Source organism: Schistocerca cancellata, chromosome 8, assembly GCF_023864275.1.
Source record: "Schistocerca cancellata isolate TAMUIC-IGC-003103 chromosome 8, iqSchCanc2.1, whole genome shotgun sequence".
NCBI classification, from domain to species: domain Eukaryota; kingdom Metazoa; phylum Arthropoda; class Insecta; order Orthoptera; family Acrididae; genus Schistocerca; species Schistocerca cancellata.
The window spans coordinates 603410877-603555055 of record NC_064633.1 but is presented as its reverse complement, the minus strand read 5'-3'; the positions used below and the strand labels follow the sequence as shown (position 1 = coordinate 603555055).

Here is a 144179-nt window from a genome sequence, read left to right as displayed (position 1 = left end):
TCATCCAGACTGTTGCCCTTACAACTACTGAAAAGGCTGCTGCCCCTCTTCAGGATCCACACGTCTGTCTGGCCTCTCAACAGATACCCCTCCGTTGTGGTTGTACCTACGGTACGGCCATCTGTATCGCTGAGGCACGCAAACCTTCCCACCAACGGCAAGGTCCATGGTTCATGGGGGGGTTGTAAAAGTAACTTCCAGCATATCCCAATGGAGTGTTATAGGACCATTTCTCGTCACTGTACATGAGACTCTCATTATCAAAGATGGACAACTCCTCTTTTCACTTTCTTATAGGAGAGATCAAAATCTAATACATAGTTATCTATATGGTGCAATGTATGGAATGTTAGTTTGGTGACTCTTATAACCCATTAAAGCAAAATTTCCTTTCATTTTTTGATACAGAGTGAACAAGAAGCTGATATGTGAGTATAAATTTAGGAACTGTCCGGTTTTGTTACACATCTGAGGATTTGTCCGAGTTTGAAAATGAAGGCGGATGCTTTTAACATATCTGTGCAATTTTGAAATCAGTGTGCTTGACAGTGTATTAAGAAAATTAGTTTTTGTGGCGTTTTTTTGATAGTAACAAAACTGAGTCAGTACAGATAAACTGTCCATAGCAGGAAACCCTTAATTATGTAAAGCAAAAAACAAAATGAGATATTATATTCTTAATTTTCTTTTACGATGTAAACTTTACCCAGATATCGTAAAAGTTTGTAAAGATCAGTGTTCTTGTGATGCTGGTATGCTACTTAATACTGTCAGTCGCAACAAAATTCCTTCTTGCTAAAGTTTTTCAAATGTTCACATTCACAGCTTTTACTACTTCATTCTGACATTGCGTTGAATTCTTCTCAAGTATGTTTTTATAACATTGTAACATCTGAATGTCCTGCCACTTTACTCTGTAACGTTTGGTCAACAGCTTTTCGACATGGCTGACTTTCTGAGGACTGGTTCTACAGCCAATTGGAATCGATATAGCAGCAATATGCAGATATGCTTTAGACTTCCTAGTTATAGAAAGGACAGTTCCTACATCGATGTTGTAATTCGACTCTCCTTTGATAAGAATCTATTTTCTAAGTTCTGACCATGTTAGAAGCAAACTTCTACACTTTGTCAGCTAAAAATGCGAGTTTTAGGTTGATTACATTACAGATTTTGCCTTTTCTCTCCAATTATATGCAATCACTCATTTCCCAACAATTTCAATGCCTGATGTTTGGCAAATATTTCATGATAATCCTCTGTGTTAACAACGATACCTTTTGTTCTGAGATCTTTTTCCAGTGGACTAAATACTCAGTCTGAGGGAAGGAAGGAGTGACAAATGATAGGAAAAATTAGTTCAAGAGCTTTCATGTTTTTGGGGCCATGTTTAAGCAGACAGAAAATGTGCATCATCAAAATAATTGCTTTTTGTTCTGTCCTGCGCAGCCATCTGCAGCAAGACGAATGGTACCGATGAAATCCAATTCCCCATTTTGGAGCTTTTCTCAAAGATTGTGATGTATATCAGAAACTATTTGATTCAAAGACTTCTAGATTTAACGTTCAAATACATGAGATATTGTTTTGTAATTCAGGAGTGAAAATAAGGTTTCTACCACGACCGATAAATGATAACAGCAGAGGTGACGGCTGTCATAGGCGAGTCGCGGGACAAGTTTCAGGGCTGTACTTGTTCTGCGACTGCCGCGATACAAAAGTCGCAAGTCTCAGGTTCCCCTTCGAAACGGAGAACACACAACGGTGTTGCGCAGTTTTTTGAAGTCAATTTGTACTTGCTTATCATGGAGACAACATCGAAAATAATTGGATCCTTACAGGCCCTCTCATTTCTTTGGTATGTAATATCCTAAGAGTACAAAAACAGGAACAAAAGGAGAGTATGCTATGGAGAATTCCAAAAGATACAAAATATCACAACTTGATGCGGAAAAAGTACATTATTTAAAATCACAATTCAGGGGGGAACAAAAGGTGCTGCGCAAGTCAAAAAAGTGGCTCTTCTCCGAAAATGTCAAACTTGTTTGATTACCACTCATTACACTTTTCACTACACGGCATGGAGTCAAGGGCAAGCATACAGACAGCGATGGAGGCGATGACAATAGAATGTAAACATAAATGTAGCTAATAAAGTGGTATTCTTTAAAAGATCAGTAGTAGAATAAAATTTACTGCCAATATAAATAGTATTATGTTTTATGACATGTATTCACAAATTGCGGAAGCGTTTATGCAACAGCTTTGCGATTTTCTAGAAACGTACGAAAATTTGTGACGGACCGAGACTCGAACCGGATTTCTCGCTTGACGCGAGCGGTCGCCTTGCACAATTGGTTCCGTGTGGTAAAAAAACAACAACGACACAGTCTACAATAATGAAAAACAGGAAAAGACCTCTCTCTTCCGGCGGGATAAACAAAAAGGCTGCACACTCGTGGCAATATGAGATTAGTTACAAGTTGATCCCCTTGTGTTGCAGCCGAGTTCAGGGCACGTCTCGAAGGAAAACTCATGTCCCCGTCTCGGGTTCTGTGACGAGAATTGGACACTCACAACGAAGTAAGCTTCTCATGCCTGGCTCACCCCAGTTGCGGGGAGGGTCCAACAAAACACTGCTCATGAAATTGGCACACTATTGTCGACGGCGCGGGTGGTGCTGAAAAGTTCAAAAATCAGGTATGCTCTTATCACAATCATGGGACAGATAAGATATCGACATTCATTTGATCCATGTCACAGCAGCAGTCCACCATCATGGAACAGATAAGATATCGACATTCCTTTGATCCATGTCACAGCAGCAGTCTTAGAGTCAGGGAAAACGTCACGTCTAGGGAAAAAGAACCCCTTCGGCAAATGGAGAACATGGTCAGTTGACGAGGTGTTGTGGTCATCCGCTTCATAGAACCGCCGATAGTGTTCAACTGGCGCACCTCTGCATAAGATCCGCATCCCAGGTCAGGCAAAGTACACTGCCGGCAGGGTAGACAGTCAGCCATATTTATGGCATGGAGCCGTTGCAACGTCACATGTTTTTTGTTTACCACCAGATATAACGTCTCCCGGGATTCCGAGTCGAGAAAGGGATGGTGTAGTGAACGCCAGACCACGGGCCAAGCTATTGCACATTGACGACGTTTCATCGCATTCCGGATACGTCCTTGCGTCGTCAGGCGGTAAACATCACGCGCTGAACGGGCCCTGCTGCCTGGGACATCGGTGTAGATGTAACTAAGTCAACGAAAAACCTCTTGAGGTGGGAAAGCGATGTGCGCCACTGCAATGGGCGGTAGTTGGGATGGAGGAGCCAGCTCTTCGACCGTCGTGTCGACGTCGGGTTCCACAGTTTTATCATCTTGTCGACATACAGGGCTACAACCATGACTTGGACATTGACGACACCTAGGTCGCCGTCGTCAGTGGGAAGGGTGAATGTATCGTATCATACATTTAGGATCTGACTCGCGCTCACAAAGTAACCAAAGGTCACCATCAACCTTTGTGCCAACATCTTTGGCATCGGTAAAGTAGTGGCCAGGTGAATGCTGACATAAGCAACCCTTTGAATCATTTTTAATAACCAGACTAGCTTGCCCCAGACAATTGTACGTATCCCTTGAAGAAGGCGGGTGTAGATAATCACCACCATCCATCTGAGGTCTCGTGTGAAGACAGTCCCCAAACGTTTAAGCGGATCTTGCAATCTGAATGGGGCCACATTCCCTTCCGGGAGACCCCTACCTATTACCATTGCTGCAGACTTCATTACACTCGTTCGGCTGCCTGCAGCAGTTCCATGTCCAGCAAACCATTCCAGCATCTCTTGCAGTTCGTCTTCCGTTGACGCCAAAAACACCACATCGTCAACGTACACATGGGAGATGAAGGTGTGGCCTCTCATCGTAATTCCCGCCAGTCGGCACTATAGTCCGTGTAACAGTGGCTCGAGGACGATGGCATACAGAGTCACTGATAGTGAACACCCCTGCCGTCCCGGTCGGGAGCGGTAATCGGGCCCGCTTCACGTCCATTGATCGTCATTCACGACACAGCACGTCAGAGCATGTTCATGGCAATGTAAATAAAGGCCGGGGGAAAGGCCCTTTGAGTAGAGCGTCAACAGTGCCATCCATCGTGATCGAGTCTGTCAGAGGCGTAACAGCCTGTCCATCGAGAACCCCTTCAGCGAATGGAGAACGTGGTCAGCTGGCGAGGCGTTGTGGTCATCTGCTTCATAGAACCGCCGATAGCGTTCTACAATGGCATCTGCTATATCCTTTTGGGCCGTCAGGTGTCGACGATCCGGGATGTCGACGGCATTTATCATTGTTCTCCAGCTCTCTGTTTTTTTGTAATTTTATGGTACAAGGACGGTGGTTCACATACGATCAAGTCCCGAGACAACGCATACACACAAGCGTGACGGCGATGAGTGGGCGAGATGATCTTCGCCTTTATCCGACGTAATTCCACCTGACATGCAGGAGACGATGCTTCGGCGGAGATCTCCCTTAGCAGCGTGACATAGTATTCCATTGAACGGCGACGACAACACGCTGTTTTGCTGTCGACTCGGGTCAGCGTGCGTCTCAAGGCGAACTTGACGCACTCGAGCCATCACCTAAGAGTGGACGGATATGAGGGGAGGCGCCTCTCACATTCCCTCAATTTCTCCTTTATCAGCTGCCGGCAGTTTGTTCCTTGAGGAGCGCAACATTCAGCTTCCATAACCCCCGTCTATTATACACCTTCTGCCATGGAAAGGATACCGTGCAGTCGGGCGGAGTGGCCGAGCGGTTCTAGGCGCTACAGTCTGGAACCGCGCGACCGCTACGGTCGCAGGTTCGAATCCTGCCTCGGGCATGGATGTGTGTGAGGTTTAAGTAGTTCTAAGTTCTAGGGGACTGATGAACTCAGCAGTTAAGTCCCATAGTGTTCAGAGCCATTTGAACCATTTTTTGATACCGTGCAGCGTCATGGTAGGAGAATGCCATCCGCCATAGTTCCACATTGAGCGCCGCCGCCAAAATTCCTGGGGAGACGCAGACATGGTCAAGGCCAGAAACTACAATGAAATCCAGACCATTAGGTGCTTACAGGCGTCGATAAATATCAAGGCCTGTAAGCAGATAATGTCCGAACGAACAGATACCATATTCATATGGTCAATGCGGTTAGCTGAGTGGCTGGTGACATAAGTGAATCCCTGCCGGTCGCCGTATACGCGTCGCCAGATATACGAGGTGCAGTTCGTTTACTAACTGATTCAATTTGAAAGTGTCTTTAAAAAAATAATAGTTTTACTGATAGTTTCTATTTAGTGATTTTGCATTGGCAGTTGCTTTGCTTGGATTGTCTGAAAGCTTGTTCGAGAAGTTGCTTCTGTAGCAAACAATGAACACTCACTCACTCACTGGTCATACCGGACTCGAGAGTCCATTACCGCAGCACCGTATTTTCGCCATATGTCCCTGTCTTGGGCTATTTCCTTTCCTTCCATTCACCTTCAATACCTAGGCTTCTCAAATCACCTTCACATTGTCCTCCCATCTACGCCTCGGTCTCCCCACAGGACGTTTTCCCTGCCCTACCAGTACTCTGCGCGCTGCCCTGCCCTCATCCATTCGAGCTACGTGACCCGCCCGTCGCAACCTACGTGATTTAATAATACTGATTATGTCAGGGCTTGAATAGAGTTCGTGAACCTCTTCGTTATGCAGTTTTCGCCACTCTCCGCTAATGTCATCCCTTTTTGTTCCAAAAATTTTCCTCACAATTTTGTTTTCCAATACTCGAAACGGCTTTTCATTTTGCACAGTGAGAGACCAAGTCTCACACCCACACAGCATAACTGATAGAATAATAGTTTTGTATATTCTAATCTTTAAATTCCTAGACAATATCCATGATGAAAGTAATCTATTCAGTGAGAAGTAGCACGCATTTCCCGCCCGTAATCTCTTCTTCAGTTCGGATTCAATCTCATTTCTCGAAGTGATGTCCACGCCTAGATACTTAAATGTGTTCAGTTTTTCAAACTGCATGTCTCCAACTCTTAACATTTCTTGATCTACTGCTGTTGGCACTCTAGTAGTAACCAGGTATTTAGTTTTGTCTTCACTTGTCCTTAGTCCTACATCTTCACTAGCCTTGATTAACGCATTCTCATTTGCTGTTACAGATTCTTTCTATCGCAAATGATGTTTAGATCATCTGCATACCCTAATATCTTAATATTTCCATTGAACTCCACACCCTCTGAATTATCTTCTGCCATTCGTACAATATATTCTAGGACTACATTAAAAAGTAGCAGGGACAGGGCATCTCCATGCTTAAGTCCGTTCTTTATTACAAATTCTTCTGACTCCAATTTCCCCACGCGTACTCTACCTTTTGTGTTTTTCAAACTCGCTTCTATAAGTCTAACATATTTCTTTGGTATTCCAAGTTCCAAAAGAATTCTGTACAATTTTGATTGCAATACTGAATCATTTGCTTTTGTGAAATCTCTGAAAAGATTATGGACTGGTTTATTGTATTCCCATTTCTTTTCCAGAATTTGACGCAGGGTGAATATTTGGTTTATAGTTGATCTGTTCCTCCGAAACCCAGCTTGGTAATCCCCATCAATTTCATCTGCATATGGTGTAAGCCTGCTTAGCAGAATATTCGAGAAAATTTTGGAACATACTGGTAATAGCGATATCCCCCTATAATTACTACAATCCATTTTGTCGCCCTTCTTAAAAATTGGAATCGGAATGGACTCCTGCCACGCTTCAGGTATCATCTCTGAGTTCCATACTTTAGCTATCACTTTGTAAACTACTTCCGCCAATTTTCGTCCCCCATTTTTAACTAATTCTGCAGTATTGCAATCTGATCCTGGTGTTTTATGGTTTTTCAATTTGTTGATTGAATCTCTTTCTTCCTTTAACGTTGGCTCAGGTATCTGGGGTTCTGCTGTATGTATTTCATACGCCTGCTCATTTCCTGCTTCCTGGTGTACTTTTAATAGTTGCTCAAAATACGCTCTCCATTTACTTAATATAGCACTGGGGTCTGTCAGTATTCCCCCGGCATCCCCTCGAAATGCATTCCCCTCAAGATCGTAACTCGATGTTTCATACTTCTTTACTTCTCACACACGAAGCATGACAAAACCTTTACAGATTTCTGCTCGTTTGAAAGGAAGTTCCTTGAAACCTGAAATGTAATTTTTTTATTTTTCTCTATTGGTTTACCTGTGCCAATGAATAACGCTCGGGCAATTGTTCTCTGAAACTGCTACTGATGCTGCTGTTGAAAACTATTGAAAAGGCGTGTCTCATTTACTGGGCAACAAACTAACTACAGGTGAACAGCTTGTGCAGTGATTCCACGTAATGCGTCTACATTTTAAATTGCACTTGTGACACCTTATCTAGTGAATGACAAAGATTGGAAAATGGATGATGACGTGGTAAATTACTTTATGGCTGATACGTTTAAAAGGGGCCCAGGTCCGATTCCCGGGGGGGGGGGGGGGGGGGGGGGGATCGGAGATTTCCTCCTATCAGGGACTGGGTGTTGTGTTGTGCTTGTCATCATCATTTCATCCCCATAGACACGCAAGTCGCCGACGTGGCGTCAAATCAAAAGGCTTGCACCAGGCGAACGGTTTACCCGACGGGAGGCCCTAGAAACACGTCGTTTCCATTTCCATCAAGAATTGCAAAGAAATGACAAACTCTGAAAATACTTTAAAATTTTTTGTTGAACAGTGTCATGTTCAAAGAATTATTTCGAAATACTTGTGTTCATCGCAGATTACAAATAAAATGGTTCAAATGGCTTTGAGCACTAAGGGACTTAACATCTGTGGTCATCAGTCCCCTAGAACTTAGAACTACTTAAACCTAACTAACCTAAGGACATCACACACATCCATGCCAGAGGCAGGATTCGAACCTACGACCGTTGCGGTCACGCGGTTCCAGACTGAAGAGCCTAGAACCACACGGCCACATCGGCCGGTGCAGATTACAGAACGTTGCATTAATTGAGTCAATCTTTCCTGAGCTGTCGCTAATGTTACCTAATTAAGAAGAGGGGGAACATTCTGTATTGGGTACTAAACTGTTGTAATGGTGTGCACGCAGCAGTTCGCGCTCAGTTAAAGCAAAGAAAATTAATTATTATCTTATCATGAAATCTTCATCAAATGAGTCAAAAAATCTTTCTCGCAGTAAGTCTATCAAAAACCATATTATAAAATCAGTTTCCTCAGTAAAGATAAATTTTCATCATTCTTGCCACGCCGTTTTCGCGGCCGTGGTTCACTACACGATTACACGATGCGACTCACTATCTCTGCGAACAGCGAGGAGCGGCCGACGCAGACGGGCGTGTCGCGGACGACATTGGCGCTCTCTGACAAAATAAGTGAGTAACGAAGTAACCGCGACTGCTGTCTGTGTATTCAAGGGAAGCTGATGGTGAACAAATATCAGCACCCCTTTTACAGCCGTCTGTTCTCTCTGACTAGAAATCTTCTGAGTAAGTTTTCTAGATGAGAAGGCTTAGTCTGTGAAATTCGCTAAAGAAGATTTGAAAAAGAAATCTTTATTGCGTGAAGAAGTGAGATGAAACAATTGTTTGAATGAAGTTACAGAGTGATACAAAAAATCTTCTCATATCACGAATAACTGTGAAAGATACACAATGAATAAAGATGTAGCAATGGTACCACATGTTTCAAATGTTGTAACATATTGAAGATATGTATGTTTGTACCACATTATATTGAAGTTTGTGATATTTTAATTTTATTTTCGCCTGAATTACAACAGCAATGATCATAAACGTTTACCAGTATATACAGGGTGGTCCATTGATAGTGACCGGGCCAAATATCTCACGAAATAAGCATCAAACGAAAAAACTACAAAGAACGAAACTCTTCTAGCTTGAAGGGGGAAACCAGATGGCGCTATGGTTGGCCCTCTAGATGGCGCTGCCATAGGTCAAACGGATATCAACTGCGTTTTTCTTTTTAAGTAGGAACCCCCAATTTTAATTACATATTCGTGCAGTACGTAAAGAAATACGAATGTTTTAGTTGGACCATTTTTTTCGCTTTGTGATAGATGGCGCTGTAATAGTCACAAACGTATGAGTACTTGGTATCACGCAACATTCCGCCAGTGCGGACGGTATTTGCTTCGTGATACATTACCCGTGTTAAAATGGACCGTTTACCAATTGCGGAAAAGGTCGATATCGTGTTGATATATGGCTATTGTGATCAAAATGCGTGTGCTATGTATGCTGCAAGGTATCCGGGACGACATCATCCAAGTGTCCGGACCGTTCGCCGGATAGTTACGTTATTTAAGGAAACAGGAAGTGGTCAGCCACATGTGAAACGTCAACCACGACCTGCAACAAATGATGATGCCCAAGTAGGTGTTTTAGCTGCTGTCGCGGTTAATCCGCACATCAGTAGCAGACAAATTGCGCGAGAATCGGGATCTCAAAAACGTCGGTGCTGAGAATGCTACATCAACATCGATTGCACCCGTACCATATTTCTATGCACCAGGAACTGCATGGCGACGACTTTGAACGTCGTGTGCAGTTCTGCCACAGGGCATAAGAGAAATTACGGGACGATGACAGAGTTTTTGCACGCGTTCTATTTAGCGACGAAGCGTCATTTACCAACAGTGGTAACGTAAATCGGCTTAATATGAACTATTGGGCAACGGAAAATCCACGATGGCTGCGACAAGTGGAACATCAGCGACCTTAGGGGGTTAATGTACGGTGCGCATTATGGGAGGAAGGATAGTTGGCCCCCATTTTATCGATGGCAGTCTAAATGGTGCAATGTATGCTGATTTCCTACGTAATGTTCTACCGATGTCATTAAGACGTTTCACTGCGTGACAGAATGGCGATGTACTTCCAATATGATGGATGTCCGGCACATATATCGCGTGCGGTGGAAGCGCTATTAAATAGCATATTTCATGACAGGTGGATTGGTCGTCGAAGCACCATACCATGGCCCGCACGTTCATCGGATCTGACGTCCCCGGATTTCTTTCTGTGGAGAAAGTTGAAGGATATTTGCTATCGTGATCCACCGACAACGCCTGACAACATCCGTTAGGGCATTGTCAATGCATGTGCGAACATTACGGAAGGCGAACTACTCGCTGTTGAGAGGAATGTCGTTACACGTATTGCCAAATGCATTGAGATTGACGGACATCATTTTGACCATTTATTGCATTAATGTGGTATTTACAGGTAATCACGCTGTAACAGCATGCGTTCTCAAAAAATGGTTCAGATGGCTCTGAGCACTATGAGACTTAACGTCTGAGGTCATCAGTCCCCTAGAACTTAGAACTACGTAGACCTATCTAACCTAAGGACATCATACACATCCATGCCCGAGGCAGGATTCGAACCTGCGACCGTAGCGGTCGCGCGGTTCCCGAGTGTAACGCCTAGAACCGCTCGGTCACTCAGGTCGGCATGCGTTCTCAGAAATGATACGTTCACAAAGGTACATGTGTCACATTGGAACAACCGAAATAAAATGTTCAAACGTACCTACGTCTGAATTTTAATTTAAAAAACCTACCTGTTAGCAACTCTTCGTCTAAAACTGTGAGCCATATGTTTGTGACTATTATAGCGCCATCTGTCACAAAGCGAAAAAAGTGGTCGAACTAAAACATTCATATTTCTTTACGTACTACACGAATATGTAATAAAAAATGGGGGTTCCTATTTTAAAAAACGCAGTTGATATCCGCTTGACCTATGGCAGCGCCATCTAGCTGGCCAACCATAGAGCCATCTGGCTTCCCCCATCAAGCTAGACAAGTTTTGTTCTTTGTAGTTTTTTCGTTTGACGTTTATTTCGTGAGATATTTGACCCGGTCACGATCAGTATACCACCCTGTATACCAATACAAATTGGGTGTTGTGTGCTGTCCTTAGGTTAGTTAGGTTTAAGTAGTTCTAAGTTCTAGGGGACTGATGACCATAGATGTTAAGTCCCATAGTACTCAGAGCCATTTTGAACCAATACAAATGATGCAGTGAAGTTGAATGGCATGACATTGCTTAAAGTTCATAGACCACACACACAGCACATCGATTATATTTTTATGGAATGTGCTGCTCAGAACATGGAAGTTCGTAGCACATCACGGAAGGATGTAGCACATTATCATCATAGTAACCTTCGTTGAAGATTCAGCGCGAGAATGAGTTCCAAACGTGCTCCACTGACATCGACAAAGAAGCGTTGCTCAAGACACAAACCAGACACGCAACAGGACGAAAGAAATGTAAGTACAGAAACGCACATAACCTCTAACCACGAAACAGTTCTCGATAAATGCGCATTAATTTTCTTCATGGCAGATGACATGTTGTAAAAAAAAAAACGACAAAAAAGAGCACCAAAACGGTGTACAATAATGCATTTCACTTAGCGATGTAATTTTAAGGTGAGCGTCTAAACAAAACAAAACGAATTGTACATATTGTAATTCTTAGGCCTACAGCAGTTAAATTATCATAAATTTTATATTTTACTTTAGAAAAATAAAAATTTGACACACATAGGATGACACATAGGTGTCGAAACATGTCTGGGTAAATACAAAAATAAACAAACTGTGTTTGCATAAGGCCGATTTTCAAAACAATCCAAGCGTGTACAAACTTGCCCCATGGATGCGCAAGATAAGAGAAAGTTCAGAGGATGTAAAAAAAAATCAGTCCAAGTGTGCATCCATCCGACAACTCAGAGCCCAAATGACAGTCATTTATGAAGCATGGATTGCTACCAAGTGGAGTAGAAAATCGTAGATCCAGTCCACCAAGCGTCTCGTAATAATTGCTAGACGTTACATAACCTTGCTAAGAGCAGACTCAGAGGATGAGGTACCAGTTTTTATATCTCCGCTGACAGCTCGAATATTTATCAGTTACGTAGCATGGCGTGGACAAACAGTGAAAAACTTGTCGTAGCACTTTGCTACAAACATGACAGTCTCTTCGGTAAAAGTGTGTTACTTGCTTACAGCGTGCCTCATAGCTAGGTCACAGTGTTGCTGTCCAAATGTCAAGTCCCAAATAGTTAAAAGGAGGCTACACAACGCTTTAAAATGTGTGGACAAGTTATTCACAACCAAGCCAAATCTCAAGAATAGAAAATGTACAATATATGGACAAATTATGACCAACAGTGCGATACAATATAGAAATTACGAAATTGTTGCCTACATATTCATGAACTTATATAAAACTTCTGCCTGACAATAAGTTATGACAAAATTATTCCCTATGTACAAATATGTAGAGAAAAGTATGTAGAAAATTCCATAAAATCTCGCGGCTTCAGTCAAGTACAAAATTTCCTTTGTTGGGTAAAATTATGTTGATTCATAAAAAGTGTTCAAGACGTATTTGCGTGTGTGCAAATGTGATGTGTGAAGCTACCTACTACAGTTCAAAGTACTACTTTCTAACTTTCTATCGAGAGTTGGAGTCAAGTTATTACTAAATCATACAGGATCAGTTCTAGGAAAGAAAGGCTTTGTGCACAAAAGGCGTATTGTTCCTGGTGTAAGAATGTATACTCATTAAGGTTAGTCAGTTGTGAGTCACATAATGTAATACAGCTGTAGCAAAATTTAATTCTTAACCTTGCACGTGCCTACTAACGATATTAGAGTAACATTAACGTCCTTCTTCTATCCCATATAAGAAAGAAATTTAGAAGTACAAATATGCCTTAAAGTTACATGTAGAGTGAAATATTGGTGCACCTGAATGACTAAAAACTTCATCTAACAGTAAGTACACAAGAAGAAAATTATATGTAAAAGGTATCATTACTTACGGGCTAACATGTCCAAAATTTTCTTGTTACAGGTTATCTGATGTTATATATTAAAATTTGTTTGGTATTTCCCTCCTGTAAGAAAAAGATTAAGTTACCTTATGTCATATTACCTCATTTTATTTATCTTATGTTATATTACTATTCCTTTGCTGTAATTACCACGAAGAAAAAGGTTGTAAGATCAGAGATAAAATCACAAGGAAAGTTATAGGCAAACCATACTACTTTCCCACACGTCAATCTGTATGTGTCTACTACAAAGCTTCCTTGCAAAGAGAAAACAAAATTAGGTATTGCTGAAGTACAACAACAAAGTATGTTATTCCTCATTCATTTACTGAATATTACACATCGACCATAGTAGAACAAATAGCGAGGCTGTGAAAAGAAACATCATTGCGCAACTAAAGGAAATTCCCCTATACACATAAAGAATAGTGCTTCACTGTATTTCAACGTATTTACTACAGATTGATCATCATAAGGGCCATCCCTAACTCAGCTTCATATCTCTTATCATCATCACCCTCAGCAAAATTTCGTAATATAAATACGTAACCGTATACACATTTTCTTGGCAAGATCTTTAATCATGGATTCCTCTTAATCATCATCATTGTCTCTATACATAATATACATATTTCAACATCATTATTTCTACTTTTAAAAAAATCCATATTTTCCTCAGTTCGTAGCGTTGACATTTTCCTACTCCGTTACGACATCCTTCATCGAATAGAAAATTATCTCCTTCAGTCATCTATCTGCAATTATAAACAAAGTGAACACTGTACCTTTTCACAGGCTCATGTGATAGAGAAAGCTGTGATTATTTCCGTCACTGCCAAATACTAGAAAGTATCTCGGAGGTCATCAGTCCCCTAGAACTTATAACTACTTAAACCTAACTAACCTAAGGACATCACACACATCCATGCCCGAGGCAGGACTCGAACCTGCGACCGTATCGGTCGCGCGGTTCCAGACTGCAGCGCCTAGAACCACTGGCCACACCGGACGGCTCTGGGGTTCTGGTGAAGTGTGGAATCTGATGCTTCGGGGATAACATGCAGCTGAAGTCGCCTCTCAGGACCACGTGGTCGTAGCGTTCCTCAAATAATTGCGCCACCTCTTCTATATAACGCCGTACCCGCTCTCTTTGTTCATCATTACCGGAACAATCCTAAACATAGATGCCTAATAGAAAGTACTGAAGCCACAAATCGTTATAGGAAATGAAAGCTGGCTAACTCGGAGATAAGTTCGGCCGAAATTTTTACGAAGCGTCTAACGGTGTTCAGAAAGCATAGGTTACATACGTTTGGTGGTGTCGTGTTTTTTGCTGTTAGAAGCAGTCTGTCATGTAGCGAAATTGAGGTAGATAGTTCCTGTGACTTATTATGGGTAGACGTTATACTTGACAGCTTGAATAAATTAATAATTGGTTCCTTTTACAGATATTCCGAGTCCTATGATACAATTGCTGAGCAGTTGAAAGAAGGCTTGAGCCTCAACTCGAATAGGTACCCTCTCATAAAATTATAGTTGGTTGTGACTTCAGTCCACCATCGAAATGTTGGCGAAAATACTTATTTCAAGTGGATGGTAGGCAAAAAACACTGTCTGAAACCGTACTATTTGTTGTCTCCGAAAATTATTGTGAGCAATTAGTTCAGGTGCCTACTCGAAGTGCAAACCTCGGGGAAGATCAGTTTGGATTCCGTAGAAATGTTGGAACACGTGAGGCAATACTAACCTTACGACTTATCTTAGAAGAAAGATTAAGAAAAGGTAAACCAACGTTTCTAGCATTTGTAGACTTAGAGAAAGCTTTTGACAATGTTAACTGGAATACTCTCTTTCAAATTTTGAAGGTAGCAGGAGTAAAATACAGGGAGCGAAAGGCTATTCACAATTTGTACAGAAACCAGATGGCAGTTATAAGAGTCGAGGGGTATGAAAGGGAAGCAGTGGTTGGGAAGGGAGTGAGACAGGGTTGTAGCCTCTCCCCGATGTTATTCAATCTGTATATTGAGCAAGCAGTAAAGGAAACAAAAGAAAAATTCGTAGTAGATATTAAAATTCATGGAGAAGAAATAAAAACTTTGAGGTTCGCCGATGACATTGTAATTCTGTCAGAGACAGCAAAGGACTTGGAAGAGCAGTTGAACGGAATGGACAGTGTCTTAAAAGGAGGATATAAGATGAACATCAACAAAAGCAAAACGAGGATAATGGAATGTAGTCGAATTAAGTCGGGTGATGCTGAGGGAATTAGATTAGGAAATGAGACACTTAAAGTAGTAAAGGAGTTTTGCTATTTGGGGAGCAAAATAACTGATGATGGTCGAAATAGGGAGGATATAAAATGTAGACTGGCAATGGCAAGGAAAGCATTTCTGAAGAAGAGAAATTTGCTAACATCGAGTATAGATTTAAGTATCAGGAAGTCGTTTCTGAAAGTATTTGTATTGAGTGTAGCCATGTATGGAAGTGAAACATGGACGATAAATAGTTTGGACAAAAAGAGAATAGAAGCTTTCGAAATGTGGTGCTGCAGAAGAATGCTAAAGATTAGATGGGTAGATCACATAACTAATGAAGAGGTATTGAATAGAATTGGGGAGAAAAGGAGTTTGTGGCATAACTTGACAAAAAGAAGGGACCGGTTGGTAGGACATGTTCTGAGGCATCAAGGGTTCACAAATTTAGCATTGCAGGGCAGCGTGGAGGGTAAAAATCGTAGAGGGAGACCAAGAGATGAATACACTAAGCAGATTCAGAAGGATGTAGGTTGGAGTAAGTACTGGGAGATGAAGAAGCTTGCACAGGATAGAGTAGCATGGAGAGCTGCATCAAACCTGTCTCAGGACTGAAGACCACAACAACAACACGCTTACACAGCGATTTCAAATGGAAAGACTGTATTAAATGCATCGCAGGAACAGCAGACAGAGATTCATTGCAAGAACCGTCAGAAAATGTAGTTCAGCCATGGAGGAGGTAGCCCGTAAACCCTTGTTCGACGCATATTTGGATATTGCTCGTCAGTGTTGGATCCTAACCAGGAGATATTGATAAAGAATATGGAGAAGGTGCAAATAATGGCAGCGTGATTCGTCACAGGTTCGTTTAGTAGGCGCAAAAAGGTGTCAGGGGTGCTCGTACATCTCCATCACGGACGCTACTAAAGGGGCCACGAGTATAAAATTAACGACATTCGAGCTCAGATGCGGATCTTTAGCAGCAGTCGTTCTTTCCGCCCATCGTTCACGACTGGAGCAGAAAAGGAGGTGGTACGGGGAAGGGGATGTGGGGGTGGGGGGGGGGACGGAGGAGAGGAGTGCCAACGGCACACGAAGTACTCTCCGCTACACACCAAACGTATGCATGTAGATGCAGATCCTCGCCATACCAACTCTAGTTCTGCTCACTCTGCACTTAATATTGTGCCAGTTACTTGTTCTGATAGGGATTCCCTCTCAAATACCACAGTCCATTGGCTGAGGAAAGTGCAACGGACGAACCAGTGAGAGTAAGTCATGGAAAAATGCGCAGGTGCTTCCTGTATATCAGAAGTGTAGAACAACAGACCCGCATAGTTACTGACCAACGTTATTAACGTCGGTTTGCTTGAAGACATTCTGAGTTCGAATACAATAAATTTTCGTGACACAGAAAAGCTTCTGCGCACAGATTAGAATGGAATTAGAAAGCACCGCTCGTGCGAAACTAGGACTTCTCTTTTCTCATATGATATCCTACAAACCTTGGGCAACAGGCAGATTCCACATTCTTAGATTTTCAGGAAGTGTTTGATACGGTGTCCTATTGCAGACTGTAGATGAAGGTCTGAACATAAGGATTAGGTTCCCTGATATGTGAGTGGCGCGACGACCTTTCAAGTAGTAGAACCCAGTACATTGTCCTCGACGGCGACTTTTCATCAGAGACAACGGTATCTCCAGGAGTGCCCAAGGGTAGTGCGATAGGACTGCTCTTATTCTCTGTATACACGAATGATCCGACAGACTGGTTGAGCAGCAATCTGCGGTTGTTTGCTGATGGTGCTCTGGTGTATGGTAAGATCTCGAAGTTGAGCGACTGTAGGAGAACCGAAGGTGACTTGGACAGCATTTCTATTTCGTGTGATGCACTTAACACGGATGAGTAGGAAAAATAGTCCTGTAACGTTCGAATACAGGATATTAGCAGTGTGCTGCCTAGCACAGTCACGTCGATTAAATATCTAGGTGTAACGTTGCAAAGCTATATGAAATGGGCCTCAGATGGGTAGCAGGGAAGGCAGATGCTCGGCCTACTTTTATTGGGGTAATTCTTGGAAAGTGTAGCTCATCTATAAAGGAGACGCCGTGGAGAAGTTGTATAGATAGTGTGACCCATTCTCGAGTACTGCTCGAGTGTTTAGGGTCCCCACTAGGTCGGATTAAAGGAAGACATGGAAGCAACTCAGAGGCGTGCTGCCAGATTTTTTACCGATAGATTCGGCCAGCAGGCATGTATTACAGAGATGCTTCGTGGACTCAAGTGGGAATCCCTGGAGGGAAGACGACGCTCTTTTCGTGAGGCACAACTGCGAAAATTTAGAGAATCAGATCTTAGGTCGACTGCAGATCGATTCTACTGCCACCAACATACATTTCGCGCGAGGATCACAACGATAGGATGAGAGAAATTAGGGCTCGTACGGAGGCTTATAGACAGGAAATTACTAACAGTGGTACAATGTACCCTCCGCCATGCATCGTGTGGTGGCTGACGGAGTATGTAGGTAGATGCAGGTGTAGGAAATGGGAGAATGGAGTTCAATCGGAGTCTTGGAGGAAAGGATGCAGCTCGGTTGGAGCCTAGGTAAAGAACACTTTGCGAGACGGAGTTCGCTGGCATTGGGGCCTTGGGTGAACCGCAATGCCTCTCTATCTGTCGCTGGTATCGCGACGGTCCTAGTTTTACCGCATCTGTCACGAGGAGGACACGCCAAGTGCCAGCACCCGATTTCGTTCTGTGGAAGGGGAGTCAAAATAAGCGGACATGTGTCTCGGCTTAGTCGCAGATACTCGACCGTTTCTGGAAAACGACAATGTTTTCGATGTGCTTGTGTGCGATATGCTCAGACGGAATGGTAACTCAGCTTCTTAATTTTGCATCCCTCATTCGAAACCCAGTCGTTAATTTATTTATTTTTATTCTTTCCATTTATCTATCCATGTCCGTAGAAGGTTACTGCACGAATGTTTCTTATCAAATTAGGGAATACAAGGGCGTAATATTAATTGTAAAATTGCAAATGGATTTCAAAAATGTGTGTGAAATCTTATGGGACTGAACTGCTAAGGTCATCAGTCCCTACGCTTACACGCTACTTAACCTAAATTAGCCTAAGGACAAAACCATACAAACCCATGCCCGAGGGAGGACTCGAACCTCCGCCGGGACCAGCCACACAGTCCATGACTGCAGCGCCTCAGACCGCTCGGCTAATACCGCGAGGCGCAATTGGATTTCATAATAAGTGTCACTCATTTATTATATACTATATATGAGTATGGCATGTTGAGGGGTTAATAACTTTCCAAATTCTGACGCTTTGATATTTCATTCTCATATCATATTACATCTTAATTTTATTCATATATGTATTCGCAAGGAAGATTTGGTGCATTTCCTTGGATGACACCAATCGTAGAAACAGTCAAATTACAAATGTTCCGAACACCACGAGCTTCGTGCGAAGGCAGGTTTGCCACAGTGACATTTCTTCGTGTGAACCTCAGTTGGGAAAGAAACGTCGATAATATTAGTGAAGATTTCGCGCGTTGGCAGTAATTTCGTGACAAACCATGCATAACGGAACACTTTGGCGAAAACTGGCGCTTGCATTGGATTATAAACCAAGATACACTGTTGGAATTTCACCAAAAACAATTTGAAATAATTTTCTCCTTTTTTAAGTTCATTCATCTGACATGCAATTAGTAGACGAATAAGGATAACTTTATATCAGTTGTTGTTGTTGTTGTGGTCTTCAGTCCTGAGACTGGTTTGATGCAGCTCTCCATGCTACTCTATCCTGTGCAAGCTTATTCATCTCCCAGCACCTACTGCAGCCTACATCCTTCTGAATCTGCTTAGTGTATTCATCTCTTGGTCTCCCTCTACGATTTTTACCCTCCACGGTGCCCTCCAGTACTAAATTGGTGATCCCTCGATGTCTCGGAACATGTCCTACTGTAACCTCCCCCTCACTTATCGACCTTAATGACCGTGAAAAATGGAACCGCGTGTACCTAATGGGAATTTTGGAAAAGCAATCGTCACCGAAGTTAATCTGTCGGTAAAGAGGGAGGAAAGAGTAACATCTAAATGAAAGGAAAAATGCTAATGAAACACGTGGAAATTAATTTTGAAAAGGGGTAAAGTTAATAAAGAAAGTAAATGTGCAGCCGTTACGTTAACAATTAACTAGCGGTAATTAGATATTTGAGATTTGGGGGAACCTACAGTCTCCAGTCCTAAGGACAATTACTATAGTAACTGAAAAAGAAAGGTTATTACACATATAATTAGCACTAGAAGCGTGGCAACTGAAGGTTGACACGTGTAGTGTGAAAACTGAAAGTTTGTCAGAAGTAATAAATTTCGCTACATTCTGACTTAATTTAGCAAAAGAATTAATAAAACAGGAAAATCGAAAGTTAATTTAGTGACTGAAGTTAATAGTGAGCTTTCTTTCTGAAGCACATCGAAATTCAGTAAAACACGGTTAGTCTTGGACTACCTCAACAATCATTTCAAAAGCTACTTGAATCTACGCAATTTAGAAATAAGAGATTTAACTTTGGACTTGAATTAAATGATTCTGAACAATTATCAATAGTAAAATTTAGTACGTACCATGCTGAGCTGCAGTCACAGGTAAGCTAAAATACGGTAACAAAACTCGCACTCTTAATTTGTGCTTGTGCAATCTAAATACTGCAGAATACCTTAACTAAACTTTGAAATTAAAGCAGTGAAATAAAATGATGCTGGCGTTTGAATTTCAACGACACTCGGGTTCATTCCGGAAAAGGAAGGGACCCTGCTTGGTAATGCAACTGGGACAATGAGCAACAAAGGTTCATGCTAAGTTGCTGTAATTTTGCGAGGCAAATGGAACAATTTTATAAGCTGAGGTCTGCCATACAGTTCTAAAACTTTACGTGCTTCCAGTCTTCCTTGTTGGTTGATTGAAGGTTTGAAGCCGTCGATCGAGGAGGTGGCGACAGTCACTCATTGTCGGCCGTCGCTGTTGCAGAAGCTGGATGTTGGCGCGCCTTCTTCTCGACACGGTCACCAGACGAAACGGGCTCTTGATGTGCGCCAGCTAATGCTTCCCGTCCGTGACACCATGTCAGAAACTATCATCGCAAGTCGAGCGCAATTACATGCTGCCAAACCCCGAAAGCGCGGAAATTCGCGGGAGCTTCACACAACACACCTGCTCCACTCGCTACTCCAGCCAGACTCCTTCTCTCAGCCTGCGCTCCACGCGGCAGAGTTAACACTACCAAAGATCCTACACACTTTGATTCTTCACACGACCTATCGACGTAATCGTTCGATAGCAGTTTTCCCTAGGCAAGACCCAGCGTAAAAATACAAATAATATTTACGAAACAAACCAATTATACATCGACATAAATGTATAAACCTATATATACAAACAGTAAAACAATTACAATATACAAAGAGACAGAAATGTCATATCTTGAGGTAACAAAGCAAGGGAAAAAAATAATAGCACAATAGATGGAAATAGGAGGATATGCATTTCCGGCGTTACACGTGCCCCACATTGTCTGAGGATGTTCGTGTAACGTAAACAGACTCAGAAAATGTCCCAAAAAAGAAACAGCGGAAATGCATATGCTCAAAACATCAACAAATTTTAGCATTCGCCTAATTAACCATAAACCAATTTTAGGCGATAATAATTGAGTGGAGACACTCCTAATCTTATTCCACTCTGTCATCTTGATCAAAATAAAACAGGTTGACAACATATTAAAATTCATATAAAACATAGAAAATGGTTTAGCTATTCTAAAAATCTAAACTCCTAGCAGTATCAAGAAATGGAATACTATTTACAAAATTAATCAGATTACATGGTCAAAAAAAATAGGTATATCAGAATACGCAAATTAATAATTAATTACATAGAATACACATTTTATATAACCTTTTCATAATTAATACTCTCGCCATGAAAGTCCACGCTAAACAAGAAATAATATACAGCAGATCGACAAAAGCATAAATATTGACAGCAGAATTCTTTCACATCAGCTGTCTGGGAAGAAAAACAACTCCGCCTTCCGTACTCGCAAGTACAAAGAATGCCGACAGCGGCACAAGAGTCGACAGTGGCACAAGAGCCGACAGCGGCCCCGTCTCGCCACTATTGTTGCGCCCGCCTGTGCGGCACGCTTAATCTCTCTCGCCCTTGTAACGGCATTTCCAGAACGTCCGTTTCACTGAATTCTTTCGGTAAAATTCACTCCCGAGTAATCTCAAGGAGTCCATAAACACTATCACAGTGGATAACTCAACACTGTCCATCATCACACGCATGTACTAGCCTGAAACTTAAAACAGCGTCTAAGTACATCGGCAATGACTAGTAAATCACATATTTATGGAATCTTACAGCTATTTACAAAATCATATTTACATTCCTTAATCTACTGTGACTCAGCTGAAAACTTAAACTAGCAGCTTGGTTTTAAAATTGATTAATATTCAGTAACACTTAAATCATTTAATCAACATTAATTACTTATTAATTACAACTTCTTTAATGACCTCTAGGTCAGGCAAAAGCATCGTAACATGGCACATCCTTAAATCTTACACTCTATATTTACATACTGTACAAATTACCCTTTCTGTGGTATTAATCAATCCTTGGTTGGTACAATTTCAGGTCTACAATGTTCCGTATACCTAATAGCTTTCCAGAGCTTGGATACTCTAAGCAATAAGCATTTGTGTGGTATACCAATGACTTTATATGGTCCATTATAAACAAACTTAAATTTAGAGATTTCATGGTCTATCTCACTCGATTTCTCGTGAACTTTTACAAGTACTAAGTCTCCGATTGCAAACTTAGCAAAACGCGCTTTAGCGTCATGACGACGTATGCGACCATCGGTTCTTAGCTTCATTATTTCTGGCAAACGATCTTTTTTCACACCAATACTCGGTTTGTCTGGAAACACTCTTATTCCTCATTATTACTTCATACAGGTCTCGTCTTTGCTCGTGTGCTACGTTTGACACACCGTCTACAATACTTTCCAAATCACTTTCTATAATATTGCCAATGCCGAGATTCCTCACATTACGGCAGTTCAAATTCATACCTACATCAATGCCATCCGGCCAGTTAACAATGTGTATAGGCTGGTATTGCCTATGCACACTGTCTCCTGCCTCGTCAAAGCTAACTACTATTGTTTTATCTTGTGACGTACATGTCAAAGTTTTGCTTTCGCAATTAATCACTGTACGGTACTTTAATAGCCAATCTAACCCGATAATTATTTCCGTAGTTAAATCTGGCACGACGACAAACTCTTGTTCAAATCGTGCCCCACATATCTCCAAGTTGACAAAAATCTGTTTTGTGACCGGTTTACTGGCCTTCCCAGTAGCACCGATAATTTTCACTCCTGTTACTGGCATAACTACGATGCCAGGTCTGTCTTTCAATAACTGAAATATTTTTCCAGATACAGCACTCAATTCTGCACCGGTGTCAATCAACACGTTTAGTTGTAGGTCGTGCATATTAACAGACACTACTATCTGTCTACACTTGTCCTCGACTGTTTCTTTATTTTCCGACAGTAAATCCTCGTCTATATCCAGGTCATTCCAGAAAAAACCATCCGGCTTTGATCCTAAATACTGCTTATCTGGCGGCTTTTTCAGCCTCTGTTCACATACAGTTTTAATTTCAACACGTTTGTCCTGAGGCTTAGTCTGTAGCTTCGCCTCCAATACCGAAACCTTTTCCTGTAACTCGTCAACTAGTGAGCGTTGCTTTGCTATCAATTCATTAATTGTCACCTTCGTTGATTCCTCTTTGGCCAGATTCATCTCATCCGCCAATCTACCTGGAGGAATGTGCCTAGTAGTTTCTGCAATTACTTCCGCTAGATCTGCGCAACCCACACTGCTATCGTCTGACCGTATAATGTCAGCTCTAACCTCATACACGCTGTAATCTATGTGTTTTTCTACCAATTGTGTCCGGCTATCACTAAAATTTTCGCAATCTTTCTCCTTAATACTCTCGCAATGTTTAAACTGGAGGTTTGCGTCGGATGGGTCGGTTACTTCTACCACTGAGACTTTCGGTAAGGTCTGCCGGTTAGGGCCAGAACTTTCCGTTACTACTTCAACATCTAACTCCCGCGGGACGAAACACGACGAATCTTGCTCGTGCTCCCCATTAACATCAACTATTTCTAGTAAAGTCTGCCGGTTAGGGCCAGAACTTTCTATCATTTCACAAACACTATCTTCCTGCGGGACGAGACGCGGCAAATCCTGCCCGCGCTCCCCATGAACGCTTCTCCCATACAGACCCCTATAATCTCTTAGTTCGTCGTATAAGCGACCAAACTGCCTTAACCAGACCTCATCCCTCTCTGCATCCCCTCGCTCGATGACGGACGTTTTATCCGACATCTGATATTCTCTCAACACTTGCGAATCATTCTTAAACTCAATCTCCAGTTCCGCTGTGGGTATTACAGCTGCCACTTTATAATCGATTTCCGGAACACTACTTAAATTGTTCTCACTGACAGTGAATGTATTTTCTACTGCCGTGTATACAGCTGACCTACTTCTTGTGGGCGCACTCCTTTCTCTTAACACTGGCACACTCTCCCGCCGTTGATTATTCCATACGGAATTTTCATAACGGCGACACCTGGGTTTTCTCTTGTTATTGGGCCTCCAAAATTTCTCCACGCCCGGTCGGCCCCTCACCGACGCGGCTAATGGTTTCCCTGTCTCGTCCCAGCAGATCTGCTCCCCGGATGCTGCTGAGGCGGCTCATCACACCCTCTGGCGTTATTACTATTCTGTGAGGCCCGTATCACGTTAGTACGATACTGGTTTCCGTCATTCCTGTTATTATTTGCATTGTACCGATTGTTATTACGGTCCGAACCATTATTGTTATTGCTGCCATGGTTGCGGTATGCATTATTTCCATGGTTATCGTTGTTGTGGTTGCTGTGGTACCCGTTGTTGTTACCACGGCCTCTACCACTGTCGCGATTATTGCGCCAATTGTCCTCGTCCTCCACTCTTTCCAGGAAATCATTTATTGTCCCGTAATTGCTTCCTACGTAGCGTTTTGTATCATCTGGAAGCTTTTTGTAGAGTTCCCAGACTATTTCGGATTCCGTGCGGCGATCACGCAAATATTCCAACTTGCGGATCCAGCCCTCACAAAACTCCTTCATCGAACCGCGAGAATTCGCATCGAAAGGCCTCGATACGACAAATTCGCGCCAGGCACTTTGCTGTTTTTGCTCTGACCAGTATTCAGCCAGAAACAAATTTTTAAACTCGTCAAAAGTTAGGTTCGTAATGTTGAGGTTTAAGCCCCAACGCTTGGCATCACCAGCCAGCACATCAATAACCGCATTAATTTTTCTCTCATAAGTCCATGATCTGGGTAAAACTCTTTCACAATTCCTAATGAAATCCGTCGCGTGTATACCGCCTTTTTTCAAGGGGTCGAACCGCTCCTCTTTCGTCAACAATTCCGAACTATGTGCATAGATTGGCACATAGCTCTGTTTTTCGTCAAGTTTCTTTTCTAATTCCGACACTCTCGTAATTACTTGGAAAGTGATTGTCGCAAGCGTTTCCACTTCCCTCCTTTTCTCTTCGCAGGTATTAGCCTGCTCCCTCACTTTAGTATCTACTTCGGACACTAAAGCCTTTAAAGTTTCCACTTTCTTTTGATCCTCTTTTTTCACTAATTGAATTTGTTCCGTCACCTTATTCTCGATGATCGGAGCAACTGACTCTCCTACACTTTTCTCGATTCTGCTAATTTCGGAATAAAAACGAGTATTTATGCTCGCAATTTCCGCCTGAACGCCTATCATTTCCTGTTTAAGATTACCGATTTCGGTATTAATTACAAAAATATTTTCTTTGATTTTATCAACTTTTGTGTTAACTACTCCAACATTGTTGTTAACAACGTCAATAGCTTTGTTCTGATTGTCTAGCATCCGTTCAATTTTTTCAAACTGAGCTTCTTGCTTGGCAGCCTCAGCTTCTTGCTTGGCAGCCTGAGCTTCTTGCTTGGCAGCCTGAGCTTCTAGCTTGGCCGATTGACTCTTGATTTCGTTAATCAAAACATTCAATAAATCAGTTAAATTCCCGGAAACTACCGGTTTCACTTCCGTAGAGGCTTCCTCTTTAATTGTCCCCCCGTATTCGTCATCAAGGGATTCAGATTTGATTTTCACTTCCGATTCCGAAATATTTTCTAAAGTTTGGATTTCCATTTCTGCTCTTTGTTGCGTTTCGGCGGCCGCGTCTTTCATGCTAGCCGCTTGCCCCTGAACAATGGCTACCGCGGTGCGCGTTTCCCACTGTTCGACCGATTGTTCCGTATCCAAGTCTACCAAATTTTGGCAATTGTTGCCTTCACTCATTTTAATAATTTTCAATATAAATGCCAAATCTCAAATATAATTAGGATTACTCCCACTACTTATTCTCGCTGACGTAACGGCCTGTACGTAACCAATACTTTGTTACGAGATTTGCACAATGCAAAATTCGTGTCCAGAACAACCTCAAATCTGAAGATTGTCCTGTCACCAGGTCGCCACGTGTAACCTCCCCCTCACTTATCGACCTTAATGACCGTGAAAAATGGAACCGCGTGTACCTAATGGGAATTTTGGAAAAGCAATCGTCACCGAAGTTAATCTGTCGGTAAAGAGGGAGGAAAGAGTTACATCTAAATGAAAGGAAAAGTGCTAATGAAACTGGTGGAAATTAATTTTGAAAAGGGGTAAAGTTAATAAAGAAAGTAAATGTGCAGCCGTTACGTTAACAATTAACTAGCAGTAATTAGGTATTTGAGATTTGGGGGAAATTACGGTCGCCAGTCCTAAGGACAATAACTATAGTAGCTGAAAAAGAAAGGTTATTACACATATAATTAGCACTAGAAGTGTGGCAACTGAAGGTTGACATGTGTAGTGTGAAAACTGAAAGTTTGTCAGAAGTAATAAATTTCGCTACACCCTGACTTAATTTAGCAAAAGAATTAATAAAACAGGAAAATCGAAAGTTAATTTAGTGACTGAAGTTAATAGTGGGCTTTCTTTCTGAAGCACATCGAAATTCAGTAAAACACGGTTAGTCTTGGGCTACCTCAACAATCATTTCAAAAGCTACTTGAATCTACGCAATTTAGAAACAAGAGATTTAACTTTGGACTTGAATTAAATGATTCTGAACAATTATCAGTAATAAAATTTAGTACGTACCAAGCTGAGCTGCAGTCACAGGTAAGCTAAAATACAGTAACAAAACTCGCACTCTTAATTTGTGCTTGTGCAATCTAAATACTGCAGAATACCTTAACTAAACTTTGAAATTAAAGCAGTGAAATAAAATGATGCTGGCGTTTGAATTTCAACGACACTCGGGTTCATTCCGGAAAAGGAAGGGACCCTGCTTGGTAATGCAACTGGGACAATGAGCAACAAAGGTTCATGCTAAGTTGCTGTAATTTTGCGAGGCAAATGGAACAATTTTATAAGCTGAGGTCTGCCATACAGTTCTAAAACTTTACGTGCTTCCAGTCTTCCTTGTTGGTTGATTGAAGGTTTGAAGCCGTCGATCGAGGAGGTGGCGACAGTCACTCATTGTCGGCCGTCGCTGTTGCAGAAGCTGGATGTTGGCGCGCCTTCTTCTCGACACGGTCACCAGACGAAACGGGCTCTTGATGTGCGCCAGCTAATGCTTCCCGTCCGCGACACCATGTCAGAAACTATCATCGCAAGTCGAGCGCAATTACATGCTGCCAAACCCCGAAAGCGCGGCAATTCGCGGGAGCTTCACACAACACACCTGCTCCACTCGCTACTCCAGCCAGACTCCTTCTGCTCAGCCCGCGCTCCACGCGGCAGAGTTAACACTACCAAAGATCCTACACACTTTGATTCTTCACACGACCTATCGACGTAATCGTTCGATAGCAGTCTTCCCTAGGCAAGACCCAGCGTAAAAATACAATTAATACTTACGAAACAAACCAATTATACATCGACATAAATGTATAAATCTATATATACAAACAGTAAAACAATTACAATATACAAAGAGACAGAAATGTCATATCTTGAGGTAACAAAGCAAGGGAAAAAAATAATAGCACAATAGATGGAAATAGGAGGATATGCATTTCCGGCGTTACACTACCAACCGATCCCTTCTTCTAGTCAAATTGTGCCACAAGCTCCTCTTCTCTCCAGTTCTGTTCAGTACCTCCTCATTAGTTATGTGATCTACCCATCTAATCTTCAGCATTCTTCTGTAGCACCACATTTCGAAAGCTTCTATTCTCTTCTTGTCGGAACTATTTACCGTCCACGTTTCACTTCCATACATGGCTACACTCCATACAAATACTTTCAGAAATGACTTCCTGACACTTAAATCAATACTCGATGTTAACAAATTTCTCTTCTTCAGAAACGCTTTCCTTGCCATTGCCAGCCTACATTTTATATCCTCTCTACTTCGACCATCATCAGTTATTTTGCTCCCCAAATAGCAAAACTCCTTTACTACTTTAAGTGTCTCATTTTCTAATCTAATACCCTCAACATCACCCGACTTAATTCGACTACATTCCATTATCCTCATTTTGCTTTTGTTGATGTTCATCTTATATCCTCCCTTCAAGACACTGTCCATTCCGTTCAACTGCTCTTCCAAGTCCTTTGATGTCTCTGACAGAATTACAACGTCATTGGCGAACCTCAAGGTTATTATTTCTTCTCCATGGATTTTAATACCGACTCCGAATTTTTCTTTTGTTTCCTTTACTGCTTGCTCAATATACAGATTGAATAACATCGGGGAGAGGCTGCAACCCTGTCTCACTCCCTTCCCAACCACTGCTTCCCTTTCATGTCCCTCGACTCTTATAACTGCCATCTGGTTTCTGTACAAATTGTTAATAGCCTTTCGCTCCCTGTATTTTACCACTGCCACCTTTAGAATTTGAAAGAGAGTATTCCAATCAACACTGTCAAAAGCTTTCTCTAAGTCTACAAATGCTAGAAACGAAGGTTTGCGTTTCCTTAATCTTTCTTCTAAGGTAAGTCGTAAGGTCAGTATTGCCTCACGTGTTCCAGTATTTCTACGGAATCCAAACTGATCTTCCCCGAGGTCGGCTTCTACTAGTTTTTCCATTCGTCTGTAAAGAATTCGTGTTAGTATTTTGCAGCTGTGACTTATTAAACTGATTGTTCGGTAATTTTCACATCTGTCAACACCTGCTTTCTTTGGGATTGGAATTATTATATTCTTCTTGAAGTCTGAGGGTATTTCGCCTGTTTCATACATCTTGCTCACCAGATGGTAGAGTTTTGTCAGGACTGGCTCTCCCAAGGCCGTCAGTAGTTCCAATGGAATGTTGTCTACTCCGGGGGCCTTGTTTCGACTCAGGTCTTTCAGTGCTCTGTCAAACTCTTCACGCAGTATCGTATCTCCCATTTCATCTTCATCTACATCCTCTTCCATTTCCATAATATTGTCCTCAAGTTCATCGCCCTTGTATAGACCCTCTATATACTCCATCCACCTTTCTGCTTTCCCTTCTTTGCTTAGAACTGGGTTTCCATCTGAGCTCTTGATATTCATGCAAGTGGTTCTCTTATCTCCAAAGGTCTCTTTAATTTGCCTGTAGGTAGTATCTATCTTACCCCTAGTGAGATAAGCCTCTACATCCTTACATTTGTCCTCTAGCCATCCCTGCTTAGCCATTTTGCACTTCCTGTCGATCTCATTTTTGAGACGTTTGTATTCCTTTTTGCCTGCTTCATTTACTGCATTTTTATATTTTCTCCTTTCATCAATTAAATTCAATATTTCTTCTGTTACCCAAGGATTTCTACTAGCCCTCGTCTTTTTACCTACTTGATCCTCTGCTGCCTTCACTACTTCATCCCTCAGAGCTACCCATTCTTCTTCTACTGTATTTCTTTCCCCCACTCCTGTCAATTGTTCCCTTATGCTCTCCCTGAAACTCTGTACAACCTCTGGTTCTTTCAGTTTATCCAGGTCCCATCTCCTCAAATTCCCACCTTTTTGCAGTTTCTTCAGTTTTAATCTACAGGTCATAACCAATAGATTGTGGTCAGAGTCCACATCTGCCCCTGGAAATGTCTTACAATTTAAAACCTGGTTCCCAAATCTCTGTCTTACCATTATATAGTCTATCTGATACCTTTTAGTATCTCCAGGGTTCTTCCATGTATACAACCTTCTATCATGATTCTTAAATCAAGTGTTAGCTATGATTAAGTTGTGCTCTGTGCAAAATTCTACCAGGCGGCTTCCTCTTTCATTTCTTAGCCCCAATCCATATTCACCTACTATGTTTCCTTCTCTCCCTTTTCCTACACTCGAATTCCAGTCACCCATGACTATTAAATTTTCGTCTCCCTTCACTATCTGAATAATTTCTTTTATTTCATCATACATTTCTTCAATTTCTTCGTCATCTGCAGAGCTAGTTGGCATATAAACTTGTACTACTGTAGTAGTATATCAGTATACACCGGGAAACAGTCGTGTAGTGATCTGCAGACATGGGTACATAAATGAAAAACAAAAATACCGGAAATGGAGGAAAAAAGGTCTGTGAATGGACTGTGTACGTGCAACGACAACAAATCGTCCTGGAACGCAGTACAGAGCTGCATCGCACCCTCGTCAAAACAGACGTTCAAAGTGCAACGTCGTGTTCACACGTCGAATCATGGATTGCCGCATTCTTTCTCACGATCCGGCCTCTCTCCGAATAGCGTGAAAGGCGTCGTGAACACGCTGTTGAATGGTTTGCATATCGTAATTTGGTTCAACATACACAACACTTTTCAGATGCTACCACAGGTAAAAATCCATAGTGTTTAAGTATGGCGATCTAGCAGGTCGTGCTTCAGGGCCTTCGCTTCCTATCGAATGTCCGGGGAAGACGATGTTGAGGTGTCGGCGGAATGTAATGCCGAAGTCGAGTTGTGTTCCGTCATGCAGACACCACATAACCTGTCTTTTCGCCAAAGGCAGCCCAGACTGCAAATATATCTGTCAGTGTGTGATTACTTTGTGTGGAGAGCCCTCAAGTCTAAGGTGCGTCGCAACAACCATCACAGTCTTCAATAACTGCAGCAGGACATTGCGATCGAGACTGCAGCAATTCCAGCAGTCCAGCTTCGATCTTTCTCCAGCAACTTGGTGACTAGACCCCAAAAGTACCTGCTATAGTCAGGTTAGTACTGTTGTCCTTTCCTCTGCTGTGTTTCTTTGTACCCTGAAACTGTGTTCTCCAGGCCACTTTTATTTGCCGGACCCTGTATTACATTTTAATGTTTCTGTTACATGAAAAGAGCGTTCTAAATATCTGTATACACAGTAATCACAGCTCGGTACATTTCATACACGCAACATCAAACGTTTTACAAGAAATTGTGGAAAAAGTTGCGTGAATAGGTTAACCACCCACAAGGGGAGAAAAGGTTGGCAACACGGCGCCGACGCGGACTCTTCGAGTATTTGCTGCAATAAATCATTATAAAAAGCGTTGTTATTAAGCTGTTTTTAAACGTTTACAGTTGTTATAAATATAACCTAAGTGTTGTTAAATTAGTGTAAGTGTTAGTGACGCCTAAAATAAGATTAAACGAGGTAAGAGGGTATTTTTCTTCTCGCGCCTGTAACACGAATCCTAAGCCTAATTTCACGCGCGCGAATCATAAGCAAGCAGTGAATTAAACTTATAGGTAAACGTTTCTAGTTGGTATAAATATAATATACGTGTTTTTACATTAGTGGAAGTGTTAGTGAAGTGTTAAAGAAGATTAAAAGGGGTAAGAAGTTTATTTTCCTTCTCGCGCCTATAGCACGGATTTTACGCTTAATTTCACGAGCGCGTATCGTAAGTAAACAGTGACTTCAACTTATATGTAATCACCAGTTTTTTTATTCAGTACTCTTTCAATTTATTTATATCTGCCTGAATAGTTTCTAGGGTCCTTTGTTTACGTTTTAGTCAGTACTTAAATCAGTTTATACGATTTCTGTTTTTACCATGAGTGAGAAGTGTGTGACATGCCGTAGGATCGTTAGTTCCGTGGTGTGTTGTGACGGGTGCTGTAGTTTCTTTCATTGGGGCGAATGTAGTGGCGTGGGAAATGGGGACATAAATGAGGCTCACCAGTGGTATTGTAGGATCTGCAGTAGAGACAGGAAAATACTGGAACAGGAAGGGAAAATTGCAGCTCTTCAAGCTGACTTAGACAAGGCAAGGGAGGATCTGGACAGGTTAAAGAGGGAGAAGGGTGAACAGAGGTGGGAAGTGGCAACAGGTAATAGGGGGAACAGGCAAAGGAGAGCATCAGACAGCTTTGTCATAAATCCTGAAAATAGATTTGACCTGTTGCCTCAGTCAGAATCGGATGGGCTTCATGTAGCTGAAGCTGTAGAAAGGGCACAACAGGCTTTCAAGGACTTGAAAAAGGTAGATAAATTAGTAAAGAGAAAGAAGTTCTGTTGTTAGGTAGTTCCCATGGTAGAGGTGTTGGCCAACTACTACAGGAAAATCTAGGTCCAGAGTACCAGGTCACAAACTTTTTCAAGCCTAGTGCAGATCTGGGTCAGGTAACAGAGGATGTAGGTTCTTTATGCAAGGATTTCACAAAGGAGGATGCCACGGTTATAGTGGGTAGTCCGGGAAATAGCACTGACAGAGACTCTGAATATTCCATAGAGAGTGACCTGGTGAAGGTAGCATCGGCAACAAAGCATACGAGTGTGGGATCTGTGTCTGTGTTGAGACGCCATGATCGACCTCATTTGAACTCTTCCGTCGGGAGGGTGAACTTGGAGTTGGAATGGCTGCTTAGGACTGATATGGGGTCCCATATTGGTATGATTCCTGTGGATGCTTTCGATAGGTGGGACTACACTAGGCATGGCCTTCACCTCAATAGGAAAGGGAAGGAAAATTTGTCACAAGTGGTAAAATAGCAGTGGTCACAGGTGTCAGAGCGACGTTTTTTTTAGGATAGGGAAGGGGGAAAGAAAACGAGTTTTAAGAGAGATTGGAACACACACTCAGTTTGAGAAAACAGATGAACAGGAGTCAGATTTTAGCATACAGCCTCCATTTAAACAATGTTTAACAGGAAAGTAATCACCAATTTAGTAATGGAGGGCAGCGTGGAGGGTAAAAATCGTAGAGGGAGACCAAGAGATCAATTCATTAAGCAGATTCAGAAGGATGTAGGCTGCAGTAGGTACTGGGAGATGAAGAAGCTTGCACAGGATAGAGTAGCATGGAGAGCTGCATCAAACCAGTCTCAGGACTGAAGACCACAACAACAACAGAATGTAATCAGAAACTGCCGGTTCATCTTCGCCAAAGCATTTATAATCCCATTAGTATGCATTATCAGTTATCTTTATTACACCAGAGCATTCCAGGACTCAGAAATAAAGTTGATGAGCTACTCATTTGTATTGATGAAATAAATTCATCTAACTAAATTGACATAATCTGCTCTCTGAACATCAAGTGACCACTGGTATAGATATGTTAGACATTTCAGGATTTAAGCTAGCTTCCTACTTCTGCAGAGTACATATGGATGGAGGAGGAGTTGCCACATTTATTAAAAACTGCCATAAATTAAAGAAAATTGACATTAATAAATTCTGTTTAGACCAGCATCTAGAAGGCATGTGCAACAAAGAGAGTTCCATAACAGATCCTATATAATAGTAACTATCTACAGAGCACCTGCAGGAAATTATAATCTATTCATAAATCATCTAGAAGCCCTTTTGGGTTATTTAACAGGAAGAAACAAAGAAATTTTGCCTAATTTTATTCATTGTTTTCAGTGTTTCGTCCGCGACTGTTTTACTTTCGTAAAATGAAGAACAAACGAAATTCAGTCAAAAGTTGCGTTTATTTACTGCACTATGCATTTCGAGCCCTGGAGGCTCATCTTCAGGTGCTTTTTAGTGATTTACATCAGGTTTTTTAGTTGTTTGCAGTTTAACATTGTATGATGTCCGCTTCTGTTGTGCAGTTGGTGTACACAATATACATCTTTAATTTTGCAGTACATACTGGGATATATACATAGTCGCACACTTTTTTGCACATTCTAGTAGCAGAACGTTTTCTAATGCAATCTTCCAGTAAACATTTACTGCAGTTAGTAATGTTGTCTTTCAATCTAACTCACACTGTAAACTTTCCAATTAGGATCACTAAATCCTCAAGGACAGCCATTGATAACATTTTTATAGACAAATCAAAGGAACGAAATCATATCACAAAATTTGTAATAAATGGACTATCAGATCATGACATGCAGCTACTTGTTTTAGATGCAAATTCTAAGCAGATTATCAAGACTGCTAAATCTGAGTACAGATGAGTAGTCGATCAACCAAAAATTGAGTGTTTTAGAATATTGCTCAAAGATATGAACTGGAAAGATGTTTATAGTGCTCATGACATGAATGAAAAATATAACACATTCATGAACAATGTCAGTACCATGTTTGAAAACTGTTTTCCTCTAAAAGCTACTCAAATTAAACAGAAGTCTATGATAAAACCATGGATTACACAAGGAATAAATATTTCCTGTAAGAGAAAAAGGAAAATGTATCTGTCGAACAAGAATAGCTCCAATGCTGATGATTTAGCTAAATACAAGGAATACTGTAAAATATTTTTAAAAAAGTAATTCAGACATCTAAACAAATGCACTACGAGAAGAAGATAGCAATGTCAGGGAACAAAATAAAAACAATATGGGATATAGTGAAAGAGGAGACTGGTAGGACCAGAAAGGAACAGGAGCAAATAGCATTAAGGGTAGATGATGCATTAGTAACCGATGGGCATAGTGTGGCAAATCTATTTACCAAGTACTTTATATCCGCTACTGATAGAATGGGATTGTCAGGATTAGTAAATAATGCCCTTGAATATCTGAAACTAGCCTTTACAAATAGCTTCAGCTACATGAATATGTCACTCACTTCACAAAAAGAAATAACTTCCATAATAAAATCTTTAAAAACAAAGCATTCTAGTGGTTATGATGAAATATCAACAAAGTTAATTAAGGCATGTTCTTGTGAGTTTAGTACAATTCTAAGTTACTTGTGTAACCAATCAATTATAACTGGGACATTTCCTGACTGGCTAAAATATGCAGATGTTAAGCCTCTATTCAAGAAAGGGGATAAAGAGATACCATCAAACTGCAGACCGATTTCACTTTTGTCAGCATTCTCAAAAAATTTTAGAAAAAGTAATGTACGGGCAGCTTCTCAACCATCTGACCACAAATAACATATTATCAAGAATACTGTTTGGATTTCTGATGGGTTCTGATATCAGGAAGGCTATTTACACCTACAGTGAAAATGTAGGCTACTTAATTCATTAAATAACAAATTACAAGCATCAGGTATTTTCCGTGATTTGTCAAAGACATTTGATTGTGTGAAACACAACATCCTTTCAAATAAATTAGAATTCTATGGTGTCACGGGCAGTGCTGCAAAATGGTTAGTGTCATACTTCGCTAACAGGAAACAAATGGTGTCAGTGCAAGGGACTAGTGAATTAAGTCATCAGTCATCATCAGAATGGGAAGAAATTACATGTGGTGTCCCACAAGGATCCATTTTAGGGCCATTGCTTTTTCTTGTGTACATGAATGATCTCTCATCAGTTACACTGCCAGAAGCAGATTTCGTTTTGTTTGCAGCTGACACAAATACTGCAATAAATAGTATGTCGAGTGTAGTTCTAGAAAGATCTGCTAATGGTATTTTCATGGATATTAATAAATAGTTTACAGCCAACTCACTGACATTAAACTTCAAAAAGACTCACTATGCATAATTCAGAACCTGTAAGGGGTTTCCACCCAGCATATGCATAAAGTATGAAGAAGAGCAGATAGAAGAGGTTGACAGTCTTAAATTCCTGGGATTACAACTTGCTAATAAATTCAGTTGGAACACACCACAGGCCTGCAGAAACGCCTCAACAAATCTGTATTTGCAATTCGAGTGTTAGCAGACATAGGCGACATAAAAGTGAAAAAGCTTGCATACTTTGCCTACTTTCATTCCATAATGTCATATGGTATAATATTTTGGGGTAGCTCTTCAAGTCAAACAAAAGTTTTCAGAGTCCAAAAGCGTGTAATACATATTATTTGTGGAGTAAATCACGGACGTCCTGTAGAAACCTCTTCAAAGAACTGGGTATACTAACTACTGCCTCTCAGCATATTTACTCCTTATTGAAATTTGTCCTAAATAATATATCTCTTTTTCCAACAAACAGCTCAGTTCATACATACAATACCAGGAACAAAAATGATCTACACAAGGACTTAAAAGCACTTACTTTCGTTCAAAAAGGGGGTCCACTACTCAGGAACACTCATCTTCAATAATTTGCCAGCAAACATTAAAAATTTAGTTACAAATAAAGATCAGTTTAAAAGAAGCCTGAAATACTTACTAGTGGCCAACTCCTTCTACTCCATTGACGAATTTTTCAACAGAAACAAATGATGCATTGTATGTACTCATACTATTAGTATTATTATTTCAGCTTAAAAAAAGTGACATGTTCCAAAACCACGAGGATCTCCTCAGTACGGATCTATGGAACGAAAAACTAATCTAATCGAATCTAGGTAAACATTGCCGAATCCTCACAGTTGGGGAAAACATGGCGGACGATCCAACCTTAGGAGTGGTATGGATTGGTCGCACACTCTTACTTGGCCCCTCTGCGGTTGTTGGAAGACTTCGTGCTACTCCGGTAAATTTACGCTCGTTGCCAACCTTAGCAACTTAACAATTTTGTGTGCCGTAACACTAAGTAAACGTTGTGAAAGTGGTGTTGATTCGTGTTTTTTGTTGTGCGAAGTGGTTGTTGATATTATTTATAGAAATAAGCGAAAAGGGTGTAGCCAGCTCTTCTAACTACCGCCATCAGTTTGTGTGTTGCTCCTGCGACGCATTTATCCACTGCATGTTCTTTTCTTTAATAAGCTACTAGCTGGCTGCCCTGTGAGAAGGAGGCGGCGCTTGTCTCAGCAACCAATATGCTACGAGTCAATCGAAAGCGTCCGCTCCCAGCATCCTCCGATAAGGGCCACGTAAAAGTGCGTGATGAGTAGCGCGGCTACTGCGGCCTAAGGGGTTAAAAGATATGAGGGGGAGATACTTTATTATTTGTCTTCCAATGCTGACAATTCACGAGCGTGGGCAACCAGCATCGATCAGCTGTTATGGTATGAATGTCAAACGAAATTAACATGGATTCCTTAATATGTATTATACAGACAGTCATATTTACAGGTTTGTAGCAAGTAGTATTTTGGCCCTGAACAGCGCTGCTGCCTGCCTATAAGTGGTCACATTATTTATAACATTCGCTGCCATTGTTTTGACACTGACATAGCAAGCTTGTTCCGTTATTTTTTAGTAAAACCTTTATTTTTGAGTCGTCTGATGTAAGATAAGTCATTTATATTATTCTTATCACCTTACTTGATTGGAGAGAGATAATTTTTGTACCATATCAACATTTAGACAACGTCTTTTGACCTAAAAATGTAGTTCATTGTTGTTTATTTCAGTTTGTTAGTTTACTCTGTGGATCACTAATGCCGAAATGGCGCTCGATCGGAAAAAGTGGGTACATCACTCGTCGGGAAAAATAGCAAAAGCTTCCTTCCCAATTAAGAGTTAGTTACTTCCGAACAACACGCTCTAAGTGTTGCCCTGCAATTCACTATCTGCTCTTAAGCAAAAACGTTTGACGAACGCAAGTCTAAATCGTCTACAAGGAATGGCGCACAACTTGTCGCTGTTTAAGACAACAGAGGAACACTGGCTGTAAAAGCATTCTGATAGGAACCAGACACTAGTTTACGAACGCGTTAGTATTAATTTGCAGAAAGATTGTACGACTGGATTACAAGAAGTTTGCGCCCCGATGTATTCTAACATGATCGCTAGATGGAAGATGGTGCTTCAATAGGCTCTGCACTTTACTTCTCTCCGGCAGAAGGAACGTAAAGCTCTGAGAGAGGCCAGCTGTGGCTCCATCCCCGCCATAAGAAGTGTGTAGAAACCGACGACCGAACCTTTCACACAGAGCTTATGAGGGCAGACGGTGCCAATCTGCAGTTGGCTCCAAGCTTCAGAAAACTACCGCGAGAGCGTGCACAGCGAAACGTACCTCGTCAAATCAAAAAATACATTCTCCAAAACAATGTCTGATGCACGATTCACACAGATTTCTCTTCCTTTCTTTTTCATTCAAGCAGTGCCACGGCACAGCGGCACTACCTGAGAAGCTGCCCCAGATGGAGAAGCAACATGGATGCCTACAGCTGTTGATTATACTGAATGGAAAAGTTGGAGGCCTCTACCAAGTAGTAGATGTCAGATGGCTCATCATGGATCTGCGCTACTGTTAATGAAATTAAGATTACAATAAAATGGGGAGCCACCCACTGAAGTCCAAATAATTAAAGTGTAAGGTTACGATTGTACTCTATCGTGGGAGCTCTTGGAGTCAAGTGGAGTTGTGGCTAGGTGCCGAATGAAAGTGATAAGTACATAAGAATATGAGAATGGAAAAAAAACCATAAGCATGTGTCAATCATTTTGGTGTTCAGAGTGTAGAAGAATGGAGTGCTGAATGAACTGATGTCATTCAGTTTAGGAAAGTAGCCAGGGTGCTATGCAAATAAGAAGAATAAGTATGGGTATGTATTCATGTGTGTTCAGGAAAAGGTGTTTGTGCAATAAACAATACTGATTTAAAAGGATGTGTTCAAAAAGTGTATGGCTCCTAATATCCATAGTAACGAGTCACTTGATACATAATGATTCAGCACTTACTCCCCCGCACTGATACCTTACAAATGACATACTGACTGGACAATCTTCGGTGAAGAAGTACACGGGGAGAATAAAATTGAAGCCAGGCATTTGAAATTAAAACCAATTGTAAGAGATTAACAGGATATCATGACAATGGTGAGAGAGTACACATTGTTGAGTGGTGAGTAGGAGTCAAACTGGCAACTACACACCAGAACAAAGTAGTCAAGAAACAGTGAAGAAAAAAGTGGAATGTGTTTATATTTCAAACAAAGGGAAGAAATCACAAGAACATTATGGAGTAATTTTCAACTCTGAAGGGGACACAAGCTACATAACCACAGCGCTGCAAGACAGCGGAAAGTACGTCATACAAGAAGTAACGTCATCTTTTGGCAACACATTGGTGCATGAAAATTGTTTGAGTAAAAGTTGTTATTTCTGAGCATGAAACTGTATGTGAAGATTTGAACTAATAACTGTGCTAGAACTGTACTTTACATGTTTATTCAAGTTGTGTGGTGATTGTGACAGCTGAACTATTGCAAATTATTCATTATGGCTGAAACACATAAGAAGTGCAGTAAAATAAATTGGAAGGAATGGGTAGAGAACAGCATAAATTTTGGAGAAAACACGAATGGGAATTTGAATTGGAGAAAGGCATGCTAGGGTAGCCAGCGCAGTTGTGCAAAGCCACGGCAGCATAGTGGTTAGCGCATCTACTTAGAGAGCAGGAGATGCAAGTTTGTCTCCCAGCCTCGGTACAAATTTTCATTCATCACTTCAGTCAGCTTATATAACGTAAAATGGGGTAAAGCAGATCACATGGGGTAAAGCGGATCAAAGACACATTACTGTACTAAATCACTGCCATTTAGGCGACAGGAGAGAGCAACACCAACTCAGACGTACATGACCTGTATATTTGTTACCTGTGTCATAAGGTGAGAAACGAAGATTGTGACAACCATCAGCAATTATTATCTCAGTGTACATTTAAAGATTTGTGATTTCAACAAAAACAAACTGTTGCAGTGTCCACAGTTTAGTAGCTACATCTATTTTTCAGCTGAATTGTATCAGAGCACTACTATATCTACAATATATGTGAAACTCAATTTCTTAGCATAGGTTATATTTTAGTTATTGTGCCAAACCCCCCCCCCCCCCCATGAACCATGGACCTTGCCGTTGGTGGGGAGGCTTGCGTGCCTCAGCGATACAGATGGCCGTACCGTAGGTGCAACCACAACGGAGGGGTATCTGTTGAGAGGCCAGACAAACATGTGGTTCCTGAAGAGGGGCAGCAGCCTTTTCAGTAGCTGCAGGGGCAACAGTCTGGATGATTGACTGATCTGGCCTTGTAACATTAACCAAAACGGCCTTGCTGTGCTGGTACTGCGAACGGCTGAAAGCAAGGGGAAACTACAGCCGTAATTTTTCCCGAGGACATGCAGCTCTACTGTATGATTAAATGATGATGGCGTCCTCTTGGGTAAAACATTCCGGAGGTAAAATAGTCCCCCATTCGGATCTCCGGGCGGGGACTACTCAAGAGGACGTCGTTATCAGGAGAAAGAAAACTGGCGTTCTACGGATCGGAGCGTGGAATGTCAGATCACTTAATCGGGCAGGTAGGTTAGAAAATTTAAAAAGGGAGATGGATAGGTTAAAGTTAGATATAGTGGGAATTAGTGCAGTTCGGTGGCAGGAGGAACAAGACTTTTGGTCAAATAGGGGTAATGCAGGAGTAGGTTTAATAATGAATAAAAAAATAGATGTGCGGGTTAGCTACTACAAACAGCATAGTGAACGCATTATTGTGGCCAAGATAGACACAAAGCCCATGCCTACTACAGTAGTACAAGTTTATATGCCAACTAGCTCTGCAGATGATGAAGAAATAGATGAAATGTATGACGAGATAAAAGAAATTATTCAGGTAGTGAAGGGAGACGAAAATTTAATAGTCATGGGTGACTGGAATTCGTCAGTAGGAAAAGGGAGAGAAGGAAACATAGTAGGTGAATATGGATTGGGGGGAAGGAATGAAAGAGGAAGCCGCCTTGTAGAATTTTGCACAGAGCATAACTTAATCATAGCTAACACTTGGTTCAAGAATCATGAAAGGAGGCTGTATACATGGAAGAAGCCTGGAGATACTGACAGGTTTCAGATAGATTATATAATGGTAAGACAGAGATTTAGGAACCAGGTTTTAAATTGTAAGACATTTCCTGGGGCAGATGTAGATTCTGACCACAATCTATTGGTTATGAACTGCAGATTGAAACTGAAGAAACTGCAAAAAGGTGGGAATTTAAGGAGATGGGACCTGGATAAACTGAAAGAACCAGAGGTTGTAGAGAGTTTCAGGGAGAGCATTAGGGAACAATTGACAGGAGTGGGGGAAAGAAATACAGTAGAAGAAGAATGGGTAGCTCTGAGGGATGAAGTGGTGAAGGCAGCAGACGATCAAGTAGGTGAAAAGACGCAGGCTAATAGAAATCCTTGGGTAACAGAAGAAATATTGAATTTAATTGATGAAAGGAGAAAATATAAAAATGCAGTAAATGAAGCAGGCAAAAAGGAATACAAACGTCTCAAAAATGAAATCGACAGGAAGTGCAAAATGGCTAAGCAGGGATGGCTAGAGGACAAATGTAAGGATGTAGAGGCTTGTCTCACTAGGGGTAAGATAGATACTGCCTACAGGAAAATTAAAGAGACCTTTGGAGAGAAGAGAACCACTTGTATGAATATCAAGAGCTCAGATGGAAACCCAGTTCTAAGCAAAGAAGGGAAAGCAGAAAGGTGGAAGGAGTATATAGAGGATTTATACAAGGGCGATGCACTTGAGGACAATATTATGGAAATGGAAGAGGATGTAGATGAAGATGAAATGGGAGATACGATACTGCGTGAAGAGTTTGACAGAGCACTGAAAGACCTGAGTCAAAACAAGGCCCCGGGAGTAGACAACATTCCATTAGAACTACTGATGGCCTCGGGAGAGCCAGTCATGACAAAACTCTACCATCTGGTGAGCACGATGTATGAGACAGGCGAAATACCCTCAGACTTTAAGAAGAATATAATAATTCCAATCCCAAAGAAAGCAGGCGTTGACAGATGTGAAAGTTACCGAACTATCAGTTTAATAAGTCACAGCTGCAAAATACTAACGCGAATTCTTTACAGACGAATGGAAAAACTGGTAGAAGCCGACCTCGGGGAAGATCAGTTTGGATTCCGTAGAAATGTTGGAACACGTGAGGCAATACTGACCTTACGACTTATCTTGGAAGAAAGATTAAGAAAAGGCAAACGTACGTTTCTAGCATTTGTAGACTTAGAGAAAGCTTTTGACAATGTTGACTGGAATACTCTCTTTCAAATTCTGAAGGTGGCAGGGGTAAAATACAGGGAGCGAAAGGCTATTTACAATTTGTACAGAAACCAGATGGCAGTTATAAGAGTGGAGGGGCATGAAAGGGAAGCAGTGGTGGGGAAAGGAGTGAGACAGGGTTGTAGACTCTCCCCGATGTTATTCAATCTGTATATTGAGCAAGCAGTAAAGGAAACAAAAGAAAAATTCGGAGCAGGTATTAAAATTCATGGAGAAGAAGTAAAGACTTTGAGGTTCGCCGATGACATTGTAATTCTGTCAGAGACAGCAAAGGACTTGGAAGAGCAGTTGAACGGAATGGACAGTGTCTTGAAAGGAGGATATAAGATGAACATCAACAAAAGCAAAACGAGGATAATGGAATGTAGTCGAATTAAGTCGGGTGATACTGAGGGAATTAGATTAGGAAATGAGACACTTAAAGTAGTAAAGGAGTTTTGCTATTTAGGGAGTAAAATAACCAATGATGGTCGAAGTAGAGAGGATATAAAATGTAGACTGGCAATGGCAAGGAAAGCGTTTCTCAAGAACAGAAATTTGTTAACATCGAATATAGATTTAGGTGTCAGGAAGTCGTTTCTGAAAGTATTTGTATGGAGTGTAGCCATGTATGGAAGTGAGACATGGACGATAACTAGTTTGGACAAGAAGAGAATAGAAGCTTTCGAAATGTGGTGCTACAGAAGAATGCTGAAGATAAGGTGGGTAGATCACGTAACTAATGAGGAGGTATTGAATAGGATTGGGGAGAAGAGAAGTTTGTGGCACAACTTGACTAGAAGAAGGGATCGGTTGGTAGGACATGTTGTGAGGCATCGAGGGATCACAAATTTAGCATTGGAGGGCAGCGTGGAGGGTAAAAATCGTAGAGGGAGACCAAGAGATCAATACACTAAGCAGATTCAGAAGGATGTAGGTTGCAGTAGGTACTGGGAGATGAAGAAGCTTGCACAGGATAGAGTAGCATGGAGAGCTGCATCAAACCAGTCTCAGGACTGAAGACCACAACAACAACATTGTGCCAAACATGACTTTTTTGTAATTTCAGGGGTAAAGTGGATCATGCCCCTAAAATACATAAAGCAGCTTGAAGCAAAAGGAGAAAGGAATTATAATGAAGCTTATTTGGGCGAAGCAGTGAAAAAAGTAAAGAACAATGAAATGACTTTGCGAAAAGCTTCAGAAATTTATGCTGTGCCTTATACTACACTTCAAAGATGGGTGAAAGGATGTGACAAATTAATGAAATATGGAAGGTGACTGTGTTAAGTGAAAACGAAGAGAAATGTCTTGTGGAAGGTTTCTTCTATGTGTACATTGTGGGTTTCCACTTGGAAGTACAGACATTAAGACTGTAGCACAGCAGTATCTAAACAGGAAGGGAGTAACAGAGTCACAATTTACAGACAATGTGCCAGGTGTGGACTGGTTTCAGTCATTTATATCACGGAACTGTAAACTGACTGAAATGTTCAGAGAATATAGAGAGAGCAAGATCTGGGATGTCACAGGAAGTTATCGTATCTTATTTTAGATATCTAGAGAACTCTTTAAGAGGAGTTCCATTGTCTCACATTATAAAGTATGATGAGACAAATTTTACAGAGGACCCAGGACCAGTCAAAGTAGTTGTGAAGAGGGGTGTAAAACATCCTGAGAGAATTGTAGACTGGACCAAAAGTAACACCAGCGTCATGGTTGCTGTAGCAGCAGATGGACATGTTCTTCCCCCTTATGTGGTACGTAAGGCAAAACACATTTATCAGCATGGACTGAAGGTGGAATTAGTGGTGCTGCATACCGGTACAACCAAAACTCCAGTGGATGGTTTGATGCAGACATTTTCTGTGAGTGGTTCTCCACTATAATTATGCCATATTGCAGGAGGCTTGATGGTCTAAAAGTGCTTATTGGTGACAATCTCTCAAGCCATTTAACATTATAAGTTATCCAATATTGTGAAGCAAACAACATTCGTTTTGTCCTACTTCCACCTAACTCAACTCACATATGCCAGCTTCTGGATGTGAGATATTTTCGTCCTTTAAAGAGAGCATAGCGAAAAGTTCTTGGTGTGTGGAAAACTTCCTAAAACAGAATTTCAGAGATTGCTGAAATCTGCATTCAAAGCCATAAATTCTACTTCAGCAGAGAATGTGAAATTGGGTTTTAAAGCTTGTGGCACACTCACTCTAGATCCACAGAAAGTTCTGAGCAAACTGTGTTAAACATTTAGAACATCCATTGCAGATGTGGAAAAGTCTTGGACAGACTCACTTATTGGGCACTTGAAGAAAATCATGAAAATCATGAAATACCAGCAAGCTCTCGTAAAGTTGGGAAATGACTCAACATTTTGCCAGGAAAAAGTGTCCAGTGCAAAGATTTGATTGTTACAGATGAGGCAGAGAGAGCAGTTAATGATGCTAATATGGTGGATGTCATGGAAGCAGAAGGGAACGGATTTTCTGAAATGCATTATGACAAAGGTGATCATGTACTCATTCTCTTCAATACAGAAAAAAAGAGATAGATGTTATGTAGGAAAAATTATGGAAGCAGATAAAGACACTGCTTTGGTCAGTTTTTTCAGGAAAAAAGGTGGCAAAAAAAGAGAGACATTTTGTGTTTCCTGATGTTGCTGACATTCAAACAGTTTCCTTATTGAACATTATTTGAAAGGTAAAGGTGAAAGATCTAAGGAGGGGTCGGTATGCAGTCTCAGACATTAATGTGAACAATGTGGAGTAGATAGAATTGCCATTTGTGACATGATACCATTTTTATGATGTTGGTTTTGTGTTCAAGTTCTGAACAGTAGTACTCATTTAACTGTATTTTCAATTGTAATTTTGATAGTAAATGTCTTTTTTTAAAATCATATACTACTGTACACCATTATTTCATCTAAAAAGACAGTCGTCCACTTTCCACCTTGAATGGGGTAAAGTGGTTTAACTATGAAAATATATAGGTGATCCACTTTACCGCAAGTAGTGGGATAAAGCAGATCAGATTTTTATAATTTTTTTCTGTTGATAACCATACTCTGTAAAAATGTAATGTTAGTGGAATCTGAAAGATGATAAATGTAAAATACCTGACAATCTTTTGTCAGATTCTCATTAATGATTTAAGTCATCTTTACTTAAAAAACAAAAAAAACAAAAAAAAAACAAAAAAAAAGATCAATTTTTGATCCGCTTTACCCCATTTTATGGTACATTGTAGATCTTTGAGACTTGAACCATACAGTTTCATTTGATCAAAGCACCTATGCCTGGGTGTATACAAGGTCCCCTATATTGTTAAAGGGAAAAAAGAACAAGAGAGATAGTGTGTGTAGTGTGAAGTGAATTTCAATATACATTTTGTTAATTTGTTTTCTATTTTTCAGCAGACTACTGAAATAACAGTTGCTGGAACAAAATATATAAACATGAGGTGGTAGCGATTACTTAAACCCAACATAATGCATTTTTGGAAAATATAGTAGTTTAATACCTTCAGTATTGTCACTTAAATTTGTGGACAGTTCAATTATGATTGAATGTATTTGCATTTGTTTTGTATTAATCTTGTTGTCGTTAGATACGGCCATGTTCTTGAATTATTTGATGCATTCTCTCTCTCTCTCTCTCTCTCTCTCTCTCTCTCTCTCTCTCTCTCTCACACACACACACACACAAGCGCGCGTGCATGCGCGTGGTGTCTGTTCTTTCAGATGTGTTCGAAATCTGCAGCAGTATATGTATTTTTTTTATTGAAGGTGGAAGGAGGAGAAAGGAAAGGAAGAGGAGGAACTGATGACATCAGCTGCATCAGGACTTTAATGCAAAATCAGTGGTGACAAGTGAAAATGTGTGCTGGACCAGGACTCAAATCCAGAATCTCCTGCTTACTAGGTAGCCGCATTAACCACTGCACCATCTGGACACCATGTTTTATAGCAAATGCACACAGTATCTCAGCACACTGCCTGGCTGACACATTCCCACCTAGTGCCACCATTCACAGGCCCCTTCCATGTTCTCCAAATTTTAGATTCCACACTGAAGGTTGTGGATTCACTGCCCATCAAAGCAAATTAGTTATATATTAATTCATGGTGTCTGTTCTTGTGCACGTCTGGAGGGGGGGGGGGGGGACAAAAAAAAAGCACAATATGGAATCTGCAGGTGTGATATGTATTATGTAAATTGAAAGTTTCCACATAAAGTCACAATGCAGTTCATGTAATTAGTTCCTCCTCTTCATTTCCTTTATTCCACCTCCACCTTCATTTATCTAACGTATCACAGTTGCGGATTCCAGGTCGTGTCTGTTCTTTTGGGCGTGTCTGAAAGAACAGACACCACTCATCCATAAACAACTGATTCACCTCAATGGGCAATTAACCCACAACCTTCAATGCAGATGCACATTTACGTTGGACCCCCCCAGTGGGACTGTAAAATTAGTGAGCATGTGGGACATGGATGGGGACAGCGGGTAAGTGATGCTATGTGGGAATGTGTCAGCTGAGGAGTGTACCGAGATAGTGCACGCATTTGCAATAAACATTGTGTCTGGTGACACACATGTTAAAGCATCTTGACTACTAAACATGTCATCCTGGGTTTGAGTCCTCGACCGGCACACATTTTCACTCTTTGCCACTGATTCCACATATAGCCATGATGCAGCCGATATAATTATTTCCTCCTCTTTCTTTACCTTCTCCCCATCCACCTTCAATTTACATAATACATATACTTTTCCTAAGATGTTATGTAATATATTGGAGTAGGTGTGTGATAAATGACTGTCAATGTTATAGTAGTAGTCCATGGTTTGGGGTAAATCATTAACATTGTGTTAATTTGTGTGATTTATATTTTCATGTGCAGAAGGGTTTTCTTGTTTTCTTTCATTTCTCAAAATTTTTGCTAAATTTGATACAATATTTAGTGGTGAAATGTAAGGTTACAATAGTAAGATATCTATATTTTTGGAGATTCTCTGGTTGATGTGAGTAGAGTCAGATGGAGGCCAGTGTGGAGAGTGGAGATGCAACTGGAGTGGCGAGTGGCATATTGTGACTGTAGGAAGTGCAGAGGGATCCATAATGATCTTTATAAGTTTGATAATGTACATTTCAGAAATGTGAATTGGAAGAAAAGTGTGGCATGCGGCTTAATATTCATACACACCTAAAGATTCCTTTTCTTGGAAGTTAGTTATTGACAAAAACGGCAACACCCCTTGCAGATGGCAAAGTATGTGAAACAGTTGATAAGGACCAAATATTACATCCAGGTCCCAAGCAGCTTCCAGACACACTGTATAAGAACACTAGAAAGTCTAACTATCAGATGGTTGTACACGAGGTTCAAAAAAGCCAGAAGTGTTATGAAGATGAAAAATGAGGCATATGCAGAACAGCAGCAAGAGGCATTTATCTGGAGCCCAACCAAATCATTCCATCAGGCATCTCGACAGATGCAGCTACTACCAATCACAGCGCATGTGGTGATGCGCAAGTAACTGAAGCTTCATGCCTAGAAGGTTCAGCTGCTGCATGCGCTTCAACAAGATGACGGGCCAAAACAGCTAGCCTCTGCAGCTGAGATTCTGAATCACATTGAAGATGATCCAAACTATCTGCAAAGCTTGCTGCCATGTGAGCAGATAGGTAAACTGACACAACATGAGGATCTGAGTCTTTCACCTAGAAATTTGGCCTGACAGTCCAGTGGTAAATGTACGATGTTGTCTGCTTCATAACAGTTTGCGGGACAATTTTTCTTTGCAAAAGCATCAATAAAATTAATTGTGTATCTGGATCAGCTGGAACAGTTTGTATTTCCATGGGGCACGGAACTGAAACATCACATCGTGTTGCAGCAGGGTGGTGCACTTCTTTACAGGGTCTTGATAGTTTGGAAGGCTTTGGATGACGCATTTCTAGGTCACTGGATTGAGAGGGGAGGACTCATTTCTTGGCCACCAAGATCTCCAGAAATAGCCCCATTAGATTATTTTTCTTTGAGGCTTTGTGAAAAATATTGTTTACCAGACCCCAGTTTGGGACCTACAGGAGCTGTGAGGTCACATCAGAACAGCAATTGCACACATTAATGGGGGCATGCCAACCCAGAACTGGAATATCGCTTAGTTACCATGCACGCTACAGATGCCATGCACATTGAAGTCTGTTAAATTACTACTAAAGATGAATGTTATGCCACAACTCCCTTTGTAACACCATAGCTCTAATGCTGTATGGATTTATTTTGCCTTTTGTTTTGGTTTAATGTTATAACATTGAGTATCTGTAAATGTGTTTGAATCAATAACATAAAATTGTATACTCCTTTCTTTGTTAAAACTTGGATGTCATGGTTTGATTCTATGTAATGTAGTATATCTGTCATTTAAATTCTTTGTCCCATTTGGAGGGAATAATTGTAATTTCTGTGTGAATAATTTTTTGTAGATATGTTAATATGTGCAAATGTTCTGTTTTATTTAATGTGTTTGGTTGCTGTTATGTAAACTGCTGATCCTCACTTAGGGTTCTTAGTTCTTTAGTATATAAAGGGTGTATTGGTTCCCCTCGGGAACGGAACTGTGTAGCGAGCGCAAATTGTGGTTGGCCTAGGTAGAAAAGGTGGAACAAAGAGTCAGTCGGGGACGAGCTACCAAACTGTGCACTGCCATGTAAAAGTTGTATAGTGTGCTGGTTCTGAGAGAGGCTTTTTCTGCCACTTTCCGATGCCTCGGATGGATGGATAAATAGCTGGAACGATTCTGGAATTGGTATCCATCATCGCCACCAAGAAGGGACAGAGTCCAGCAATTCTGCCTGCAAATCCACCTACCAACATACAGTTGCCACCACATTGCGCAATCACTGTAACGGAATACTATAATAATGTACAGTGAAGGATCAGCTTATTGGATGTTTTAGTGTGCACAAATATAAGGTAACTTATAACTGAATTTATGTACCTACCTTGATTTTTTCCCCTATCACAACACCTCTCAGGTTCCACTCCATTTGAACTATGATTACCGAGTGTCCTAGTTTGTGGAAAAATTGAAAGCCTGAATCTTTGGTAAGAAGGGAATATTCAGATTTAATGTGGATTTAGTGAAATTGTGGGAGGTAGTAAATGTAGTTTTGTGAAGTTTGAAAGTCACCTATTTAATCATTTACTTGAAAATAGAAGACTGTGGTAATAAATACAATTTGCTGTCTCTTTTAAAGATTAAAAGTTCTTAAAACTGTGGCTTATAAAGTTTTGCTTAGTTAATGATCATAGTGCTGCCTGTAGTAAATTTTAAAAGGTAAGTCAGTTTCTTGTAAATTTGTCAACATTGTGTCTCACTGTAGTAAAAGCCGTGAACTGCATTTATGGAAAGTTATATACTCAAGTTTGCTAAGTGTTTGTCTCTCTTGTGTATTGGAAGTGCATATTAACAGTATAACAGGATCCACAGTTTGTCTATAGAAGTAACCTGTTAATGAATTCCATTTAACCTTTATTCTTAATAGAAAAGTATTTAGTTGAGAGAGACTTAACCTGTGATCAGTTATAAATTTGCAGTGAACTACATTTACGATTTTATGTCAGCTAGGAAAATGTGTGAAAAATAATAGTGTGTAATGTTATTTGTTATATTTATGCAAATAGTCCGTTCTGCTCAGTCAGCTTCCAATCTTAAGCGTGAACATATGCAGGTGTCAGAGTTAATTGCACTCGCGTGTGGCAAAATATAGGTTGTGTTTGTCCGTTGAAGTTACTCATACCTATTTTCTTAAACAAGAATGTTAATCATTCTCTTGCCTAATTAGGCTGGTGACCATTTTCATTATTCTTTAAACAGTGTAGCTAGGTAAACATTATTTGTTACTGTTAGAATAATTACGTAATTCTTACTTTCACTTCCGATAAGCCACCTCCATTAGGTACAACGCGGTCAGTATAACAAAATTCCTCTCAGAGGGTAACACTGCTCTGCTTCTTCATACTATAATAACTAGAATTAGAATAATTTCTTTGTACGAACTGCCTTAGGCTTTGAGGTTATGGTATAGTAGTAGCAGAACGGAAGTGTTATACGTGGCTTTTCCGTGACAGGACTATTTGTTCTGTTGGGGCATAAGAAGTAATAAACCAAATTTGGTATTTGATTACGTCAGCCACGTAAATGCTATTGCAGTGTTATACCTTCTACCTATTCCCATTTCTGAACCATACATGATCTTGGTTGTACAGACCATCTTCGAAGCCCTGTATAATTCCACTCTAAGCACTAAGCAGGTAAGAATATGGAAATAGAAAACCCAGGATGGAATAACAATAATGTTTTGTAAAGGTTAGATTGCTATTCAACATATAGAGGACCACTGTCTATCCAGTGAGGCTGGACTACAAGCAACAGCACCTGATGTGAGAAGAAATCCATGAGTCTAGGGGGTAGGAAGAGGCCACGTTGGGGAAGAGTAGGGGTAGCAGGGTAGGGGTGGAGGAGGGTGTAGTGCTGCTTGAGGGAGCATGCAGGGAGGTGATGGGAACAGGGTAGGGTTGCTAGGTGCAGTCGTGGTGTTTGGAGGGGTGGGGGGGCAGTGGAAAAGGAAAAGGCTAGTGGGTGCATTTGGGGAACAGAAGGCTGTGTGGAAGCAAGGAAGGGGATAGGTGGGCAAAGAACAGAGATTGCAAATTTGAACCGGGGGGTGGGGTGGGGTGGGGGGGGGGGGGAATCAGGGACAAAGGATATACTGCAGAGAGTGTTCCCACCTGCACAATTCAGAAAAGCTGGTATTGGTACAAAGGATCCAGATGGTGTAGGGTGTGAGGCAGTCACTGAAGTGGAGCACACTGTGTTGGGCATGTTGAGCAGCATGTGCAGCAACTGGATGGTCCAGCCGTCTCTTGGCCACAGCTTGATGGCTTTATTCCACCAATGCTTCCACTTCTCTTTTCCTCCCCCAAAGCCCACCCCCCTCCCCCACTCCCAAAATGACCCTTACTCCATCCAGCAGCCCTTCCTGACCCCACTACCACCCTGCATGCTCCCTAGAGTATACACTACAACCCTTCTCCACCCCTACCCTGCTATCACTACCCCTCCCACCCCAGCCCCCTCCTTACCCCCAACACCCACAGACTGCTTTTACCGTTCCTGTCTGTGACTCAACATCTCCCCTATATGATGGGTAGCAATCTATCCTTTCCACAATATTATCAATCATTTTAGTTTTCACAGCTGAGCTGAGGCTGGAGTGCCAAGTGAAGTGATGTCCTTGTTTGAAGTCAGGAAAGTAGCAAGAACGCTAAGCAAATAGCAAAGAAAAGTAGGTGTTTGTATTCACTTGTGACCACAGATGTGTGTGCTGTGCAGTAATTAGTTTTGATTTAATAAAGTTGTTTGAAAAGTTCATCACTGCTGAAATTCAAAGTAATGAACACCTGGGTGTATAACAATTCAGGACTTGCTCCCCAGCACCAATACCTTACAAAGCTCGATTAGTCATACGCTCATCTACATGGAAGGATATTATGGAAATGGAAGGGGATGTAGATGAAGACGAAATGGGAGATAAGATACTGCGTGAAGAGTTTGACAGAGCACTGAAAGACCTGAGTCGAAACAAGACCCCGGGAGTAGACAACATTCCATTAGAGCTACTGACAGCCTTGGGAGAGCCAGTCCTGACAGAACTCTACCATCTGGTGAACAAGATGTATAAGACAGGTGAAACACCCTCAGACTTCAAGAAGAATGTAATGATTCCAATCCCAAAGAAAGCAGGTGTTGACAGATGTGAAAATTACTGAACTATCAGTTTAATAAGTCAAAGCTGCAAAATACTAATGCAGATTCTTTACAGACTAATGGAAAAACTGGTAGAAGCTGACCTCGGGGAAGATCAGTTTGGATTCCGTAGAAATGTTGGAACACGTGAGGCAATACTGACCCTTTGGCTTATCTTAGAAAATAGATATTTCTAGCATTTGTAGACTTAGAGAAAGCGTTTGACACTGGGGTCACTGGAATACTCTCTTTCAAATTCTGAAGGTGGCAGGGCTAAAATAAAGGGAGTGAAAGGCTATTTACAATTTGTACAGAAACCAGATAACAGTTATAAGAGTCGAGGGGCATGAAAGGGAAGCAGTGGTTAGGAAGGGAGTGAGCCGTGGTTGTAGCCTATCCCCAATGTTACTCAATCTGTATATTGAGCTAGCAGTAAAGGAAACAAAAGAAAACTTTGCAGTAGGAAGTAAAATCCATGGAGAATAAATAAAAACTTTGAGGTTCACCGATGACATTGTAATTCTGTCAGAGTCAGCAAAGGACTTGGAAGAGCAGTTGAACGGAATAGACAGTGTCTTGAAAGGAATAAGATGAACATCAACATCAACAAAAGCAAAACGAGGATAATTGAATGTAGTCAGATTAAATGAGTTGATGTCGAGGGAATTAGATTAGGAAATGAGACACTTAAAGCAGCAGATGAGTTTTGATATTAGGGGAACAAAATAACTGATGATGGCCGAAGTAGAGATAATATAAAATGCAGACTGGCAACGGCAAGGAAAGCGTTTCTGAAGAAGAGAAATTTCTTAACATCGAGTATAGATTTCAGTATCCGGAAGTCTTTTCTGAAAGTATTTGTATGGATTGTAGCCCTGTATGGAAGTGAAACATGGACGATAAATAGTTTGGACAAGAAGAGAATAGAAGCTTTGGAAATGTGTTGCTACGGAAGAATGCTGAAGATTAGATGGGTAGATCACATAACTAATGAGGAGGTATTGAATAGGATTAGGGAGAAGAGAAGTTTGTGGCACAACTTGACTGGAAGAAGGGATCGGTTGGTAGGACATGTTCTGAGCCATCAAAGGATCACCAATTAAGTATTGGAGGGAAGCATGGAGGATAAAAATCGCAGAGGGGGACCAAGAGATGAATACACTAAGCAGATTCAGAAGGATGTAGATTGAAGTAGGTACTGGGAGATGAAGAAGCTTGCACAGGATAGAGTAGGATGGAGAGCTGCATCAAACCAGTCTCAGGACTGAAGACAATAACAACAACAACAACAACAACAATATGCATGGATACACATGATGTATCTGGTGATACAGAAAAGGTGCATTAAGCTACTTCCAGTTGGTTTATGGTGTTCTTAGCAGAATTATAACACCTGAACCTACACTAGGAGTTCAGAAGATCCATTTTCTCTATCTGCAGAAACAAACTGTTGAGCCATAAATCAAAAATGTGTTACCCACAGCAGGAAATGTGCGATACAAATAGGCCAAAATATGCCACATTCAGATACTCATTAGTGACTGCATCTGTCAGTTACCACACGCAACAGCACACTTTCTACAGTTTTAGTTAACCTGGAGTTAGTTCCTGTTTTATCAGGATTACAAAAGAGGTCATTAGAAGAAAACAAATTCATATCCAATTTAACTTTGCTTGTGATGCCAAATGCAATTCTATGATCCCATGACACTTATTGAGAAGCGTCGTTTCATTCATGTAACTTACTGAATTACCTCCTAAATTGTTACGTAGATTGTTAATCACAATAATGAACAGAAATGGATCAAGGACTGAGCCCTGTGCCACTCATATATATAATAGAAAGAAACATTCCACATGGGAAAAATATATTAAAAAAGGATGCTGTGACTTACCAAACGAGAAAGCGCTGGTAGAGACACACAATAAAAAACACACAAACACACACAAATTTCAAGCTTTCGCAACCCATGGTTCCTTCATCAGGAAAGAGGGAAGGAGAGGGAAAGACGAAAGGATGTGTGTTTTAAGTGAGAGGGTAAGGAGTCATTCCAATCCCGGGAGCGGAAAGACTTATCTCAGGGGGAAATCTGCTTGTGTCTGTATATGTGCGGATGGATGTGTGTGTGTGTGTGTGTGTGTGTGTGTGTGTGTGTGCACGGGAGTGCATACCAGTGAGGAATGTGTGTATATACACTCCTGGAAATTGAAATAAGAACACCGTGAATTCATTGTCCCAGGAAGGGGAAACTTTATTGACACATTCCTGGGGTCAGATACATCACATGATCACACTGACAGAACCACAGGCACATAGACACAGGCAACAGAGCATGCACAATGTCGGCACTAGTACAGTGTATATCCACCTTTCGCAGCAATGCAGGCTGCTATTCTCCCATGGAGACGATCGTAGAGATGCTGGATGTAGTCCTGTGGAACGGCTTGCCATGCCATTTCCACCTGGTGCCTCAGTTGGACCAGCGTTCGTGCTGGACGTGCAGACCGCGTGAGACAACGCTTCATCCAGTCCCAAACATGCTCAATGGGGGACAGATCCGGAGATCTTGCTGGCCAGGGTAGTTGACTTACACCTTCTAGAGCACGTTGGGTGGCACGGGATACATGCGGACGTGCATTGTCCTGTTGGAACAGCAAGTTCCCTTGCCGGTCTAGGAATGGTAGAACGATGGGTTCGATGACGGTTTGGATGTACCGTGCACTATTCAGTGTCCCCTCGACGATCACCAGTGGTGTACGGCCAGTGTAGGAGATCGCTCCCCACACCATGATGCCGGGTGTTGGCCCTGTGTGCCTCGGTCGTATGCAGTCCTGATTGTGGCGCTCACCTGCACGGCGCCAAACACACATACGACCATCATTGGCACCAAGGCAGAAGCGACTCTCATCGCTGAAGACGACACGTCTCCATTCGTCCCTCCATTCACGCCTGTCGCGACACCACTGGAGGTGGGCTGCACGATGTTGGGGCGTGAGCGGAAGACGGCCTAACGGTGTGCAGGACCGTAGCCCAGCTTCATGGAGACAGTTGCGAATGGTCCTCGCCGATACCCCAGGAGCAACAGTGTCCCTAATTTGCTGGGAAGTGGCGGTGCAGTCCCGTACAGCACTGCGTAGGATCCTACGGTCTTGGCGTGCATCCGTGGGTCGCTGCGGTCCGGTCCCAGGTCGACGGGCATGTGCACCTTCCGCCGACCACTGGCGACAACATCGATGTACTGTGGAGACCTCACGCCCCACGTGTTGAGCAATTCGGCGGTACGTCCACCCGGCCTCCCGCATGCCCACTATACACCCTCGCTCAAAGTCCGTCAACTGCACATACGGTTCACGTCCATGCTGTTGCGGCATGCTACCAGTGTTAAAGACTGCGATGGAGCTCCGTATGCCACGGCAAACTGGCTGACACTGACGGTGGCGGTGCACAAATGCTGTGCAGCTAGCGCCATTCGACGGCCAACACCGCGGTTCCTGGTGTGTCCGCTGTGCCGTGCGTGTGATCATTGCTTGTACAGCCCTCTCGCAGTGTCCGGAGCAAGTATGGTGGGTCTGACACACCGGTGTCAATGTGTTCTTTTTTCCATTTCCAGGAGTGTATATGTATATTTGGTAAGTTACCGAATCTTTGTATACATATACAAAGATTCTGTAACTTACCAAACGAAAGCGTTGGTATGTTGATAGAAACAATAACAAACACAAACACAAACACACACACACACACAAATTTCAAGCTTTCGCAACCCACGGTTGCTTCATCAGGAAAGAAGGAAGGAGAGGGAAAGATGAAAGGATGTGGGTTTTACAGGAGAGGGTAAGGAGTCATTCCAATCCCGGAAGTGCAAAGACTTACCTCAGGGGGGGGGAGGGGGGGGGAGAGGGACAGATATATATATATATACAGACACACACACACACACACACACACACACACACAGATATATCCATCCGCACATATACAGGCACAAGCAGACATATGTAAAGGCAAAGAGTTTGGGCAGACATGTCAGTCGAGGCGGAAGTACAGAGGCAAAGATGTTATTGAATGACAGGTGAGGTGGAAGTGGCAGCAACTTGAAAATAGCGGAGGTTGAGGCCTGGTGGGTAACGGGAAGAGAGGATATATTGAAGGGTTGCAAGTTCCCATCTCCGGAATTCTGATAGGTTGGTGTCAGTGGGAAGTATCCAGATAACCCAGACGCTGTAACGCTGTAACACTGTGCCAAGATGTGCTGGCCGTGCACCAAGGCATGTTTAGCCACAGGGTGATCCTCATTACCAACAAACACTGTCTGCCTGTGTCCATTCATGCGAATGGACAGTTTGTTGCTGGTCATTCCCACATAGAAAGCTTCACAGTGTAGGCAGGTCAGTTGGTAAATCATGTGGGTGCTTTCACATGTGGCTCTGCCTTTGTTCATGTATACCTTCCGGGTTACAGGACTGAAGTAGGTGGTGGTTGAACATTAATACAAAGTGCTCCCAACAAATGAATGCAAAGCAGTATGGTACGTTATCCACCAAGAAAATTCCCAAACCCACACACAAATGCAGTGTTGGACCCAGAAGGAGAAAATAATAGAGGGAAACATTCCATGTGGGAAAAATATATATAAAAAACAAAGATGCTTTAGCTTACCAAACGAGAAAGCGCTGGTATGTTGATAGACACAATAAAATAAAAAACACACAAACACACACACAAATATTCAAGCTTTCGCAACCCATGGTTGGTTCATCAGGAAAGAGGGAAGGAGAGGGAAAGATGAAAGGATGTGGGCTTTAAGGGAGGGGGAAATCTGCCTGTGTCTGTATATGTGTGGATGGATGTGTGTGTGCGCGCGCGCGCATGTATACCTGTCCTTTTTTCCCCCTGAGGTAAGTCTTTCCACTCCTTGGATTGGAATGACTCCTTACCCTCTCCCTTAAAACCCACATCCTTTCGACTTTCCCTCTTTCCTGATGAAGCAACCAGGGGTTGTGAAAGCTTGAAATCTGTTTGTGTGTTTTTATTGTGTCTATCTACCAGCATTTTCTCGTTCCAGTCTACACAATCTGGAACCAAAACACCCCAATTCAGTAGTTAACCTTTCCTTCAAACCTCTCTCCCAATCCGAAACCTCGGTCCTATCCAAAGGCCTCACCTTCAGCCCTACTCCCAGATTCAACCAAACAGCCCTCCTCAAAGATTTACTGTCCTACACTCGTACTCTCTGCTCGACATATCACTTTGCCACGAAGAAAAATAACCCTGATCCTACTCCTAATGACCCAACTCCCCAAGACACTATCCAAATTGATCCCTGCGTGGAACAGTTCCGTCCTCCGTCACAGCGGGACCCACCTCCTCTTACTCAAAATCACCCTCTCCAAATCTTCCAGGAATTTCTCACTTCCAGACTTGCCTCTCAATCCTTCTTGAAAGACCTTAATCCCACTCCCAACATCACCACAGCTGAAGCCCAGGATATCCATGATCTGAAGGCTGACCGATCCATCGTCATTCTTCCGGCGGACAAGGGTTCCACGACCGTGGTTCTTGATCGTCGGGAGTATGTGGCTGAGGGACTGCGTCAGCTTTCAGACAACACTACATACAAAGTTTGCCAAGGTAATCCCATTCCTGATGTCCAGGCGGAGCTTCAAGAACTCCTCAGAACCTTAGGCCCCCTACAAAGCCTTTCACCTGACTCCATCAACCTCCTGACCCCACAGACACCCCGCACCCCTACCTTCTACCTACTTCCTAAAATTCACAAACCCAATCATCCTGGCCACCCCATTGCAACTAGTTACCAAACCCCCACAGAATGTATCTCTGCCTACGTAGATCAACACCTTCAACACATTACATGCAGTCTCCCATCCTTCATCAAAGACACCAACCACTTTCTCGAACACCTGGAATCCTTACCCAATCTGTTACCCTAGGAAACAATCCTTGTAACCATTGATGTCACTTCCTTATACGCAAATATCCCGTACATCTAGGGCCTCACTGTGATAGAGCACTTCCTTTCATGCCGATCACCTGCCACCCTACCTAAAACCTCTTTCCTTGTTGCCTTAGCCAGCTTCATCCTAACTCACAACTTCTTCACTTTCGAAGGCCAGACATACCAACAATTAAAGGGAACAGCCATGGGTATCAGGATGGCCACCTCGTACACCAAGCTATTTATGGGTCGCTTAGAGGAAGCCTTCTTGGTTACCCAGGCCTGCCAACCCAAAGTTTGGTACAGATTTATTGATGACATCTTCATGATCTGGACTCACAGTGAAGAAGAACTCCAGAATTTCCTCTCCAACCTCAACTCCTTTGATTCCATCAGAGTCACCTGGTCCTACTCCAAATCCCATGCCACTTTCCTCGACGTTGACCTCCATCTGTCCAATGGCCAGCTTCACACATCCGTCCACATCAAACCCACCAACAAGCAACAGTACCTCCATTATGACAGCTGCCACCCATTCCATATCACACAGTCCCTTCCCTACAGCCTAGGTCTTCGTGGCAAACGAATCTGCTCCAGTCCGGAATCCCTGAAGCATTACACCAACAACCTGACAACAGCTTTCGCATCCCGCAACTACCCTCCCGACCTGGTACAGAAGCAAATAACCAGAGCCACTTCCTCATCCTCTCAAACCCAGAACCTCCCACAGAAGAACCACAAAAGTGCCCCACTTGTGACACGATACTTTCCGGGACTGGATCAGACTCTGAATGTGGCTCTCCAGCAGGGATACGACTTCCTCAAATCCTGCCCTGAAATGAGATCCATCCTTCATGAAATCCTCCCCACTCCACCAAGAGTGTCTTTCCGCCGTCCACCTAACCTTCGTAACCTCTTAGTTCATCCCTATGAAATCCCCAAACCACCTTCCCTACCCTCTGGCTCCTACCCTTGTAACCGCCCCCGGTGTAAAACCTGTCCCATGCAACCCCCCACCACCACCACCACCACCATCACCACCACCACCTACTCCAGTCCTGTAACCCGGAAGGTGTACACGATCAAAGGCAGAGCCACGTGTGAAAGCACCCACGTGATTTACCAACTCACCTGCCTACACTGTGAAGCTTTCTATGTGGGAATGACCAGCAACAAACTGTCCATTCGCATGAACGGACACAGGCAGAAAGTGTTTGTTGGTAATGAGGATCACTCTGTGGCTAAACATGCCTTGGTGCATGGCCAGCACATCTTGGCACAGTGTTACACCGTCCGGGTTATCTGGATACTTCCCACTGACACCAACCTATCAGAACTCCGGAGACTTCAATATATCCTCTCTTCCCGTTACCCACCAGGCCTCAACCCTCCGCTAATTTCAAGTTGCCACCGCTCATACCTCACCACATTCACCTGTCTTTCCCTCTTTCCTGATGAAGCAACCATGGGTTGCGAAAGCTTGAATATTTGAGTGTGTGTGTTTTTTATTTTATTGTGTCTATCAACATACCAGCACTTTCCCATTTGGTAAGCTAAAGCATCTTTGTTTTTTATATATATTTTTCCCACATGGAATGTTTCCCTCTATTATTTTCTCCTTCTGGGTCCAACACTGCATTTGTGTGTGGGTTTGGGAATTTTCTTGGTGGATAATGTACCATACTGCTTTGCATTCATTTGTTGGGAGCACTTTGTATTAATGTTCAAAGCCAAGTACTACCACGTGTATAGATAACCAAACAATTTTAGGTGACCATGTTCACCTTCATTCAACTACACAGCAATTCTTCCCAGCAATGAACTGAATAACCTAATGGCATAGAGCTATAACTGGCCTAAGCTGGATTGATGGGAGAAAGAATTACACAATGTCTTCTCTGACCTCAACAATCACCATATATTTACCCACTTACAAGACGAGTTTTCTTTTCCCAAATTTGTCATTTGAAAAATACAGGGTTGTCTTATATTCACAAATTAAACTCTTGCCACCAAGGTTAATATTTGTACTTTGTTTAACATAGCAAGTACAGGTTATCGTTCATTTTCATATGAGGCTTTGGATACTGATCTCACACGGAGATTTATTTTGAAAAATTTAGAAGGGCAGGGCCGTGCAAATAATACTTGCATTCGAACAGGTTCAAGATTTTCTGATACACCGAAATGCTCCCTACAGTATTAACGTGGCTTGAACAATCAAATGACATTTGACTCATGTAACACTAGTGCATGAGAAATATTCAATAAACTATGAATTAGCCATAACAGTACTCTACTGATCTGCTTAAAATTTGACAGAGTTTTGAAAAACAGATGGAAACAGCACTATATTCTATCACCTTACAAGTGGTTGTTGGATCTGAGTAGGTTTGCAACAAAATTCTCATACATGTATGGATTATTAATGCTGCTTTTTAAATAAAGACACATCCCATAGTGGAAATGTCGTTCTTCAAAATATATTACTTGAGTCTGAACCCAGATCAATATTTTATTTGATTATGAGGGACTGTAATGATTTAAGCAGGTTGCAAATGAGAAATTCAGTCATTTTTCACATACGTATTGGAATACTGGGTAAAAATATTCCCAGCTCTTAATCAGCTTTAGAACATAATGGTGACAGTCACATGAAACTAGAAGAGACATAAATCCAGTATGAAATGTCTAACAAATGAAAACATCCACATTAAAACGATTGTAACTGTTGTGAGAATAAATTACAGTGGCAAAACTCATCATGAAGATAGTACCAGCAAACGTCAGTAGATCAGTGTGACGAAGCAAGCTGGGATCTTTTTACTTCCTCTCCTTTTTACCTTTTGCCTCCTTAAAATTCATTTTTTAACTAATTACCATTAACATACGTGAGTATAATCTGCATTTTCATAAAAGAGAAAGGTTGGCCCTTAGTCTTAAAGAGTATACTGCCTGATCTAATTTTTTGCTTAGTTTTATGTATGTAATTGATTTTCTAATTTACTTTGACTTTCTAGTTAATACTTTTGTTATAGGGTGAAATCAGTAATTTTTTCGTAACTTAAATTCTATTGTTGACTTATAAACAAATATAAATTCTGTACTAATTATAAACATTTGGATGAACAACTAATAGTATTCCTAAAGGATGTTAGCAAAGTCAACCCTTAATTAATGCCAAAGTAATTACCAGGTTTGTCAAAAGTATTGTTTGTGTAACTATATCTGTTAATTTCATCATTTAAACAAATAATTTTGCTTAACCCTTGCAGTAGAAGAAACTGTTAGAAAGAAAGACTTTTTCAATGTATTCAGTTAATTGAATGAGGTATATTTTAATTGTAATTTCTGTAACTTTAATATTAAACAAAGTATAGTTTCAGTACATATTATTGAGATGATATATAAACGCCCTATTTTTGGGCTCGAGTCAGTCAGTCCACAGCCGATTTTCAGACGAGGAATCTGTGCTGGTTAGAACAACAATAATGCATCAACTTAGTAGTGGAATGAGTGTAATACAATAGGCCGTGTGCTAAAACAATGACAGTATCCGTTCAATACTTAAAGTATTATTCTGCAAGGACTGTAAACGGTGTGGTTAAGTTTTTACTGTTCATAGATATTCAACAGTAAACTACTGTAGCAGTATGCTGATGTTTCTGAAAGTACAAAACTGTGAAATGCAACTGTGCAACTGTCGGCTACATCATTTAAAGTAGTCAGTATTGAACTTCCACCCTCCCTCCCCTATTTTTACTCCCCTCCCAGTATAACAAAGCAGTACATTGACACCTAGGACTATCATCGAAGAAATAAAGCAAGTGAATGTCACAACGGGACGAGCAAATGTTTGAGAATCAGCCTAAATCATGATTGCAATCTTTTATTTATGTATTTGTTGCTGTTGTCTCATGACTTGCCCTCTGGAAGATATTGCAATCCGCGTTTCACAGTTGTTCAAGCAACACACTATGGAAGGGTTGGAGAGGGAACAGTGATACCAGCTTGGCTGAGAACTAGATGAGAGTGGGGAGGGCAATAGTGAACTGGTAGAAAATCGCATCATGTCACCAGCAATGGGAATGCATACTGCCCACTTTGTATTTTTAGTAACATCTACCACATTTAAACGGCAATTTGCCTGACTCCATTTGTAGTCCGAATGGAACTGACTTCAAAATTGATTAAATATTCAACAGTAGTATTCTGCAGGAAACAGTAAAAATCTTGATAGGGGCAGTGGCGTACTTCCATATTTTGTGCTACAATGTTGTCAATGTTCATTGTGTCGTGATGGGAAAAAAAGAGACTACTGTACAGAGCCAATGACAGAGTGGCAGGAAGACAATATGTTTGGAAGCAGGTAACATTGTAACATTCTCACATTAGTATAGGAGCAAAATCCGATATGTATTCGCATAAAAATAGCTGCATTCTCAGGTCCCGTGGTAACCACGGCCCCAGTAATCACAAAATTGTCGCAAGAAACAGCCAAATATTTGTAGCAACAAAGATGTAAATTTCACAGCTGTGCCATTATTATTATTATTATTATTATTATTAAAAAAAGTGACGTCGCATATGACATGGTTAGTAAGCAAAAAATTTAGAAAAGGAAACAATCTGCAAAATAGTGTAAACTATTTACATTTGTTTATTTTATTTCTTCTTATCAAAATGTAGACAAATTTAGAATAGGTATAATGCAAACTTTTGAGGCAGATACATTACGAGGGGAATTTGAAAAATCCGTGCAAAGCCCGGCGCGTATTGAAGGACATGTTTAGTTAGTAACATCTTTGGAAAGAACGCACACCAAGGTTCAGCCATATTAGTCTATTTCTTTTTGTTTGGCATTTGTGTGAATCAAGGAAGTCGAGTGATTATCAAAAAAAAAAGACAAAAAAGAAATTTGTGTGGTGATTAAACATTACTTTATGAAAGGCAAAATGCCTCAAGAGACTCTGCACCTCCGATTAGAACAGTTTATAAGTGGTTTCAAAATTTTCCGAGTAGCCATATGGGCACAAGTGATGCTGAACATTCTGGATGCCCTTTGGAGGTTACGACTCCAGAAATCATTGATAAAATCCATGATATGGTGATGGATGACACAAGAGTTTAGGTGTGTGAGATTGCTAGTGCTGTGGGCATCTTGAATGAACGGGTACATAATATTTTGCATAAACATTTGGATATGAGAAAGCTATCCTCAAGATGTGTTCTGCGACTCCTCACACTTGACCAAAAACTGAATCATGTGAAGTGTTGTAAGAATGGTTTGCAGCTGTTCTGGAAGAATCCGCAGGACTTTAAGCGACGTTTCATCACTGTGGATGAAACATGGATACATTACTATACTCCTGAGACCAAACAACAATGTAAACAATGGGTTACTAAGGGAGAATCTGCACCAAAAAAGGTGAAGACCATTCCTTCGGCCGGAAAGGTTATGGTGACTGTCTTTTGGGATTTGCAAGGGATAATCCTCATCAACTATCTGAAAATGGGTAAAACTATTATAGGTGCCTATTATTCATTGTTACTGGACCGTCTGAAAACTGAGCTGGAAGAAAAACGCCGGCAATTGGACCACAAAAAAGTCCTTTTCCATCACGACAATGCACCAACACACACCTCAGCAGCTGTGGTCACAAAATTATTAGAAATAGGATTCCAACTCGTTTCACATGCCCCCTATTCTCCAGACTTGGCTCCCTCAGACTAATATTTGTTCCCAATTTGATTTTTTTTTTTTTTTTTTTTTTTTTTTGGTTTTAGTGCGCACAACTTCAATGGTCATTAGCGCCCTGACGACGTTAAGAATGCACCGCGAGGCACAAGTTTAAAACAACAAGGGAAAACACGATAAAAGACAGACTGACAGGCATAGGATTAAAAAACAGCATCATCAAATGTCCTTAGTGAGATTTGTCAAATTGATAAAACGAACACGAGCAGCTGCTCGTGGGTCATCCGCTAAAACGGCATCTAAAGTACATGGCAGGTTAAGATCGAGACGCAGTGCGTTAAAATCCGGACACGACATTAAAATGTGGCGGACCGTCAGCAATTGCCCACAGGGGCAGAACGGCGCCGGCGCAGCCATCAGCAGATGGCGATGGCTGAACCGGCAGTGTCCTATTCTTAACCGGGCCAAAACTACCTCTTCCCGCCGAGAAGGGCGTGAGGAGGAAGTCCAAGGCACGGGAAGAGGTTTCAAGGCCCGAAGCTTGTTGGCTGTAAGGGCAGCCCAATCGGCATGCCACAGCGATAAAATGCGCCGACAAATAACCCTGCTAAAATCTGACGAAGGGACACAACAAGAAGCTGTCCGAGGCTGGAGGACCGCAGCCTTGGCCGCGGCATCTGCAGCTTCGTTCCCAGGGATACCGACATGGCCAGGGACACACATAAAGCTAACCGGAGAACCGACGCCCACCAGCTGCCGAAGAGAGCGTTGGATCCAGTGCACGAAAGGGTGAACCGGATACGGATCACTGAGGCTCTGGATGGCGCTCAGGGAATCGGAGCAGATGACATAAGCAGCATGTTGGTGGCGGCAGATGTAAAGAACAGCCTGGTAGAGGGCAAAGAGCTCAGCTGTGAAGACCGAACGATGGCCACGGAGCCGGTATTTGAAACTTTGTGCCCCGACAATAAAAGAACACCCGACCCCGTCATTGGTCTTAGAGCCATCTGTATAAATGAAAGTCATATTGATGAACTTTGAACGAAGTTCCAAAAAATGGGAGTGGTAGACCGAACCAGGGGTAACCTCTTTTGGGAGCGAGCTGAGGTCAAGGTGAACGCGGACCTGAGCCTGGAGCCAAGGTGGCGTGTGGCTCTCGCCCACTCGAAAGGTTGCAGGGAGTGAAAAATTAAGGTGTTGAAGGAGGCGACGAAAGCGAACTCCAGGGGGTAGCGGGGCAGAGACATACAACCGATATTGACGGTCGAGAGAATCGTCAAAAAAGGAACGATAAGACGGATGGTCGGGCATTGACAGTAGCCGACAGGCATACCGACAAAGCAGTATATCGCGCTGGTAGGTGAGTGGCAATTCGCCAGCGTCAGCATGAAGACTCTCTACGGGACTAGTATAAAATGCTCCGATCGCAAGTCGTAAACCCCGATGTTGTATGGAGTTGAGGCGGCGTAAGATGGATGGCCGTGCAGAGGAGTAGACGAAGCTACCATAATCCAGCTTGGAGCGGACGATCGACCGATATAGACGAAGTAGGACGGTTCGATCCGCTCCCCACGACATACCACTGAGAACACGGAGGACATTTAAAGAACGGGTACAACGGGCGGCCAAATATGACACATGTGGAGACCAGCTAAGTTTCCTGTCAAATGTAAGGCCTAAAAATTTGGTTGTCTCCACGATTGGGAGAGCAACGGGACCGAGTCATAAGGACGGTGGGAGAAACTCTTTGTAGTGCCAGAAGTTAATACAGACCGCCTTCTCGGCAGAAAAACGGAAGCCATTGGCGACACTCCAGGAGTAAAGACGGTCAAGAGAACGCTGAAGACAGCGCTCCAGGACACGTGTACACTGCGCGCTGCAATAGATGGTAAAATCGTCCACAAAAAGGGAGCCTGATACATCAGCTGGGAGGCAATCCATTATTGGATTGATCGCGATGGCGAAGAGAGCGACGCTCAAAACTGAGCCCTGTGGCACCCCATTCTCCTGGCGAAAGGTGTCGGACAGGACAGAACCCACACGTACCCTGAACTGTCGATCCATTAAAAAGGAATGAATAAAAAGAGGGAGGCGACCGCGAAGGCCCCATGTATGCATGGTGCGGAGAATGCCCGCCCTCCAACAGGTGTCGTAAGCCTTCTCCAAATCAAAGAACACAGCCGCGGTCGGGCGCATCCGCAAGAAGTTATTCATAATGAAGGTCGACAAGGTAACCAGATGGTCAACAGCAGAGCGGCGCCTACGAAATCCACATTGTACATTGGTAAGTAGGCGTTGAGACTCGAGCAGCCAAACCAATCGAGAGTTAACCATTTGCTCCATCACTTTACAGACACAGCTGGTAAGCGAGATAGGTCGATAACTGGAAGGCAAGTGCTTGTCCTTCCCCGGCTTAGGAATCGGGACAACAATAGACTCGCGCCAGCATGCGGGAACATGTCCCTCAATCCAGATGTGATTGTATGTACGAAGAAGAAAACCTTTACCCGCAGGAGAAAGGTTCTTCAGCATCTGAATATGAATAGAATCAGGCCCCAGAGCGGAGGACCGTGATCGGCCAAGTGCGTTTTCGAGTTTCCACATGGTGAATGGGGCATTATAACTTTCACAATTCGAGGAGCGGAAGTTAGGTGGCCTAGCCTCCTCTGCCTGTTTGCGGGGGAGGAAGGCAGGGTGGTAATGAGCGGAGCTCGAAACCTCTGCGAAAAAGCGGCCGAAGGCATTGGAGACAGCCTCAGGGGCCACAAGAACGTCATTCGCGACCTTCAAGCCAGAAACTGGTGAGTGGACCTTAGTGCCAGATAGCCGGCGCAGGCTACCCCAGACAACAGAAGGAGGAGTAAAACTGTTGAAGGTGCTTGTGAAAGCAGCCCAGCTGGCTTTCTTTAATAATCCGACAACACTGAGCACGTAATCGTTTATAATTGATACAATTCGCCACTGTAGGGTGGTGTTTAAAGGTGCGTAAAGCACGTCGACGAGCACGTAAAGCGTTTCTACATGCTGCGGACCACCAGGGGACCGGTACGCGACGTGGAGAAGAAGTAGGGTGAGGGATGGAATATTCAGCAGCAGCGAGAATGACTTCCGTGAGGTGTGCGACCTGACGATCGCAGCTTGGGAAGGTTTGATCCTGAAAGGTCGCCCTGGAAGAGAAGAGCCCCCAGTCTGCCTTGGAGATGGTCCAACTAGAGGAGCACAGAGAGGGGGTATGCTGCAGGAGATGGATAACACACGGGAAGTGGTCGCTCGAACATGTATCAGGAAGTGCATACCACTCAAACTGGCGTGCAAGTTGGGGAGTACATATAGAGAGGTCTAAATGGGAATAGGTGTGAGATGTGTCCGAAAGAAATGTAGGGGCGCCAGTATTGAGGCAGACAAGATTGAGCTGGTTGAAAAGGTCTGCTAACAAGGAGCCCCTCGGGCAGGATGCTGGAGAGCCCCAAAGGGGATGGTGGGCATTGAAGTCTCCAGTTAACAATAATGGTGCAGGTAGCTGAGCAATAAGTTGCATCATGTCTGCCCTGGTAACGGCAGATGACGATGGAGTGTAAACGGTACAAATGGAAAATGTAAAAGTGGGGAGAGGAATGCGGATGGCGACTGCCTGCAGGCCGGTGTGCAACGTGATGGGATCGTAGTAAATATCATCCCGGACCAGCAACATAACCCCTCCATGAGCTGGGATACCTACCACAGGGGGTAGGTCAAAACGCACAGAGGTGTAGTGTGCCAAGGCAATTTGATCGCATGGGCGTAGCTTCGTTTCCTGGAGGGCTATGACGAGCGGACGGTGCAAGCGGAGCAGCAACTTCAAGTCCTCTCGGTTGGAGCGAATGCTGTGAGTATTCCAGTGAATAAGTGCCATCGTAAGAAAAGGAAGATGAAAGAAGGGGTCACCTCGAAGGCCGCTGAGGGCCTGGCTTCGAGCGAGCACTGCCGCCGCTATCAGTAGGCGGACAGTCATTGTCCATTGGGTCTATTGGTTCATCGGCCATCTTGGGAGGATGGCCGGGAGGGGGAGCTTCCTCCGCCGGTGAACGGCCAGATGTTCGGCTACCAGCGGTGCGGCCAAGCGAAACGGATGACGGCCTGGGGCGGCAATCGCTGGGTGGCGCAGGAGAAGAAATGCGCCGTGGCGGAGAAGGAGAACTGTGCTTCCTATCAGCCTTCTTGGAAGGACGTTTGGTGGAAGTACCGGTCGAAGGCTGGGAAGTCGAGGTACGGGATGGTTCCTTCTTGAAGGCCCGTGCATCTGACTTCGGGGTCTTCGTCTTAGCAGAAGCTGATGAAGGGGCTGGTGTCTGTGGGGTGATGGGAGGAAGAGGAGACGTCGACCGCGCGATCTTAGCACTGGCCGAACGGACGACCGTGGTGCTGAAGGTCAGATCGCATGTTTGGGTTGCCACCTCCCTGGTAGTCCGAGGAGAGGTGAGGACAGTACTGTATTTCCCCGCTGGGAGCAGCACAGGCTTCCTACTAGCCAATAGCTTGCGAGCAGCCGAGGTGGACACTTTCTCTTTGACACGAATTTCTTGGATACAGCGTTCTTCCTTATAGACAGGACAGTCGCGGGAGGATGCGGCATGGTCACCCTGACAGTTCACACAACGAGGAGACGGAGGTGGACAGTCACCCTCATGGGCATCCTTGCCACAAGTGACACATTTAGCCGCATTGGAACAAGACTGTCGAGTGTGATTGAAACGCTGACACTGGTAGCAGCGCGTAGGTGTCGGGACATAGGGGCGAACAGAAATAACCTCGTAGCCCGCCTTCACGCGCGATGGCAGCTTAACACTATCGAAGGTCGAGAAAAGTGTCCGGGTCGGTATAAGGTCATTGTTGACCTTTTTCATGACCCTATGGACAGCCGTCACGCCCTGCTCAGCGAGGAAAGATTGAAGCTCCTCGTCAGTCAATCCGTCGAGGGAGCTAGTATAGACTACACCACGAGACGAATTCAAAGTTCGGTGGGCCTCCACCCGGACAGGGAACGTGTACAGGAGTGTGGCCCGAAGCAGTTTTTGTGCCTGAAAGGCGCTCTCAGTTTCTAGTAATAAGGTACCGTTACGCAACCTGGTACAAGATTTGACAGATCCGGCTATGGCATCTACGCCCTTCTGGATAACGAAAGGGTTGACAGAGGAAAAATCCTTTCCGTCCTCAGATCGAGAAACGACGAGGAACTGTGGGGGCAGGCGGTAGTACTTTTGTCACTGGCGGCTGGTCACGTTTCCGTTTTTGGGCAGAAGTCGAGAGAGATGGAGTAGAATCCATTGCGGAGGAATCCCCCATGATTGCCAGCGTCTCCGATGGCGCGCTCCTTCCTTGTGGGGACCCTCTCAGAGGGCACTCCCGCCTTAGGTGAATGTTTACACCTCAGGTCACACCTCCTGAGAAACAGACAGAGGGACCAATCGGCATTGTCAGAAGGTATCAGCTCAGGCAATCACCCCTCCCCGGGCCTGGCCTTTACCAGGGGGTACGCACGTGCCTTACATGTCTACCCAGGGCGGGGAATTACGCGTTACCCCGTCACCGGCTACGCGTGCGAACGCGTGGGTCGGCCTTCAGGCACGCACAGGGAGGAAGGAAGATGAGGAAAAATAAGAGAGAGAGGGAGAAAGAGGACAGACTGTCTCAAACGCCGAGGCGGAGACCAGAGAAGGCAAGGAGAAGAAGGCAATGAGAAGGCAAGGAGAAGAAGGCAATGAGAAGGCAAGGAGAAGAAGGCAATGAGAAGGCAAGGAGAAGAAGGCAATGAGAAGGCAAGGAGAAGAAGGCAATGAGAAGGCAAGGAGAAGAAGGCAATGAGAAGGCAAGGAGAAGTCAAGGGAAAGAGTAAGGAAGACAGTGAGGTGGAGAAGAGCAAAGAAAGGAACCAACAAAAGGAAGGAAGAAACGAGAAGTGAAAAACCAAAAAGACCACAATCATAGGTCGTGGAACCGTCTGTCTCCGGACGCAGGCGCTAACTACCCCCGTGAGGGGGATGGACTCCTTTTAGTCGCCTCTTACGACAGGCAGGAATACCTCAGGCTTATTCTAATCCCCGGACCCGCAGGGGGCGTTCCCAATTTGAAGAAATGGCTGGTGGGACAAAGATTTTATTCAAATGAGGTGGTAATTGCAGCAAGCAATAGCTATTTTGGAGACTTTGGCAATTCCTATTTTCAGAAGGGATTTACAAATTAGAACAGCATTGGACGAAGTGTATAAGTCTAAAAGGAGAATATGTCGAAAAATAAAAAAGGTTTACCCCAAACACATACGTAGTTTTTATTCTTGCACAGACTTTTCAAATGTCCCCCATATGTCAATAAAACAGTTTGTCATTTTCATTAGTCAGAATACGTACAACTTTATTTGAGACTGATATAAAGGTAAAAATGAACAACTTTTTTCAGTAACATAATAGTAAATACTACAGAAAATGACATCAGAATAAAATACTGTTACAGTTCAATAAATAATCATCTGGAATGATAAAATGATAACTTCTATGCAGATATCACAGATAGGTGGGCAAAGAAATTAGTAAGAAAATACTGAATGTGCAAGGTTTGAATATAAATTTATAATATAAATGATGTGCACTTATTTCTGCGTGCAATTTGAAGAAGTAGGCAATACAATATCCATATAAAACTACTGATGTTAATAAAATAACTCTAATTCATAAATTCCACATATAAATATCTCTGCATAAATAAATCATTGTATATGCTATAAAAATTATAGGTAATGTGTCATGTAAATTATTTCTTCTTGCTTTTCCCAAGAGTAAGGGTGTGGTGACTGGAAGACATCTGCTGCTGATACTGCTGCTTCCTCCGGTTAAACTCAATTATTTCATCTTCCAGCTTCTTTCTGGTTTCATCCAGTTTCCTCTTTTCTTCACCATGTTCCTTCTTCAACTTATCAAATTTTGCGTGAAGCTAATACAGGAAAAAAAAAAGTATTTAACAATGTAAAGTGAAATGTGTTTGCTGATAACTTAATAAAATACACCATATAAATCAAACATATATTTCCATCAAAGGATACTAAACACTGTTAAGAATTATGGGTTTGCTTAAATGGAAAAAGTATGCAAATAGTGACCTGATCATATATTTTCTGCATTTTGTGTCTTATTAAGTCTGATACTTTACACGTTCAATTACGAAAAACTGATATTAAGTACTTAATTCACCACCCGACTATCTTTTGTAATGTTTACCTACAGTAGTTCCAGTGTCTGATGTTGAACAGAATAGTGGAAATAAACTGCACACAGGAAACAGGTACAAAGGGCGAAGAAATGGACCAACATTAATGGAAAACAAATTATAAGACTATTAGGCCAGTGGAAGTGAGTATTGAAGAAATTGAAGAGCTGCAACTAAAATGACACACCAGAAACCTGCTATATATTCATCATTCTCTAGCAATATGAAGATATATGGAGAGTTATTTATTCCATAGTCCAATTCAAGAATTACTTACTTGTAATCATGTGCCTAAAATATAGGGATAGAGGAAATAAAATTAAAACTGTACATTTAAAAATTCTCTGCAACAACTTCGGTAAATTTATTCATTATAAAGAAATGCGCGAAGGATACTTAAAGGTGTGAGTCTCCTTCATCCACTGGATTATACCCCGTCACAAAAATTTGAAGATTAACAGTGGTGATGCAGCTGGTGATGATGCAGCTGACGCAGCAATAAATTCAGCCAATATATTATACATATGGTGCACTCAGTGTTTAGTCTAGACATCTGAGGATAGCAAAATTGCACTCCAGCTTCCTTAATGGGTAATGCCAGTAATTCAAATATCTGCATGAAGCACTTGTTATAACTGTGACACACACTCAAAGGAGTCGTTATATGTCCATTTCTATAAGCCGTAGTAGAAGTATAATTTTCCACAATGGATTTTCCAGTCAGTTTAAACAAGGCACAAAATCACCAATACAGTTCTTTACATGAGGGCAGAGGCAGTTAAGAAACACGTAATAAACAAATAATTTGTAATAGTGCATTGTAGAATCTCTTTCAATATGACCAAATTTCTATGTCCATGTCTTTTGTCTGCGCAGCTCTTAGTACTACTATACTACTGACTATAGACATTAACACCATGAATTCTGTATACATGATATTCACAATGCATGAAATGAATTCTCCCACCTAGACAAGAGAGATAATGTGATACATCTGCAAGAAGTATACTGAAAATTATGCAAGCATAAATAATAGTTACAAGTAAGCAAAGGTATGACATCAAACAATAAAGGTTGTTTAGGAGCAGGTACTGGACAACTTTGTTATGATAAACAAAATTTCATCTTTGTCACAGGGTGAAAGATGAAAGCCAGTTCGTATTTGTTTTATATTCACAATACAATGAAGATGTAAATTCTACCCAACAAAACTGAAAATAGTTGTTACTGATACAGACAACTCAAATTGCACAACACTAACAAGAGAAACATTTAGTGGTAAGAGGACCCAGTGGACAGCCCATCAAAAACAGAACACACATCAAGCATGAAAACAGAAAGAAGGTGTACGGAACTGTAAAAAAAAGTTAAAAACAGTGAACGATCCAAGGGCAAGCATGCAACATAGGGCAGCATGCAAGACCTACGGCATCGTGCTTAAGCAGTCACGGTGCTGAACTGCCATGCAGGATGAGCCCTTTTAAAGCTCCCTCGTGTCAATCTCACCCCCCCCCCCCCCCCTCCTGTTCGCTGTTTTCAAATTTGTGACTGTGTCACAATGTAATGTCCGTTTGCAACAGCGAAGTATACGGAAGGGACCTATAATTATTCTGCACAACTACTCTATTAGCAGCCAAAAGGAAGTAGCTTTCAAATAAGAACCCCAAACATTTGATGACAAGGTGGTAAGTCAACTGAATGCTCTAATGGAAACATGTCAGCTGTACCATACATTGCATTAGGGGCAGTACATGTGTCGTATGATAGGAATCTCTTATTGACGCACCTAATTTGTATGCCTGGTAAAGTGAGTGAGATATGCCTCCTTGCCAGATTTCAGTGTTTGTATGAATGTGAATATGATCACTCCCATGGAAATGATGGAAATAATAAGTTTGTCACATAAGCTGCAACAAATGAACACAAAAGTTTCACAATCACACAGTTTCTCTGCGCTCTGTCAAAGCACATGTTTCTAATGTTTTTGACATTGTGTTCCTTTTTGAAAGCTTCGACTCTTGAATTCTTTTGCTGTAATATAGTTCAAACCTGTTTATTTGTTGTTTTCATTTCCATGAGATATATATTTGGTACCTCGCCCGCTTTCACTATTCATCTCATTTACTTGCGACAATAACATATTCTTACCACATGACTCATACTTCATAACCAATGTATAGTATGACAACAGCCAAGACACAGAAAGAGAACAAACATTTCAATGATTGGATGCACTATTCATAATGTTGTGAAAAAATAAATAAATAAATAAAATAAAAATACATGGTTCAAGGGAGTTGGGAACACAGCTCGTCCGCTTTGCAGTCCAACAACATGACCACATGACCATGATGCCACTGCTGTACAATGCCTCTCAACATTGGATTTGTAAATTTTGGCCTCTTCACTGTTTCTTTTCATTTTTTTTCACAGTTCAATACACCTTCTTCCTGTTTTCATGTTTGATCTGTGTTCAGCTTTTGATGGACTATCCACTGGGCTTCGTCATCTCCATGTAAATACTGCAACCTACATCCTTCTGAATCTGTTTAGTGTATTCATGCCTTGGTCTCCCTCCACGAATTTTACACTCCACACTTCCCTCCAACACTATATGGATGATCCCTTGATAACTCAGAACGTTTCCTACCAACCGATATCTTCTTCTAGTCAAGTTGTGCCACACATTTTTCTTCTCCCCAATTCTATTCAGTACCTCCTCATTAGTTACATGATCTACCCATCTAATCTTCAGCTATCTTCTGTAGCAACACATTTCCAAAGCTTCTATTCTTTTCTTGTCTAAACTATTTATTGTCCATGTTACACTTCCATACATGGCTGCACTCCACACAAATACGTTCACAACAGACTTCCTGACACTTAAATCTAAACTCGATGTTAACGAATTTCTGTTCTTCAGAAACACTTTCCTTGCCAAAGCCAGTCTACATTTTATATCCTCTCTACTTCTACCATCAATTTTGCTTCCAAAATACACTCCTGGAAATTGAAATAAGAACACCGTGAATTCATTGTCCCAGGAAGGGGAAACTTTATTGACACATTCCTGGGGTCAGATACATCACATGATCACACTGACAGAACCACAGGCACATAGACACAGGCAACAGAGCATGCACAATGTCGGCACTAGTACAGTGTATATCCACCTTTCGCAGCAATGCAGGCTGCTATTCTCCCATGGAGACGATCGTAGAGATGCTGGATGTAGTCCTGTGGAACGGCTTGCCATGCCATTTCCATCTGGCGCCTCAGTTGGACCAGCGTTCGTGCTGGACGTGCAGACCGCGTGAGACGACGCTTCATCCAGTCCCAAACATGCTCAATGGGGGACAGATCCGGAGATCTTGCTGGCCAGGGTAGTTGACTTAAACCTTCTAGAGCACGTTGGGTGGCACGGGATACATGCGGACGTGCATTGTCCTGTTGGAACAGCAAGTTCCCTTGCCGGTCTAGGAATGGTAAAACGATGGGTTCGATGACGGTTTGGATGTACCGTGCACTATTCAGTGTCCCCTCGACGATCACCAGTGGTGTACGGCCAGTGTAGGAGATCGCTCCCCACACCATGATGCCGGGTGTTGGCCCTGTGTGCCTCGGTCGTATGCAGTCCTGATTGTGGCGCTCACCTGCACGGCGCCAAACACGCATACGACCATCATTGGCTCCAAGGCAGAAGCGACTCTCATCGCTGAAGACGACACGTCTCCATTCGTCCCTCCATTCACGCCTGTCGCGACACCACTGGAGGCGGGCTGCACGATGTTGGGGCGTGAGCGGAAGACGGCCTAACGGTGTGCGGGACCGTAGCCCAGCTTCATGGAGACGGTTGCGAATGGTCCTCGCCGATACCCCAGGAACAACAGTGTCCCTAATTTGCTGGAAGTGGCGGTGCGGTCCCCTACGGCACTGCGTAGGATCCTACGGTCTTGGCGTGCATCCGTGCGTCGCTGCGGTCCGGTCCCAGGTCGACGGGCACGTGCACCTTCCGCCGACCACTGGCGACAACATCGATGTACTGTGGAGACCTCACGCCCCACGTGTTGAGCAATTCGGCGGTACGTCCACCCGGCCTCCCGCATGCCCACTATACGCCCTCGCTCAAAGTCCGTCAACTGCACATACGGTTCACGTCCACGCTGTCGCGGCATGCTACCAGTGTTAAAGACTGCGATGGAGCTCCGTATGCCACAGCAAACTGGCTGACACTGACGACGGCGGTGCACAAATGCTGCGCAGCTAGCGCCATTCGACGGCCAACACCGCGGTTCCTGGTGTGTCCGCTGTGCCGTGCGTGTGATCATTGCTTGTACAGCCCTCTTGCAGTGTCCGGAGCAAGTATGGTGGGTCTGACACACCGGTGTCAATGTGTTCTTTTTTCCATTTCCAGGAGTGTAGCAAAACTCATCTATTACTTTAAGTGTCCCATTTTCTAATCACATTCTTTCAGCATCATTTGATTTAATTTGATTACACCATTATCCTTGTTTTGCTTTTGTTGATGTTCATCATATATCCTCCTTTCAAAACACTGTCCATTCCGTTCAACTGCTCTTCCAGGTCCTTTGCTGTCTCTGACAGAATTACAATGTTGTCAGCAAACCTCAAAATTTTTATTTCTTCTCCATGGATTTTAATTCCTACTCCAAATTTTTCTTTTGTTTCCTTTACTGCTTGCTCATTATACAAATTGAATAACATCGGAGATAGGCTACAACCCTGTCTCACTCCCTTCTCTACCACTTCTTCCCTTTCATGCCCCTTGACTCGCATCCATCTGGTTTCTGTTCAAATCGTAAATAGCCTTTTGCTCTCCCTGTATTTTACCCCTAGAACCTTCAGAATTTAAAAGAGAGTATTCCAGTCAACATTGTCAAAAGCTTTCCCTAAGTCTACAAATGTTAGAAACATAGGTTTGTCATTCCTTACTCTATCTTTTACGATAAGTCGCAGGGTCGGTATTGCCCCACGTGTTCCAACATTTCTACGGAATCCAAACTGATCTTCCCAAAGTTCAGTTTCTGCCAGTTTTTCCATTCATCTGTACTGAATTTGTGTTAGCATTTTGCAGCTGTGACTTATTAAACTCATAGTTTCATAATTTTCTCATCTGTCAACACTTGCTTATTTTGGGATTGAAATTAATATATTCTTCTTGAAGTCTGAAGGTATTTTGCCTGTCTCATACATCTTGCTCACCAGGTGGTAGAGTTTTGTCAGGACTGGCTCTCCCAAGGCCATCAGTAGTTCCAATGGAATGGTGTCTACTCCTGGGGCCTTGTTTCGACTTAGGTCTTTCAGTTCTCTGTCAAATTCTTCAAGCAGTATCGTATCTTCCATGTGATCTTCATCTACGTCCTCTTCCATTTTAATAATATTACCCTCAAGTACATCGCCCTTGTACAGACCCTCAATATACTCCTTCCACCTTCCTGCCTTCCCTTCTTTGCTTAGAAATGTTTTTCCATCTGAGCTCTTGATATTCATACATGTGGTTCTCTTTTCTCCAAATGTGTCTCTAATTTTCCTATAGGCAGTGTCTATCTTATCCCTAGTGATATGTGCCTCCACATCCTTATGTTTGTCCTCTAGCCATCCCACCGAGCGAGGTGGCGCAGTGGTTAGCACACTGGACTCGCATTCGGGAGGACGACGGTTCAATCCCGTCTCCGGCCATCCTGATTTAGGTTTTCCGCGATTTCCCTAAATCGCTTCAGTCAAATGCCGGGATGGTTCCTTTGAAAGGGCACGGCCGATTTCCTTCCCCATCCTTCCCTCACCCGAGCTTGCGCTCCGTCTCTAATGACCTCGTTGTCGACGGGACGTTAAACACTAATCTCCTCCTCCTCCTCCTCTAGCCATCCCCGTTTAGCGATTTTGCACTTCCTGTAGATCTCATTTTTGAGAAGTTTGTATTCTTTTCTGCCTGCTTCATTTACTGCATTTTTATATCTTCTCTTTTCATCAATTAAATTCAATCTCTCTTCTGTTACTCACGGATTTCTACTAGCCCTTGTCTTTTTACCTACTTGATGCTCTGCTGCCTCCACTATTTCATTTCTAAAAGCTACCCATTCTTCTTTAACTGTATTTCTTTCCCCTGTTCTTGTCAATCGTTCTCTAATGCTCTTTCTCAAACTCTCTACAACCTCTAGTTCTTTCAGTTTATCGAGGTCCCATTTTCTTAACTTCCACCTTTTTGCAGTTTCTTCAATTTTAATCTACAGTTCATAACCAACAGACTGTAGAGAGTCCACATCTGCCCCTGGAAATGTCTTACAATTTATAACCTGGTTCCTAAATCTCTGCCTTACCATTATATAATCTATCTGAAACCTACCAGTGTCTCCAGGCCTCTTCCACGTATACAACCTTCTTTCAAGATTCTTAAACCAAGTGTTAGCTATGATTAAGTTATGCTCTGTGCAAAATTCTACCAGTCGGTTTCCTCTTTCATTCCTTATCCCCACCCACTACTTTTCCTTCTCTTCCTTTTTCTACTATTGAATATTTATAACCCTGTATTCACCTGAACAGAAGTCTTGTTCCTCCTGCCACCGAACTTCACTAATTCCCACTACAGCTTTAACCTACCCCTTTCTCCTTTTTAAATTTTCTAAACTACCTGCCCGATTAAGGGATCTGACATTCCACGCTCCGATCTGTAAAATGTCTGTTTTCTTTCGCCTGGTAACGATGTCCTCCTGAGTAGTCCCTGCCTGGAAATCTGAATGGGGGACTATTTCACCTCCAGAATATTTTACCCAAGATGACTCCATCATCATTTAACCATACAGTAAAGCTGCATGCCTTCAGGAAAAATTACAGCTGTAGTTTCCCCTTGCTTTCAGCCGTTCGCAGTCCAGCACAGCAAGACCGTTTTGGTTGATGTTACATGGCCAGGTCAGTCAATCATCCAGACTGTTGCCTCTGCAACTACTGAAAAGGCTGCTGCCCTTCTTCAGAAACCACATGTTTGTCTAGCCTCTCAACAGATTAACCCCCCCCCCCCCCCCCCCGTTATAGTTGCACCTAAGGTACGGCTATCTGTATCACTGAGGCACCCAAACCTCCCCAACAGCAGTGTGGTCCATGGTTCATGGGAGGAGGATCCACTGGGCTAGCTTACCATTAAATCTGAATGGGGTGTGATAGGGAGTTTCCCTTGTAAGTTACAAATGTGTAGCTTACCATACGAGATAATACAGACACTGTATAATGATATGAAACATTAAAAAGAGAAATTACAGGAAAATGGTCTTACCCGACAAAATGATAACTGAACCATAGCAAATGCTACAGCTGTAAATTAGTTCAAAGCGGATGAGTGGTGTTCAAACTTGCTAATTACTATAATCGACATGTAAAAGGCAGCTATGAATGTCTACTAGGTTTGTAAAATGGTTAATGACTGATCTGTTTTTTATTTCCTCTTTTACTGATGAAGAAATGGGTGGAAGACATTTTTTATTAAACTTCTGGTTTTTTCCCTGGTGTTATATTGTTCTCTTTTCTTTCGCATCCCACTTTCTGACAAATACATAAGGGAATTTTCTTCTTGTTAACAAAATTTTCTTTACAGATAATCCAACCCACAAATGGATTAATAAATTTTACATTCACTGTTTACAGTCACATTTGAGACACATTTTAAAATGTCACTGGAAAGTGTAATGTTAATTTCATTTTCATCTTGATATCTGATTCCAGTTCTTGTTTTTGTCTTTTTCCCATTAACTGTACCACTGATGAGTTTTGCAGTCAACTACTGATAATTACAGGATCTCAAGAACACTATCATTCTGGAAGATACTTCTAAGTACAGAATGAAGCAGATCACCAGGAATGCTGCTCAGAGCTGCTCAACCCAATAACGACTTTTCTTGTTTGACTGATTTAACCAGTGGATGATGAAGTATGAGAATCTTCCATTAGGCTGCTAAGTATAGATGTCACTTTACATGTTAATATTGTACTGGTGGGTCCAGGAAATGACCTGGGGGGGGGAGGGGGGGTCTCTGCAGACATCATGAGACTCTGGCATAAAATGGGGGTGATACGTGATAACAAGAACTCAGCAAGAGAGTTCTCACAGCCTCTGTCACCTCAATTCTCCAACTTCCTACCTACACGTAGTGCCCCTGTTAAGCCGAGCAGCTCAGCAGAAGGTTGGGTAACCAACCCCAGCGGGAAACTGAGTCAGTGAGCAGATAGGAGTTGGAGGACAGTGGAAGGCAACGGGAAACCACCACTGAACCATCCCAAGAAAACCCCATGGCTTCGCTCAGCTCAAAATGTTCCCGAGTTTCAAGTTCCCCGATCGGATCTCCGGGGGAAATCAGGTTGAGAGGAGCTTCACGAAGAGTAATATGGTGCAAAGAGAAGCCTGCATAGGAACATGGAATGTAAGATCCATGTATCAAGGAAAACTAGACAAAGTGAAAAGACAAATGGAGAAAATTAACATCGACATATTGGGAATAGGTGAAATGAGGTGGACTGGCATGGGAGAATTTGCTTCGGATGGCGATATGGTGTATTATTCTGGGCACGATAACAACAGAAGTAATGGAGTAGCCTTCATAGTTAGTGATAAAGTGAGAAAAGCTGTAATGGGATGCAAATATAAAAATGATAGAATGATGTCCATCAGACTTCAAGGTCAGCCCCTCAACATCACAGTAGTTCAAATTTATGCACCAACAACCAATGCTGAAAAGTTAATTATTGACCAGTTCTATGGAGATTTACAAGAATTACTACTGTCAACACCAAAAAAGGATATCGTCTTCACAGTTGGAGATTGGAATGCAAAAGTGGGAAATCAAGCTGTAGAAGGTATAACAGGGAAATATGGTCTTGGTACAACAAATGAAGCTGGACAGAGACTCCTAGAATTCTGCCAAGAAAATTCATTGATAATTACTAATACACTGTTTCAACTACCAAAATGACGCCTATATACCAGGACTTCGCCAGATGACCAACACCGGAACCAAATTGATTACATACTTTGTCATCAGAGGTGGAAGAGCGCGGTTCAGTCAGCTACAACAAGACCTGGGGCTGACTGCGGATCAGATCATCAGCTCCTGATTGCAAAATTTCGGCTGAAACTTCAGAATGTAGCAAAAAGTATCCCAACTTGCAGATACGACCTTAACTCTATACCCTACGACTACGCTGTAGAGGTATAAAACAGATTTCATGTATTACAGCTCGAGAACAAAAGCTCGCAAGAGATGTGGAGAGAAGTAGCTAATACTGTCAAGGAGGCCGCCGAGAAATACATTCCCAAGAAAAGGAACAGTAACAAGGCTAGATGGCTATCAGTTGAGGCACTGCAAGTTGCAGAAGAACGAAGGAAAGCAAAAATCAATGGAGATAGATCAGCTATGTTTGAATTAAATAAAAATTTTCAGAAATTAGCTAGAAGAGATAAAAATATATTCTTTAATGAACAGTGCAAGGAAGTTGAAGATAGTAACGGAATGGGGTAGACAAGAGATCTTTATAAGAAAACTAGAGAAATTAAAGGAAAATTCCAGGCAAAAATTGGAATGATAAAAGATAGAAACGGGAAAGATCTGAGTGAAGCAGAGGATGTTAAGGAAAGATGGGCAGAATATGTAGAAGACCTATACAAGAAAGAACTGCATAATGACAGGGCTCCTACTGCTGATGTTAATGTTAATTTAGAACTAGAGCCAGATATTTTGGAGAGCGAAATCCAGTGGGCCCTTGAAAATATGGCTGATAACAAAACTAGTGGACATGACGAAATGCCAGCAGAATTGTTTAAAGTCACTGGAAAGGATGCAGTGAAAGTGCTGCACTCAATATGTCAAGAAATATGGATCACGCAGCAGTGGCCAGAAGACTGGAAAAGATCAGTATTCATCCCCATTCCAAAGAAGAGAAGTTCTAAAGAATGCTCAGATTACCGAACAATCACACTTATTTCACATGCTAGCAAAGTTATGTTGAAAATCTTACAAAATAGACTTCGCCAATATCTAGATCGAGAGCTACCAGAAGAACAAGCTGGATTTAGGAAAGGAAGAGGAACTAGAGATTAAATTGCTAACATTCCGTGGATTATGGAGAAAGCAAGAGAATTCCAGAAAGATGTGTACCTCTGCTTTATTGACTACGCCAAAGCGTTTGACTGCGTCGATCACAACAAAGTATGGAACGTACTGAAAAACATGGGTGTGCCAGATCACCTCATTCATCTGATACGGAGTTTATACCTTGACCAAGAAGCCACGGTGAGAACTACGTATGGAACAACGAAATTGATAAAGATTCAGAAAGGGGTCCGGCAAGGCTGCACACTGTCACCGTACTTATTCATTCTGTATGCAGAACATGTTATGAGGAATGCAAGGCTAGATGAAGAAGAAACAGGAATTAAAATAGCTGGAATAAATGTAAACAACCTCAGGTACGCGGATGATACGATCCTGTTGGCAGAAAATGAAGAAGAATTGAGCACACTCTTACTGAAGGTGAAAGACGAAAGTGAAAAGGCCGGTCTTATGCTGAATGTGAAGAAAACGAACATTATGGCAACTACACCTACCAATTCGTGGGATATAGCAGGAGAAACCATGGAGGCAGTGACCACATTCAGTTATCTCGGTTCCCAGATCTCTGCTGATGGCGACTGCAGCCATGAAATCCGGAGACGCCTGTTGCTCGGTAGACAGGCGATGTCAAACCTTGACAGGGTTATAAGGTCCAGAGATATAACACTAGCAACAAAGATCCGTATTGTGAGGGCTATGGTCTTTCCAGTTGTGATGTATGGATGTGAGACCTGGACCATTAGAAATGCTGAACGGCGAAGAATTGACTCCTTCGAATTGTGGTGTTGGAGGAAACTTCTTAGACTTCCATGGACTGCAAAGAGAACCAACAGATCAATATTGGAGCAAATAAAACCAGACTTCTCCCTGGAAGGTCTAATGTTAAAACAAAAGCTGACCTACCTTGGACACACAATGCGAAGGCATGCCTCGCTGGAAAAAAAATTAATTCTGGGGAAGATTGAATGAACTGGAAGAAGAGGACGTCAGAGGATGAGATGGATAGATGGCATCACAGAAGCAATGTGTTCCAACCTGGAAGGTCTACGGGAGAAAGTGCACGACAGGAAAAAGTTGCGTGATTTGGTTCATGGGGTCACGAAGAGTTGGAACCGACTAAACGAAAATAGAGAGAGAGAGAGAGAGAGAGAGAGAGAGAGAGAGAGAGATTGTACTGGTAAGTCCTGGATGAAACACAAGTAATGTAACAAGTAAAGGTGACTACACCTCATATAGCTGAGGCACAGAGAGAGAGAGAGATTGTACTGGTAAGTCCTGGATGAAACACAAGTAACGGAACAAGTAAAGGTGATTACACCTCATATAGCTGAGGCACTGAGCGATTGTTTAGCAGGCTCACAAACAAGACTGGAAATGGTGCTGACCTTTTGGACAATGTTCTTTGAAGCTAAAAACACGCTGGTTTTAAAAACCTTTTGTGTCAGGTGAAGTGAGCCATCGTTGCATACATTTGCCAAAGGGGAATACAATAAAATGAGTTAGAATACAATTTTAAACATGGCTGACACCCATAATTGTAAATAAATTTTCAATATATAACAATATAATGAAAAGGTAGTTGCTACTCATCATACGGTGGAGGTGCTGAGTCGCAGATAAGCATGACAAAAAGACTGACAAAAGAGCTTTCGGCTACCAAGACCTTTGTTGAAAAAAGACAAACCGCACACACGCACGCACGCAAGCGTGCACTCACACACACACACACACACACACACACACACACACACACACACACACCACCACAATCTCTCACAGCTGAAGCCAGACTACGAGCAGCAGCATATGATGGGAGAGACAAGTGGGCGGGAGTAAGGAGGAGGCTGGAGTGGGGAGGGGGGGGATGGAGAGCAGCACCCTGCTATGCCTCCCAGTCCCCACCCCAGCCTCCTCCTTACCCCCACCCAGTTGCCTCTCCCATTACGCACTACTGCTCATCATCTTGCTTCAGCTGCTAGCGACTGTGGTCACGTGTGTGCGAGTTACATTTGCGCGTGTGCGCGCGCGTGTGTGTGTGTGTGTGTGTGTGTGTGTGTGTGTGTGTGTGTGTGTGTGTTTCGACAAAGGTCTTGATCGTCGAAAGTTCTTGTGAAAGTATTTTTGTTGTGCCTATCTGCGACTCAGCATCTCCGCTATATGGTGAGTAGAAACTATCCTTTTCACAATATAGTTACATTTCCTCCTGCAGTTTCCACTGCTTGTTTTTCAATGCACGAAGTATACAACTACCCGGCTGCATAAGTTTAATGTAAAAGACCTTGACCAGGTTTCAGTACCACTAAGAGTATCTTCTTCAGAAGGAAGTTACATAAACTGCATGACGTTAAAATTGTAAACATACATGATGAGCAAAAGAGCTCAAATCAAAATAAGGAATAAAGTCCTCACTGGAAACAGTAAAAATTGTTACACAAGTACAGCTTGTTGTCGATTGTGTGAAACCAAAGAACAGGTGAGAGTATTCAAGTATTTGGAAGTTTGATTACGAAAGACATGCATTGTAAACAGGACATCAAAGTCGGAATGGAATTGGTTAAAGAGGCATTTCAGAAGAAGAAAAGACTCTTAGCGGTTTGAATACCAAATTAAGAAAGTGACTAGGGAAATGCCTGAGGTGGAGTGTGGCATTGTATGGAGTAGAAACATGGACACTGAGAAAGCAAACAAGAGGAAAACTGAAGCTTTTGAAATGTGGATGTGGTGCAGAATCGTTAAGATCAGCTCGACTGATGAAGTCAGGAATGAAGAGCTACAGAGAACAGTTGGAGGGTGCCGCTGACAATGAAAAACAGGAAACTAAACTAAATAGCACATAATTTGGGACAAGATTACCATCTGATAAAGGCAACTGAATGCTTCATTCTGGGGAATAAAGGGAAGGACAGAAGAAAATGCTGGGTGACATGAGGAGGACACTACTACAGAATGAAGAGGAAAGCACAGGGTAGAGAAGTATAAAGAAACATAAGCCCCCAGAAGGCAGATGACCCTGTGATGATGAAACAAAACAAAAATATTTGGCAGTTCCAAATTAAATGGATGAAGCCCGAACAACTTTTGATGCACTGAAATATCTTTGAAATATTAATTACACATTTTTTTTATATGATAAACTTCATTTTGGAAAGCAGATGCTCAGTTTTGTTATTAAAATGAATGAGTGGCACGATTAGTCAAAATCTGGACCTACTTGCAAAACACCGTCACTAACCCAATTGCTCCCAGTATATACCTGTGTACAAGGAACTCTGCATTATTACAAAATTGGAAAATAAGTTAGCAGTCGTAACTTAGAGGTTTGCAAGGAGATAAATACAGCAAGGTCCTGGATTTTACATGGCAGGCAATTAAGGAATGTCTAGCATAGTGCAAAAGATTTGTTGCATACCTCCTTTTCTGCCTCTCTCAATTCTGCCTCCTTCTCCTTTACACGTACCACAAACATCTGTCTCATTTCATCCTCTTTTTGTTGTAGTTCTTGAAGGTGAGTGCTGCGTTTTGTTTCAAATGTTTGCTGGAAACTTACAGGCTTGTTGTCAGAATCAACATCACTAAAGCCCATCTGGAATCATGACAGAATTTGTTATTTTATATTGCACTGTGAATTCTTATGGAATAATTGGATTTATAGCTACTGAAGAAAAGTGAAGGAGAAAAGGAAATGCAAGGGTCATTCAATAATGAAACAGATAAAAACAAACAGTGTGAAATCCATGTTCGAATAGCAAAGATATTACGAAAAGATATATTGCTACTCACCATAAAGATGACATGTTTGAACTGCAGAAAGACTCAACAAGAAGACTGTTATATATAAGCTTTCGCCCACAGTCTTCTTCAGAAAAGAAAAATACAAACATATTCACTCAAGCAAGCACACCTTGCACAAAGATGACCACTATCTCCAGCCAGAATGGAACTCAAATGTATCAAGTGTGAGCAACAATCTGCAGTGGGCGAGGGAATGGGAGGGGCACTGACGGGGGGGAGGGAACTAGAGGAGGCAGAACATGGCTGCCATAGACAGTATCAGGAGGGGGGGGGGGGGGGGAGTGGAAAGGAAGGAGAGGGACACAGAAGGGGAGTACACTGGCAGAGGGCAGCACCATCAAAGGCTGGGTGACCTGAGAAAAGCAGCCATGTCGTACCAGCTATACTGCAATCATTGCTCAGCTTTTTATATTGGTATGACTACCAACCAGCTGTCCATCAGGATGAACAGCCACTGCCAAAAATTAGCCAAGAACTAAGGGGACCATCCTGTGCCACAACATGCAGCTGAACATAATATGCTTGATTTTAATGGCTGGTTCACAACCCTGGCTATCTGTATCCTCCCTTCTACAATTAGCTTTTGTATAGTGCGCAGATGGGAGTTATCCTTATAAGACATTCTCTGCTCCCAAAACCATTCCGACCTCAACCTGTGACAACATACTGTCTCAACAGCCTCCACCCAGCAGTTCCAATCCCTCTGTCCTGGCACCACCTTGCAATTCACCTCCCATCACCCTCACTGTGCACTGCTCTCTGCTGGTGAACCCATTGGGCTTCTCCCCTTGTCTGGTCCTCTCCTCTCCACTCCCCATTCTCCCCCTCCATTTCCCCCACAGCCTCCCGACACAGCACCTAGCAGCCCTGTTGTGTTACCTCAAGTCCCCTTATGCAGTGTTGATTCCTCTTCCCCCACCAACATTCTACTATCCCTGCCCCTTCCTAGTCCCACTCCAGATTGTTGCTCCCATTCTGACCAGAGTGGCCAATATATCGGTCATGTAGGTGAGAGATGTGCTTGCTTGTGTGAATGTGTGCGCATTTTCCTTTGCCGAAGAAGGCTTTCGCTGAAAGCTTATATGTATCAGTCTTCTCACTGAACCTGTCTGCAACTCAAAAGGTCATCTTTACGGTGGGTAATAACCTTTCAGAATATTGTTGAAAAGACGAAAACATATAGTTAAGGCAATACCTAAAGCAAAGTACTGAAACTTTTTGCAATTTTGTCATATGATGACATGTTGGAGACCGTGGCTGTTTTTGAAGACAAATGTTGATGGTGTTAGGACAGCAACCAGCCACAAATTTACTTTGAGTTCCTTTATTCAAAGGAAACCGTTACCGGTTTCAAATCGTTGCGATTCATCATCAGACGGTTTACATGCTTTCTTTCTGACATTTGGTAAGAAAGCATGTAAACCGTCTGATGATGAATCGCAACGATTTGAAACCGGTAACGGTTTCCTTTGAATAAAGGAACTCAAAGTAAATTTGTGGCTAGTTGCTGTCCTAACACCATCAACATTTGACTGAAACTTTTGTAAGAATAAGTTGCAAATCTTGTTTGATTAAAACTTACATAAACATAATGTCTAAGCTCTTAGTTACGATGATGTGGCTGAAAAAAGTACTTTTGAAGGACCATGTTCTATGATCAGATTTTTATTTTTGGAAGGTGTACAACAGTTAGAAATATTTTCTCAGATGAAGGAACAATATGGTGCTAGCTGCATGAACCATCTGGGTCATTCCATGTCAGTTCAACCAGGGGCTCCAGCTCAAAGTCTCAGATTTGACTGAAATTCAGTACACTAATTCTACCATGTGTGGAACACTCGTGTGCAAAGCATTAGTTTCCCCTGCCAATTAGTTCCAGAATTATGACTTGTTTAAGAAGGTGGCGTGACCCGGAAATTGCAACCCGCATCTGGCAATCTATCTTCAGATCCAGCTTCAGGTCTTAATAACTTTGGAACTATTCCACACTGTCCAGTGAAATTTTTACAACCCAGTAACATCCATTTAGAGAACACACTCCATGAATCAAAACACCAACAACGTATTTCTGAGGGAAAATAAAAAATTTCAAAATGTGATTAAAAAAATGTAATACCTTAAAAGGTACATATTGTAGGTGCCCTCTATGCCAAATATAATTCACTCAAAAAGGGTATAAATATTTTTGTGGTAAGCTTAATGTGGCCTAAACACACACAGATCTCATCATGCCCATATCAGTCACAAAAACTGAGTTACATGCACACGAAAATACAAAAATTTGAAAAATTACCTGAAAAACATCGATTTTCGGAGTGTGGTAGCACTAAAGGGATAAGTGGTATCCAAGCCAAATTTCACACACTGCATAAGTAGACCATAATGATATATATCTCAAAATTTCAGCATGTTATTGCATGACATTTGTGTGCAATTGAAATTGACAGATGTATTTGGTTATGTGGCCATTGTTCCACAACACAATTTTGTAAAAACATATCGTAAACTGTTCTGCCTCTTCTTATCCTTTCCAGCAACTGTTTAATCACTAAGCAACAACATATAGACAGATAACACAACATATCATCAATGTTTACTGCACCTTAACTGCTAAAAACCAGTTGATTGTGCTTCAAACAGAAGTTCTCCCACACTTTAGCTACTGTACTCTGTACATTGAGTGGCAAATTGTACTGTCTTCCTGACACTGTGGTAGGAACTGGAACAGTTATAAGAATATGTTCAAAAGGAATCCAACACCTGTCTGCCAAACGTGGCCAATGAAATGATCTTGCTGGTGCTATGAAGTTCGCAAATACATCACCTTCTGCTTCACAGCACTCTGCAACACATCCTAAGTACCATTTGTCATCATAAACAGCAATAACATATCAACTTGGTTGCTTTTGCTTCTGAATCCCGAGTCAGACACACTGTGAAGATACATGTTGTGCATGAACCTATAGTTATAACCGGACAGTCTGCTCATCTGCACATTGTCAGAGTCCGTTGGAGAGAAGTGATGATGGCTCCTTGTGCCTGCACCAGTTTTAACATGTTCTAGTCTGCTTTTTAGCAACTCTTTGTCTGATTTCACCTCATCTTTCGAAACATAGAATGATCGTATGCCAGAGATATTTTTCTGTACCCAGGTAAATAACTGAAGAGGTGTTAGAATGTGACTATCTGTAGGGTGCTGCAGACTAGCTCATGACGCCATGCGCTTAATGGTAGCACCAATACCATCACATACATTTTTACCATGACTTGTTGCAAAAAAATTCCGTTCTGCATGAATCTGAAAATCATGGTAATGCATGCATAAATTTTTGAGATTTTTACAGTTTTTGTACTGACTAGCTGCCCCATCACTGAAGTATTCCACAAAATGTATGTGAGGCAGCTGTTTTTCACATATGCCATGACGGTGCAAATGTGGTCATTAACTGCAATGGCATCATGAATTAAACAATCACTAAAAACAGGTTCATGGCAGACACATCACCTGATTCACCTCTATAGTAAATCGCAAATGGCTGGAGAGTTGTTTGACTGTTGTCCCAGTGATATCCTTGGATGGCATCTTGAACTATAAATGCATAATTTTCAGAAAAGTCTAGTATTACTATAATTTCATCTTGTTTCAAATTATCCTTACAAAACTGGAGATAAACCGATTGTGCTGTTGCTGTGAAGCTATGTGTGGGGTCAGTTTGTCCATTTTTTGACAACATATTTCAACAAAATCTTCCACTGTACTTTGCTTTGTTTCAAGACTTGTGCAATCCATGTGTGTCCATTGTTTATAAGAAACAAGTTCATCATCATCCATAAGGAGTTCACCATACAGTTTGTTATTCATCTGTTCTGCAAGATTTGCCTTACCAGGACACTTTTCACACCTGTGTGTCATGCACTGGTAGGAACTGGCTTCACACACTAGCAACTTCATTGCACCTTTGTAATCCAGACCAGAATCCTTTATAGCAGCAAACATCAGCTTAGCATTTTGATGGGTCTCACATACACAAACATTGTGTGTGCCTCTTGCACTTACAGGCACAACCCATTTTGGCCAAAGATTGAAAAAAGATGATAAACCTACTTTGGTATTGTGATACTTTTCCTTGAATTCTACATATAGTTCTGATATGTTGCATAGTAACAGTCTTTTTTGCATATGTACACGTACATTTCCCATTTTCACCGTTACATAGTCTTTTTCTCTAGGCATTATTCGGCTGTTGCCATTATTTTCATAAAACTCCGACACTAGCACCTTTATTTCTGAACTCTATTGCTTACCCTGAGCCTGCTGAAGTTGTGGAAGCACTCCTTGGGTTGGTTTTATTTTCCTAGCCTGCTTTACCATATATGTAGAGACATTGAATTCCTTTGCAGTGTAGTCAATAGACCAGTTGGAAGGTGCAAGGGTAAAAATAGCTACTTTTTTCTGGCGTGTGGATATGGCACACTTTTCTTTCAAATCATGCACAGTTTTGTCCAAATCAGAGCATTTCTGGCAAGATTTCTGTTCCTTTGGCGCAGATAGTTCTTCCTCTTCCACCATTAGTGTGTCAGCTATTTTATGTTTTAATTCCATTTGAGCTTCTTGTAGTTTTCTTCTACCACAGCTGGGCCTGTCTCTTTTCCCAACTTTGTGTCTCTTCATGGGAGACAAACCAATAGCAGTCACTGAAGTATTTAACTGCTCATCCGCTGTGGCTGATACTCTTCGTCACTGTCATGTAAATTATCAGAATATTCTTCATTTTTTAGCAGTGTAACACACCTGGAATATAACTTTTGTCCGGGTTTCATGTTAAACCCCATGCACTTATTCACTTTCAATACTGCTACACTTCACTGTCTTCTTATGAATCCGAAATGGATCAAAACAACTTCTTTGTAGGAAAGAATACTTATCCAGAAACACTTTCATATGACGATAACAAACACTAAAGTTTCTTGGAACTGTACTTCTTGTGGCCACAGGGTGTATCCCAGATCTCCATAGCAACAAATGTTGGTCCGATTCATCCAGATCATACAGTACAAAGCGAATGCCACATTTTGTTCCATATGTTGTTTTATGACATTCAGATGCTTGTGCTCTACCAATACTGCAACGTGTTTGAACAGAAGCACCACTAGTACACTCTTCTGCCTCCATACTGACTTTCCACAACAGTACTGACCAGTCTGAACAAGAATCTTAAAAACATGAGTAACCTGTAATTGTTGCTTGTTTCCTTTGTTGTTCCTGCCTAACAATGACTCATTCTGTCCCTGAAAACTACCATTATTTAACTTTCTGTTGCCTAATGGTTCCCAACAATTGCTGCATGAAACAAGCTGTCTGTATCATCACTATTACTTGCTAAATTGTGTTAAAAGAAACGTAACCAAATAACCCCCCCATGTCTGCTTGTGTCTGTATATGTGTGGTTGGATATGTGTGTGTGTGCGAGTGTGTACCCGTCCTTTTTTCCCCCTAAGGTAAGTCTTTCCGCTCCCGGGACTGGAATGACTCCTTACCCTCTCCCTTAAAACCCACATCCTTTCGTCTTTCCCTCTCCTTCCCTCTTTCCTGATGAGGCAACAGTTTGTTGCGAAAGCTTGAATTTTGTGTGTATGTTTGTGTTCGTTTGTGTGTCTGTCGACCTGCCAGCACTTTCATTTGGTAAGTCACATCATCTTTGTTTTTAGGTATATTTTTCCTTCGTGGAATGTTTCCTTCCATTATAACTATATATATATATAACTTCTTCACTTTTGAAGGCCAGACATACCAACAATTAAAGGGAACAGCCATGGGTACCAGGATGGCCCCCTCGTACGCCAACCTATTCATGGGTCGCTTAGAGGAAGCCTTCTTGGTTACCCAGGCCTGCCAACCCAAAGTTTGGTACAGATTTATTGATGACATTTTCATGATCTGGTCTCACAGTGAAGAAGAACTCCAGAATTTCCTCTCCAACCTCAACTCCTTTGGTTCCATCGGATTCACCTGGTCCTCTCTAAATCCCATGCCACTTTCCTTGACGTTGACCTCCACCTGTCCAATGGCCAGCTTCACACGTCCGTCCACATCAAACCCACCAACAAGCAACAGTACCTCCATTACGACAGCTGCCACCCATTCCACATCAAACGGTCCCTTCCCTACAGCCTAGGTCTTCGTGGCAAACGAATCTGCTCCAGTCCGGAATCCTTGAACCATTACACCAACAACCTGAAAACAGCTTTTGCATCCCGTAACTACCCTCCCGACCTTGTACAGAAGCAAATAACCAGAGCCACTTCCTCATCTCCTCAAACCCGGAACCCTCCACAGAAGAACCCCAAAAGTGCCCCACTTGTGACAGGATACTTTCCGGGACTGGATCAGATTCTGAATGTGGCTCTCCAGCAGGGATACGACTTCCTCAAATCCTGCCATGAAATGAGATCCATCCTTCATGAAATCCTCCCCACTCCACCAAGAGTGTCTTTCCGCCGTCCACCCAACCTTCGTAACCTCTTAGTTCATCCCTATGAAATCCCCAAACCACCTTCCCTACCCTCTGGCTCCTACCCCTGTAACCGTCCCCGGTGTAAAACCTGTCCCATGCACCCTCCCACCACCACCTATTCCAGTCCTGTAACCCGGAAGGTGTACACGATCAAAGGCAGAGCCACGTGTGAAAGCACCCACGTGATTTACCAACTGACCTGCCTACACTGTGAAGCGTTCTATGTGGGAATGACCAGCAACAAACTGTCCATTCGCATGAATGGACAAAGGCAGACAGTGTTTGTTGGTAATGAGGATCACCCTGTGGCTAAACATGCCTTGGTGCACGGCCAGCACATCTTGGCACAGTGTTACACCGTCCGGGTTATCTGGATACTTCCCACTAACACCAACCTGTCAGAACTCCGGAGATGGGAACTTGCCCTTCAGCATATCCTCTCCTCTTGCTATCCGCCAGGCCTCAATCTCCGCTAATTCATAATTTCAATCTGCCGCCGCTCATACCTCACCTGTCTTTCAACATCATCTTTGCCTCTATACTTCCGTCCCGACTGACATCTCTGCTCAAACTCTTTGCCTTTACAAATGTCTGCTTGTGTCTTGTATGTATGGATGGATATGTGTGTGTGTGCGAGTGTATACCTGTCCTTTTTTCCCCCTAAGGTAAGTCTTTCCGCTCCCGGGATTGGAATGACTCCTTACCCTCTCCCTTAAAACCCATATCCTTTTGTCTTTCCTTCTCCTTCCCTCTTTCCTGACGAGGCAACCATTGGTTGCGAAAGCTAGATTTTGTGTGTATGTTTGTGTTTGTTTGTGTGTCTATCGACCTGCCAGCGCTTTTGTTTGGTAAGTCTCATCATCTTTCTTTTTAAATATATTTTTCCCACGTGGAATGTTTCCCTCTATTATATTCATATCATTAATTTGAACCCAACAATCACGTTTGTTATTGTTATTGTCACTGTTACATTTCGTAGTCTTTTCTGTCATCTTATTTCCTCCTTCTGTTTTTGCCAGCAGTTTTACTTTCTATTCACCTTCTCCTTTTTTTACCGTAATCCAGTATACAATTTTATCCCGCCGATATATACTCAATAATACGTAATAATACGTAACCCACTTCCAAATCATAACCAAAATTTTTTTTTTCCGCTTTCAACACTACCGCTGCTATAAAATCCACCGTTTCCAGTTCACAAACAGTTCCTTTCAGCTATTAAACAACCTTTTCGGCTAGTTTTAATATATTTTGCTCTATTTCCAGTTCCGTTTTTCTCACATCATCGATCATTTTTAGCCGCTTCCCACAGCTTTTAACGTCATTATTTCTTCATCAGACAATTGTTGCTTCATTTCCATAATCTGCCACCACCAAACCACCCTTTTAATACATCCTCACGTAGTTTTTTCGAAATTTTCCCGTATTTCTCCACCCTTTAACGTGTTTTGGCGGCACTAACCTTTATGCACATCATTATCTACCTACACAAGTTCACCACAGGATCAACATAGCCCAGCTCTAACCAACCCGTTTTCGCCTTTTTTCACACCAGATCTCCATTTGCTTTCTAGTTTTACCTTTATCTCTCCCCATATATTTTTATATTTATTTTCATTTTCATTTCAGCCTCGTGTTCCACTTTCCACCTTCTAGCACCATGTCACCCTCACAACACCTCCACAACGACCCCATTAAGTTTTATTTACATTCCCTCTGCAAACATGCCTTCGCCCTAGCCAGATTACACTCCCATATTTTATTTTCTCAGGCTTGTCTGACATTTGGCATCACCCCCAAAGGCCTCACACTTAAAGTTCCCATCTCTGGCTGCAACCCTTCTTTCCATCAGTCCCTATACCAGTTCCAAACCGAACAATCCATTGCCCTCACCCAACTAATCCTTCACCTACACATACACTCAGCCAATCAACACACCCATCAACTCCTGTCCCTAATAAAAGTCCTCAATCTTTCCTCTCCCACATCCACACCGGTTGTTCAGAGCATCCTCCTACAGGCCAACCGCAAATTAGAAAAGCATGCCACCCTCCACCTTAAAAAACTATCCAATCTCCTGGTTTCCCACCTCCGGAAAGGCAACTCACTCACCCTTCACAACCTTTCCAGCAAACCTCAACCTCCTCTCATTGCACACAAACCCAGTCTCTCCCATCTACTCAATCTCCCACTTCCAGCTCCACTCCCTCCAAAACCTCAAAATTCCAATCAACACCCTCTGGTACCACAACACCCCAATTCAGTAGTTAACCTCTCCTCCAAACCTCTCTCCCAATCCGAAACCTCTGTCCTATCCAAAGGCCTCACCTTCAGCCCCACTCCCAGATTTAACCAAACAGCCCTTGTCAAAGATTTACTGTCCTACACCCGTACTCTCTGCTGGAAATATCACTTTGCCACGAAGAAAAATGATCCTAATCCTACTCCTAATGATCCAACTCCCCAAGATACTATCCAAATTGAACCATGCCTGGAACAGTTCCGTCCTCCGTCACAGCGGGACCCACCTCCTCTTCCTCAAAATCACCCTCTCCAAACCTTCCAGGAATTTCTGACTTCCAGCCTTGCCTCTCAATCCTTCTTAAAAAACCTCAATCCTACTCCCAACATCACCACTGCTGAAGCCCAAGCTATGCGTGATCTGAAGGCTGACCAATCCATTGTCATTCTTCCGGCGGACAAGGGTTCCACGACTGTGGTACTTGATCGTCGGGAGTATGTGGCTGAGGGACTGCGTCAGCTTTCAGACAACACCACTTACAAAGTTTGCCATGGTAATCCCATTCCTGATGTCCAGGCGGAGCTTCAAGGAATCCTCAGAACCTTAGGCCCCCTACAAAACCTTTCACCTGACTCCATCAACCTCCTGACCCCACCAACACCCCGCACCCCTACCTTCTACCTTCTTCCCAAAATTCACAAACCCAATCATCCCGGCCGTCCCATTGTAGCTGGTTACCAAGCCCCCACAGAACGCATCTCTGCCTACGTAGATCAACACCTTCAACCCATTACATGCAGTCTCCCATCCTTCATCAAAGACACCAACCACTTTCTCGAACGCCTGGAATCCCTACCCAGTCTGTTACCCCCAGAAACCATCCTTGTAACCATTGATGCCACTTCCTTATACACAAATATTCCACATGTCCAGGGCCTCGCTGCGATGGAGCACTTCCTTTCACGCCGATCACCTGCCGCCCTACCTAAAACCTCTTTCCTCATCACCTTAGCCAGCTTCATCCTGACCCACAACTTCTTCACTTTTGAAGGCCAGACATACCAACAATTAAAGGGAACAGCCATGGGTACCAGGATGGCCCCCTCGTACGCCAACCTATTCATGGGTCGCTTAGAGGAAGCCTTCTTGGTTACCCAGGCCTGCCAACCCAAAGTTTGGTACAGATTTATTGATGACATTTTCATGATCTGGTCTCACAGTGAAGAAGAACTCCAGAATTTCCTCTCCAACCTCAACTCCTTTGGTTCCATCGGATTCACCTGGTCCTACTCTAAATCCCATGCCACTTTCCTTGACGTTGACCTCCACCTGTCCAATGGCCAGCTTCACACGTCCGTCCACATCAAACCCACCAACAAGCAACAGTACCTCCATTACGACAGCTGCCACCCATTCCACATCAAACGGTCCCTTCCCTACAGCCTAGGTCTTCGTGGCAAACGAATCTGCTCCAGTCCGGAATCCTTGAACCATTACACCAACAACCTGAAAACAGCTTTTGCATCCCGTAACTACCCTCCCGACCTTGTACAGAAGCAAATAACCAGAGCCACTTCCTCATCTCCTCAAACCCGGAACCCTCCACAGAAGAACCCCAAAAGTGCCCCACTTGTGACAGGATACTTTCCGGGACTGGATCAGATTCTGAATGTGGCTCTCCAGCAGGGATACGACTTCCTCAAATCCTGCCCTGAAATGAGATCCATCCTTCATGAAATCCTCCCCACTCCACCAAGAGTGTCTTTCCGCCGTCCACCCAACCTTCGTAACCTCTTAGTTCATCCCTATGAAATCCCCAAACCACCTTCCCTACCCTCTGGCTCCTACCCCTGTAACCGTCCCCGGTGTAAAACCTGTCCCATGCACCCTCCCACCACCACCTATTCCAGTCCTGTAACCCGGAAGGTGTACACGATCAAAGGCAGAGCCACGTGTGAAAGCACCCACGTGAAGCGTTCTATGTGGGAATGACCAGCAACAAACTGTCCATTCGCATGAATGGACACAGGCAGACAGTGTTTGTTGGTAATGAGGATCACCCTGTGGCTAAACATGCCTTGGTGCACGGCCAGCACATCTTGGCACAGTGTTACACCGTCCGGGTTATCTGGATACTTCCCACTAACACCAACCTGTCAGAACTCCGGAGATGGGAACTTGCCCTTCAGCATATTCTCTCCTCTCGCTATCCGCCAGGCCTCAATCTCCGCTAATTCATAATTTCAATCTGCCGCCGCTCATACCTCACCTGTCTTTCAACATCATCTTTGCCTCTATACTTCCGTCCCGACTGACATCTCTGCTCAAACTCTTTGCCTTTACAAATGTCTGCTTGTGTCTTGTATGTATGGATGGATATGTGTGTGTGTGCGAGTGTATACCTGTCCTTTTTTCCCCCTAAGGTAAGTCTTTCCGCTCCCGGGATTGGAATGACTCCTTACCCTCTCCCTTAAAACCCATATCCTTTTGTCTTTCCTTCTCCTTCCCTCTTTCCTGACGAGGCAACCATTGGTTGCGAAAGCTAGATTTTGTGTGTATGTTTGTGTTTGTTTGTGTGTCTATCGACCTGCCAGCGCTTTTGTTTGGTAAGTCTCATCATCTTTCTTTTTAAATATATTTTTCCCACGTGGAATGTTTCCCTCTATTATATATATATATATATATATATATATATATATATATATATATATATATATATATATATATATATATATATATATATAATTTTTTTTTCTTTTTTGAAGCGACACTATCAACAACCTATACTACTAAAGCACAACAAAGATGATGATGATCGAGCCTGCACTGAGGAGTGGATGTCCATGACGGCAAAGGAAACACACTTCTTCAAACAAATAAATAAATAAACCACTAAACCTCATGTGGCACAACTGACACTGGGAACTATCGGCAAATCTGTTCGGGATCTACTACCTCATCATTCTTATGACCCTGACCTTCCACCTTTGTATTTTTATTGATTTAATTTAATGAAGGAGGTTTTGTGTGGGATTTAGAGTGGAACAGCAACAAACAGATTAAGGAAAAAGTACAAGCCTGAAGTAAAAAAATGTTTCTCTGAGGGGACAGGAAGACATATAAGAAGATGGAACAAGTACAGAGGAGTTTGTGAGAATTATGAGGAAAAATAGACAAAAGTGTGTTGATTTAACAAACCATGTTTGCTGTATAACTATTTGCCTATTTAATTATTGAATGACCCTTAAACTGAAAGGGATCCATTGAACGAAACTCTGGAGAACGTAGCTCATATAATTATTCATAATCACTTCCATTTTTTGCTGATAATGTTTCAGAAAAGAACTCTTCCATAGCTAGAGCTACACATTACTTCTTTATATACTTAGTCGGTATCAATTTTAATGCTGAAGCCTCATTATGAAGCATTCATGCTCACTGAGATTTGCATGCATGAACATTTAATAATGAGACTTAACCCTTGAAACTAGCTGTGACTGAATAAATAGAGAAATAATGTGTAGCTGTGGAAGAGCAGTCATTTTCTGGAAATAGAAGAGATAGGCTTATTTCACTATAACACAATGTAGTTTCCTAAATATGAACTGAAAAGTAACAAAAGAGCTTTAGGTATAAATTAAGCACCAAATTTACAGTTGGCTCACTTCTTTACTACTAATAGCGCAGGGCAAGTCAAAAAGGAGTTCACAACTTTGGAGTGGTATAGAGATGTATTGAGATAACTCACAGAATCGGTAGATGTGTCATTTTATAGAAAACAACCTCAAGTTTTACACCACAGTGCCAAGGGTCATTTTAGTTTGATGAGACTACCATTTGTGATGCGGCAAACATCCCATGGGTAATCAATTTCTCCTCACACTCGTAGCGACAAATGAGGTGTAACTTGTGAAATGGCAGCTTAGATTGCATTTTTCACTCCAGCTAAACTGTTTGGTAGGAGAGGAACATACACACAGTCTTTAATGAAACCACAGAGAAAGAGCTCCAGTGGTGTCAATACTGGAGAGCAAGGTAGCCATTCGACTGACCCTTCACAGCCAATCCACTGACCTGAGAAGCGATTATCAAGAAAACTTCTGAACTTCTGTGAAGAAATGAGGTGGTGCACTGTCTTGCTGGTAGTAAACCATCTGATCTTAGTCACATTTACCAATCTGTGGAATTAAAAAGTTTTCAAGCATATCCAGAGACACAATACCAGTGACAGTTTTCTCCATAAAGAAGAAGGGCCTTACACTTTCAATTTGCTAAGCACAAAAAACACATTAACTTCGGGGCTGTCACCAATGTGTTCCATGGTTGCATGCAGATTTTCGCTGCCCCATATTCTGCCACTGATACGAAACAGTGTCTCATCACTGAAGATTATTGTATTCAGGAATGTCTCACTGTCCTCTCTCTCATGCATCATTTCCACAAAGAATTCCCCACAGGTAACCTTATCTGCATCACTACTGTGCTGTGCCATTGAGAATCTGTATAGTTTCAAGTGCAAACGTCTACACAGTACTCACCAAATAGTCATTTGTGGAATGCCAGTCTTGTGAGATGCAAGTCATGCAGATTTTTGTGAACTTCAGGCAAAGTTCTCCCTAACCTTTTTGACAATCATCAACATGCGGGCAACATGGTGATTTATCATGTCGCAATGAAAAACCCAATTCAACAAAGTTCTTGTGCCAAGAGTGAATTGTAGGGACACTTTGAGGTGCTTTAGCATATTCGGTGAGTAATTTACACCGAACAGTTGTTGCAGAGTCTGTTTCATGAAGCCAAAACACACAGCGAGCATGCTTCAGACCATTGAAAGTAGCTATTTTAACTGTGCGCTATGCCAGGTCTCCTGGTGGTGGATGAGGTACTGACGCACAACGTAAGTCAAACTTGAAGTCATTTCCTACAAAGTAACACATCTACAAATTTTGTACATTATCACAATGAAATTCTATTTCTCTCGAAAGTTGTGAAGTCCTTTTCGACTCATCCTGTAAGTTATCTTCCTACTGTTCACTAACCAACTCTAGCCACACTATAAAATCAATCATCCACGAACATCTCCAACTAGGAAGAGGCCAAAATACTTTCAATTGGAATGAAAATTAATCGTTTGGGAGTCCTTTCACTCTAAGTTACCCATTTAACCATTGTGCATAAACATAACATCCATACACACAAACGGTTAAAAGAAGTGAAGTTTCCACTGGGTAACTGTATTGAGAATTATAATATTGTGCAAATTAACAGGCTGCTGTTAATTATCAAAGAACTAACTTTTCTAGAAACCAAGTTGTTTATCAGGCCTTTCGTTTTTCAGTCGTCACTGCTTCTAATAATTCTCCATTGAAGAGGGTCTTGGGACTTTTCAGGTTTATTTACTGTTCATGTTTGTCATAAATTAGCTAACAAAGTTGTCTATGAAATTTCAGCCTAAATATTCAATTGCAGTCACTACATAAAACGTAAATAAAGCAGTCATCAAAATAGAAAAAGGAAATAAGAACCAAAAAGCTTTCAGAAAGATATTAACAGCTTTCAAAGATTACTTTAGAAAGTATGTAAGCCACTGTGGAATCTGTCACACTCAGCAAGACACACGATGGTGTTTACTGAGATTGAAATAAAACCACCACTGAAAAATAGGGCATTTTAATCTGTTACTGCAATTGTATAAAAGTGTACACAGACTTTGCTGTTTAAATCACGACAACCAGTATTTTACTTACCAATGCTCATTTTAAATGAACACTATACATAAGCCTAAGTCTGAAAGCAAACTATAATTCTGTAAGTATTTGTACCAAGAGTGCACACTGATTGTACTTATTGCATCCAGCTTAAAATTTCTCCCCTTTTTCTTCTCTTTGCAACTCAAACAGTTTGCATTGCTGCTGTCAATAATGATTTGTCTTCACAGTAATTTAACTGTAGGACCTCCTCATAAAAAAAAAAAAAAAATGAATATGGGGGTAGAGAAAAGGAAACCATGCCCACAAACTTAGGGTGTCAATCCAACAAGGTGATTAAATTTGTAAACTTGATAAATTTAACAGCAAGATTCAAAGTCAACTTATTGCTTTATTCTCTCAGTAATTGACCTAGTGATGGGAAAATAAATTTAGCATACCTGTTCCAGGCGCTTTTTTCTGTACAATTCATAGTGTCTCATATGTGTCTTCTCTCGCATATCTTCCATATTAGTTCTTATTAACATTTCACGAAGTTTCACAAAGTCACAATGAGATTCATTTTCCACTGCAAAGAAAAATGTTAACATTTTACTCGTGTAAAAATATACATGTATCAGTGCGATGGCACAAAAAATTTATTCATCAAATATACAATTAGAACCAAGCAGTGAACAAAAGCAGTCTTTAAAGAATAGTAAATAAGGGGGCAGGAGGAGAGGGGCTAGGGAGAAAGGGGATGGGAGAGAAGGGTGGGGTTGGAGAGAGGGGGTGGGGTGTTGGTGTGGGAGAGAGGGGGTGGGGTGTGGGTGTGGGAGAGAGGGGGTGGGGTGTGGGTGTGGGAGAGATGGGGTTGGGTTTGGGTGTGGGAGAGAGGGGGTGGGGTGTGGGTGTGGGAGAGAGGGGGTGGGGTGTGGGTGTGGGAGAGAGGGGGTGGGGTGTGGGTGTGGGAGAGAGGCGGTGGGAGGGATGGGAGAGACACTGGGAGTGGGAGTGGGAGAGAGACAGGGGTGAGTGGGAGAGAGAGAGACAGGGTTGAGTGGGAGAGAGAGACAGGGGTGAGTGGGGGAGAGAGACAGGGGTGAGTGGGGGAGAGAGACAGGGGTGAGTGGGGGAGAGAGACAGGGGTGAGTGGGGGAGAGAGACAGGGGTGAGTGGGGGAGAGAGACAGGGGTGAGTGGGAAGTTTCATACCAGCGCACACTCCACTGCAGAATGAAAATCTCATTCTGGAAAGATCCCCCAGGCTGTGGCTAAGCCATGTCTCCGCAATATTCTTTCTTTCAGGAGTGCGATTTCTGCAAGGTTCGCAGGAGAGCTTCTGTAAAATTTGGAAGGTAGGAGACGAGGTACTGGCTGAAGTAATGCTGTGAGGACGGGGCGTGAGTCGTGCTTGGGTAGCTCAGTCGGTAGAACACTTGCCCGCGAAAGGCAAAGGTCCCGAGTTCGAATCTCGGTCCGGCACACAGTTTTAATCTGCCAGGAAGTTTCAGGAACAAATGTGATTAAAATTTCCAAAAATTGTGCAAACAATTATTAAACCTTCAGGACTATACTGAATCTCTCTGAACTTCATTCTCATTCACCCTGACAAATATTTCAGTTAGCGGTGTCATAATGAAAAGTCTGCAGACATTGGGATCATGTAAATGAGGGAGTGGGGATATTCTGTTTCTTTCAGTTGTTTCCATTTCCGCACGACTCATGAGGTGCATCATACTTTCTATTGGCAGCAGGTACACTTAGCCTGTAAATAGGTATCTTTTTCTGGCAGGAAAATTCTCTGCAGCTAATCAGGCTGCAAATGCATCAGCCCCCTACCACCCCCACCCCTCCCCACCCACAAGCAAGCAACTGAAAGGTACTGCAAACTAATCATAGTTAACTAAACAAACACTGTTTTTTGCCTTGATGTCACTGCACAACCTAGGTTTCAAGTTGTAAGGCCATTTTCAAGTACATTACTGATCATAGTTCATAATTTTCTAGAATTCCTAGCCAGTTTTAAGGCTTCATTTTCCAAATGTTTGCTAAGAAACTTGTAAACCAATCTGTAAAAGTAATAATGCTTTTTGTAAAGGGTTCTATTGGTGGCCCCCACAACGCTCTCTTCCCTGGACCTGGACCCTTTCCAAACATCTGTTGCTTTTCAGTGTCATGAGTGTGTCTGGAAACATTGGATGCAGCCCTCCATGCTGGTCTATACAGCATAAGTCTCTCTATCTCAGGGTAACTAGTGCGGCCTACACCAATTTGAATCTACTTAACAGGTGAGCATTAGTCGCCTCTTACAATTCACTTCAACATAAGGCTACAATCCAACCAGTACTTTCAGAGAATACCTTCTAAAATAAAAATTTACATTCAATGTTCACAATCTTTTTCTCTCTAGAAAGTGTTCCCTTGCTATTGCCACTATTCATTTTACACATTCTGGACTTTTGCAATCATTGGTTATTGTGCTGTCTAAATAGGGAAGCATCTATCACCTTTAGTATCTCATTTCTTTCTCTACATCCCTCAGTACCATTGCAAAAACTTTGCTTTAATTTTATACATCTACATCTACATTTATACTCCGCAAGCCACCCAACAGTGTGTGGCGGAGGGCACTTTACGTGCCACTGTAATTACCTCCCTTTCCTGTTCCAGTCGCGTATGGTTCGCGGGAAGAACGACTGCCGGAAAGCCTCCATGCGCGCTCAAATCTATCTATTTCTACATTCGTGATCTCCTCAGGAGGTATAAGTAGGGGGAAGCAATGTATTCGATACTTCATCCAGAAACGCACCCTCTCGAAACCTGGACAGCAAGCTATACCGCGATGCAGAGCACCTCTCTTGCAGAGTCTGCCACTTGAGTTTGCTAAACATCACCATAACGCTATCACGCTTACCAAATAACCCTGTGATGAAACGCGCTGCTCTTCTTTGGATCTTCTCTATCTCCTCTGTCAACCCGACCTGGTACGGATCCCACACTGATGAGCAATACGCAAGTATGGGTCGAACAAGTGTTTTGTAAGCCACCTCCTTTGCTGATGGACTACATTTTCTAAGGACTCTCCCAATGAATCTCAACCTGGTAACCGCCTTACCAACAATTAATTTTATATGATCATTCCACTTCAAATCATTCCGCACGCATACTCCCAGATATTTTACAGAAGTAACTGCTACCAGTGTTTGTTCTGCTATCATATAACCATACAATAAAGGATCCTTCTTTCTATGTATTCGCAAAACATGACATGTGTCAGTTGCCACTCCCTGCACCAAGTGCCTATCCGCTGCAGATCTTCCTGCACTTTGCTGCAATTTTCTAATGCGGCAACCTCTCTGTATACTACAGCATCATCCGCGAAAAGCCGCATGGAACTTCCGACACTACCTACTAAGTCATTTATATATATTGTGAAAAGCAATGGTCCCATAACACTTCCCTGTGGCACGCCAGAGGTTACTTTAACGTCTGTAGATGGCTCTCCACTGATAACAACATGCTGTGTTCTGTTTGCCAAAAACTCTTCAATCCAGCCACACAGCTGGTCTGATATTCTGTAGGCTCTTATTTTGTTTATCAGTGCGGAACTGTATCGAATGCCTTCCGGAAGTCAAGGAAAATAGCATCTACCTTGGAGCCTGTATCTAATATTTTCTGGGTCTCATAAACAAATAAAGCAAGTTGGGTCTCACATGATTGCTGTTTCCGGAATCCATGTTGATTCCTACGGAGTAGATTCTGTGTTTCCACAAATGACATAATATGCGTGCAAAAAACATGTTCTAAAATTCTACAACAGATCGATGTCAGAGATATAGGTCTATAGTTTTGCGCATCTGCTCGACGACCCTTCTTGAAGACTGGGACTACCTGTGCTCTTTTCCAATCATTTGGAACCTTCCGTTCCTCTAGAGACTTGCGGTACACGGCTGTTAGAAGGGGAGCAAGTTCTTTCGCGTACTCTGTGTAGAATCGAATTGGTATCCCGTCAGCCCAAGGACTTTCCTCTGTTGAGTGATTTCAATTGCTTTTCTATTCCTTAGACACTTATTTCGATGTCAGTCTTTTTTTTTTTTTTTTGTTTGTGCGAGGATTTATAGAAGGAACTGCAGTGCGGTCTTCCTCTGTGAAACAGCTTTGGAAAAAGTTGTTTAGTATCTCAGCTTTACGCGTGTCATCCTCTGTTTCAATGCCATCATCATCCCAGGGTGTCTGGATATGCTGTTTCGACCCACTTACTGATTCAACATAAGATCAGAACTACTTAGGATTTTCTGTCAAGTCGGTACATAGAATTTTACTTTCGAATTCACTGAACGCTTCACACATAGCCCTCCTTACGCTAACTTTGACATCGTTTATCTTCTGTTTGTCTGAGAGGTTTTGGCTGCGTTTAAACTTGGAGTGAAGCTCTCTTTGCTTTCGCAGTAGTTTCCTAACTTTTTTGTTGAACCACAGTGGGTTTTTCCTGCCTCTCACAGTTTTACTCGGCACGTACCTGTCTAAAACGTATTCTATGATTGCCTAGAACTTTTTCCATAAACACTCAATATTGTCAGTGTCGGAACAGAAATTTTCGTTTTGATCTGTTAGGTAGTCTGAAATCTGCCTTCTATTACTCTTGCTAAACAGATAAACCTTCCTCCCTTATATTCCTATTTACTTCCATATTCAGGGATGCTGCAACAGCCTTATGATCACTGATTCCCTGTTCTGCGCTTACAGAGTCGAAAAGTTAGGGTCTGTTTGTTATCAGTAGGTTCAAGATGTTATCTCCACGAGTCGGTTCTCTGTTTAATTGCTCGAGGTAATTTTCGGATAGTGCACTCAGTACAATGTCACTCGACGATGCTCTGTCCCTACCACCCGTCCTAAACATCTGAGTGTCCCAGTCTATATCTGGTAAATTGAAATCTCCACCTAAGACTATAACATGCTAGAAAATTTATGTGAAATGTATTCCAGATTTTCTCTCAGTTGTTCTGCGACTAATGCTGCTGAGTCGGGAGGTTGGTAAAAGGAGCCAATTATAAACCTAGCTCAGTTGTTGAGTGTAACCTCCACACATAATAATTCACAGGAACTATCCACTTCTACTTCACTACAGGATAAACTACTACTAACAGCGACAAACACGCCACCACCGGTTGCATGCAATCTATCGTTTCTAAACACCATCTGTGCCTTTGTAAAGATTTCAGCAGAATTTATCTCTGGCTTCAGCCAGCTTTCCATACCTATAACGATTTCAGCTTCAGTGCTTTCTATCACCGCTTGAAGTTCCGGTACTTTACCAACGTAGCTTCGACAGTTTAATTATTACAGTACCGATTGCTGCTTGGTCCCCGCATGTCCTGACTTTGCCCTGCACCCTTTGAGGCTGTTGTCCTTTCTGTACTTGCCCGAGGCCATCTAACCTAAAAAAACAGCCCAGTCCACGCCACACAACCCCTGCTATCCATGTAGCTGCCTGCTGTGTGTAGTGGACTCCTGACCTATCCAGCGGAACCCGAAACCCCACCACCCTATGGCGCAAGCCGAGGAATCTGCAGCCCACCCGGTCGCAGAACCGTCTCAGCCTCTGATTCAGACCCTCCACTCGGCTCTGTACGAAAGGTCCGCAGCCAGTCCTGTCGACGATGCTGCAGATGGTGAGCTCTGCTTTCATCCTGCTAGCGAGACTGGCAGTCTTCATCAAATCATATAGCCACTGGAAGCCAGATAGGATTTCCTCCGATCCATAGCACCAATGGGTGCCGACATGAGCGACCACCTGAAGATGGGTGCACCCTGTACCCTTCATGTCATCCGGAAGGACCCCTTCCACATCTGGAATGACTCCCCCTGGTATGCACACAGAGTGCACATTGGCTTTCTTCCCCTATCTTGCTGCCATATCCCTAAGGGACCCCATTATGCACCTGACGTTGGAGCTCCAACTACCAGTAAGCTCACCCCCTGCGACCGCCTGGATCTTGCAGACTGAGGGGCAACCTCTGGAACAGGACAAGCAGCCATGTCTGGCCGAAGATCAGTATCACACAGAGACAGAGCCTGAAACCGGTTCGTCAGACAAACTGGAGAGGCCTTCCGCTTAGCCCTCCGGAATGTCTTTCGCCCCCTGCCACACCTCGAGACGACCTTACACTCTACCACTGGTGAGGGGTCAGCCTCAATGTGGGCAGTATCCCGGGCAGTCACAGCCATAGTGCGATTGGGGGATGCGTGGGACGAGCTGGCCGTCCCCGACAAACCCCCATCCGGACCCCCACAGTGATGCCCATTGGCAACAGCCTCAAGCTGTGTGACCGAAGCCAACACTGCTTGAAGCTGGGAGCGAAGGGATGCCAACTCAGCCCGCATCCGAACACAGAAGTCGCAGTCCCTATCCATGCTAAACTGCTTCCCTATCCATGCTATTTTACTGATATTCAGTTTATAACACCTTTCCCAGTCACTATCCTTCCTATTCAACTGATCTTCTAAGTTCTTTGCCATCTTGGACGAAATTACAATGTTGTCAACAAACGTCACAGTTCTTATTTCTTTCCTCTGAAATTTAATTACCTTTCAAAATTTCTCCTGGCTTCCTTCACAGCTTGCTCAATGTCCAGACTGAGTAACATCAGGGATAATCTACAAGACTGTCTCACTCCCTGCTCAATTATTTCCTTCCCTTCATATCCTTTGATTCTCATAAGTGTGGTGTAAGAATATTAAATACGGTTGCAAGATATTTTAGCTTAGCAGCAGTGATGGGATACAAACTGCTGAGTATCTGTGTAGTCAGCATCAAATATTCAGTGATGAAGACAAAGCTGTGGAACACAAATGACAAAAGTTCGAAAGTGTTGTTCAACATACCTAAGACAAGTATGTTCCGAACAAGGTCTTAAGGGGTGGGAAAGACCCACTGTGGTTTAATAGCCATGTTAGAAAACTGCTCTGTAAATAAAAAGAGCTTCATCTCAGATTCAAGGAAAGTCAGAACTCAGCTGACAAACAAAAGCTGAATGAAGCAACACAGTGAAATGATACTGGGTTCCACAGCACTTTTGCTAAACAGTGTTTATAAGAGGCCAATTCTCCATTGGTTAAGATATGGAGCTTAGCATTTTCTATCATTAGTTTCACATACTGATGTGTAGTGCAGTTACTGAGTGTGGTCCGCTATGACCAAGTAAAACACAGTTGTTTTGTGTGCAGTTATGCAAATTTAGAAAACCCTATCTACATTTTGCAAAAACAGACATAATGTCTTATGGGATAACAGTAATCAGATGTTGCTTAAAATCCGTCTTGATTGCAAGAAATTTTTTTTTTTTTATTATTATTTATATGACCGGTTTCGGTTCATTCAGAACCATCTTCAGATCTGATATTTCCGTTACAGGAAATGTATGTGACGTAGCATGTGAAAGTTGCTGGATTTGGACGTGTTACTCCTGTAACGGAAATATCAGATCTGAAGATGGTTCTGAATGAACCGAAACCGGTCATATAAATAATAAAAAAAAATTTTTTTGCAATCAAGACGGATTTTAAGCAACATTATAAACCCTATCTACATTGCCGGAAATTTAGTTTGAAACTTTTATATGCTTCTTTTAAATTGAACAAAATAAGTATTTTATGTATACTGATCTATCTCCATCTTCCACCCTCACAGTTACACAATCTTACTTCCCTGGCATTACTCTGCTTATTTCGTCATTTTCATTAAAAAAATTACTCCAAGATTCAGGCAACAAGTTAGTAGCATTACTTTTTGTTTCCAACTACTTGAACAACTACTACCTATTACGTTACTTATTACTGACTGTTCCAATGGCACATTCATTTTCAGAGAAATCCTCTGCATTAGCAAAAAAAAAAAATTTTTAAGTGCTAAATCAATGGTTTTTAATTTTTTGGTGGAATACTGCTTCATCTTAAGTTCTGTACGAAGTAAAGGGGTCTCTAATTCTTGAAGAGACATATTAGTGTCTCTAGAACAGATGAAGGTGGAGGAATATAGCTTGTTTCATCATCATCCGAAGATTTTCTACAATCATTATTTTCTTGAATATTTTTCAATGAACCAATCTGCTCTCAAAAGTTATCACAATTTTTTTTATATCTTTGGGGTATAAGCAAACATATTGCACATCCCTTCAGGCACATTATGTTTCTCACTGAATGAGTGTTTTTTAAAGGACTGCAGCATTGTAGTGTCTATATCTTTCTCCTTATAATACCATCTGCAGTTAAAGTTTATAAATGTTCCTGCACAGAACACTATGAAAATATACTGAAATATTGAGTAATGACTTAGGTAATGATTTTGTTTGCAAATCAACACTTTACAAAACATTAACCACATTAATCACCAGCAACATTCAAATCCAACTGCCACTCAGTCACCACGAACACTTACGGGTTTAAAGTAACTGAATCATAACAGCTCCAGACTCTCAGCTACAGATGGCTTGACCCTGAACTGACCTGGACATCTACAACCATTGCAGTTAGTTATTTATGATTATTAAAATCAACAATCGGAATTTCTATCCCAGTTTATTCTACTTACATACAGTAATCAAATCTTAATACTTACAGTTACAGATTACATCTGTATTAAAAAGCTTAGTTTTAGTACTTCTGGTACAATAATCACTCATCACAGTGACTAGTCACATTTTAAATGTATTACAAATAAATTTATGAAAAAGTGTAAATTTATTTACCATTAAATGCTCATCCATGGCTAAAAGAGGAACAATCGAGACCCTAAATCCAGTTACAGATTTCTAGAACTCTTCAATTCTACACCAACAAAGATTCAGTACTGTTAAAATGGAAAATATAATTAAAAATATATATGAATCTGGGTTCCAATGGTAATACCTTTGCAATTCTTCAAAATCATTTTTATACTGTCATAATTATATAATACCAAATTGTTAAAGTAATTTTATAAATTATTTCATTAACCAAAATCAGAGTGTGACAGCAAGATGTGCACAAGATACTACAAGTGATTTATAACACCAGGATCGACACATCCCTGATTAAAAGAAACAAGCTTTGTTTTGCCCATCCTGTCCCTAGTGCAGAAGACAGTTTATTGTCATGTAGTGTTTTGAGTGTCCCTTGCAAGTTTATGAACAGCGGTTAACAGAATCCAAGAAGCCATAACAACAGGGGCAACTGAACACACCGAAAGACAGTAGTCATTTCATATAAACAAACTGAATCATTATCCAATTATGTTTATGTGAACAGCAGACCAATAAAGTGAATATTCGTTCATTAGGTTTTTCTTCTCTGCAGAATGACCACAACACATGTTAAGACTGTACAGATCATTAATATTTGTATGTACATTTGTTAAATGCTTTTATACAGCCACAGTAGCCTAAAGATAAGGTTTGCACCTCAAAACATTTTGCTTCATTAAATGTCTTAATTAGCCTAAGTGAACAAACTATGTGATTGGTAGAGGTCTCTGAAAAGCCTTTTTGTAGTGTTTACATAACTCTTACTTTCAAAGAAAAAGACGGAACACACTTTCCATCTGATTAACAAAATCTCACTTTCAAATGGTAAAAATGAGGTCATTAGAGACACAGCACAAACTCGATTAGTGAATTGCCCTTTTTGAAGAATTATCCCAGCATTTGCCTTAAGTGATTAAGTGAAACCACAGACAATTTAAATCACAATGAACATCTTGTATTTGAACAGTCCAGTGTGCTAACCACTGCACCACTTTGCTCCTTTTTTAATTAAAGGGTTGTCTTAGTTTAAATCACTAATACATTACTCTAAAAAAATTAATAGTTCATTAATGTGACAACACGAAAAAGTAACTTGTGAACAACGAACTGTGAATTATTTATTGCTTACCTTGCACTGTACCCCAAGGATATTGTCTGGAACGCATCATCTTGTTGCCTACACGCACAAAATCAGTACTGCCAACAACAGCAAATGGGACATGAGCATTCATTGTTGTGTTAATTTCTGCCACAGACTCATCGTCTACAGGAAACTGGTAAATGTGTACCCCATTGTTTGTCAACTCTGACATAATTTTTTGCTGAAAATGTGAAAACAATAAGTCTGAAGTGGATAATGATGTGTAAACATACTTTCCGTTTCCTTACTAACACTGCTACAATACCTTAAATTTCTGGAGTTCAGTCTTTGAGATCGTATCTGCCTTAGCAATAATTGGGATAATATTAACTTTTGTGTCCAATTTTTTCATGCATACAAGATCAATAGATTTCAATCTAGAAAAAAGAAGAAATATTAATATATTTATGAACATATATTACAATGTAATAAAATCGCCACACTATATTTCACTTGGACATACCCATGGCCTGTAGGGCAGATGAAATAGAGGCAAACATGAGTCCTACTGTCATGGTAAGTCGAAAGGGATCTTTTTATCTTGAGCTCTTCTTGTAAATATGCTTCAAACTGTGCATCTATGTAATCAACAACAGCTTTAAAGCTGTCTTCCTTGTTAATTTGGTCACCATAACCAACAGTGTCACATATAGTGAGCTGAAAAATATATGACATATTATCTATATCCTCACATCACCAAATTTTCAGTTAAGGTATTTCTTACTCACCTTCAATCTTACATTGCTCTCATGTAGTTCATATGTGTGAGCTTTCAATTTAACAGATGGGAGATTATGAGGGCTCGGAGCAGATTCAAAATTTGTATTAAATAATGAGTCCATCAACGTTGATTTTCCAAGACCAGTCTCACCTGGAAAACACACAAAATAAGCAACTCTCATTATTAGTATATTAAAACAATTACTTATGAATACAGCAATTCATAAGAAAAGATAATATTTATCTTTTCCAAGATGTGTATGACAGATGAGAAGTTACAACAGCGTCCAAGTTCTCAAATTTATTCCCGGGTCATCAGATGACATGAAGATACAACCGTCTGTACAGTAGTTTAATGCATTTTGCAGTACTTATACAGTTTCATTTAAATATTCAAAAATATAAATATGTCACTCTAAAGAACTGTTAAAATGAAACTTCCTGGCAGATTAAAACTGTGTGCCCGACCGAGACTCGAACTCGGGACCTTTGCCTTTCGCGGGCAAGTGCTCTACCATCTGAGCTACCGAAGCACGACTTACGTCCGGTACTCACAGCTTTACTTCTGCCAGTATCTCGTCTCCTACCTTCCAAACTGCGAAACTTGCAGGAAAAGGTCCCGAGTTCGAGTCTCGGTCGGGCACAGTTTTAATGTGCCAGGAAGTTTCATATCAGTGCACACTCCGCTGCAGAGTGAAAATTTCATTCTGGAAACTGTTAAAATGTCTGCGCATTCATATTTTTTGATAACCTCTAACATAAGTTTAAAGTTATACTCCTTTACAAAAGTAGTAACCAATTTTCCTGATAGTGAAAAACTATTTTTTATACACATTGTTCCACTGAAAACAATAAAGATACAGTGTCTGCCATTAAGTCTATTATGTTCCATTTACTAAATATTATAATTTTTTTCACTGTTGAGCACTACTGCACAATTTCATTGGTGAGCACTACAGCATAATATTCTCTACTACACATTATTGATATATTCTGTCCCTATATCTTAATTTTGTTGCACCCTCACTTCTTTGAACAATACTGCTGCTCATTTGACATGAAATATTGAAAATGTAGCCACACCAGGTGAATATGATGTTTTTCTTACATACCCATGCAACAAAACAGAATGTGTTTGGTATATAGTCAATCACAATTCACCCATACAGCAAGAAAACTTTACAAGAGACCCTCCTCCAGATATTCTGGTAAGGTCATACAGCGGTCAAGAACAGACATTGGGATCAATAGAGAAAAAGCAATTTAAATTCTAAAGGCACAAAACTTCTATGTACATTATTTATTATAATGATTTCTTAAAGGTTTATTCTGTAAAATATGGGGTCATTCAATAACTAAAGAGACAAACTGGTCTGGAGGAAAAAGCATTTACTAGCATTTACTTTTGCAAAACAATACTTTTTCTACTTTTCAACATAATCCCCTTGACCATTTAAACACTTGTTCCGACAGGCTACAAGCTTTTTTATTCTGGATGCAAGGGACTCTTTATCTTGATGTTTGAACCAATTTCCCACAAACTTTTTCATGTCCTAATTGTCCTGGAATCTCATCCCACGTAATGCCTTCTTCAGTGCACCAAACAAATGGAAATCACTAGGTGCTAAATCAGGACTTTAAGGGGGAAGAGGCAGTACTTTCCACCCATTTTGTCGATGGTTTCACAGGTTTGTTGAGCAATATGAGGACTTGCGTTGTCTTGCTGGAGAATCACGCCCCTCTTTTGAGATCCACGACGTCTCTCTCTCATGGCTGGTTTCACTCTGTTTAAAAGCAAATCCGAGTAGTATTAGCTGTTCATTGTCCTCTACACTTTGAGATAATCACAGAAAACTGGACCTTCAACATCCCAAAACACCATCAACACGAATTTTCCTGCTGATGCTTGGGTTTTGAATTTTTTCTTGACAGGTGAGTTGGTGTGCTTCCACTCCATGCTTTGTCATTTTGATTCTGGCTCATAATAGTGAACCCAAGTTTCATCACAAGTTAAAATTTTGTTGAGGAAGTGCTCACCTTCTCTTTCATAATGTTCCTTTAGCTCAGTGCACATTCTCAACCTTGTTTCCTTGTGTAGCCACGTCAACCCCTTAGGGACCCACCTAGCACATGTTTTGCAGTACTTCATCTTGTTGGAGATAATGTTATGAACTGTACCAGTACTAACTCGTCAACTCCTTTGGGACCCACCTAGCACATTTTGTGGTACTTCAGCTTGTTGCAGATAATGTTATGAACTGTACCAGCACTAACTCAAACCTTATCAACTATCATTTCCACCCTCACATGACGGTCGGCACGAATATGTCATCAATTCGACTTTCAAGTGAGGGAGTTGAAACTGCAACTGGTTGGCCAGAACGGTGTTCGTCAGTCACAGAGTCGCGACCAGTTTTGAACTGCTCTATCCACTTGTAAAAATTTGCACGTTTCATACAACCTTCACCTTAACTTTAACTTTAAACATTCTATACAGTATATACTCACGGGTTTCTTGCCTTCAGCAAGTAAAAAACAAACAACAGAACATTGTTCAACTAATGTGGACATTTCAAGCAGACTCGTCTCCTCGAAATGTATTTTTGAGGCTTTAAACAAAACATTGTTGACACATCAGCTGATCAGGGCTCATTGCAGTGATGGCAACTTAAAGCTATAAAAGTGCTAGTAGTAGTAGTAGCTGCCGCCTGCAGTCTGAAGTCAGATTCGATGCAGCTGTCCTTGCTAGTCTATCGTGCGCAAGCCTCTTCATGTCTGTGTAACTGCTGCACCCTACATCCATTTCAACCTGCTTACTCTATTCAAGCCTTAGTCTCCCTCGACAATTTGTACCCCCTACAACTCCCTCTATTACCAAACTGACAATTCCTTGATGGCAGGTTGTGCCACAAATTTCTGTTTTCTCCAACATGATTCACTACTTCCTCATTAGTTATCTGATCTACTTGTCTAATTTTCAGTATTGTTCTGTAGCATCAGATTTCAAAAACTTTTGTTTCCTTTTTTCCGAACTGTTTACTGTCGACATTTTACTTTCTAAAATGGCTACACTTAACAGAAATACCTTTAGCAAAGACTTCCTAACACTTAAAATTTATATTCGAAGGCAACAAATTTCTCTTCTTCAGAAAAGCTTCCACCTTCAATACCAGTGCGCATTTTATGTCGTCTACTTCTGCATCACCAGTTATACTGCTATACAAATAGCAAAAATCAAGTACTTTTAGTGTCTCTTTTGTAATCTAATTTCCTCACAATCACCTGATTAAATTTCTGCTTTATTTCCTTTACTGCTTGTTCAATGTACACACTGAGTGATATCACAGAGAAGCTACAACAGTGCCTCATGAAGAAACTTAAGAAAAATGGGATTTACAATACTATGAGAAGAATTTTGTAGATAAAAAAATCTACTCACCAAATGGCAGCAGGAGAAAAAACACATGAAAGCTAAGGAAATGTACAAGCTTTTGGAGTCAGTGGCTCCTCCTTTTGGCAGAAGGGTTGAAGAGGAAGGAAGAGGAATGAAGGGAAAGGACTGGCGAGGTTTAGGAAATGGAAAGCATTGCGGAAAAGTTGCCCAGAACCCTAGGTCAGGGGAGACTTACTGGACAGTATGATAAGAAAAGACTGATTATTGGGGACTGTACCGAATGAGATTTGAAAACCAAAGCTTAAAGGTGGAAGATAGCGTAATAACGAAGACAGAGATTACTGACAAAATATTGTGCAAGAGTTAATAACATTCTATACTAATTGGTTTAGAGGTTACCATGACACCATTTTGCTGATTTTTTAGCGTGAACATTCACAAATGTCCCCAATTAACTTTGGCTATGTTTTAGTTTCAATTCCAGAGATATAGTCATTTGTTTGACCCCAGTGGGCAACTACTGAAAATGCACCCCTGAGTTTTCACATGCTTTGAGACATATCATCTATCATAATATTTTCTTGAAATAAATAGAACTAGGCCAAAAAAAAAAAAAAAAAAAAAAAAAAAAAAAAAAAAAAAAAAAAAAAAAAAAAAAAAAGGAGAGCAATTTTCGTATAAATGGTCTGAAGCAAAGTCAGCCAAAGAAACAGGTGCTTGAAAAAGAATTTACCCAATTGTATCTTCAGAAGCAACTGCAGGACAAACCTGACATTTTGCACGTAATAACTTACCAGTACAAAGTTTTCTGTGAACTGATGAAAAACTGTGTAAATGGTCCACGGTGGCTTACCACTGCTGGTCTGTTGTACAATGAAAAAACCAGCATCGCCATTGCCATTGGGACCACACCCAATAGCTGCGCAACAACAGCCACCAAAGGGTTCTTTTACCACAAGTGTCAAGCCTGATGATGAATTCCTTTAAGTGTCAGAGTACAAAGAAGAGGTCTCTCTAGGATCTTATGTTGATGTTTCTTAGAAGCTACTTAAATTTGTTACAGATTTCATTAGTTTGCTGTACACTGTCATTAGAAAAACTGTACTGCTAGCCACGTGTCCCTGACAGTGCTGGAATAACTGCAACAATGAGCTACTCCAGAATCCATCAGTTGTCACTCCTTGACAGCCAATAAAATGAATTTTCCAGGCCATGTGGGTGCATAAAGTTTATTACAGCATCCTTCTCCTTAACGGAAGTCTTGTAGATATATATGATATTGCAGAGCCAGTGTTATTCTGATGATGATGTACTGCAGCGACCACAGCCGTTACTAAACAAATCCCATGAATTCACAATTGCGAATAATGACTACCATCAGCTGTAGAATGGAATGACAACAATGAAAATTAGCAGGAAATCTGGGTTCTTCTCCCGGTCCGGCACAAATTTTCATTGTCGACATCCCATTCTACAGCTGATGGCAGTCATTATTTGAAATTGGTCTCTCAGATATTTCCTATCCATAACTCTTTTTCAAAAATGCATGCAGCATATTGTTCTCACTGGAGGTCTAATCCTTCTTGCTTTTGCACTGACAGCATTAATGGCAATAAACTTGCTTTCATCAGTAAAGAAGAAATGGAAGGAAATAAAACATTAAAAGAAGAGTGGTTTTTTTACCATGGACATACTGTAGCAGGAAGCAGAGAATATCACTTTTTTTGCCAATTAATGAAACAACTATTCAGGCCAGGGGATTTTCAAATCAACTCCAGGTAGAAATGTCAACAATGTAGTAAAAGATAGATTGCTACTTACCATCAAGAAGACATATTAAATTGGACACACGCACAATTAAGGCACTTACATAATGCGTTCAGAACCACCTGCATTAGCAAAAGACAAAAGGACAAGATTCATACACACAAGAAAGCACACTTCATGCGCACATGACCACGAACTCCAGCAACTCGGTCTGTGTTTCTCTTTTGTTGCTAAAGGCTGTGGTCGAAAGCTTTATGTATGTGTCTTAACTGTGCCTGTCTCCAACTTAATATGCATTCTTTACGGTAATCAGCAATTTATCTTTTCCTACACTGTTGATATATTAACACTGGACAACCAGTCAGGGCAATATGCAGCATGTGTTTATGGAAAAAAAAGAGTGGTGGTGGGTTGGGTGGATCAGTAACATCTGACAAACTTAATATCTGTGAGACTTACGCTAAGAAGATGTACCGGTATGCTTTAATAAGCTTTATGCAGCAACATGGCCCAGAAAACCCTTTTTATTAGCTATCGAGGAGTAACAAGTATTGGTTTCCCGAATGGCTCATTGTTGCAGTTATTGCAGCACTCTCTGTGACATTATGTGGCCAGCAACACAATTTTTGTCAGGACAGCATATAGCAAATGAATGAAACATAACAAATTCAAGCAGCTTCAAGACAACATACACTTAGGGTCCTAAAGAGGCCTCTTCTAGCTTTGTCCTCTGACACTTAAAAAATTTACCATCAGATTTGGGCACCTGCGTAAAAAAATCTCTATCAGGCTTAGGAACCTGTGGTAAAAAACCCACTTGTGTCTGCTATTGAACCTCTATCAGGTATGGGCCCTGCAGCGAAGGAGATGCTGGTTTTCTCACTTCACAAGAAACCAGCAGTGGTTAAGCCACCATGGACCATAGCAACACATTTTTTATTGGTTCAAATACACAGTTAACTAAGCAAAAACAAGCAAAACCAAAATATGCTACATTTCAAACTGGAATTAAACTATGATGTCAACAGCATCATACAATGAAGAGTCATACTCAGAATTCTCTATAATATGAATACTTCCACAAAATGTCAGGTAGACTGCTATGAACTTCCCCTAAGGTTACATAATGTGACAATGGTGTAAAACTTGAAGGCAGTTTAAATTATGTGTGTTGCAGCTGTTACACAACTATTTTACTACCTCGATGTCCAGTGCTGTGGTAAAGCAGAGGTAACTTTTTGAAGTTTATAACCAGTTTGAGTCTGTGGTTATCAGAGCAGAAAAACGGCTGAAGTATGCCATGACGAGTTGTGATAAGAGATATGAGGTGCATTCAAGTTCTAAGGCCCCCGATTTTTTTTCTAATTAACTACTCACCCGAAATCGATGAAACTGGCGTTACTTCTCGATGTAATCGCCCTGCAGACATACACATTTTTCACAACGCTGACGCCATGATTCCATGGCAGCGGCGATGGCTTCTTTAGGAGTATGTTTTGACCACTGGAAAATCGCTGAGGCAATAGCAGCACGGCTGGTGAATGTGCGGCCACGGAGAGTGTCTTTCATTGTTGGAAAAAGCCAAAAGTCACTAGGAACCAGGTCAGGTGAGTATGGAGCATGAGGAAACACTTCAAAGTTGTTATCACAAAGAAACTGTTGCGTAACGTTAGCTCGATGTGCGGGTGCGTTGTCTTGGTGAAACAGCACATGCGCAGCCCTTCCCAGACGTTTTTGTTGCAGTGCAGGAAGGAATTTGTTCTTCAAAACATTTTCGTAGGATGCACCTGTTACCGTAGTGCCCTTTGGAACGCAATGGGTAAGGATTACACCCCTGCTGTCCCAGAACATGGACACCATCATTTTTTCAGCACTTGCGGTTACCCGAAATTTTTTTGGTGGCGGTGAATCTGTGTGCTTCCATTGAGCTGACTGGCGCTTTGTTTCTGGATTGAAAAATGGCATCCACATCTCATCCATTGTCACAACCGACGAAAAGAAAGTCCCATTCATGCTGTCGTTGCGCGTCAACATTGCTTGGCAACATGCCACACGGGCAACCGTGTGGTCATCCGTCAGCATTCGTGGCACCCACCTGGATGACACTTTTCGCATTTTCAGGTTGTCATGCAGGATTGTGTGCACAGAACCCACAGAAATGCCAACTCTGCAGGCGATCTGTTCAACAGTCATTCGGCAATCCCCCAAAACAATTCTCTCCACTTTCTCGACCGTGTCGTCAGACCGGCTTGTGTGAGCACGAGGTTGTTTCGGTTTGTTGTCACACTATGTTCTGCCTTCATTAAACTGTCGCACCCACGAATGCACTTTCGACACATCCATAACTCCATCACCACGTCTCCTACAACTGTCGATGAATTTCAATTGGTTTCACACCACGCAAATTCAGAAAACGAATGATTGCACGCTGTTCAAGTAAGGAAAACGTTGCCATTTTAAGTATTTAAAACAGTTCTCATTCTCGCCGCTGGCGGTAAAATTCCATCTGCCGTACGGTGCTGCCATCTCTGGGACGTATTGACAATGAACACAGCCTAATTTTAAAACAATGCGCATGTTTCTATCTCTATCCAGTCCGGAGAAAAAAAAATCGGAGGCCTTAGAACTTGAATGCACCTTGTACATGCCCCCCTGCCCTCCCTTTTTAAGTTTTTCAGTTGTTCTGACTCTTTCTCACTTCCCAGTCAGCAGGACTTTCAATACTACCTTTCCGGAGAGTACTAAACAATTCTAGAACATAATAAAAAAAAGTCAGGTTCAATTTGGGGAAATTAGGTATAGGACTGTATTTCAAATGTATCTCCACTTCGCCGTCATTTTATAGCATCTTATATGTTTGCATTGCAAAAACCAAATTTTTTTAGGTGGTTTAGAACACAGTTTCTCTAATGCAAATGGTTTAAAAGGCTTTGGAGAAGACTTTTTTGTGGAAGAGGGCTAAAAATTACCATTTTTTGGTGTTTTTACGAAAATTATCAATTTTGCCCTCAATTTGTGAAATATTAGAAAGCAGTGGGAGAATGAAACTTTATATTCTAAAACCTTGTACTGATAAGTTATTACATACAAAGCTTCAGGTTTATCATGCAATTACTTCTGGAGATATAAATGACTACACTTACTTTTTTTTGCTTTTAATTATACACATAACAATTACTCAAGATTTTTTTTTTAAATTACTTTGCTTAGCAGAGGGCAGAAAGTTGTATAAGATGGTCTAGTTTTGTTTGTTTCACAAAAATAGTGCCAGAGATATTACATCTCAAAGTTGATGAAAATTCTGGGGCACACTTTCAATAGCTGCACTACCGGATCACACAAGTGGCTGTACCTTTAAAAGTATTATATTGGCGAAAGTAAAACTTTACTAATCTTCATTAGAAGATGAGTGAATGTTCACACAAAATTTCAGCAAAATCACTGATGGTTACGTGGGTACTTAGTATGGAATGGCCCAACACCAAATCTTGGATGTAATGACATACTGATCTGTAATATAGCCCTAGATCTAGGTTATGTTGAAAGATGACAGTCTGGTATGGAATTGGTGAAATGCTATCTAACTCTTCAGTTAATCCATTGTCAGAACATCACCACTGAAGTTTCAAAAAAATGCTTCAAGAGATAAAAAGACTATGTAAAGTGAAAGATGCATCAGGTTGAAGAAGCAATTATTAGGAACTCTACAATAATTGGTGAACCTAATGAACTGAAGCAATGTAATGCAAGCTGTGTCTTTAATGCCAATAATGTAGAAGTACAGGGAGGCCATTCACTAGGCAGCAGAAGTGTTGTACTACCAACAGGCAAACACAAAAGGGAATGAAAAATTTGCTGGCTTTGGTAAGGCATCCTCTGATGGGCTAAAGTATTAATACATCTAAGTCTTACATGTTTAGATTACAACCAGATGATCAAAGAAATGTTGAACATACCCAATAGTGAAACCTAATAGTGGGGGAAAAAAAAAAGAGAACAAATTCAAAGTTGGTCTTTAATTCCTGACATACAGCATTGTAAAAGTAGTCTGCTGAGCTAAAAATGCACTAGTCACCAACATGAAGAGAGATAGTTGTTTGTGAAACACCTTGCGAGGAGTGATCTACAATTGAACAATCTGTGATGGGACTAAATGTTCCCACATCTGTGATATTAGCAGGATGTTTCCCAGGACAAAGGGTGTCAAATCCATATAACCTGGTAAAAAGAGTTCTCGTGCAGAAAAGGGACCTTAACATGCATATTAAAAAGAGTATATTTTCAGGAGGTTGTGCTCCACAGCCCTCATATGTTTGAAAAATGTCATATTAGCCTGTTGAGCTGCTGGTAAAATACTTTATTTATGCAACCAGTTTCAATCATCTGACCATCCTTAAGTTCATAAAAATATTCACAGCATCATGTTAGGTGAAACATAAAATCGTCATCGTCATCGCCATTGTCATCATCATCATCATCATCATCATCATCACCACCACCACCATCAAATGATAAAATAATGAATCACACTATAACACGAATTACATCATCAGCCTATAAAAACTGTACTAGAGTGTGTACACATTTACGTTCTGTGTGGTATGACTGCTCACACTGTTATTGCCACTTACAGTTTTACTATGAATATGTAGCCTCCCTAGCACAGTTTTTATAGACTGGTGACATAATTTATACTGTGATATGATAAAAGTGTAATATTTATGGTTTTACCATCTTACAATCACAACTCTATATTTTGTCTAACATAATGTTGTTAATACTTTTGTGAACCTGATGATGGTCAGATGACTGCAACTGGTTGTATAAATAAAGTATTTTACCAGCAGCTCAATGTGTTAATATGACATTTTTCACATATCAAAGAAGCTTAAAAATTATTTACACAGCAACATTCTTATTTGACCTCCTCATGTACTTCCTACAACAGAGAAAGATGAAGATGTATATCATGAGAGGGTGCAGTTACTTGTGCATAAACTGCCTCACAAGATACTATAATTTACAAACAATGCAGATATTATCCGCATAAAGCGAGAATGCCAAAACTGTGGAGTAAATTCTACGGAAAAATTTCTTTCTGAATTTGGCGTTACCAAAAACATTATATTCCTCCAGTGGGTTTGTGGAAAACCAGCTCCAATGAAGATGACTCAACCGATGGCCATCACAGAAGCATCTGCGCATAAAAAAAAAAAAGTTTCTGAAATGCTGATCTCTCTCCACATCTACAACAGAATTAGACAGCACAGAGACTTCAAACACTTAAGGCAATTTTGGAGTATGGTGAAACAATTCTGCATCATCCATCAGGTTTCGAAAACGAAAAATGCAAGCTCACTGCAGTTTTCAAACTGTCATTACTCACAGCTGTGATACACTACCAAGGTCCTGATAGTAATGAATTAAGGCAGCTTCATATGGTGTTTTGTATCATTGTACAAATCATGAAAATTATGTTGCTGCCACCTTCTGTAAGGCTATTTTAACTGATTTTCCTCAATGGGGGCATAAAGTTACTTTCTTTCATTACTAAAGTGATTGAGCAGCACCATCTCAGTTAAAAAAACATGAATTTTTAAAAATCTTCTGTAACATGGATGATTTCCAGCTGAATGTAGCTTCTTTGTTACAGCTCACAGAAAGAGTGCAGTTGATGGAATTGGAGGTGACATAAAAGAGGATGGTATGGTGCGGCATACTGCATGGGAACATGTTACCTGTGTAGACACATTTGCAGAAACTGTATCAAGAGTTGTGAGATAACTATGCATTTTGTATGTTCCTACATAAGAAACTGTTCAGCTTACTATTAGTTTCGAGGAACAAGGGAAAGATCTGAAGAAAGGGTCAGGATCAATATACTTGCACTATATGAAGTGCACTGAAATATCTCACATATCTGTTTTAGTTCAAATTCACCATTTACAGGAAACATCACTATGTATGTTTATCATTGTACGCATGGAAGTATAAACTCTTAGAGTAATATAGCTAATACAGGCCTAATTTGGTATCTCAGTTGTTATAGAGAGAAAAAACACCTCTGAATCATTATGGTGGTCAGATTACCAGCATCACACATGGCAAATTTACAAGGAAACATAAAACTTAAGTAGACAACACAATTTTAGTGTTGCCAGATGTCCCAGATGAATACAATGGTACACATTGTCTGTTTCACTTGAACCAATACCTTGCAGGAGTGATGGAACTGCTTTTTGCTCTCGGGTTTTCTGGATACAATGTGTGTAGTAGTTGGTTTAGGTGTACCTTTGCCTTGTTTGATATTTAATGTTTGTTTATGAATTTAGGCTAATAAGTAATTGTGGATATAACACCAACAATATTTTGTACCAAAGTGCAGTCATCATCAAGTTGTTACCTGTTAAAATTCATAAAAAAATAAACCTTTATCATAGTTTTATCGTTTTCTTTTGGTATATTTTAGCAATTTTGAAGCTCTATGGTCATCAAATTTCCAATGGACAAAGTCTCACATGCCTAAGAGCCACATCCCTAAAGTACAAGTAGTAGAAACATGGAAAAGTGTTATTACCAAGTAATCATAATTAAAAGCTCTGGCTATCAGCAAAATATTATGCATCAAATTCGTAAAAAGCTTCATAAGATTTTTCCACATAACCAAAAAGATGTTATTCCATGCCTCTTCTCTGTTAAATGTGCAACAGGTGGAAACTAATTTATTTTATATATTAAAACAAACTTTTTAACTTGCCATTATTGAATATCCAAACTGTGTTAGTTCCAATAACTATTTGTAAATGAGAGGGTACATGAGAACTATTAACCAAAAGTAGCAAAGGTAAGTTTAACTTTTAAATGTCATGTGCCCCCCCTCCCCCCCCAAAAAAGTCAAATGTTTGCACCTTAACTGGAGTTACACTGGTGCTTAAATATACTCTTCTCTCTCACATCAAGTCATTATAAAAATGGAATTTCATTTTTAGGATGAATAATGTTTTAGTATGCAAAATTTGGTATTCAGAAGCCAGTAGGAAAGTTTTCATTACCCTTTATTCACTACCAATTAGCAAAATACAGAGAAAAATTTCACATGCTATGTTCTTACAGCAGATTTGAAGGTATACCATGGACAGTTTTTTTTATCTTAATATATTACGTCAGCAACAATGACTTGTTGGGCTTTAGGACTGTTTTGCACCTTTTCATTTCTGAAGGAAGTGGGCCTCGTGAAAATGGCTCTACTGCTACACAAAGTTACAGATTGAGCTGAAACTTGGTGGAAATTCATTTTGTACAATCTTCAACAAAATTGTTGATGGTCAAGCTCGAAGCATCTTCAGTTGAGGCCACCTGATGTGAAACAACCTGTAACAGGATGAAGGGGGGAGAGGGGGGGGGGGGGAGCGCTACGAGTTTATTTTATTGCGGTCAGATCAATGGAGGTAATGAAAATAACAGATTACGTTATTATGGTAACAAAGATTTGTCATGTCAATAATAGAATGATACCTCTTGATACAATGGATATTACTGTAGTACCAGAGTACGACACATTTCTTCTAAATAAAGAACACGTTTCTGGTATGGCAATGACTATGTAGTATGGAAGGGTGGAGTGCAGTTTGGAAACCCGCGACAGCATATTATAAATTTTCTTTGACTGGCTTTGAATGCTATCAAAAAAAATTGATTTAAACACATTTATGTATGGTCTATCTCGGTACGAACTTACCAATACACAGTATATTGAACACAAACCCATTCTGTACAGATTTGTTCACAAGCTGATCTGGGAGACTATCGAAACCAACATGACCTGCAAGCTTCAGGTTTCTAACACCCTGCTCCACCTGAAATACATATGCATTCATTGTTTTATTACAGCATTTAAGGTACACGCAATACTGTAACTGTACAGCCAGTTATGGTTAAAAGGTCACGCCTAACTGCAACGCCCTTTGGACTAAAGGTTACTGCGCTAGTGTTTCCGACAATCTGCAGTATTGTGAACTACACAAGGCAATATGTTTATAAACATTATGTTTTGAGACAAATAAACTGAGAAAAATAATTAATATGGAACGAAATTTACGTTTAAACTATTACCGACCCTCTCAACATCAACCGCTGCCATCGTGCCAACGATAAACTGCTGTGTGCTGTCAGTGCGCTTGTTAATTTCTTTGGTCCAATAAGCAAACATATAAAAGAGTTCTACCAACCTATCTAATTAAAAGTAACAGGACGTCTACAACTTAGTAATTAATTAATGGAAGTGACTATACATATTTTACAGAGAACAAAAAAACAAAAATAATGAGTAAACCCATAACGTTTATCGCTAATATTACTGACTACTTTACTGCACCAATACTTCTGTTTATATATTGTAACCTGTCCTGTTGTTAGCAGTTTAGAGGCAGAAATTTTTAGCTTTTATCTAAGTAACGCCACAATGAGCTTTATATACAAGGAAAATTATACTTGTAACACATAACCTTAAAATTTGAACATATACTGTTGGCAAACCTGCTGCATCAGTTTCCAACATGGCAGATCTGCTAATGTTGTAGTATCATGTGATGTGACGGAAACGCTGTTTAACTACAATTCCATGTGTACGTGTCGTATATTTTGATCGGTGAACAATAGAAAGTAAACCTAGAATCATGGCGGACCTTCAGAGTCCGCCATTTAGTGACATCAAAAGACCTGAAGAAGTAGTTAGGATGGCTATGAACGACAGCTTGAAGTTCGCCGTCCTCATCGGCTTAATAGAAGTTGGCCAGGTGTCTAACAGAGAAGTTGTAAACACCGTGCTTCATCTGGTGAGTAGACCGTTGCATACTACATTTTGGATTTGCAATTATAATTTCTTTCGGTGGACGTAGAAAGAATGTCAAGCACACCTTACATCAAATGGTTGTCACCTGAGTGCCGGTGCGCTGACATTTCATGCGACGCTCTTCTGCTCTTAAGTATTTCCGATCGTCGTTTCAAGCTTGTTTTAGAACAGATATCTCACGTATTTACTGCCGATAGTGTGGTCGTTTAAGCACTTACGAAAGTATGAAGTGATTTTATTTTTGTCTTATAAACATGATCTTTATGCGAGCAGTAACAGTGTCAGTTTTCATCTTATTTATAAAGAGACTTAGTAAAATTGCCTTGCTTGTATAGAAGGTTTCGCAGCAATAAAGAAACACAATAGATGAAAGATTACACAGAGATGGTTGGTCACTGGATCTAAAGTCCATACAGAATCTCCTTTTTTAGCTGTAAGAGGTTTTCCGAACAGGAAATCAAGAAAATACATTGATCGCTAATAAAATGGAAAGTGAGTCGCTAAGCGTATGTATAACCTAGAAACACACGCACTTGACTTCTCGTATACTTCATGTAAGGTTAAAAGAGAACCCGTAGCTTTCCACCCAAAGTACGAGTATAGTCCGCTTACATACTGAACCGCTATAGTAAAGCGCTACTGCAGTTTTAACGATCATTTATTGCGGTTTTGTTTACCCGTGAAGGAACAGGGAGAAAGCAACATAAATTATTCCGAAACGACTGCTGAAAGCTGTATGAAACAATAGTTCTTAGCCGTCTGAGAATGACAACTTTGGCGTTCATCTACACGATAATGTAGTTCATCGTGTTATTTTGAGTTGTCAGCATTTACCTTTTTTGGTGTCAATAGCACCTAGTTGTTCCACGGGTTGTGTGCAGTTTACATCCATTACTGCTCGCGTTCTACAGCCCGCGAACGTTCTATTAGTACGTCATGTTAAAAGTGCTGCTTTCGAATTTACACAGTTCTACAGCTTTTGTCATATAATTTAATGTTTTTGTCATATAATTTAATGTACACGTCTACAATCCACGGTAGCTCACATTTCGTAAGTGTTACTTTTACTCATACCAGTCCCTCCTCTCACAACCCACAGTAAATTTGAGTACAAGTGACATTGCAGTTTCATACAGCACTCATAATCTAGTTTTCCTCGAGTCCACGTGAATATCTAGTAGCCTGTTTTCTTACCTTTCTGAGAGTGATTCAACGCAGTAGCGTGTAGATAACGGCATCTACGTACTAGTGAGTGTGTTAGTGGGTCAGTGAAATGCGGCGAAAACAAACATTAATTGTTCATGATGTAGGGTTTTGTAGTTAGCTGTTTCGTTTTCATGGACTTTCTTTTACACACGTTCCTTGAAACAACACTTGCCATGATTACGCCTTTCGTGTTCCACTAGGCCGCGTGGAAGATACACCTTGTAGTCTGCATGCAGACTACTGCACTATATAGCTTCAAGCTTAATGTCATAAAAATGGTGCGAATAATGGGTTGATAAAGAGCAGTTTGAAGTAAAGAAACAAATGCTGAAACCGACTTAGTCGAAAGTTGCAAAAACGTGTTGTGGGATAAATCAGCGCGTGGAATACGATAGCCTACGAATCGCTATTTTTAACATGTGATAAACTGGTTTATTATGCGCATAATTGCTAACGTTGTTGGCTAAGCAAACCTGACCAACATGTAAGGGTACATCATGAAGTTCGTGGGCAGGATTCTTCTAATGCATAGCAGATGGCGTGATTTATTGTCCTGACAAGCAGCTCCGTAGTAAAGGTTGAAGTGTAGCGGCGGAATTAGCAGGTGCAATTTTCGTTGACAACCAAGCAGAACGAAAATGTCAGGAAGCTGAAAAGTTGTGTCGGGACAAGTATCTTCTTAGGAGACATTCGGCACAAGTCTCGTATTTACAAGACTATTGTTAAGTCGTGTTAACCCTGTGGCGTAAGAGTCTACTACAGTAGACAGCTATTGATGCTCGCGTCTTTGGAATTTTCAGTCAGCCCCGAGGCTGCAAATGCACTCAGTCCACTGCAGTGTGCATCCGCTATTGATGATGTTCCTTGCATGCATTCGCAGCGTCGTGACTGATTGAAAATGCCAGAGAAGTGAGCATTCTATCCACTGCAGTGAAAAACATGCTCAACGGGATTAAGCCAATGAGGGCTGCAACGGTGTGTGGTTGACCCTCACTTTCCTGCATGTATAAGTTTTTTTTTTTCGGGTGAAGCTAGTTCCACCTGAGATCGAATGTTTAGTAGTCGCAATAGTCGTTTATAGGCTGCTGTTGTCCACTATAAAATTATGAAGTAAAGCCATCAACAGATTTGCAGAGAACTTGCGAGGGGAGGGTGGGTTACATAATCAGTTAATGGTTAATAGCCCTGTATCTACGTATCCCCTACAAACACCCCGTTCTCCGCCGAGTGAACTGCACCAATGTAAGCCTGTATGATTTTTTTTTTTCTATGAGTGATATTTCCCAAGTTGTCTTACTTGGTCTTATAGACTTACAAGGCTCCAGCGTGAGGGTAATGCATTTTACTTCACGTATCTCGCTCGGGAGATCTCAGAAAGGCGTGTAGTATAAAGGTCATTTAGTTTCGCTGCCATATAGTTCGCCTGATTTGATTTCTTAGTACGGGATCATGTTAGAATTATTGGCTACGAGATACCCGTCCAAAATGAAAACGATCTCCTGGAAATAATTCTCGTCTGCTGTGCTGTTATTTGAACAACTCAGGAGGGAATACAGTGTCGTGCTTGATAGGAGCTAAAGTTTAGTTTTTTGCGTGTCAGTAGACCGTAATTGCAACAGCTCATTATAATGCAGAACGCGACAGTAGGATTACAAATTAGGTTTTCCATTTGGAAACATGGCTACACACTGTCCATTTACACATCTGATTTTCTGATGTAATAAAATTTCCTAGGCCGGTATGACAAGCTGGATTTATTTCAGTTTGTTATGTTTCATTATATGTCAGCATCTGTAACTCACACCGGACGCAGTATGTACTAAATTTTTTTGTTAGCATACTTCGCTAATTTCTGTGCAAGAGTATGGTTGAGTTGTTGATAGAGACGTCCATATTTGTTCCTGTTGTGTTTATGAATTCTATTATTTTCGAACTGTCTCTGATTCCTCATTATGAGAGCAGAGCTTGACCGTGCTAAGCTTCGGCGGTAAGCAGATGAAGTTGAGTATTATAAACTGCAGCGGTACTTCCTTTTGCCCTCTCGAGGGAAATAACTCGTGAGATAAGACACGATCGGCCACCTTCTTAATAGCGTGTTGGCCCACCTTGGGAACGAGATACAGCAGTGATTCTGTGTAGCATGGAGTCTTCAAGTCATTGGTTGATTTCTGGAGGTATGTGGCACCAGACGTCTGTGCGCATGTCACGCAATTGCCGTAAATAACTGACCGGCGGTTTGTGGACACGGAGCTAGGGCCGATAGCGTCTCAGATGGGTTGCACCGGTTACAGAACAGCTAATTTTGTGACCAAGAATTCAGTGTGAGTTTACTGGCATGCTCCTCAAACCATTGTTGCACGATTATTACCGTGTGACTTTGACAACTGTCTAACTGGAAGATGACACCGCCGTCGGAGAAGACGTCAAACACTAAAGGCCTCCACACACGCGCCAGTTTATCTGCAGACTGAGCGACCAATTTCGAGGCATCCTGCACGCGTCCAGACCGACTGCGCTCTGTTTATGTATTACGAAATCCCTTTGGTTTTACTCAGATACAAAAACGGGGGTTTGTGTTAGCTGTTTTCAAAGATAGTAAGGTAGAAAAAAACCAAGAGAAAGCTGTGGGCAAAGAAGTGGCCAATGCAAGGAAAGAAATTCATCCGCGTTCTGTTACTTAAGCATCTGGGAGCCGATGGCTTTCGTAATTATTTAAGAATGTGTGACTCATGCATTTTGGACTTGGTGAACATCATAAAACAACTCTCAATAAAAAAGAATAGTCACGGGTAAGGCTGTAAGCTGCGAAGAGAGGCTTTTAGCTACTTCACGATTTGTAGCCACTGGCAGAAGTTAAGAGAACCTTACATTCAGTGCTGTCGTATCCCCATAATTATTAACTACATTGATTCTTGAACCCTGCTACGTGATTTGTAGTTAAATTAGGAAATGCATCTTGGTAAAGCAAAATAAATGAAACAAAAGAGGTACATGAAAACGTTATTAACTTATTAACGGATGTAGCATAAAAGATGACATGTAAGTTTAACAACCTCATTTCAAATTCGAAGAATAAGTGGTGGTGGCTCACATCAGATACGTAATAAATGAAGCATTTGAATCATTTAGCAACAAAAAAGGAAAACCAATACTATGCTCTCCACAGCAGAGGGCGTGGATATACACTACTGGCCATTAAAATTGGTACACCACGAAGAAATGCAGATGATAAACGGATATTCATTGGACAAATATATTATACTACAACTGACATGTGATTACATTTTCACGCAATTTGGGTGCATAGATCCTGAGAAATCAATACCCAGGACAACCACCTCTGGCCGTAGTAACGGCCTTGATACGCCTGGGCATTGAGTCAAACACAGCTTGGATGGCGTGTACAGGTACAGATACCCATGCAGCCTCAACACGATACCACAGTTCATCAAGAGTAGTGGCTGACGTATTGTGACGAGCCAGTAGCTCGGCCACCATTGACCAGACGTTTTCAATTGGTGAGAGATCTGGAGAACATTTTATGTATCCATAAAGGCCCGTACAGGACCTGCAACATGCAGTCGTGCATATCCTGCTGAAATGTAGGGTTTCGCAGGGATCGAATGAAGGGTAGAGCCACGGGTCGTAACACATCTGAAATGTAACGTCCACTGTTCAAAGTGCCGTCAGTGCGAACAAGAGCTGACCGAGACGTGTAACTAATGGCACCCCATACCATCACGCCGGGTGATACGCCAGTATGGCGATGACGAATACACGCTTCCAATGTGCGTTCACCGCGATGCCGCCAAACACGGATGCGACCATCATGATGCTGTAAACAGAACCTGAATTCATCCGAAAAAATGACTTTTTGCCATTCGTGCACCCAGGCGCTCCTGTCTGTGATGCAACGTCAAGGGTAACCGCAGCCATGGTCCCCGAGCTGATAGTCCATGCTGCTGCAAACGTCGTCGAACCGCCGGCCGCGGTGGTCTAGCGGTTCTGGCGCTGCAGTCCGGAACCGCGGGACTGCTACGGTCGCAGGTTCGAATCCTGCCTCGGGCGTGGGTGTTTGTGATGTCCTTAGGTTAGTTAGGTTTAAATAGTTCTAAGTTCTAGGGGACTTATGACCTAAGATGTTGAGTCCTATAGTGGTCAGAGCCATTTGAACCATTTTTCGTCGTCGAACTGTTCGTGCAGATGGTTGTTGTCTTGCAAACGTCCCCACCTGTTGACTCAGGGATCGAGACGTGGCTGCACGATCCGTTACAGCCATGCGGATAAGATGCTTGTCATCTCGACTGCTAGTGATACGAGGTCGTTGGGATCCAGCACGGCGTTCGGTATTACCCTCCTGAACCCACCGATCCGATATTCTGCTAACAGTCATTGGATCTCGACCAACGAGAGCAGCAATGTCGCGATACGATAAACCGCAATCGCGATAGACTACAATCCGATCTTTATCCAAGTCGGAAACGTGATGGTACGCATTCCTCCTCCTTACACGAGGCATCACAACAACGTTTCACCAGGCAACGCCGGTCAACTGCTGTTCGTGTATGAGAAATCTGTTGGAAACTTTCCTCATGTCAGCACGTTGTAGGTGTCGCCACCGGCGCCAACCTTATGTGAATGCTCTGAAAAGCTAATCATTGCATATCACAGCATCTTCTTGCTGTCTGTTAAATTTCGCGTCTGTAGCATGTCATCTTCGTGGTGTAGCAATTTTAATGGCCAGTAGTGTAGGTTGGACTTTCTTGAACGCTTACAACAATGAAGCAAGTAGATTTTATGCATTAGCGTCCAGGGAATGTGGATCTTTCGGTTTTTAGATTGCATTCCGATAAGTATACGAAGTGAAACGTAAAACCCGAAATGCAGATGGTCGACGGACTTTCGTTCAAATGCGTACGTAAAACCCGAAATGCAGAATGTCGACGGACTTTAGTTCAAATGCGTCTGTAGTGCTAAACTCCGCCCTTCAAGTTTCGTCCGCCTCGCACTCTCTCATGTACATCAGTACAGCATTTAATCCTGCGCAGTGACAAAACATGAACTTGTGTCGGGCTGTTGGCACGGCACACGGCAGCGCGCCCCCCCCCCCCCCCCCCCCTCACTCATGCGACGCGACATAATTTGTTGGGTGGAGTGGCGGTGGAGGGGGAAGATAGTGGGTGGTCCTAGTCGCCCGACGTCCTAACACGATAAGTTCGTCAGTCGGTCGGCCAAAACACGTCCAATTGGTGTGCGGGCAGGACCGTTAAGGCTGCAGGATGTCTGCGATTACTACTATCGGTGCTTTGTCAGCCCAGGTGAATGTGCCCCACGGCATAATACTTCCTACCCTCAGCGGCTTGCGTCTGTGGTGAGGTCCATGTTTCGAGCAGCCGCTCGCCCGGCTGGTGGCCTGTTCTAGCGCGACCATCGACCTGCTGTGACAAGAAACGGGATTCATTCGATCAGGCGACACATTTCCGATGTTCCACAGCCTAACTCAATGATCCCGTGCCCGCTGCAGTCGTAATTGACAATGTTGTTGAGTCACCGTGGGACTACATACGGGTCATCTGCTGCAGTGCCTGATATTAATCAACGTGCGCCAAACGATGTGCTTCGGATCACATGTGGCTTGTACTCAGTCGTCAGATCGCCGCCTATCCTGCTCTACACTGGGTGACAGAAGTCACGGGATACTTCCTACTATCGTGTCGTACCTCCCTCTGCCGAGAGTAGGCAGCAACTCGGCGTGGCATCGACGCCACAAGTAGTTGTTGGAAGTCCCCTGCAGAAATACTGAGCCATGCTGCTCTGTAGTCGTCCATTGTTGTGAAAGTGTTACCGGTGCAGAATTTTTGTGCACGAACTGACCACTCGATTATGTCCCACCATTCGCTCGAATTGCTCAGAATGTTCTTCAAACCAATTGCGAACAATTATGACCCTGTAATATGGTGCATTGTCATCCATAAAAATTACATGAATGGCTGCAAATGGTCTCGAGATAGCCAGACATAACCATTACCAGTCAATGATCGGTTCAGTTGGATCAGGGGGTCCAGTCCATTCCATGTAAACACGCAGCCCACACCATTATGGGGCCAACACCAGCTTGCACAGTTCCTTTTTGGCAAATTGGGTACGTGGTTTCGTGGTGTCTGTGCCATACTTGAACCTTACCATCAGCTCCTAGCAACTGAAATCGGAACTCCTCTCACCAAGCCACTGTTTTCCAGTCGTCTAGGGTCCAACAGATACGGTCACGAGCCCAACAGAGGCGGTTCAGGTGATGTCGTACTGCTAGCAACTCGCGTCGGTTGTCTCCCGTCATAAGTCATTAACGCCAGATTTCGCAGCATTGCCCTCTTGGATACGTATGTTTTATAACCCACACTGATTTCTGGGGTTATTTCACGCAGCGTTGCTTGTCTGTTAGCGCTGACAACGCTACGCAAACGCCGCTGCTCTCGGTCGTTAAGTGAAGGCCGTCAGCCATTGCGTTTTCTGTAGTGACAGGTAATGCCTGAACTGCGGTATTCTGTGCACGATGTTGACACTGCAGATCTCGGAATATTGAATTCTGTAACGATTTCCCAAATGGAATGACCAATGCGTCTAGCACCAACTACGATTCCACGTTCAAAGTCCATTAATTCCAGTTGTGCGGCCTTAATCGCGTCGGACACCCTCTCACACGAATCACCCGATTACAAATGACAGCTCCGCCAACGCACTGCGCTTTCATGCCTAGTGTACGCGATGCTGCCGCCATCTGTATATGTGCACGTCGCTGTCCCACGGCTTTTGTCACTTAAGTATACAGAGCGGGCGTACCTCCGGCGTCCACGTTCTGTGATGAATCGTGGACGTCCAACAGCATTCTGTCGCCCGCTCGTGGTTTCACTGCCCTTCAACCACTTCTCATCGATGCTCATGACCGTAGCACTTGAACGGCAGACGAATTTCGTCGGTAGCTTAGGTCAGTAGACTTCTTCATTTGCTGCCCCTGTCGCCGTGACAAGTGCAGGTTTTGTTACGCGTGTAACACTTTCTGTTCCCTTGTCTGGTGAGCAAACGACACAGATCGCTTCATCGAACCTTTACTGTATATAGGGTCATATTCAAGTAGGTCTTTTTTTAATTGTCATGTTAATAGTTCGGCGTAAATTTTTCAGATGTTGCGTCCGTAACCATGAAATGACCCAAGAAAGATTCGCCATTCGTCTGTGCTCCGCTTACATACTTTCCTCGCTGCGTGACGTGTCAACAACGCCACAGTCGGTATTCAGTCTCGCAGTGGGTAATGTTCACAATGTTTTGGCTCCTCTACTCGTATTCTGTACTATCAGTCTGTATAAAGACAAGTCGCGCTTAACGTTGCCAAAAATCTCAATTAGTTCGTAACAAATTTACTTCAGATTTTTATACTGTACTCTGATCAACATTCGGAAGGACGTAGGCAATATACTTCTAAAATAGATAATATATAAATATATATGTAATATACGAGGGTCATTGCAAAAGTCATGGCAGCTATTGGCGTTAGTTCATACATAAACTTTACGTGTAGGAAGATGGATGAACAACACACGGCCATAAAAATACAGCACGAGGATAAGACGAAACAAATTTACTCGTTTCACACATTTTTTGCTGTCAATTGCAACAGTACTCAGTAGTAACAGTACAAGGCAGGAACGCGGACCTCTGGCACCTTAGAGTCCCTCGAAATTTTCTCCCAACGAAGCCGTAACACACTGCCAACGCTGTGGAAGACGTCGAATACCCGTGGCGTCACCATGACCCAATCGTCGATCTCACGCGTCGGGGCTGTGGCAATGTCTTCACGTGTTCCAAAGCCTGTTCTGCACAATGGCTCAGAGTTCACCAAGGTAAGCACGCAATTTGTAATGTACTATTTCAATAACAGTAAAACAGGTTTACAAGGACATACTGATTTCGTATATTTACCCATTCATTTTAAGCGATCTCAGTTCCCAGTGAAGGTTTCTTTGCTCTCAGAATAAATAAGACTCAACGTCAGAGAGAGGGTAAGAGAGGGTGTAGGTGAGAGGAAAAGGAGAGAGAGAGAGAGAGAGAGAGAGAGAGAGAGAGAGAGAGAGAGAGAGAGAGAGAGAGAGAGAGGGGGGGGGGGTAGAGATGGACGAAGAGAGAGAGGAGCAGGAGATTGGCAGAGAGGAGGAGGAGGAGGAAAGGAGATTAGGATGTATATCGAACTCCCATAAACTTTCAGCAGTTGCGAAGCATTGTCGGGTTCGCTAGTCACACTATATGAGGTACAAAGGCGTTTTGGGCATCATTATTGCCAGAATGCACTATGGCCCTTCCAGGCTCAACACCGTCTTTTTCCCGGGCTGTAACTTTGTTAATAAACGTATTAAGTGAATATAGCAACAGCTTATTTTATATATCCGTATCTTTTCTCCGCTTCGAAAACTGTTATTAATCTGGACCCGGAGGATTAAGACCCATTCCCGATCATCCCGGACATTGGGGACAATTCGATATCTTCGAGAAGTATGTGGTAAGAGATGTCTACACACAGGTCAACCAATCCCCACAAATTACGGGATGTTGGTTTACGGGCACGCAGCTGGCGTCCAGTATGTTCCAGTGTATACAGATCAGGCACATTTGCTGCCCAAGACATCAGTCCGAGTTCACAACAATGCCCATCAAGCCACTGTAGCACGATTCTGCCCTTGCCCCGCGGACAGTTATTCTGCTGGGAGATGTCATCGCCGTAGTGGGAGACTTCAATGATGAAGCGGTGCAGATCGTCCGCAATAATGTTCACGCAGTTCACTGCTGTCACGATGCCTTCGATTTCCACCACAGGTACCGTGGAAGCCCAAAGCATAATTCTGGCTTCACTGGCTTGCGTCTGTGGCACGGTGCATGTTTTGTGCAACCCTTCATTTGGATGAAGTTGTGTAAGGACCCAACCATCGACCTGGTGTAATAAGAAATGCGATTCATTCGACGGGCGACAAGTTTCTATCGATCAACGATGAAAATACACGAAGCTGTGCCCGCTGCAGTCATAGCTGACGATGTCGTTGGCTCGACGCAAGAACACGTAGGGGTCCCCCCCTGCGGGTCCGGGGATTAGAATAGGCCCGAGGTATTCCTGCCTGTCGTAAGAGGCGACTAAAAGGAGTCCATCCCCCTCACGGGGGTAGTTAGCGCCTGCGTCCGGAGACGGACGGTTTCACGACCTATAATCGTGGTCTTTTTGGTTTTAAACTTCTCGTTTCTTCCTTCCTTTTGTTGGTCCCTTTCTTTGCTCTTCTCCACCTCACTGTCTTCCTTACTCTTTCCCTTGACTTCTCCTTGCCTTCTCATTGCCTTTTTCTCCTTGCCTTCTCATTGCCTTTTTCTCCTTGCCTTCTCATTGCCTTTTTCTCCTTGCCTTCTCATTGCCTTTTCCTCCTTGCCTTCTCATTGCCTTTTTCTCCTTGCCTTCTCATTGCCTTCTTCTCCTTGCCTTCTCTGGTCTCCGCCTCGGCGTTTGAGACAGTCTGTCCTCTTTCTCCCTCTCTCTCTTCTTTTTCCTCTTCTTCCTTCCTCCCTGTGCGTGTCTGAAGGCCGACCCACGCGTTCGCACGCGTAGCCGGTGACGGGGTAACGCGTAAGTCCCCGCCCTGGGTAGACATGTAAGGCACGCGCGTACCCCCTGGTAAAGGCCAGGCCCGGGGAGGGGTGATTGCCTGAGCTGATACCTTCTGACCATGCCGATTGGTCCCTCCGTCTGTTTCTCGGGAGGTGTGACCTGAGGTGTAAACATTCACCTAAGGCGGGAGTGCCCTCTGAGAGGGTCCCCACAAGGAAGGAGCGCGCCATCGGAGACGCTGGCAATCATGGGGGATTCCTCCGCAATGGATTCTACTCCATCGCTTTCGACTTCGACCCAAAAACGGAAACGTGACCAGCCAACAGTGACAAAAGTACTACCGCCTGCCCCACAGTTCCTCGTAGTTTCTCGCACTGAGGACGGAAAGGATTTTTCCTCTGTCAACCCTTTTGTTATTCAGAAGGGCGTTGATGCCATAGCCGGATCTGTCAAATCTTGTACCAGGTTGCGTAACGGCACCTTATTACTAGAAACTGAGAATGCCTTTCAGGCACAAAAACTGCTTCGGGCCACCCTCCTGTACACGTTCCCTGTCCGGGTGGAGGCCCACCGAACTTTGAATTCGTCCCGTGGTGTCGTCTATAGTAGCTCCCTCGACGGATTGACTGACGAGGAGCTTCAATCTTTCCTCGCTGAGCAGGGCGTGACGGCTGTCCATAGGGTCATGAAAAAGGTCAACAATGACCTTGTACCGACCCGGACACTCTTCTTGACCTTCGATAGTGTTAAGCTGCCATCGCGCATCAAGGCGGGCTACGAGGTTATTTCTGTTCGCCCCTATGTCCCGACACCTACGCGCTGCTACCAGTGTCAGCGTTTCAATCACACTCGACAGTCTTGTTCCAATGCGGCTAAATGTGTCACTTGTGGCAGGGATGCCCATGAGGGTGACTGTCCACCTCCGTCTCCTCATTGTGTGAACTGTCAGGGTGACCATGCCGCATCCTCCCGCGACTGTCCTGTCTATAAGGACGAACGTTGCATCCAAGAAATTCGTGTCAAAGAGAAAGTGTCCACCTCGGCTGCTCGCAAGCTATTGGCTAGTAGGAAGCCCACGCTGCTCCCAGCGGGGAAATATAGTACTGTCCTCGCCTCTCCTCGAACTACCCGGGAGGTCGCAACCCAGACATGCAATCTGACCTTCAGCACCACGGTCGTCCGTTCGGCCAGTGCTAAGATCGCGCGGTCGACGTCTCCTCTTCCTCCCATCACACCACAGACACCAGCCACTTCCTCAGCTTCTGCTAAGTCGAAGACACCGAAGTCAGATGCACGGTCCTTCAAGAAGGAACCATCCCGTGCAGACTTCCTCCGTCCCTCGACCTCCCAGCCTTCGACCGATACTTCCACCAAACGTCCTTCCAAAAAGGCGCATAGGAAGCAATGTTCTCCTTCTCCGCCACGGCGCATCTCTTCTCCTGCGCCACCCAGCGGTTGCCGCCCCAGGCCGTCATCCGTTTCGCCTGGCCGCACCGCCGGTAGCCGTACATCTGGCCGTTCACCGGCGGAGGAAGCTCCCCCTCCCGGCCATCCTCCCGAGATGGCCGATGACCCTATAGACCCCATGGACGATGACTGTCCGCCTACTGATAGCGGCGGCAGTGCTCGCTCGAAGCCAGGCCCTAAGCGGCCTTCGAGGTGACCCCTTCTCTCATCTTCCTTTTCTTACGATGGCACTTATTCACTGGAATATTCGCAGCATTCGCTCCAACCGAGAGGACTTGAAGTTGCTGCTCCGCTTGCATCGTCCGCTCGTCGTAGCCCTCCAGGAAACGAAGCTACGCCCATGCGATCACATTGCCTTGGCACACTACACCTCTGTGCGTTTTGACCTACCCCCTATGGTAGGAATCCCAGCTCATGGAGGGGTTATGTTGCTGGTCCGGGATGATATTTACTACGATCCCATCACATTGCACACCGGCCTGCAGGCAGTCGCCATCCGCATTACTCTCCCCACTTTTACGTTTTCCTTTTGTACCGTTTACACTCCCTCGTCATCTGCCGTTACCAGGGCAGACATGATGCAACTTATTGCTCAGCTACCTGCACCGTTTTTATTAACTGGAGACTTCAATGCCCACCATCCCCTTTGGGGTTCTCCAGCCTCCTGCCCGAGGGGCTCCTTGTTAGCAGACCTTTTCAACCAGCTCAATCTTGTCTGCCTTAATACTGGCGCCCCTACTTTTCTTTCGGACACATCTCATACCTATTCCCATTTAGACCTCTCTATATGTACTCCCCAACTTGCACGCCGGTTTGAGTGGTATGCACTTGCTGATACATATTCGAGCGACCACTTCCCGTGTGTTATCCATCTCCTGCAGCATACTCCCTCTCCGTGCTCCTCTAGTTGGACCATCTCCAAGGCAGACTGGGGGCTCTTTTCTTCCAGGGCGACCTTTCAGGATCAAACCTTCACAAGCTGCGATCGTCAGGTCGCACACCTCACGGAAGTCATTCTCGCTGCTGCTGAATATTCCATCCCTCACCCTACTTCTTCTCCACGTCGCGTACCGGTCCCCTGGTGGACCGCAGCATCTAGAGACGCTTTACGTGCTCGTCGACGTGCTTTACGCACCTTTAAACGCCACCCTACAGTGGCGAATTGTATTAATTATAAACGATTACGTGCTCAGTGTCGTCGTATTATTAACGAAAGCAAGAAAGCCAGCTGGGCTGCTTTCACAAGCACCTTCAACAGTTTTACTCCTTCTTCTGTTGTCTGGGGTAGCCTGCGCCGGCTATCTGGCACTAAGGTCCACTCCCCAGTTTCTGGCTTGAAGGTCGCGAATGAAGTCCTTGTGGCCCCTGAGGCTGTCTCCAATGCCTTCGGCCGCTTTTTCGCCGAGGTTTCGAGCTCCGCTCATTACCACCCTGCCTTCCTCCCCCGCAAACAGGCAGAGGAGGCTAGGCCACCTGACTTTTGCTCCTCGAATTGTGAAAGTTATAATGCCCCATTCACCATGCGGGAACTCGAAACCGCACTTGGCCGATCACGGTCCTCCGCTCCAGGGCCTGATTCTATTCATATTCAGATGCTGAAGAACCTTTCTCCTGCGGGTAAAGGTTTTCTTCTTCGTACATACAATCACATCTGGATTGAGGGACATGTTCCCGCATGCTGGCGCGAGTCTATTGTTGTCCCGATTCCTAAGCCGGGGAAGGACAAGCACTTGCCTTCCAGTTATCGACCTATCTCGCTTACCAGCTGTGTCTGTAAAGTGATGGAGCAAATGGTTAACTCTCGATTGGTTTGGCTGCTTGAGTCTCGACGCCTACTTACAAATGTACAATGTGGATTTCGTAGGCGCCGCTCTGCTGTTGACCATCTGGTTACCTTGTCGACCTTCATTATGAATAACTTCTTGCGGAAGCGCCCGACCGCGGCTGTGTTCTTTGATTTGGAGAAGGCTTACGACACCTGTTGGAGGGCGGGCATTCTCCGCACCATGCATACATGGGGCCTTCGCGGTCGCCTCCCTCTTTTTATTCGTTCCTTTTTAATGGGTCGACAGTTCAGGGTACGTGTGGGTTCTGTCCTGTCCGACACCTTTCGCCAGGAGAATGGGGTGCCACAGGGCTCAGTTTTGAGCGTCGCTCTCTTCGCCATCGCGATCAATCCAATAATGGATTGCCTCCCAGCTGATGTATCAGGCTCCCTTTTTGTGGACGATTTTACCATCTATTGCAGCGCGCAGCGTACACGTGTCCTGGAGCGCTGTCTTCAGCGTTCTCTTGACCGTCTTTACTCCTGGAGTGTCGCCAATGGCTTCCGTTTTTCTGCCGAGAAGACGGTCTGTATTAACTTCTGGCGCTACAAAGAGTTTCTCCCACCGTCCTTACGACTTGGTCCCGTTGCTCTCCCAATCGTGGAGACAACCAAATTTTTAGGCCTTACCTTTGACAGGAAACTTAGCTGGTCTCCACATGTGTCATATTTGGCCGCCCGTTGTACCCGTTCTTTAAATGTCCTCCGTGTTCTCAGTGGTATGTCGTGGGGAGCGGATCGAACCGTCCTACTTCGTCTATATCGGTCCATCGTCCGCTCCAAGCTGGATTATGGGAGCTTCGTATACTCCTCTGCACGGCCATCCATCTTACGCCGCCTCAACTCCATACAACATCGGGGTTTACGACTTGCGATCGGAGCATTTTATACCAGTCCCGTAGAGAGTCTTCATGCTGACGCTGGCGAATTGCCGCTCACTTACCGGCGCGATATACTGCTTTGTCGGTATGCCTGTCGGCTACTGTCAATGCCCGACCATCCGTCTTATCGTTCCTTTTTTGACGACTCTCTCGACCGTCAATACGGGTTGTATGTCTCTGCCCTGCTACCCCCTGGAGTTCGCTTTCGTCGCCTCCTTCAACACCTTCATTTTTCACTCCCTGCAACCTTTCAAGTGGGCGAGAGCCACACTCCACCTTGGCTCCAGGCTCAGGTCCGCGTTCACCTTGACCTCAGCTCGCTCCCAAAAGAGGTCACCCCCAGTTCGGTCTACCACTCCCGTTTTTTGGAACTTCGTTCGAAGTTCATCAACATGACTTTCATTTATACAGATGGCTCTAAGACCAATGACGGGGTCGGGTGTTCCTTTATAGTCGGGGCACAAAGTTTCCAATACCGGCTCCATGATCATTGTTCGGTCTTCACAGCTGAGCTCTTTGCCCTCTACCAGGCTGTTCTTTACATCTGCCGCCACCGACTTTCTGCTTATGTCATCTGCTCAGATTCCCTGAGCGCCATCCAGAGCCTCAGTGATCCGTACCCGGTTCACCCTTTCGTACACCGGATCCAACGCTCTCTTCAGCGGCTGGTGGACGTCAGTCCGCCAGTTAGCTTTATGTGGGTTCCTGGCCATGTCGGTATCCCTGGGAACGAAGCTGCAGATGCCGCGGCCAAGGCTGCGGTCCTCCAGCCTCGGACAGCTTCTTGTTGTGTCCCTTCGTCCGATTTTAGCAGGGTCATTTGTCGGCGCGTTGTGTCGCTGTGGCATGCCGATTGGGCTGCACTTACCGACAACAAGCTTCGGGCCTTAAAACCTCTTCCCGTGGCTTGGACGTCCTCCTCACGCCCTTCTCGGCGGGAGGAGGTCGTTTTAGCAAGGTTAAGGATTGGACACTGCCGGTTCAGCCATCGCCATCTGCTGACGGCTGCGCCGGCGCCGTTCTGCCCATGTGGGCACTTGCTGACGGTTAGACACATTTTAATGTCCTGTCCCGATCTTAACCAACTGCGCCTCGATCTTAACCTGCCTAATACTTTCGATGCCGTTTTAGCGGATGACCCACGAGCAGCTGCTCGTGTTCTTTGTTTTATCAATTTGACAAACCTCGCTAAGGACATTTGATGTTGTTTTTTAATCCTATGCCTGTCAGTCTCTTTTAGCGTGTTTTCCCTTTTAGTTGTTGTCAACTTGTGCCTCGCGGTGCATTTTTAGTCAGGGCGCTAATGACCATTGAAGTTGTGCGCCCTAAAACCACAAAAAAACAAAAAAAAAAAAACGTAGGGGTCTTGCAATGCGGAGCTCCCCATGTTCAGCAGTGGCCGCTGGATGGTGTGCTTCGAAACACTTGTATCTGCACCAGCATTGTACTCCGTCGTCAGATCTGCCACAGATCGCGTCCTATCGTGGTTTATACAATGGGGGATCCTTCGACCTCTATGTTTCGTGATGAGACGTGATCCGACCACCTTCACCGTTTCAGAGATACTCGTTTCCAGCCGCAGGGCCACAGTAACGTACCCTTTGTGAACACCGCTTATATCAGTGGATTTCCGCATTTGCGGGCCGTATCTTCGCTATAATGACTGCCCAACCCTCTCCTTTCCGCCCACATTCTTTCCTTACTGCGTCACGTGGCCAAAACACCACCAGGTGGCATTCAACCTCACGGTGGGCAGTAGTCATAAAGTCTTTCACTCCAATATATAGACGTTCCAAATCACTGTGAAGCGTATGACAGCGGCTACTATTAATTTCACCAGTTATTAGGACTTGTTCCTGTTCCATTCACGTATGGAATGAAACAAAACATTGACCATTCGTGCTGCCCTTCGTTGGGTATTAGTATCTGCAATATCCCCTGTTATTTGTATTTGGAATGAGGCACGCACATTAAAACAATATTGTTGGATGTGTGTTACACGAATTTTGCAAGACTCTGTGCATTCTCCCAGTATCTTACTAATCAACTGAATCCACCACCTGCTTCACCTACGATTGGGTCTATGTGAATCATACAGTTGCACTTTGCCGCACATTTAAAGCAAGTTGCCAATCTCTGAACAACTTCGAAATTATATCAAGGTCTCATGGAGTATTTGTGCAGCTTTTCAGACGGTACTTCGTCATAGATAACTGCATCATTTGCAAAAAACTGAGGTTAATTTTAAAAGTGTGTGCGGGTACATAACATGAATAGGAAGGATCCCAACACACGCCTGAAGTTACTTCTGTATCTGTCCCTGATCGCTGGCCGCAGTGGCCGAGCGGTTCTATGCTCCTCAGTCTGGAACCGCGCGACTGCTACGGTCGCAGGTTCGAGTCCTGCCTCGGGCATGGACGTGTGTGATGTCCTTAGGTTAGCTAGGTTTAAGTAGTTGTAAGTTCTAGGGGACTGATGACCTCAGAAGTTAAGTCCCATAGTGCTCATAGCCATTTGTACCATTTTGTCCCTGATCCGTTTGATTGTTCTCTCTCTCTCTCTCTCTCTCTCTCTCTCTCTCTCTCTCTCTCTCTCTCTCTGCCTCCCTCTCCCCGTCCCCCACCAGTTCCAACATGCAACTCTCGATGCGCTCTCTGGAGACCTTTAATTTGAATAGTTTCACACTATAAGTCCATGTCTCACTCTCATAAGCCAAAACTTGTCATACGAGATGTGTGAGAAAGGTGATGAGACTGACAACGCTGACAGCGATCGGGCAGCGCTGTGTTGTTCTGCTTGGGTAGATGGGTGTGTGTTCATCCCTTCCAGATGCTCAGTCGGAGTTTTATCTCCATGCAGCAATAAAATAATTTTTAGAGAGCCGCCAGTGAGTAGTGTTTTTGTTGTTTGTTACGAAAATGGAACAGCCGAATTTAGAACAACGTTATGCGATCAGGTTTTGTGTTAAACTCGAGGAATCCATTAGTGTAACCTTTCAAAAGTTGAAGCAGGCCAATGGGGACGATTCCTTATCAAGAGAACAAGTTTTTTGCTGGCACAAAGTATTTTTGGAAGGCCAAGAACACGTTGATGATGAAACTCGCTAACGGAGATCAAAACAAAGTTGATTTACTTTTTGACAGTAGGGGTATGGTGGATACAGATCTTGTACCTCCAGGACAGACTGTCAGCCAAGTGTTTTACAAAGAAGACCGTGAAAGAAGCAGGGACAGTGTGAATCGAGTGAGATCAGACATTGCAGACAAGTGGATGCTCCGTCATGACAACGCCCCATGTCACACGGCCTCTTCGATCACGAAATTTTTGACTTCAGAAGGCATTCCTGTTGTCACACGGCCCCCTCTTCATCTGAGACCTGAGTCCTTGTAACTTTTTTCTTTTCCGAAATTGAAAAATGTTTTAAAAGTATGTACATTTTGGGACTCTGGAGAACATTCACAACAATGTGACTGACATGTTGAACACCCTACCAATTGAAGCCTTTCAGCGCTGCTACCAAGAGTGGTAACTAAGACTCTGCCGGTGTATAGATGCCGAAGTGAAGAACTTTGAAGAGGACGATATTGTTGGTTGAAAAAAACAAAAACAAAAAACTACTACTTTGGTAGATAAAAGAATTAGTCTTATTACTTTTCTCTCACACCTCGTACACCTAGACTGCAAACTTGCCATCTTACTTCTGTAGCTTAGTTTTGAAAATCAAATACCTCATCAAGTGGTTCTGCTTCGATTATGCATGATTTGGTTTTTCAGACATACTAAATTCTTCCATTTTTTTATCTTTTTTAAGATTAGTTTCCACTGTGTTGATATGTATATACGAGAATGTTGTAAATCGTAACCGGAGTTGCACCTTTCAATTTATCTCTATAGATAAAGAGAGAGCTCACGGTCTTTGCTTGCGCAATGAAAAGTGTCTTTATTTATCTTGGCGTCCCTTAGTTGTGCGTTTATCTAGCTGCGGGGAATACCTGGCACGTTCGACGTAACCGAAGGTGCCATGCGGGAAGTTAAAATATGAAAGCAGGTTGGTTTTATTCAGGATTGCAACACATCGTATTATTCCTCACTCTTTTGGCTACAAAACCCTATTTTTCAACATAATCTCCGTTCAGTGCTACGGTCTTAATTCACCTAACATGAGGAACTGTATGCCCACATGTTATCACACTACTGATCGATGTCGGAGCCAGTGTCTTGCCGCATCAAAACCTCCGCATCATCAGCGTACTGCTTTCCGCGGAGAGCATCGTTCATTGGGCCAAACACATGTAAGTCGGAAGGTGCGTGATCCAGGCTGTAGGATGGATGAGGAAGAACAGTCCAATGAAGTTTCATGAGCTTCTCTCGTGTGCGCAGGCTTGTGCGAGGCCTTGCGTTGTAATGGAGAAGTTCGCTTCCATTTTTGTGGCGACGAACAGGCTGAAGACGTTTCTTCAGTTTCCTGAGGGCAGCACATTACACTTCAGAATTCATCGTTGCACTATGAGAGAGGACAACAAACTGAATGACCCTTCAGAGTTCCAGAAGACCTTCGCCATGACGTTACCGGCTGAGATGGCGGCTTTGAACTTCGGAAGGGAAGTGGTGTGCCGCCACTCCATGGATTGCCTTTTTGTTTGCGGTTCAAGATGATGGGTTCATGTTTCTTTGCCTTGACTAAAATTTGACACGATCAGCCACGTAATGTGCAAGCAATTCCGCGCAGATGGTCCTTCGTTGGTCTTTATGGTCGTCTGTTAGGCGGCGTTGAACCCAGTGGGCACACATGTTTGAGTAGCCCCACCTCACGGGCGACTGTGTCAGCACTACCAACAGAGACGTCCAGCTGTGCAGCAAAGTGTTTGATTGTGATCAGTCGGTCACCTCGAATGAGTGTGTCCGAACGTTCCAATACTGCGGAACTGACAGGTGTGTGCGCCCGACAGGTACGCGGAAGATGGGACTGGTTTGCGCGACCTTTGCGATGATGAGGGACGCCTCGCCCAACGATTCATCGTACTTGTTTTCATTGCCAGATCTCCTTGAACACTCCGCACATACCTGTGAATATCTGTGATTATCTGCTTTTCCGCCAAAAGAAACTCGGTTACAGTTCTCTGCTTGGAAACTCATATTGGTTACAGACGCCATTTTGAAAGCTGCTCCGCCACCTATCGGAACTCCGTGAAACTATAGGGGCTGAAGCGAGAATATTCCACGATGTAGCAGAAAAAATTCTGCATTCTTTCAACCGAAATTAGCGAAGATAAAATGTGTCATATTACTTATTGAACGTCCCTCGTATAATATCGGAGAAGCCTGTTATTGCTTTCTACAGAAGTATATGAACTAATCTGATAAACAGAATCATTCACAAAATGACAGTTGTCAGTGAGGCAGACTTAAGCTGAAAACCGTATGTGAGACATTTGTCGACTGTGAAGATTTTGATGGTTCACCGCCGTGCTTGGGTGGGCGTCGTCATCCTTTAGCTAGACTGCCCGATCCTCCTTTAACAGGCTGGGCGAGCCTGATGCCTGTCCGTGTTCCTCCGCCCTGTGAACCAGCTCATAGAGTCGCCGCGGCCAAGGCTGCGGTCCTCCAGCCTCGGACAGCTTCTTGTTGTGTCCCTTCGTCAGATTGTAGCAGGGTCATTTGTCGGCGCATTTTATCGCTGTGGCATGCCGATTGGGCTGCACTTACGGACAACAGGCTTCGGGCCTTGAAACCTCTTCCCGCGGCTTGGACGTCCTCCTCACGCCCTTCTCGGCGGGAGGAGGTCGTTTTGGCCCGGTTACG

The 144179-nt window shown here is 42.5% G+C and overlaps 1 protein-coding gene across 2 annotated transcripts; it reads right to left on the bottom strand.

Moving 5' to 3' along the window:
* Nucleotides 1–69578: 69578 nt before the first annotated feature.
* LOC126095068 (septin-2) lies at nt 69579–122675 on the bottom strand. 2 transcript variants are annotated; one of them, XM_049909751.1, is made up of 9 exons: nt 122627–122675; nt 122249–122366; nt 109358–109500; nt 109093–109286; nt 108895–109006; nt 108618–108810; nt 99168–99295; nt 83880–84053; nt 69579–70082 (listed from the first exon to the last, which is right to left on the bottom strand). In XM_049909751.1, the coding sequence occupies exons 1-9, from the start codon at nt 122648–122650 to the stop codon at nt 69903–69905; spliced, it is 1266 nt and encodes a 421-aa protein (XP_049765708.1). In that variant the 5' UTR covers nt 122651–122675; the 3' UTR covers nt 69579–69902. The 2 variants fall into 2 exon arrangements, with proteins under 2 accessions (XP_049765708.1, XP_049765707.1); XM_049909750.1 differs by having other exon boundaries at nt 122609–122674.
* Between the last annotated feature and the right edge of the window lie 21504 nt (nt 122676–144179).

Bases quoted from the DNA above. Each gene is read 5' to 3' on its own strand.
- LOC126095068 (XM_049909750.1), bottom strand. From the start codon at position 122,650: ATGGCAGCGGTTGATGTTGAGAGGGTCGGTAATAGTTTAAAC. The intron at 109,287-109,357 runs GTGAGTAAGAAA...TATATTTTTCAG, and splicing joins AGAGCAATGTAAGATTGAAG to CTCACTATATGTGACACTGT. The intron at 108,811-108,894 runs GTATTGTAGCAG...TCACATTTTCAG, and splicing joins CTGAACTCCAGAAATTTAAG to CAAAAAATTATGTCAGAGTT.